General features: G+C 38.2%; 2 protein-coding genes and 2 pseudogenes across 10 annotated transcripts; 3 read left to right on the top strand and 1 right to left on the bottom strand.

The window, feature by feature from the left end:
- The first annotated feature begins 3,991 nt into the window (after nucleotides 1-3,991).
- On the top strand, nucleotides 3,992-5,010 carry LOC120861133 (annotated as a pseudogene).
- Nucleotides 5,011-26,592: 21,582 nt separating this feature from the next.
- LOC120861167 (tyrosine--tRNA ligase, mitochondrial) lies at nucleotides 26,593-38,013 on the top strand. The gene is made up of 5 exons (XM_040236821.1): nucleotides 26,593-27,463; nucleotides 28,468-28,635; nucleotides 35,552-35,707; nucleotides 36,012-36,182; nucleotides 36,776-38,013. The coding sequence occupies exons 1-5, from the start codon at nucleotides 26,682-26,684 to the stop codon at nucleotides 36,933-36,935; spliced, it is 1,437 nt and encodes a 478-aa protein (XP_040092755.1). The 5' UTR covers nucleotides 26,593-26,681; the 3' UTR covers nucleotides 36,936-38,013.
- A 128-nt stretch (nucleotides 38,014-38,141) lies between these two features.
- Nucleotides 38,142-102,690, bottom strand: DNM1L (dynamin 1 like). 9 transcript variants are annotated; one of them, XM_040236812.1, is made up of 21 exons: nucleotides 102,444-102,671; nucleotides 73,824-73,971; nucleotides 70,231-70,269; nucleotides 68,486-68,532; nucleotides 67,997-68,068; nucleotides 66,665-66,751; nucleotides 58,286-58,448; nucleotides 57,779-57,899; nucleotides 55,122-55,253; nucleotides 53,728-53,934; nucleotides 50,282-50,402; nucleotides 49,904-50,059; nucleotides 49,584-49,673; nucleotides 46,364-46,456; nucleotides 43,914-43,970; nucleotides 43,205-43,282; nucleotides 42,857-42,889; nucleotides 40,707-40,883; nucleotides 40,442-40,551; nucleotides 40,153-40,312; nucleotides 38,142-39,900 (listed from the first exon to the last, which is right to left on the bottom strand). In XM_040236812.1, exons 1-21 carry the CDS (start codon nucleotides 102,543-102,545, stop codon nucleotides 39,844-39,846), a joined length of 2,250 nt encoding a protein of 749 aa, XP_040092746.1. In that variant the 5' UTR covers nucleotides 102,546-102,671; the 3' UTR covers nucleotides 38,142-39,843. The 9 variants fall into 9 exon arrangements, with proteins under 9 accessions (XP_040092746.1, XP_040092748.1, XP_040092754.1 ...); XM_040236814.1 differs by lacking the exon at nucleotides 70,231-70,269; XM_040236820.1 differs by lacking the exons at nucleotides 70,231-70,269; nucleotides 102,444-102,671 and adding an exon at nucleotides 78,804-78,969.
- LOC120861120 lies at nucleotides 79,898-82,506 on the top strand (annotated as a pseudogene).
- Nucleotides 102,691-108,702: the final 6,012 nt, after the last annotated feature.

Below are 108,702 nucleotides of genomic sequence, written 5' to 3'. Positions count from 1 at the left end.
TTGCCATGCCCTTCTCCAGTTAAAATGGCCATCACAAAAAGAAAGATAAGAGATAACAATTTCTTGTGTGAATGTGGAGAAAAGGGAACCTTGTACACGGTCGATGAGAATGAAAATTGATACAGCTCATATATAAAAGAGTATTGAGGATCCTCAAGACATTAACAATAGAACTACTATATGCCAGCAATTCTACTTATGAGAATATATCCAAAGAAAATGAAAGTACTAGCTCAAAGAGTTATCTGCTGCCCCATATCATGGCAGCATTATTTACAATAATCAAGACAGATAAACAACTTAATTCATCATTGGATGAACTCATAAAGAAGCCATGATACATATAGATACTATACATGTATACTATGAAATATTATTCATCCATGAAAATGAGGAAATCCTATCATTTGCAACAACATGGATAGATGGTAAAGGTATTATACTGAGTGAAATAAGTCAGACAAAGAAAAATAGTGCATGAACTCATTTGTGGATGGAATCTTTTTTAAAAAGAACAAGCAAACTCATAGAAAAAGAAACCAGAACTATGGTTACCTTAGGTAGAGGTTCAAGGGAGAGAAAGTGTAGGAAGGTTGTAGAAAGGTATAAACTTCCAGTTATAAATAAATATTGTGGATATAATATACAACATGATGACTATAGTTAACACTTCTGTGTGATATATAGAAAAGTTAAGAGTATATCCTATAAGTTTTCATCAAAAAAATAAATTTTTTCCTTTTTTTTCTTTTCTTTGTATGTTTACGAGAAAATGGATATTTGCTGAATATATTTCACAATATATGTAAATCAAACCATGATTCTGTATGTCTAAAACTTAAACAGTGACCAATTTTTCTCAATAAAACTGGAAAAAAGTAGAATCATTATAAGAAACGGCAGCAGGTAGCCTTAATAATGGTCCTCAGACTTGAAAGGTTTTTGCCACAAACAGTAACAAACAATCTAGTATTTTTCTTGGGTTCAGAAAAAGAAAACTCCCTTTTGAATGCTCAGTGTTAGCAAATAAACCTGTTACATTTCCTTATGACCCTTTGTACAACATATTCTGATGCCATCAGTAGTTTTCTTGGTCTGTACATTAACTGATGTTTATTGGCCTTCTCAATGTAAGAATTTCACAATGAAAAGATGATTTATAATTTGCTTTCCTCTTCATACTGTATTATGAAATACAAAGATAATGATAAGGAACATGTATATGTGAGCTCCATGCTGAAAGTTTGCATTTTCTTAGCTAGGAAGACCCCTGTTAAAGTCCATTTCTAGGACTAAAAAGAGAATTCAGGCTGAGACCTCACCTAGGATATCTCTGTCTAGTTCTAATAGAGCTAATGTAACCTTAACAGAGATGAAATTTATAATAATCTTCACCATTTGGGTAAAGGTACAAATAGTGCAAACCCCATTGTAAGAGCACCAACTTTCTTGACCCATAATTGCAACTACAATCTATTCCTTCAGTTCAGTTCAGTTCAGTCGCTCAGTCATGTCCGACTCTTTGCGACCCCATGAATCATAGCACGCCAGGCCTCCCTGTCCATCACCAACACCCGGAGTTCACTCAGACTCATATCCATCGAGTCAGTGATGCCATCCAGCCATCTCATCCTCTGTCGTCCCCTTCTCCTCCTGCCCCCAATCCCTCCCAGCATCAGAGTCTTTTCCAATGAGTCAACTCTTTGCATGAGGTGGCCAAAGTACTGGAGTTTCAGCTTTAGCATCATTCCTTCCAAAGAAATCCCAGGACTGATCTCCTTCAGAATGGACTGGATGGATCTCCTTGCAGTCCAAGGGACTATTTCTTAGTCTTCTTATATTTTCAGTTTAGAGCTCTGGACATATTGTTGCCATCTTCTCTGCCCATAGGACTTCATTTACACCCTAAATGTTTTCAACTTGAGAGAATGCTGAACTGTATCTTTGCTAAGTACATTGACTTCATTTGAGGCATTAACAAGAATATGTTTTTATCCAAAGATGCACACCTGGAAGAACAAAACTTTGTTTCTCATCTGAACAAACAAGTCCAGTGAAAATGACTGATTTTTGCTTTTTGGGTTGTAAAACCTAACGTTACCCTTCTATCTTAAAGTGAATGTTACTTTGAAGCCAGAGCCGTTGCAGTTTAGGGTGGAGTTTAGATGGATAGCCTACCTCTGTTATCTCACTGTGCCCACATCAGAACAAGGAAGCAAGAAACCCAGAAACTTATTTGTCAAACATGAGCTGATTGAATTTATTATTGAAAATAGTCATAAAGCGTTAGTCTTAAAGATTGTATATTTCACATTTCCGTCACATATACTGCTTTATGTGATTTTACAAAGGTAAACTGGATCAACAAATGAATATATGAGTTCTCAAACAACTATAAAGCACTGTACCCAGTATTGTAAAGGACACATTATTCACTCTCACATTCCTGGAAAAAATTGCCAATACCTATAAAACTTAAAATTACATATCCCCTGATCAGCAATTGAATTTCTAGGAATTCATACTACAGATGCATTTGTGCATATGTAAAACAGCATGTGTAAGATGATTCATGCAGCAGAATTTGTACTGGCTAAAGATTAATGCTATTGATCATCAGCAAGTATTGGTTAAACAAATTAAACAACAGACAAGCCATGGAAGCAACCTAATTATCCATCAATAGATGAATGGACAAAGAAAACATGGCGTGTGTATATATATATATATATATATATGATAGGATATTATTCAGCCATTTTAAAAAAAAGGGACTTCCCTAATGGTCCAGTGGTTAAGACTCTGATCTTCCACTTCAAGGGGAACAGGTTTGATCCCTGGTTGGGAAACTAAGATCCTACATGCTATGTGGCATGGTCAAATAAATTAATAAAATTATGCTAAAAAAATGAATGAAATCTTGACATTTGTGGCAACAGCAACATGGGTGAACCTAGAGGGCGTTACACTAAGTAAAATAAGTCAGAGAAAGATGAATTCCATATCATCTCACTTATATGTTGAATTAAAAAAAAAACCAAGCTCATAGATACAGAGAGCAGATTGGTAGTTGCCAGAGGCACAGTTGAGGGTGGGCAAAATGGATGAAGTGGGTTAAAAAGTACAAACTTCCAGTTATAAAATAAATGTCAGGACTTCCCTGGATGTCCAGTGGTTAAGACCCCATGCTTCCACTGTGGGGGCCACAGGTTCAATCCCTGGTCAGGGAACTAAGATCTGGCATGACACACAGCACAGCCAAATAAAAAATAATAATAAAATAAATAAGTCATGGGAATGTAATGTTCCTCGTGTGGCTACAGTTAGTAATACTGTAATGGATGTGTTACAGTTGCTAAGAAAGTAGATCATAAGAGCTCTCATCACACAAAAAAAAGAATTTTGTAACTATGGTGTGTGCTTAGTCACTCAGTCATGTCCAACTCTTTGCGACTCCATGGGCTGTAGCCTGCAAGGCTCCTCTGTCCATGGGGATTCTCCAGGCAAGAATACTAGCATGGGTTGCCATGGCCTCCTCCAGGGTTCTTCCCAACTCAGGGATTAAACGCAGGCCTCCCGCATTGCAGGATTCTTTACCGTCTGAACCACCAGGGAAGCCCTGTAACTATGGTGATGGATGCTAATTTATTGTGGTTATCATTTCACAAATTATACAAATATCAAAACATCATGTTGTACACCTGAAACTAATATAAATTATATATCAATTATATTTCAACTAAAAAAGAAAACGAATTAGGTTACAGCTTTTCGTTAGACTATAAAAAAAGAATAAGGGTGATGCTCTTTCTGTACTGACTAGCAATGTTGCCAAGATACAATGTTAAATGAAAAAAGAAAGATGAATAACAGTCATTATCAGTGTTATATATGGTATATTTGAAAAGATGTGAAAGAAACTGATAGCAAAACTGGACCTATCTAAATGCCTCAAATTTGACTATTTAGGTTTTTACATTGATCCTAAGATATGGTGGCCACGTGGCTGAGATCACGGGCCTCATTATGCAGTGAAGAGTTACCCTTCTACTTCTTAGAGCTCCTCATATGTGTCTCTTTCCTTGGGTGGATTCTTGGCTTTTCTTGTAGCACAGACCCCAAATATCATTCTTCACTTCCACCCCAAGTGAAAAAACTAAAGAAATTGAGACTGACTCCTGCCTCCAAGCCAAAGGAAAGATCTGCTTTTCTGAACTTGCCTAAGGAAGGAAAAGAACAGCAAGAAGCAATTGAACATACTGATGAAGAAAATAAAACAGACAGACCCGGTGAACAAGCCAGTGTGGAGATTTTGAAAGCAGAACAGCAATACAACAAATTCTCCCAAACATTTTTTAAGAAGAAGTCAAAATTGATTGCCAAAATAAAAAATTTTACGGTGACAACATTTGTTAACCATCCACAAGTGTCTGCACTGCTTGGGGAGGAGGACAAACAGACACTGCATTATTTGACAAGAGCTGAAGTGACAGAATTTGAAGATATTAAATCAAGTTATGGAATAGATTTTTATTTTGATGAAAACCCTTTCCTTGAAAATAAAGTTCTATTCAAAGAATTTAATCTGAATGAGAGTGGTGATCCATCTTCAAAGTCCACTGAAATCAAACAGCAATCCAGAAAGAATCTGATGAAATGTTCAAGTCAAAGGCAGAATAAAGCCAGCAGGAAGAGACAGCATGAGAAACCAGAGAGTTTCTTCACCTGGTTTTACTGTTCATTCTGATGTAGGTGCAGATGAGTTAGGAGAGGTCACCAAAGATGATATTTGGCTAACCTCCATTACAGTAATACTTGATTCCTGACAAGCATGATGAAAAAGGGAAAGGAGAAGAAGGAGAAGAAAAGGGAGATGATGACAAAGAGGAAGAATTGGAAGATATTGTTGAAGTGGATGAGGATAAACATGAAGATGAAGATGATGGTGAGTAGGAGTAACGCAAGGAAGATTAAGGAGAAGACAAATGGAAGACTAATAGATTCCAGTAATAGTAGTCACTCAGTCATGTCCAGCTCCTTGTGACCCCACAGATTGTAGCCCGCCATGGAGTTCTCCAGGCAAGAATACTAGAGTGGATTGCCATTCCCTTCTTCAGGGGATCTTCCTGACCCAGATATCAAACCCAGGTCTCCTGCACTGCAAGCAGATTCTTTAATGTCTGAGCTGCAGGGAAGCCCTTCTTTTTTTAATTTTCTTCAGTCTGTGGAAGCAAGTTGCAGCCTTTTTTTTTTTCTCCTCTTGTGCTTGGTTGTTCTGTTTTTGAGGTCTCTTTTCTTCTTTATACCATAGTTTGCAACTTATTTTGGGGAGTAGATACCTTGAGCAGAACTCAGTTGAAAAAAACTTTTTACCCTCTTTCTGTTCCAAATTCGTTTTAATCCCTTCCAGCCTCAATAAAAACTTTATGTGATCAACACCACCATGTTCTGTGAGAAAACAGAAAAATCTTCTGCTCCCTCAGTTCTGTTGGAAGCTGGAGGGTGCTAGCTCCTATCTAGTAGTGTGCAGAATTCTAGCTTTTTTACTCCTTTCTCTGAATATTGGACTCAGAGATTACACTGTGTATCTATGTGAATATGGACAGTTAGCATTTACCAACATGTATCTGTCTATTTTTCTCTTGTTTAAAACAAAAGATATTTTTAAAGTGGGGTTATATAGGTCAGCAAAGTATGGTTTTGAAATGATTGGGTGAGTTAAGTGGACATTTTAAGTACATGGCTTCTTCTCTGGCATATTTACTTATACTGTTTAATGGACATCTTTGCAGTATAAGATAACACTTTTTAAATAAAATTTATCTTAATGAAAAAAATATAAAAATACCTTTCTAGGGAAAAGTAATAAATGTCATTTCTATTCATGTCTCTTTTATATAAATATTTTACATGTGGGAAATGCCAAGTTATTTTCCAATATTCCAGCCAATTAGCAATTATCCAAGACTTTGAGTGGCTTCCAGGTCCTTTCCATCTTGGGCTGAATCCAGGTGATGTCTAAAAGAAATCATTCTTTCTTGCTTGCATGTATATCTTGTCAATTTTTCCAGGAAAAATATTTTGTAAAATCAATGTAAGTGTGGGAATTCCCTGGCGGTCCAGTGGTTAAGACTCTGTGCTTTTACTGCTGAGGGTCCAGGTTCAATCCCTGGTTGGGGAACAAATATCTTGTAAGACATGTAGCATAGCCAAAAAAAGAAAAAGAAAAAATCAATGTAAATTCATGTCTTTAAATATTAAAATGTGACGGAAAATAGATTCCCTGAGAGAAAACAAGACTGAGAATAAGAAGAGTGAGCAAAAGAATAAAAGTCAAAGAAAAAAAAGAGAGAAAAAGAGAAATCAAGGATTAAGTTAGTTAAGGCTTGAAGTAAGAAGGGTTACATGTATGCAGTGAGAAACTAAAAAGTCTTTTTTTTTTTTTTAATCTTAAGAAACTTAGTGTCATTCGGAGGGTGATTTGGAATCCAGCAGCTGCAGAGAAAAGATCAAAAGGACAAGAATCTCTTAACATTTTATCCCCAAAGAAAGAGCCATCTTCAATACCTGAGAGACCACAAAAGAAATTAGGTAGAAAATCAGAGATTATATTCTAATAGTTCCTCTCAAATTACATGATTCATTCAATCAAGAATATTTATGGCAGCATTTCTAATCCTACCAAGATGGAATAACTGTTAGCAGACTTGTCCTTTAACTGTAAACTGGAAAATTAAACAAAAATATGTGAAACACCTGGTTTTAGACCTGAGACAATAGACATTCCAGAACTTTGATCACTGAGAGAAAGAGTAAAATGAGTGATCCCTATGGTCGCTTCAACTTTCTGCCTGGAGGCATTTTCCAATCCATAGCATGGGGAGGAAGGATCCAACCAGAGAAGAGCAGTTGTCAACAAATAAAGGGAGAAAATTATTCAGGAAAGTTTGAAAATTTCATCATCAGTCAAGCAGTGAGACTAAGGTCTGTCTAGTCAAGGCTATGGTTTTTCCACTAGTCATGTATGGATGTGAGAGTTGGACTGTGAAGAAGGCTGAGCACCAAAGAATTGATGCTTTTGAACAGTGGTGTTGGAAAAGACTCTTGAGAGTCCCTTGGACTGCAAGGAGATCCAACCAGTCCATTCTGAAGGAGATCAGCCCTGGGATTTCCTTGGAAGGAATGATGCTGAAGCTGAAACTCCAGTACTTTGGCCACCTCATGCGAAGAGTTGACTCATTGGAAAAGACTCTGATGCTGGGAGGGATTGGGGGCAGGAGGAGAAGGGGACGACAGAGGATGAGATGGCTGGATGGCATCACTGACTCGATGGATGTGAGTCTGAGTGAACTCCGGGTGTTGGTGATGGACAGGGAGGCCTGGCGTGCTGCAATTTATGGGGTGGCAAAGAGTCGGACACAACTGAGTGACTGAACTGAACTGAACTGAGAAAATAGAAATATATAAAATTTTGTGAATCACTTTGCTCTTATTTAACAAATTATAGCATAAACAAATACATATATACATAGATGTATTGCAATAACAATATCATTTTCGCTCATGTGAATTCTAATATGCTTTCTGGAATGCGAGGTAAAAGCATAGATTATACCCTCAGGTCATGTGGTTTTCAAGCATGCAAATGTCAATCATTATGCAGGTTGTGAAAAATTGTTCTAAAAGACTATTTTAATGAATACAGAATATAACTGAACTGATGATATATAGTAACAGTGATGTCCAAGAACAGGGCTTTGATTAGGTCATGAGGACCTGTCATCTGCTTTGAGCATCCAAAGAATGAGTGTGAAAGTCAGACACACAGTAGTAATAGCAAAAATGATAACAATAGAAATAACATAACTGTCATTTATCAACTTTCATTATGTATACAGAACTTACACAAGGTGGCATTTAATCTCCATGACAGTCCTATGAGGTATATTATCATCACTATTAATATTTTACAGTAAGGAAACTGAGACTCCTAAAAGTTAAATGACTTTCCTATGGTAACTGAAGAAAATTTGATGCCAACCTGATTCCAGAGATTATATTCTTATCCATTACGCAAACTGTCTATCAAATCATAATAGGATGGCTGCCTAGGGAGCATGAAACTAGAACCATGAGAGTGAAATAAATCAAATGAGAATTGAGTTGTCAGTCAAGATTCAGTGCAGGAAACAAATAACTCCAGAAAATTTATGGGCAAGGGATTCAATAAGGAATCATTACTGTTGGAAGGAACAAAGGAGTGGGAGTGGAATTTCTGTGGTCTAGTAATAAGGAAGAGCAGAAAGCTAGAACCAGAAAACCATACCTGCTTGTACTACTTCTAGAATTGCCTCACAACACCCATGAAGCTGGACGCTAGATGCCAGAACACAGTCTGGCTCCTTAGAGTCACCCTTTCAAACTCTTGATACATTTCCATGACTTGCTTGCCAGGAGAAACAGCATCAGAAAGACAGCTGCAAAGACTATGCAATAGGGGAAGGACAATCTTTAAAAAACGGTATTGGGAAAACCAGACAGCCACATGTAAGGGCTAAAGTGGAGGGGGTGAAGTCAAAATGGTGGAGTGGTAAGATGTGAAGTTCATGTCTCCTCACAACTAGGGCACCTACTTGACGCTGGTGGGCGATAGATAGGGACACCTAAGAGAATGAGAGGAATGCCCAAGCTACTGTGTAGGATGTGGGGGTGGGGGGGAGCGGGGAGCAGGGAGAGATGGAGGCAGGAAGGGACAGGTACCCTTGAGGGGGAACTAGGAGAGAGAACGGGGATTCCACTACTGGAGGGGTCCACTCACGATGAGGAGAGAAACAGGGACAGGAAGGGACCCTCAGGGGATTGTGGGATGGGAGGGGAATGTGGCCAACATTTCTCCTGTCCACTTGAGCCCCAGAGAGCCTACTGGGTCCCAAGCCTGGTCCTCCACCCTCTGATGCTCCCTCCAATGCCCCCTTCAGTTCCTGGGAGCGTGGGAGGGAAGAGGAGGAGAGGAAGAGTAGAGGTAAATGGGGTGACAGGGAGGGACCCTTAGGGACAGGAGGATCAAAGGGGAACACAGCCAGTGTTTGCCCAACCCACTTGGGCCCCAGCAAGCCGGCAGCAGTCCTGGTCCTGATCCTCTACACTTGGAGATGCGAGGCTGCACCCTGCCCCCGACCCTTAGGGCCCTTTCCAGACCCCTGGGTCCTGAACCTAGGCCTCGCCCCCACCAAACATGAGCCCCACCTAATCCATACCCACACCTAAGCTCCAGCCCTACCACCGCCAAGGCTTTTTCCAGAGTTTTGGAGGGTTTTATTTTTTGCCATTGTGGTTCTGTTTCATCTTGTTGATGTTATTTTGTTTCATTTCTATTTTTATTTTTTCTAATATATCTGTTATTTTTCTAATTTTATTTTTTATTCTTTGTTATTATTCTCCATTTTTTTTCCTTTGTAGTGTCATGCAGTTTGCAGGATCTTGGTTCAAAGGCCAAGGGTCAGGCCTGAGCTCCTGTGGTGGGAGCATCAACCTGAAACCACTAGACTAACAGAGAACCTCAGAAACCCAAAAATGTTTATCAGAGTGAGGTCTCCCAGAGATCCTCATCTCTGCACCAAGACCTGGCTCTACCCAACTGTCTGCAAAGTCCAGTGCTGAAAGCCTCAGGCCATACAACCAGTAAGACAGGAACATGATCCCACCCATCAAAAGAATGAAACAACAACAACAAAAATATGTTACAGATGAAGAAGGAAGGTAAAAATGTAAAAGACTAAATAAATGAAAAGGAAATACACAATCTACCTGAAAATGAATTCAGTATAATTATAGTAAAGATGATCTAAAATCTCAGAAATAGAATGGAGGAATAGATCAAAAAATATATGAAATATTTAACAAAGACTTAGAAGAACTACAGAACAAACAGATGAACAACACAAAAATTGAAATAAAAATAAAAAATACACTAGAAGGAATCAATAACAGAATAGCTGAGGCAAAAGAATGAATAAGTGAGCTGGAAGATAGAATGAATAAGTGAGCTGGAAGATAAAATGATGGAAATAACTGCCAAGGAGCAGAATAAGGGGGAAAAAGTCAAAAAGAATTGAGGACAGTCTCAGATACTCTGGGACAACATTAAATGCACCAATATTTGAATTATAGGGGTCCCAGAAGAAGAAGAGAAAGAAAAAGTGTGTAATAAAATATTTAAGAGATTATAGGTGAAAACTTCCCTAACATAGGAAAGGAATATCCACACAAGTTCAGGAAGGACAGAGAGTTCCATACAAGATAAACCCTAGGAGAAAAACATACATATTAATCAAACAAACAAAACTTAAATTCAAAGAAAAAATATTAAGAGCAGCAAGGGAAAGCAATAAATAGCATACAAGGGAATCCCCATCAAGTTATCAGTTGATTTTTCAGCAGAAACTCTGCAGGCCAGAAGGCAGTGGCATGACATATTTAAAGTGATGAAAGGGGAAAAAAAAAAAAAAACTACAACCAAGATTATTCTATAAAGCAAGGATCTCTTCCATATTTGACAGAGAAATCAAAAGTTTTACACAATAAGTGAGCTGGAAATTAAGAGAATTCAGCACCACCAAAACAGCTCAACAACAATGCTAGGGACACTTACAGACTGAAAGTGAGGATAGGGAAAAAGAAACTACAACAGTCTCCTGAAATCTCACCTCAGGAAACAAGAAAAATCTCAAACTGTCTAGCCTTACACCTAAAGCAACTAGAGAAACAAGACTAAAGACAACTTAAAATCAGTAGAAGTAAAGAAGTCATAAAGATCTGAAGAGAAAGAAATGAAGAAAACAATAGCAAAGATCAATAAATTAAAAGTTGATTCTTTGAGAAGATAAAATTGATAAGTCTCATCAATTTTGATGAACAAAACTCATCAAGAAAAAAAAGGGAGAAGAAATAAAATTGATTTGGAGAAATTACAACTGATGCTGCAGAAATACAAAGGGTCATAAAAAACTACTACAAACAACTATGAGTATTACCCTGGTGGCGCAGATGGTAAAGAAGCTGCCTGCAATGCAGGAGACCCAGGTTCGATCCCTGGGGTCAGGAAGATCTCCTGGAGAAGGAAATGGCAACCCACTCCAGTATTCTTGCCTGGAAAATTCCATGGACAGAGGAGCCTGGTGGGCTACAGTCCACAGGGTTGCAAAGAGAAGGACACAACTGAACAACCGTCACTTTCATTTTCACAAGCAACTATATGCTAACAAAATGGACAACTTGGAGGGAATGGAAAAATTCTTGGAAACGTACAACTTTCCAAGACTGAATGAAGAAGATTTAGAAAATATAAACAGGCCAGTCACAAGTAATGAAGTTGAAATTGTAATTAAAAATTGAATTGTAACTAAAAATCTTTCAACAAGCAAAAGTCCAGGACTACACAGATTCACAGGCAGATTCTACCAAGTATTTAGAAAACAGCTAATATCCATCCTTCTCAAACTCTTATAAAAAATTGCAGAGGGAAAAACACTCCCAAGTTCATTCTACAAGGCTACCTGATGTGAAAACCAGACAAAGATCTCACACACACACACACAAAAGACAACTACAGGCCAATATCACTCAAACACAGATGCAACAATTCTCAACAAAGTACAAAGAAACAGAATCCAACAATACATTAAAAGGATCATATACCACGATCAAGTGGGATTTATCTCAGGGATGCAAGGATTCTGCAAAACATGAAAATCAACCAGTGTGATACACCATATTAACAAACTGAAGAATAAAAACCATGTGATCATCTCAATAGATGCTGAAAAAACTTTTGACAAAATTCAACACCAATTTATGATAAAAACTCACCAGAAATTGGGCATAGAGGGAACCTATCTCAACATAATAAAGGACAAATATGACAAACCCACAACATCATTATCAATAGTGAAAAACTATAAGCATTTCCTCTAAGATCAGGAATAAGACAAGGGTGTCCACTCTTGCCACTGTTATTCAACATAGTTTTGGAAGTCCTAGCATGGCAATCAGGGACGAAAAAGAAGTAAAAAGAATGCAAATTGGAAAAGAAGTAAAACTGTCTGTGTGCATTTATGATACTATACATAGAAAATCCTAAAGATGACATGAGAAAACTACTAGAGTTAATCAAAGAATTTGGTAAAGTTGCAGGATACAAAATTAATGCATAGAAGGCTCTTGGCATTCCTATACACCAACAATGAAAAATCAGAAAGAGAAATTAAGAAAACAACCCCATATACCATCACAACTAAAAGAATGAAATATCTAGGAATAAACCTATCTAAGAGGGCAAAAGACCTGTACTCAGAAAATTACAAAACATTGATGAAAGAAATCAATGATGACACAAATAGATGGAGAAGTATACCATATTCTTGGATTGGAAGAACCAATACTGTGAAAATGACTATGCCACCCAAAACAATCCACAAATTCAGTGCAACCTTTATCAAATTACCAATGGCATGCTTCACAGAATTAAAACAAAAAATTTTACAACTTGTATGGAAACAAAAGACCCTGAATAGCCAAAGCAATCTCGAGAAAGAAAAATTGAGCTGGAGGAATCATGCTCCCCTGTTTCAGCCTATACTACAATGCTACAGTAATCATGACAGAATGGCATTGCCACAAAAAACAGAAATATCGATCAATGGTACAGGATAGAAAGCCCAAAGGTAGACCCACGCACCTATGGTCACCTAATCTATAACAAAGGAAGCAAGAATATACCATGGAGAAAAGACAGTTTCTTCAGTAAGTGGTGCTGGGAAAACTGCACAACTACATGTAAAAGAATGAAATTAGAACACATCCTAACATCATACAGAAAAATAAATTCAAAATGGATTAAAGACCTAAATGTAAGGTTGAACACTATAGTACTCTTAGAGAAAACACACAGAACACTCTTTGACATAAATCATAGCAAGATTCTTTTTAGATCCACCTCCTAAAGAAAATAAAAATAAACAAGTGGGGCCTAAATAAACTTAAAAGAATTTGCACAGCAAAGGAAACCATAAAGAAGATGAAAAAAAAACAATCCTCAGAAGGGAAGAAAATATTTGCAAACAAAACAACTGACAAAAGAATAAAATATACAAACAGCACATGAGGCTCAATGTCAAAAAACCAAAAAACCCAATCAAAAAATGGGTGAAAGCCCTAAATAGACATCTCTCCAAAGAAGATATACAGATGGCCAAAAGACACATGAAGAGATATTGATCATTATTTATTAGAGAAATGCAAATCTAAACTACAATGAGTTATCACCCCACATCAATTAGAATGGCCATAACTGAAAAATCTACGAACAATGAATGCTGGAGAGGATGTGGAGAAAAAGGAACATTCTTGCACTGCTGCTGGGAATGTAAATTGATACAGCCACTGGAGAGAACAGTATGGAAGTTCCTTAAAAAACTAAAAATTATCATATAACCCAGCAATCTCATTTCTAGCCAAATCCCCTGAGAAAATCATAATTCAAAATTACACATGCACCCCAATGTTCATTGCAGTACTGTTCACAGTAGTCAGGACATGGAAACAATCTAAACATCCAACGATAGATGCATGGATAAAGAAAATGTGGTACGTATATACAACAGAGTATTACTCAGCCATATAAAGGAATGAATTTGAGTCACTTGTAGAGATGTGGCAGGACCTAGAGCCTGTCATACAAAGTGAAGTAAGTCAGAAAGAGAAAAACAAATGTTAACGCATATGAGGAATTTAGAAAAATGAACCTATTTCCAGGACACAAATAAAGATTCAGATGTCAAAAATGGACATGTGGACACAGGGCAGAAGAGGAGGGTGGGACAAACTGGGAGATTAGGATTGATCTATATACACTACCATGTGTAAAATAGATGGCTAATGGGAGCCTGCTCTAAACCATAGGGAGCTCAGCTTGGGGCTGTGATGACCTAGAGGAGTCTGATGAGGGGGTGGGGTGAGAGGGAGGTCCAAGAGGAAGATATATACATACAGCTGATTCACTTCGTTGTACAGCAGAAACTAACACAACATTATAAAGCAATTATGTCCCAATTTTTTTAAAAAAGAACTAAAGTAGACCACTCTCTTATACCATACAGAAAATCAAATTTAAATGGATTAAAACACTATAAGAGTCATATGTCCTCCTATCTGTTAAATTCTCAGAACCTATTACAGGGTTTAATACATATTTCTTGAAGGAAAAACTACTTAAAATTTTTTTATCGTTGTCAGAAAAATCTGCATTCAAGTACTGGTGTCTCATCGTCTCTCAGCTAAAAACAAAAATGAAATTTCTCTCAAAAATGTTGGTGAGAATTAAATAATATATGTAAGGCACTTACCACAAGACCTAACACACAGCATTCAATAATGTTTGAATGGAATTCTTCAGGCCAGAATACTGGAGTAGAGTGAGTAGCCACTCCCTTTTCCAGAAGATCTTCCTGACCCTGTGGCTAAGTGAGAACTACTAAAGTTCTCTGCTTTTTTTGTTTTTGTTTTTAGATGCTAAGTCATGTCTGACTCTTTGCAACCCCATGGACTGTAGCCCACCAGTCTCCTCTGTCCATGGGATTTTCCAGGCACGAATACTGGAGTGGGTTGCCATTTCCTCCTCCAGGGGAGGAGCTATCTCTTTTTTGTTGGAAAGGAGTGTTTTCTATGACCAGGGTATTCTCTTGACAAAACTCTGTTAGCTTCATTTTGTATTGCAGGGCCAAACTTGCCTGTTATCCTGGGTATCTATTGACTTCCTACTTTTGCATTCCAATCCCCTACAATGAAAAGGACATCTCTTTTTTTTTCTTTCTTCTTTTTTTTGGTGTTAGTTCTAGAACTTGTTTTAAGTCTTCATAGAACTGGTCAACTTCAGCTTCTTCAACATCAGTAGTTGGACAATAGACTTGAACTACTGTGATGTTGAATCGTTTGTTTGGAAACAAACTGAGACCATTCTGTCATTTTTGAGATTGCACCCAAGTACTGCATTGTGGACTCTTTTGTTGACTGTGAGGGATTCTTGCCCACAGTAGTAGATATGACAGATTCCATAAATATACACACATTTATACACTCACACACAGACACACTCTTAGAAGAATGATGTTTCCCACACAATACTAATTCATTTTTTGGAAGAGTAGCATCTGATTCCTCTATCTTGTTTTTAGTTGCAGGGTGTTAACCGGGTGTTAATGTGTGCTAAACACATTATATAAAGAGCAATCTAGCACCAATCATTGGAAAGCTGTCTGATTTTCATTTTTGAATGATTTAACTGAGACATGAAGGAAGCTCTTAACATTTAGTTATAATTTCTTAATATATATTGTGGAGGATTCTTAGATATTAATTTATTCTCTTTATCTTTTTCATGGATCACAGCCTTGTTGTAGTGAAAGGGCTTCCATAACTCAAAGAAGCTATGAGCCATGCTCTGCAGAGTCACTCAAGACAAATGGGTCATAGTGAAGAGTTCTGATAAAACATGGTACACTGCAGGGGAAAATTGTAACCCAATCCAGTATTCTTTCCTGGAGAACCTCATGAATAGCAGGAAAAAACAAAAAGATATGACATTGGAAGATGGGCTCCCTGAGTAAGAAGGTATCCAATATGCTACAGGAAAGAGCAGAGGGCAATTACTAATAGCTCCATAAAAATGAGCACTAGGCCAAAGTGGGAACAAACGCTCAGCTGTGGGTGTGCCTGGGGATGAAAGTTAAGTCCAACACTGTAAAGAAAACTATTGTATCAGTTCAGTTCAGTCGCTCAGTTGTGTCCGACTCTTTGCGACCCCATGAATCGCAACTCTTCGCACAAGGTGGCCAAAGTACTGGAGTTTCAGCTTTAGCATCATTCCTTCCAAAGAAATCCCAGGGCTGATCTCCTTCAGAATGGACTGGTTGGATCTCCTTGCAGTCCAAGGGACTCTCAAGAGTCTTCTCCAACACCACAGTTCAAAAGCATCAATTCTTCGGTATTCAGCCTTCTTCACAGTCCAACTCTCACATCCATACATGACTAGTGGAAAAACCATAGCCTTGACTAAACGGACCTTAGTCAGCAAAGTATAGGAACCTGGAGTATTAGGTCCACGAATCAAGGTACATTGAACATGGTCAAGCAGATGATAGCAAAAGTGAACATCGACATCTTATGAATGAGTGAACTCAAATGGACGGGAATTGGAGATTTTAAAATTCACAGACATTACTTTGCCAACAAAGGTTCATCTAGTCAAAGCTATGGTTTTTCCAGTAGCCATGTATGGATGTGAAAGTTGGACTATAAAGAAAGCTGAGAGCCAAAGAATTGATGCTTTTGTGGTGTTGGAGAAGACTCTTGAGAATCCCTTGGACTGCAAGGAGATCCAAACAGTCCATCCTAAAGGAAATTAGTCCTGAATATTCATTGGAAGGACTGATGCTGAAGCTGAAACTCCAATACTTTGGTCACCTGATGGGAAGAACTAACTCATTGGAAATGACCCTGATGCTGGGAAAGATTGAAGGCGGGAGGAGAACTGAACTGCAAATTACACATTGAAAGATGAGTGGATAAAGAAACTGTGGTGTATATATATATGTATGGAATTTTTCTCAATCATAAAAAAGAATAAAATCTTGCTATTTACAACAACATAGATGGACCTAGAAGTTATTATGCTTAGTGCAATAAATAAGACAGAGAAAGATTTCACCTTATGTGGAATCTAAAAACAAGAGAACAAATATAACAAACAGAAACAGACTCATAAATACAGAGAACAAACAGGTAGTTAGCAGAGGAGAGGGGAGTGGAGGATGAGTGAAATAAGGTGGGGGTATTAAGAGGAGCAAAATTCCAGTTACAAAATAAATGAGTCACAGGGATGAAATGTACAGTTTGGGAATTATACTCAATAATGTTGTAATAACTTTGTTGGTGATCATTTTGAATGTATAGACATATTGAATAACTATGCTGTGCACCATAATGTTGTAGGTCAGTTCAGTGCAGTCACTGAGTCGTGTCTGATTCTTTGTGACCTCATAAACTGCAGAACACCAGGACTCCCTGTCCATCACCAACTCCCGGAGTTTACCCAAACTCATGTCCATTGAGTCAGTGATGCCATCCAACCATCTCATCCTCTGTTGTCCCATTCTCCTCCTGCCTTCAATCTTTCCCAGCATCAGGGTCATTTCCAATGAGTTAGTTCTTCCCATCAGGTGGCCAAAGTTTGGAGTTTCAGCTTCAGCATCAGTCCTTCCATTGAACACCCTGGACTGATCTTCTTTAGAATGAACTGGTTGGATCTCCTTGCAGTCCAAGGGAATCTCAAGAGTCTTCTCCAACACCACACTTCAAAAGCATCAGTTCTTCGGCGCTCAACTTTCTTTGTAGTCCAACTTTCACATCCATACACGACTACTGGAAAAACCTAGCCTTGACTAGATGGTCCTTTGTTGGCAAAGTAACATCTCTGCTTTTTAATATGCTATCTAGGTTGGTCATAACTTTCCTCCCAAGGAGCAAGCGTCTTTTAATTTCATGGCTACAGTCACCACCTGCAGTGATTTTGGAGCCCCTCAAAATAAAGTCAGCCACTGTTTCCACTGTTTCCCCATCTATTTGCCATGAAGTGACAGGATCAGATGCCATGATAGTTTTCTGAATGTTGAGCTTTAAGCCAACTTTTTCACTCTCCTCTTTCACTTTCATCAAGAGGCTCTTTAGCTCTTCATCACTTTCTGCCATAAGGGTGGTGTCGTCTGCATATCTGAGGTTACTCCTTTTCCTATTTGGAACCAGTCTGTTGTTCCATGTCCAGTTCTAACTGTTGTTTCCTGACCTGCATACAGGTTTCTCAAGAGGCAGGTCAGGTGGTCTGGGATTCCCATCTCTTTCAGAATTTTCCACAGTTTATTGTGATCCACACAGTCAAAGGCTTTGGCATAGTCAAGAAAGCAGAAATAGATGTTTTTCTGGAACTCTCTTGCTTTTTTGATGATCCAGCAGATGTTGGCAATTTGATCTCTGGTTCCTCTGCCTTTTCTAAAACCAGCTTGAACACCTGGAATTTCACAGTTCACATATTGCTGAAGCCTGGCTTGGAGAATTTTGAGCATCACTTTACTAGCGTGTGAGATGAGTGCAATTGTGCGGTAGTTTGAACATTCTTTGGCATTGCCTTTCTTTGGGACTGGAATGAAAATTGACCTTTTCTGGTTCTGTGGCCACTGCTGAGTTTTCCAAATTTCCTTACATATTGAGTGCAGCACTTTCACAGCATCATCTTTTAGGATTTGAAATAGCTCGGCTGAAATTCCATCACCTCCACTAGCTTTGTTCATAGTGATGCTTCCTAAGGCCCACTTGACTTCACATTCCAGGATGTCTGGCTTTAGGTGAAAGATCACACCATCGTAATTATCTGGGTTGTGAAGATCTTTTTTTTACAGTTCTTCTGTGTATTCTTGCCACCTCTTCATAGTATCTTCTGCTTCTATTAGGTCCATACCATTTCTGTCCTTTATTGAGCCCATCTTTGTATGAAGTATTCCGTTGGTATCTCTAATTTTCTTGAAGAGATCTCTAGTCTTTCCCATTCTACTGTTTTCCTCTATTTCTTTGCATTGATTGCTGAGGAAGGCTTTCTTATCTCTCCTTGCTATTCTTTGAACTCTGCATTCAAATGGGTATATCTTTCATTTTCTCTTTTGTTTTTCACTTCTCTTTTCACAGCTATTTGTAAGACCTCCTCAATTGTATGTCAAAAAAAAATGTTGGAAGGAAAGAGAGAAAGAATTAAGCTGAGACAAAACGTCTCTAAACTGAGGCTTATGGTCACCTACTTACAAGGTGCATCCTCAAGTGCATAGTATAAAATAACTATAGAGTTCACAGTGTAGGTGTCTTAATGTATATGTATTTAGTCACAATCTGATACCAACAAAAGTGTCCCTGATTCCCACTACCTTAAATCTTCCTTAAACTCCATGCTTGGAGTAAAGTTTCATAAAATGCACAATGGGAAGAGAGGCCTGGGTACCTTACATTTCCTCTACTTTCAGGGAAAACAGCTCTGACCATATAAAGGAGTCATTCTCATTTGCTGTTAGTAAGACCCTTCCAGTTTGGTCTGTCAGTCATGGACAGCTCTGAATGAGATCACTGGATACTAAAACTAAACATTTCTGCAAATGTGATTCATGTTTCATTGGTTAATTGTCCCTTCATAAATCTTCATTTTTCAAATGTTATCATAAAACAGTTAGACTCTAATTACAGCCATGTAGGGGGTTTCCCAGGTGGCTCAGTGCTAAAGAATCCACCTGTAATGCAGGAGATACGAATTTGATCCTCTAGGTCAGAAGATCCCCTGGAGAAAGAAATGGCAATGCACTCCAGTATTCTTGCCAGGGAAATCCCATGGACAGAGGAGACTGGTGGGCTATAGTCCATGCCATCATAAAGAGTCAGACATGATTTAGCGACTAAGCATGCATGCACTCACATTGACTTCTATCACTGAAGTGACAGAAGTCAGTGATTGGCTTCTATCACTGAAGTAAACCAGTAAAGAAGAAGACAGATGAATCTCCTTTTTAGCGAAACAGCTTAAATAATGAAGATAAAATTTAGAAATAGTAAATGAGAACTTTGACTAATCTAATAAAAAAAAAAGTCCTATCAGAATTTTAGAGCTGAATGGGATTTTAGTGATAACCTAATCCAGTCCCTTTATCTGTAAAATGATGACACTATGGCATATAGTGCTAAGTGGTCTACCTAAGGAATACAACTAGTGGAGATTGGGTAGTGAGACTACTACCCAAGTCTATGACTCCTAGTCCCTGTGCCACAAATCAGAACCACATTTTGTTGTAGTTGTGAGCATGAAGGAAGTGATGTTTATCTTTTCTGTTTGAGGCAAGAAAATGTAAAGTATTTGCCCTCATTATAGAGTAGTTAGAAAATGTTTCCAGTCTTGCTTCTCATTAGGTAATTGACCATAATGCTTACAATAGAAGCAATAAAGCCTATACCATACTGAAGACTCTGAAAAGAAAACAAACAAACAAACAATAGATTGAATCAAAATGCAAATGCTCTACAAAATGTAGACTGATTGCTTATTGTTTTACTTCTCCAGTGGAGACAAAAAATCAGTTGACCATGATGGAAAGACAATGATGAGTTGATTTGCTCATTTGTACTCTAGTCAGAGAGACCAGAAAATTACTAAGGTAAACTGAGAAATAGGAAAATTCTAAAATTATCTTGCCTGAATACTTTCTTTTTTGCATAAGCTCATCAAAATGCAATCATAACTGGTATCTCCAAGATTCCGTTTCTAGGAGCCAAACTCATTTTGCTCACCACATTGTCAAACAAATAAGCAGCTCTTATGGCTTGCTAATCAAGCCTGAAGAAGCAAAATGTTGATGTGAACATTTGGTGATAGCACCAGCTACCACCAAACTCACAGCAGAAAAGAAGGGTGGTGGGGAAAGAGTTTCCTGGGAGAAAAAATTTAGTGCAGCAATTGTGAAGGAAGACATCATTGCAGATCGAAAGGGGAAGAAAAGTTTGAATTCGTCAGCCCCAAGTCCCTTTAACTCTATACCTTTTATCACCAATCTTCCACTAGGGATGTCCTTCTCTTGTCATATTATCTATAATGCTTCTCTCTTGCAGCCCCATCCTAACCCAAATGCTCCTGAAACAACCTGGGAGTCATTCCCTCTCCTTAGTGGAGGACAAAGGAGCCTGGCATGCTATTGTCCATGGGGTCGCAAAGAGTTGGACACAATGAACAACAATGACAACATTCTCTATCTCTCTCTGCTCCAAGATTCATGGCTGGAAAAGGATTCTGGGTCAGATAAAGAGTGTTGTTGAAGAACAGCACTGCTCAGAGAAACCTAACTCCATAAGCAATTTTATCTCCATTAGAGCAGGGAACTTCCTTAGGATTATGAATGTGTCTAAGCCATTAGAACAGAGAGTACTTTTAATAAAAATTTAAGCGAATGAACTAACTTCTTAGTCCTTAACCCACTAAAATAGTGGGAAATTGCTTCTCCATCATCACTGGGCTCCTTTCTTCCTCCTTCCAGGTTTTCATCAAGATTTGATCATCCTTCATGATTTCCAGGAGATAATAATTTATTACCTATTCTGATCACACTAGCCAACCTTGTTGGCCAAGCCCACAGTGGCTCTCTGAGGCTTCCAGTTAGTGCTGAGGCACTACGCTGCCAGGAACCTCAGGCCTAAAGGTACATCAAGACCATCTCTTTGAGGTCAAGAAGAAATGCACAGTTCCTCTTGCAAACAGGACCAGCCAGCTGGGCTCTCCCACCCAGGATGGAGGCCCTCCTTAATATGGAGATTTCTATCTGTTTCTCTAAGCTTAGACTGTCTTTAGATTTCTGACTTTTCCAAATAAAAGCCACAAAAATTCCAGATTTATTTTGCATTCCTCCCTGACTTCCCCAGGTACTAATACACACAAACTTCTATCAGGTTAAACGGATAAAATGGAAAGTGGACAATGAAGGATTAAAAAAAAACAACATAAATATCTCAAAATATTATCCAGCCACATCGGTATGGGACCAGGTGCATATACTTAGAGCAACTGTAAGTCCTACAGGTTAATCCACTGACTACAAAAGTAGCATAAAACAAAGAATGAACAGTTCTTTAAACTCCAGTACAGAAAGAATTCACATTCAGTAACAGGTTCTTCAGTTTTGTTTTTTGGTCTAATATCCTCCTGCAATGAGAAACTTAAAGAAACTAATCTCTTCCGGAAAATGTTTGGATGTTAAGACAACCACCAACTCAAAAAGCATCAGAGCTACTTCAATGAAAGGATAGAGACTAGCTTTCAAGGCACTTGGCCTACATAAATTTGTACTTTTAATTAAATTTAATGGCCTTTTTGTGAGGACAATGAGCATTATTAATTTCACATTTTAATATATTTTAAGAGACATGAAAACTTGGATAGTAAAAACATCTTTCTCTTATCCCACTAATGCAAAGGAAACTTTCTGGAAGGAATTTTTTTGGAATAAAAGGGGAAGGATTGGTGTGTAGGTAAGGCTGGGCAGAGTGGGAGGGTTCTTTAGGATTTACGGTGTTTCAAGATTAGCAACAGTGAAGCCATGAGAAAGGATGAAATTATGAGGCAGGTTGATTAACTAGAAATACCATGGAAATAATTTATTTGGAAGGAAGGCCATCACCAAATACATTACAATTTCTGTTCCTTATTCCTAATCACTGCTTTGCATCCTGTGTTACCACGTATGCGCCAGAATAAACCTATACTTGTAGTCTCCAGGAGAAAAAAGGAAACACAAATAAGAACAACATTTTATAGCCATTTTAATGACCAGAACTCTCAGACTCCTTTCTGCCATCATTTTCCTGTCACCTCTGGATTAGTTCATATTCCAGCCCCAAGCAGGTCTCTGCTGTGACTTGCACCATGCTACAGATAGACACTCCAGAATTATGTAGCGTGCCTAACTCTAAGGGCTTCCCCAGCGGCACTAGCGGTGGTGCACCTGCCAGTGCAGGAGATCTTAGCGACGTGGGTTCAATCCCCAAGTCAGAAAGACCCTCAGGAGGAGGGCATGCAACCCATTCCAGTACTCTTGCCTGGAGACTCCCTCGGACAGAGGTGTGCCTGGTGGGCTACAGTCCACAGGATAGCAAAGAGTCGAACACGACTGAAGTGACTTAGCATGCACGCATGACTAACTTTAAACTGTGGGCATAACTTGTGAGAGACTAGTTAAAACACTATTAATCTGTATTATTTTTGTGTTTTTTAAATGCTCATATTTATAATTGTTTACATTTAAAAAATCAAATCATATAAAACAAAGATTCTTTCAAAATGAATATTTATATGGCATTTTGTTTCAGGAAAGAGTACTTGTCAAATAGATGTCCCACTAAACCAAAGTCAGCTAACCTAAAGTTACGACAGTTGAGATAAACCATATTTTCTAAAATATTTTTTAACACTGTTTGTTCACTTTCAAAACTAATAAAAACAGCAAGAAATAACTTGTGCACCTTTACTTACCCCAAGCTCAAGTTCCAGTTTCATAGAACTTTAGTCATGTATATAATTCCAAAGACTAAAACGTCCCACCTTCTTCAATTGCTTCCATCTTTGGATAAAGTTTCACTTTTCCTATTACACCAAGACAAATTATAAAAGGAAATAACTTGCTGTCATTGAGCTGTCAAGTCTTACATAGGACCTGTTCTGATACTACCTTCTGTACCAGATTTCACTACATGTTCATAAAACACGACTAAATTTAAAAAGACAGAACTCAAATTTATAAAGGCCCAATAATAAATTAGATAATAAATTCTTACCTCCAATAAGATTTTTCTGTTTCTCACCATCTACCTTTAAGCATGTCATCAAGTAAGGTGAAACAGGAACATAGTTCTCTAAGAAGTATGATTTCTTGAAGTGACTAATTAAACCACAACATGAAGGCATAATTCCTCATATAAAATTACTAACATACCTGTAAAAGTCACCTGTCATATTAACCAGAAACCTCAAGAATGAAAGATACTCCTTTGAAAATGTTCAAATCTTCCTGTGTGTTAGGTACTAAAAATATACTATGACATGTGCTCAGGAAAATTTCTTGCTACACATACTGAAATATATATCCCTGATCAAAGTGGTATGAAATAAGAATGCAGCTAAATTGGTTATGATGGCAAATATTAAGATATGTTGAATAACAACATGAAAGCTAGAACACACCCTGCTTATTTTCTTCAGCACCAGATGGAACTGCAAATATTTTTTGAACCTGGTATCTTTTAAACTGAGGCAGAAAGATAATGATAGACATTCAATGATTCAATGCACTTTAAAATATCACTGTAATTGACAGAATGAATGTATAGATACAAAACCTTATTCAAGAGGCTGTCTTTTCCAAATAAACTTTTCTTAAAGAAATGTTTCTCTCTTCAAATGTTCGTTTTCTTGAGGAAAATATTGCTGTGTCTTCATTTTAATTATCAAGATTCAATTTGGCCCTTGCTAATATTAAATAGAAACATTCAGTTTATGTGCTTTGGGGAAGAAAATTATGGGATTTGGGGTTATGTTACATAGCCTGAGGAAACCCTATCAAAATTACTCTTTAAAATTTCTCATGAAATTTGAAATTTCTCATGAAACTCACTTCACTGATAATTACATAAATAAACAAATTTTTAAAAATAAGATATCATTTTGTTAAATAACTTTATAACGTTAAGAACTGGAAAAGTTCCTCTAAGAACGGTTTGGAGCATGGCCACATGCCTGCATCAGGAGCAAGGCACTTCAGCTCCCAGCTGCTGAGAGTATTGGTTGCTGATGGCTCATATCTGAGTCCTCTTCTGCATCTCACTCTCTGCCAAAGCTTTGCCCAGGGGCATCTCACCTTTAAGGAATGGTCAAAAACAGGTTACAAAAACACACCCCCTTGCCTATATTCAGGTTGACACTGAATGGAAACTCCAGATCCAGAGCCCCTATGGGGGTTGCCTGTGGCCTCCACTGCAATGTGTTCACAAATCAACTTCTCCCTCTGCTTCCATCTTTCCAGTACAGATGTTGTTCCCAGTAATTATGCACATAAATCTCCCATTGGAGTCTCTTTCCCAGGTAACTCGATTTAAGACAGCTGACACTGAAAGTGGTCCCTCAGCAAAAGAGACACAGATGTGTAGAACGGACTTTTGGACTCTGAGGGAGAGGGAGAGGGTGGGATGATGTGGGAGAATGGCATTGAAACATGTATACTATCATGTAAGAAACGAATCGCCAGTCTATGTTCGATACAGGATACAGGATGCTTGGGGCTAGTGTATGGGGATGATCCAGAGAGATGATATCGGGTAGGAGGTGGGAGGGGGTTCATGATTGGGAACTCATGTACACCCTGGCGGATTCATATCAATGTATGGCAAAACCAATACAGTATTGTAAAGTAAAATAAAGTAAAAATTAAAATTAAAAAAAAAGGAAAAAAGAAAGTGGTCCCAGAAATAAGATGCTAAAATGGAGTTTTGGAATTCCCCATTGGCCCAGTGTTTAAGAGTCCACCTGACAGAGCAGGGGACACAGGTTCAAAACCACATGCCACAGAGCAGCTAAGGCCACACGCCACAGATACTTTAGGGACCAAGTACTGCAACTACCGCACCCGCCTCCTGCAACTAATGAAGCCTGGTACGCTCTAGAGCTCTGCAACAAGAGAAGCCGCCAAAATGAGAAACCCTCGCAGCACAACGTAGTGCCTACTTGCAGCAACTAGAGAAAGCCCCTGTGCTCTGTGTTCAGTTGCTTAGTCATGTCCCACTCTACAACCCCATGGACTTAAGCCCATCAGGCTCCTCTGTCCGTGGGATTTTCCAGGCAAGAAAGCTGGAGTTGGATGCCATTTCTTCTTCCAGGGAATCTTCCTGACCCAGGAGTCGAACTGGCATTTCCTGCATCGGCAGGCAGACTCTTCACCACTAAGCCACCTGGGAACCCCCAGAGAAACACCATACACAGCAACAAAGACTCAATGCAGCCAAAAATAATAAATAAATAAAAATTTTAAAAAGTAAGTGGCAGTTTTGGACTTGGATCCCTGCCAGCCAGCTGCCAGTGAGAGGCCCATTCCTAGCCCAGAAAGGACTGATAGCACCTGGTTATTATTGTGGTAATGTGATTACTAATTTGAATTTCATATGGCTCAGTGGTAAAGAATCTGCCTGCAATGCAGCAAAAGTGGGTTCCATCCCTGGGTCTGGAGGATCCCCTGGAGGAGAAAATGGCAACCCCATTCCAATCCCACGGACAGCGGACATTGGCAGGCTACAGTTCATGGGGGTTGTAACGAGTCTGACACGACTGAACACTTAGATGCCAAAGCTGTGCCCCACTTGGTTACCTGTAATTGAAGTAAATGAATTAAACAGAGCCTTTTGCATTTAATTCATTAGAGTATATCTAGTTATAGTTTAGACAAGACTGCCACCTTCTGGAGAAGCTAATAAATACTGGTGACTGAGGTGTTCCCATCCTTTTGGGAATCAGCATTAGGAAACTGATTGCATCTCCAAGCCACCTCAGTATTTCTCCATGAGGTTAAACCAATTCCTAACTTCTCACAACCTCTGTGAAAAAATTTTTCCATAGGACCAAGAATTCAAAGAATTTGTGCATCACGACTTTTCTTAGGTGACAAGAAAACGGTAATTTAAGTTTAAACAAAAAATAATATTTTAGAACTCTCAGGTCTTAATTCTTAATCCTCACATCAGCTCTCTGAAGTAGGAACTATTATAAACACATCCACATTACCAAGGAGGAAAATAAGGTCTACGGAATTTACGGTTCCCCGACTTTTAGCCGAAACCCCACCCAGGAAGTCAGAACTCCACGGCTGAGGACATCAGTAACTAAGTAACCGCTCCGCCTCAGTTGGGCATGCGCAGAAACACACTGACCAATTCTGTAGGAATTTCAAGAGGCGGGAACTGAGGGGTGTGGTGAGCCTCTAAGGTCCCAGCATTCCCTTCGTGCCGCCGCCAAGATGGCGGCGCCCATGTTGCGGTGCATTTCCCGGAGTCAGTGGCTTGGTACCCAGGGCCTGTCAGGAGTCTTGCCCTTGGCGCTGCGTGAGGCCCACTCGGCCGCTCAGGGGTTGCTGGCGGCGCAAAAGGCTCGGGGTCTGTTCAAGGACTTCTTCCCCGAGAGGGGTACAAAGACAGAGCTCCCAGAGCTCTTCGACCGCAGCACGGGAGGGAAATTTCCCCAGACCATCTACTGCGGCTTCGACCCCACGGCCGACTCGCTTCATGTCGGGCATCTGCTGGCGCTTTTGGGCCTTTTTCATTTCCAGCGAGCGGGCCACAACGTGATCGCGCTGGTGGGAGGCGCCACGGCGCGCCTGGGAGACCCAAGCGGTCGTACCAAGGAGCGCGAGGCGCTGGATGCGGAGCGCGTGCAAAGCAACGCCCGTGCCCTGAGTCAAGGGCTAAAGGCCCTGGCGGCTAATCACCAGCAGCTCTTTGCAAATGGGCGGACCTGGGGCAGTTTCACCGTGCTGGACAATTCGGCGTGGTACCAGAAGCAGGACCTGGTGGACTTCCTAGCGGCAGTGGGTGGCCACTTCCGCATGGGAACGCTGCTGAGCAGGCTGAGTGTGCAGACTCGGCTCAAGAGCTCCGAAGGCATGAGTTTGGCCGAGTTTTTATACCAGGTGCTCCAGGCCTATGATTTCTACTACCTGTTCCAGCATTATGGATGCCGGGTCCAGCTGGGTGGATCAGATCAGCTGGGCAATATCATGTCTGGATACGAGTTCATCCACAAGTAAGCGCCTGTAGGCCGGGAGAAATCTCAGGTCAAATAAGTTACACACAAATAGCCTGTAATGCACTGTTAATATTGTGGAGTGACGCCCTTTGTTTCAGCCCTTTTATTTCCCCTGAGAGTCTAATGGGGTTAATTTTATATCACTGGCTAATGAGAACTAAAGTGCTGAATTAATGATATTAGGTATGGGATATATTCTAGAGCTCTGAAGGAATTAGACACCACTAGTCAGACACGACTGAGCAACTTCACTTTCACTTTCATGCATTGGAGAAGCAAATGGCAACCCACTCCAGTGTTCTTGTCTGGAAAATCCCGGGGACGGGGGAGCCTGGTGGGCTGCCGTCTATGGGATCACACAGAGTCGGACACGACTGAAGCGACTTAGCAGCAGCAGCAGCCAGGATTCAGATTGTATCTGTTTGCTGCTTCTAAGAAGTTTTTTCTGTGTTTCTAATTTGAAAGACTGTTTATAACCTGACCGTGACTGGGCCACCTTGAGTAGTTTCTGCTTTTGCTCTGCACCTTCCTTGAAGCTAAGTGTTAGTCGTTGGTTGGCATTTCGAAAAGAATTTTTTCAACACCAAATATTTGTGAATAATGTATCTTTAATGGCATTTTCTAGAGGGAGATGAAATACAGGGCTAGCTCATATGCTACTCATTTAAAAAATCCTCTAAAATACCTCTTTTAGTGTCTCTACCTGACCACACCTTTACCTAGTTTTCTCTCCTCTTCCCACCCAACCTTTAAAAATTTCTAGGCCCCAATTATGTGGCATTTCCCCTTGGCTTGCCCAGAGTCACTGGTTCAGTTGCAGTTCAGAATGACAAATGTCAAAATAGGGTGCTGTGAAAGCAGAAAGATGGACAAGAATCCTGGTTTAGAAGGTTAAGGAAGGTTTCTTGGAGCAAAAAACCACACTGAAATCTGAGAATGATTAGCAGAACCTGCCACCACTTGAGCTTGAAGCACATAATAAAGTTCTTCTTTATGCATAGGTTGACTGGAGAAGATGTGTTTGGAATCTCTGTTCCTCTAATTACAAGTACAACTGGAGCGAAACTGGGCAAGTCTGCTGGCAATGCTGTTTGGCTAAACAGAGATAAGACATCTCCATTTGAATTGTATCAGTTTTTTCTCAGGCAACCAGATGATTTGGTAGAAAGGTGAGTTCTTAATAAATGTGTGCTGAGAAAAATTAAGTTCATTAAGCTCATGATACAATTTTAGTCATTGACTCTGTTTGCACCCTTCATCCCTTCATAGTTTTTTGGGTTTTTTTTGTTTAACATAGATTCTATTTAAGGCACTACATCACTGTAACATTGTAGTTAAACACTGTTGGTTAAAGCAGAAAACTACTGTGGGTGCTAAAAAAGTTAGAGCCAAGTTTGTGATCTACATCTAGCAGGTACTCAGGACATTATTGCTTGCATATTCTAGTTTTTCACTCCTTTCATCATAAACTTGACTTTTATCTTACCATTGTCTCTAAAGCTCCTTTTCTTTAACGTAAAAGAAGATTCTTTTTTTTTAAGTGATTTTTCTCATTGTTTCATAATATGTCAAACTCTTGGAAGAATATAAATTAATGAGAAATACACCTGCAACAAAGAAGAAGTGAATTTTTCCCAAAAAGTGCCATCTGACATAATGATCATCAAAAATAATTTAGGAATAATTCTTAAATTTTTTAAATATCTAAGACTTCACTACAGAACATGAAAAACCACTATTGAGTAGGAAAACAAAGTTCTCTCAGAGCATATCTTAAGGATTGCCAGAGGGGACAAACAGTGGGATTTGGGTGAGTGTATAATAGTTGGTATATAGGATATGAAGGCCCAAGAGTTGAGAATTAAGCAAGATGAGGGTCTGGAGCAAGAGTTCGGTCCATTTTGGGGACCAATTGCCTGAGAGTAATTTCAGGAGTGTCTCTTTAAGGAAGTTGATGATGCTCAGTGAGGCCGGGTGCCTGGGGCTATAACCTAGATGGAAATTCCAAAAAATGTTATGTTGGAAAGCCCATTGTTTAGTCTCTGGAGAGGTAAAGTGAGTCAGAGTCAGTAATGCCTGGCAATCCAAAGGGAACAAAAATAAATTTACTGAGGCAAGAGATTTGCATCATCCAGACAAGTCCCGTGACTCTGAAGGTGTATCTGGAGGCCCCAGGAGAAAAGGGAAGTGGCCAGTGAAATTAACTGCCAATGGGAACATGGTTGGTCTCCCCAGGGAATATGTCCCCATCTGAATATCCTCCATTGGTTTGGGAACAGAGACTACAGTCATCTGTTACAGCTTTGGCTCTTGCTAAGATGATGGTGAATCTGCTCACTAAAGCCCAAGCTGTCAAGGCCTGAATTCCTTAGTGACCCAAGGAATTGTGAGCCCATTTTTTTGAGCTGGTAGGGTGTGTGCTGGGTAGAGTGTGGTGGGCTTAGTACTGCAACAGTCTGCAGTACTGTTGAAATGGCTTCCAGCATAGAGCAGGTGGTGCTGGTATTCTTGCCAGGAGCATCCCTTAGACAGAGGAGTGAGAGTCCATAGGGTCGCAAAGAACAGAAACATGAGTAGCAATGATAGGAACTAGGGACTCCTTCCAGGTTTGGGCCAAATGGGCTTGTCTTATATGAGAAAATTGTCCCTTAGCCATTGGCCAGACCAAACCACGAGGTCATTAGCAGTAGCCCAGGAGTCTATGAAAATGTAGATCTGCCAACATTCTCTTTTTTTCGCTTACTAAGGGCTTCTCTGGCGGCTCAGCTGATAAAGAATCCACCAGCAGTGCAGGAGACCTGGGTTTGATCACTGGGTTGGGAAGATCCCCTGGAGAAGGGAACAGCTTCAGTCTTCAGGCTTGGAGAATTCCATGGACTTCATAGTCCATGGGGTTTGCAAAGAGCTGGACATGACTGAGCGACTTACACTTTCAAGGGCTAAGTGAACAGCTACAAGTTCTGCCAGTTGGGCTGAGTCAGGACTGCCTTCTTCAGCTAGAGAGGCCCCTGAGACCAGGGGGAATGCTGCAGTCCTCCAGCTAGCTGCAGTGCATACATACTATGGTGGTGCTGTCATTGGTTAAGAATATGGACTCCCTGTCCATCTCAGACAGTTGGTCCCAAGGGACTCTCCAAGCAGCAGGAGCACCACTACCAACTCCAGAAGGCTCTTAGGGAAGGAGCTGATCATGAGGGAAGCTCCATTCTCCTGTAATTTTTAAAGGCTTTGATATCCAGGTTAGCCCTCTCCTGAAGGTACCATTTTCATTTTACCAAGGAGGCATCTCTAACCCAGGGCATTAGGTGGTTGTATTGGTTGGGGGCTGTTTAGGGCCTCAGTTTCTAAAAGATCCTGGTAGAATCCTTTGGGGTTAGCCATTTAATCCAAAATCCATAGGAAATCAAGTAGACTTATATTTGGTCCAGAGACTCCAAGGAGACATAATCAGATATGGTCAAGTACTGACTTGGAATGTGGAGCCAGATGGGACTAAAGGTAGGGCTCATCGGCCTGCCTGCTGGGCAGCTTCCCAAATGTATTGTTTGGGTTGCCCCAGTGAAAGGCGGCGCCTTGCATGTGATTGTGGCAAAGAATTGAGGTGAGGGATGTGTTGCCTCCAGAACATGAAAAGGCCTAGTACACGCTGTACCTGAGTGTACTGGTGGTTTAATGATGAGTGATTTCCTCCATGTCTAGGAACCCTGTCAGTGCTCTCCAGTGCCCTTTGAATGGTTTTGACAGACCCAGTAAAATGCACAAGCATTACCCCATGACTAGACAGAATACCTTGTAAGAAGAATTCTCTGGACTTAGGGTCAAAGAGACTCAAGGTTAGAATGAAGAGGGGGTCATGTAGGTCACTCTGGTCATAGACATGATAAACCAATTGGACCATGCCAGTTTTGCACAGCAGGAGACAGGCCTCTAGCAGTAATCACTGTGGTGGAAAGATGGGCCCAGAGTCAGGCAGTAAATGTCCAGATGAGGCAAGGGGGAGGGCCCTGGTACGAATACTGGTGGGTCTAGGATCATCTGCCTTCCTTTCGTCTCCCTCTTCATCCTCACTGGAGGCCTATAACCCTGTCAGCCTTTCCAGTGGTGGCAGGGGTATCTTATGAGGCATGTTGCTTCATTCTGTCCCATTCAGGGGAAATCTGAGGGGACTCAAGATCTTTGGTTCCTTAGAGGAAGGAAACATATCCTGGACATATAGATCTCTGAGAAGGTTGTAGATTCTAGGATCTTTAGATACCAGCCAGCTGATGCATATCAGCAGCCAGGAGTAACAGTTTAGGTTCTAAAAACCTGCAATTGCCAATCAACTCCTTCCTTTTCTTCCTTATGCACAGAATTTCAGTTAAGGTGTAATGTTTGATCTGTTTTTACTTCTGTTTCTCATAATCTTACATGTCGTCACCAGAAAGTTTGTGGAAGACATCCCCATGAGCCTTCTTCACAGGTGGCTGCCTCCCTTTTCAGGGTGTTGCAGTCATCCTCCCCAGTACTGGGCTCTCCCTCCAATGGCAGGTTGCCATAGGGTCTTTGGGAATGCCCTCGGCCTCTGGAGCATAACACTAGCGCCTTGGCATATTGGTACACAGCAGCAGTAAGCAACACCCAGGAAGCCTCCAGAGGGGTTCTGATTTATCAAGGAGCTGCTGTACCTCCTCAGGGGTCTTACAAGGCATTGGCACAAGATGTTCTGAGAGCATTTCTACTTATCCATTGTTCAACAACATCACACCAGATACCGAACCCATGGTATCCCATTGGGTTTGGGGGACAGAGGAACAGCACACCTCAGCTGTATTTCTCTTTCTTTGCTCTGCTATTATCCTGTTGCAAAGTTGTTCCATTCATCCAGGTTAGGAAGTGTAGTCCCAGTATGACTCACTCACAGGGCAGGTCTCTTTCCTCTGTATGTATGTGAGTATCCTTTCCTTTGCCTTGCACTCAGAGCCTCAGGTTGGGCAGTGATAATAGCCTTGGGATCCATTCCACCCTCCTTAGCTCTCCTTACCCTGAGATGTAAAGGACCTTCATGTACATTAGTAGTCAATCAGGGCTTTTCTAATTAGTGATCTGATCGTCTCATTAGAGGATATGACTTTGATTGTTGATCACAATACTGCAGTTATTGTTGAATTGTGGCAGCAGTGACATTTTGGGATGAATACTGAGGTAACATGAGGCAATATGCAAACCACATAGCATTATGGACCTCCAGCATACATTGCTACCCTTGCAAACGTTTTATCCATCTGGGTTAGCCAGTTAGTAAACTAGTCAAAGCTAAATGGCAGTCATGCAGTCCTGCCAACTATGCTTTTGCCAGTTATGTGGGCCTCAACCTGTTGGTAGTGTTACCATCAGCTAGAAATGCCTGGTTGGGGCAGGGGGCGGCCCTCACCTGGGCCTGTACTACTTGTGGGAGCCCCCACAGACATTTCCTTGGCCAGAGTCAAACTTGTGACTAGACTGGACTTGTGGTCCTTATTAAAATGACTATAAGAAATGCCTCAGCAACAATCATCAGGGAACCTTAAAAAATAAAATGTATTACTTAGTTTCTGAAGGGCACAGGCACACAGTGAGTCAACAATAGAAAGGGAGGGAGGACCGACTCAGGGCTCTGCCTTTATTGGGGTGCCTAGGAGAAGGCAATGGCAACCCACTCCAGTACTCTTGCCTGGAAAATCCCATGGACAGAGAAGCCTGGTAGGCTGTGGTCCATGGGTTCACGAAGAGTCGGACACTTATTGAGCGACTTCACTTTCACTTTTCACTTTCATGCATTGGAGAAGGAAATGGCAGCCCACTCCAGTGTTCTTGCCCAGAGAATCCCAGGGACGGCGGAGCCTGGTAGGCTGCCATCTGTGGGGTCTCACAGAGTCGGACACGACTGAAGAGACTTAGCGGCAGCAGCAGCAGGATTCTGCAGGTTCACTCTTCACTGGCTAATTTAAAACAGGGAAAACTAGGGAGTGGGAAGGCTGGAGAGGCGTCATTCAGGCAGTCAGTTATCTCAGTTCCCCAGGGTTTTCTAAAAGGGGATTTTCATCAGTGGGGGTAGCCTGGCTCCTTACCTAGTTGGTGGGTGAACTCTGGGAGTTGGTGATGGACAGGGAGGCCTGGTGTGCTGTGGTTCATGGGGTCGCAAAGAGTCAGACACGACTGAGCGATTGAACTGAACTGATGACATACAACTGGCAGTTGTTTATTCGAGATCAGTGTCTTTGAAATGGATACTTTAGCATGAAGCAGTCAGAAGCTTGATGTCAAGCACTTACATTATACATATAGAACCACTTGGGAAAATGTGTGGCTGTGCCTACTTAGAATATATTTATGACTTGTGTTAATACCAGCAGTCCCTCTCCTGGGCACATCCCTGACAGATTAGTGCACCAAGAGAAATACATGGGAATAGTCGTAGCAGCACCATTAACTACTGTCCAGGAGTAGGAACAACACAAAATATCCACACCAAAATAAATATACTGTGAACTGTTTTTAATGTGGAATGCTGTATTCAGCAGGTGCACACAGCAACATGGGTGCATTGCCGACATCACGATGTGCCAGTGAGTGAAGCCGCTCAGTCGGGTCCGACTCTGTGCGACCCTGTGGACTGTAGCCCACCAGGCTCCTCCGTCCATGGGATTTCCCAGGCAAGAGTACTGGAGTGGGGTGCCATTTCTTTCTCCAGAGGATCTTTCTGACCAAGGGATCAAACCCAGGTCTCCTGCATTGTAGGCAACACTTTACCATCTGAGCCACCAAGGAAATCTGATGTGCCATAGTAGTAAAAAAAAAAAAAATGTTCTGTATGATTCTGTTTATATAAAGTCTAAAAAGAGGCAAAACTAAGTGACGCTGTTTAGGGAGGCATACTGAGATGGTAAAAATATAAACAAGGTCGTGACTACCATCAAAGTCGGGAGAGTGGTTACCTTGAAGTGTGAGGGGACGTGATGCAATTGTGCTTCCTTGGGTAGGAGCACTGTTGTGTATCTGTTATTGTTCAGTTGCAAAGTTGTCTGATTCTTTGCAGCCCTGTGAATGTAGCACGCCAGGCTTTCCTGCCCTTCACTGTCTCCTGGAGTTTGCTCAGACTTATGTCCATTGAGTCAGTGATGCCATCCAACCATCTCATCCTCTGTAGCCTCCTTCTCCTCCTTCCCTCAATCTTTCCCAACATCAGGGTCTTTTCCCAAGAGTTTGCTCTTTGCATCAGGTATTGGAGCTTCAGCATCAGTCCTTCCAATGAATATTCAGGGTTTTCCTTTAGGATTGACTGGTTTGATCTCCTTTCTGTCCAAGGGACTCTCAAGAGTCTTCTCCAGCACCACAATTTCAAAGTATCAATTCTTCTGTGCTTAGCCTTTATGGTCCAACTCTCAACAGCCTACATGACTACTGGAAAAACCACAGCTTTGACTATACAGATTTCTGTAGGCAAGTGATATCTTTGCTTTTAATATGCTATCTAGGTTTAATACGCTGTCATAGCTTTTCTTCCAAGGAGCAAGTGTCTTTTAAATTTCATGGCTGCAGTCACCATCTGCAGTGATTTTGGAGCCCAAGAAAATAGTTTGTCACTGTTTCCGCATCTATCTGCCATGAAGATGGGACCGGATGCCATGATCTTCATTTTTTGAAAGCTGAGTTTTAAGCCAGCTTTTTTACTCTTTTTTTCACCCTCGTCAAGAAGCTCTTCAGTTCCTCTTCACTTTCTGCCATTAGGGTGGTATCATCTGCATATCTGAGGTTGTTATTTCTCCCAGCAATCTTGATTCCGGCCTGTGAGTCACCCAGCTGAGAATTTTTGATGATGTCTCTGAAGCAAGAAGAATATATATATGATGGGGATGGGGTCATCTGTATCTAGACTGTTACTTTTAAAAAGAAAGTATCTGAAACAAAGACGGCAAAATTAAATCTTCAGTTGGGGTGATGTTGTATTGTCATATTTTTGGTACATTTCTGCATGTTATATTCCATAATCTAAAATAGAGGGGGGAGATAAAAACTAGGTATGTTACATAATTCTAACAGGCTTTTTTTTTTTCCACCCCAAAGATACCTGAAGCTCTTCACTTTTCTGCCTCTTCCAGAGATTAACCACATCATGCAGCTGCATGTCACAGAGCCAGAAAAGCGGGGTCCTCAGAAGCGACTTGCTGCGGAAGTAACAAAGCTTGTTCATGGACAAGAAGGGCTAGCCTCTGCTAAAAGGTGACCTTGTAGAATAAAGATCACTTGATTAGAGACTGCAGAACATTTGGAGCCACTGTTTTGAGAGTTACCTTTTACCACTAACAAGGACTGTCAGTGTTAACCAGTTTAAAATACCAGCCTTCATTTACTAGGAAAAAAGATTGTTCTGAATTAAGCTTATAAATTATATAAGATAAATGTTGCTGTTTGAAAAACTTCCCATCTGGAATATAATGGGTACTTTATAACTGGTTATCGGGTGGTAGAACACGTATCTGTATAAGCTGTCAACGTGATGTGGTTCTCAAAACATGTTTTCCAGGTGTACACAAGCCCTTTATCACAGCAGCATAGATGCGCTGGAAGTCATGTCTGATCAAGAGTTAAAAGAATTGTTTAAAGAAGCTTCATTTTCTGAATTAGTTCTTGACCCTGGAACAAGCGTCCTAGATACGTGCCGCAAAGCAAATGCCATTCCAGACGGTCCCCGAGGGTAAGGTTATTTAATTTTTAGGTTCCCGGTTATTATTTCATAGCATGTGTTTCCAGAGATGGTGTTTTCCTGATAATGGCATCTCATTCCTTATAGATGTTAGGTTAGCCTGAGAATAAAGTGAAAACTGAGAGTACTTATTGCTGAAAATAACTTAAATTTTCTGTACAGTATTACTATACTCTTATTAAGTCTAACCTGGTAAGTTTTTTCTCCAGCATTAGAGAATTGGTTTAAGGAACCACAATTGCTGGGATCAGTTCGTTCAGGGATAGTCAGTTTGAGAAGATCACAAGATCAGAGGCCCTAAGTACACAGATTCACACAGGCCCTCTCATACTCAGTCTGTGTCATCTTTACTTGAGGGGCGTAGTGGGGTTGCTCAGCTTGTTGTAAAATTTTAGTTGAATTTCTTCCATCTGTTCCTTTAAAAGAACTAAAGGGGAGGCAGAATCTAGCAAATATGAAGATAACAATTCAGTGCTAAATGGTTTCAATTAGCCTTTGAAATTTAGGTGAAATAATGACGTGTATTGTTGGGAGTGGTCAACAATGATCAGATTTATCTAGTTACTAAACATTTCTATTTTTAGGTATCGGATGATTACAGAAGGTGGAGTCAGTATAAATCACAGACAAGTAACAAATCCTGAGAGTGTTTTAGTTGTTGGACAACATATTCTTAAGAATGGACTTTCATTACTTAAAATAGGAAAAAGGAACTTCTACATTATAAAATGGCTTCAGCTATAATGAAAAATCCTTCTGGTGTTGAAACATCCATCATTCATTATCAAGATATACAAATTTATATCTTCACTTACGCAACTCAAAACAAAGACTGGAGTATATTCTAGGCCTCAGTGTGAGTAATTTCATTGTTCATACAGGTTGGTTAAGTTTGTGGAATATTTTATTTCCTGATCCTTAAATATTAAAGACTAACACAGAAAAGCATGATTTCTAGGTTTAATCTCTTTTAATAATTACGCTTCATGAAAAACTAAATGCTAAGTTTCCTATCCTGTCCTTGCTCTTGTATCAGGTAAATATATCATTGGATTTTTCTGGTTGTTGTTCAGGAAGCAAATTCTATAAAAAAGGAGAAATGTTAGAGGAAGCCCTAACAGCTTTAGAAATTACAGTAGAAATCATTTCTTTTTGAAGAAAAATCAGTACGTGACTTTTCAGAAAGTTTATAATTCAGTGTTCCAGTCGCCTGTTTCCATGAAATTTACTCATTAGCCTTGTTTTAACTCAGTAAAAAAGGTAGCAATGTCTTATAAATTTGTCAACTTCTAAATTAGTCTAAGTTTCAACTTCTGTCCCCAAGCAGACTGCAGCTTGAGATGAACCAAAAAGTTAAGTAAACAACATGATAAAATAGAGGCAACAAGATAAAACAGTGGATACACTATTATATGAGTGGATACACTCATATCCAAACAATGAGAATATCAAAAGATATTCCAGGAAGGGAAGTTTTCAGGTCAAATTTAAAGGATCTGGAATCAAGATTTAGTCAAATTAAGCTCTACATTCTTTAGGCAAGTTGATTCTCCAGAACTGTTTGCAACATCTAAAAAATCAGATCATTGATTTTTCTTGATTTCCTTAATTTCACTTGATCACTTGAGGATCAAGTAAAACACACACATACACACAAAATGGTTAACAATCAGATTTGTTCTAGAAAATCTTACAAGCAGCAAAGCATGGCTTTAGAATTCAAATTCTAGCTATTTACTACCTGGATTATTTGGAGCAAGTCATCTTCATATGCAAAAAAATGGAGATGTATTATAATTAAACCTCAAGTCAATTATAAAAATCTAAAAAGAAAAAAGTCATTAAACTTTTATATAGCATAAGCTATATTGCTACGTTCCAAAGTAGATTTGCATGTACTCTTCTGGGAATAGTTAGGAAGAATTCACTTACTGACAAGCTTTTTAATGTCACTTCATACTAGTAACTTTATTTACAAAGTAAGAACATACAGGTATCCATTGTAAGTCAGAGATCATCTCTACATTTCAGAACTTCACTCGGTTTAAGGGCCAACAAAAGGAGGTTTCCTCTTTCTATACCTATCTTGCCTGTTTTTCTTTGTACATGGTGTGTAGTACTAACAAGTGCATTACCATAGCAGGTAATGTTTTCAATTTGAAGTTTGCTGGAAAAAGGTGCATTATAAGGTTCTGTCCCCCTTTACAAATTAAAAGTTAGACTAGAATGGTAATCATCTGATCTATCTCAAATACATGAATCATGGATGGCTATAATTTCAAAACTAATATTTCATAATGGCAGTGATTTTAAAGTATGCTAATAAACATTTTGGAAGCATGTATTCTATGAAGATGGTACTGCAAACAGATTCATAGTCCTGTATCATCAGACTGAATCTGTTGTTTGAGATCAGTTGCTGATCTTGTTTCTCAGTACAGTGAGTATCATTCATATGTTCCTGCCAGTATTTCCTCGTAAATGTCGTAACATAAAAATAAATTTAATATCTGTAATATGTAATTCATCTTAAAATTTATTATGTAACTCATATCAAGAATAATCTGGGGAATTTTGGTAAAATGTGTTCTAAACTCACTCCCAACCCTCAGAGCATTTAGGAGTATGTGTGTGTCAGGATGTTTTTCTGTGAATAATAAAGCCCCATCATTATTTTCGTACCTTTATTCTAATCTACTTTGTTGGTGTGAAGCAAAAGTAATAACTATTACCAACTAATCCTTAGAGAAACTTAGAGAAAGAAGACACACTTAAAAGCAGTACAGTATTTGGTTCTAGGACCCTCTGCCAGGTGAATCTTGAAGTGTGGTCTGTGGGCTCCAATTTATAGATGGATTAGTGGATTACTACTACTATATTTGAAAGCCAAGGAGAATTTACTAGTTCTTCTAAAAACTAAAAGGAAATGGTCATGACCAAGTCTTACTAGGTAATCAAGGCTAGATGGCTGTTCTTGATGCAGTAAAACATAATTCATGCTTCCAAGTTTAAGTAAGATCAAAGGTGTTTTAATTTTTAATGCACCCAGGGGAAAGTGGACCCAGAAGTGGGAGGACGGTAGCTACACACTGTGCACATCACATCACTGTCAGTGTTACAGATCCTCTCGTGTGTTCAGCTTCCTTACAGACACGTCACAGGTTGCAGAGAAGCCCAGTAAAACTAAATCAAAAGATAATTGGAACAGTGACTACGTGAGTAACTTGTCAACCCATCTCTTTCCAAAGCCAGGTCGGTTGATATAGTGCATGCATCACAGTCGTATGAAATGGTGTCTTGGTGCATTCTTCTCGAAGGGCTGTGGCAGCAGCTTTAGGACTACTAGCAGATCACACAGGTATCTTATTCACAGACAAACTGCTTGTACAACTAGAACTATTAATGGTTCCTTTAAGTTCAAATGAAACTGTCACAAGACAGACTTGATGTATTTTATATATGCTAGGAAATTTTAGAAATAGCCATTTATTATTTGGATTACATGTGTGATTTGTTCTGGAATACAGTTTATAGCCAGTCTTCACATGAGCAGATTTTTTATCACTGCAAGACACAGGAGTTCATAAATAAAACTCTACTCAAGTAGGCAGGACTAACAAGTCAACAAAATTTCAGGATTACATAGTTCTCTTCACCAAAGATGAGTCTCTCGGATCTCAGCAATAATTTGACTGGCTCCTTGTAATGCCTGCATTAAAGAAGATGATAAAAATTGTAAATGTTTAAATTATAATACCAGAGAATCTGAATTAATATAGGATAATCTCTCCACTTTATATGTGGTTGATTCATATCTTCTCTGAAATTTGAATCGAATAAAGTGCCAACAGAGTAATATTTAACCATCATACAAAGACTATATATATCTCCAAGCATTTTAAATAATAAATGTTTATACCTACAACCCAAATAAGAAAATTTTTTTAAATCCCCAGTTTACCTTCAGCATATCAGCTGCTTCTTTCCTGCGCTGTGCCATGTCCTCGGATTCAGTCAGAAGATCATCCAGTAAGGATGATTTATACAGCTGTCCTACTAACTCACTCTGAAGAGTATCTTTCACATGATTAACCAAAAAATGCATTACTGCCTTTGGCACACTGCAAAACAATCAAATAATCCATTTCTTTGAGAATAAAAACCTACATTTTTAAAAATACATATATTTTCAAAATGATTAAGAAATTATCCAGCAGTATTCAGGTCTGATTTATATACATAATACTAACCTGTCTTGAATATTCTTTCTGACAATAAGAAAATATGATTTGATGAGTCGTTCAATAACTTCACAATCTCGCTGTTCACGGGCAGAGAGTTTTCGTGCAACAGGAACTGGCTAAATTGGGTGAGGGGGAGAACAAATTTACTGTTGTGCCATTTTGAAATGACAACACGTAACAGTACGTTTTTTAGATACCAGTTCCTTCTGTCTTTTAAAATGCTTTTTTTGGTAATTTGGTTCTTTGTCCTCAACCAAATTCTATAGCTTACCACATCCAGCAAATTCACAGCGTGGCCTTTTTGTGGACTGGCTGGCATAATTGGAATTGGTTTTGATTTTTCCTCAGCTAGTAACTCCTCAGCTTTTGAAGTTTTCAGCATCCCTCTCCAGTTGCCTGTTGTCGGTTCTTGAACAGCATCTCCAACCCCACCACCTCCAGATGCAACCTGAAAAAAACATGTTCCAAGACCTGTACCAACCATTATCAAACTGGCATTATCTAAACAAAGTTAATTTTTTTTTATAAGAGTCAAGGAGAATACCCATTAGTACCCATCTGGAGTTTAATCTATTCAGAGATAGCAGGGTCAGAAAAAGACGGTGACTGGCGTGTGCAATTGGAACCCTGAGCTAAGTAAGAGGTTCTGTTCTAAATTGCTGGCAAGGCCTCAGCCAGGTTATCTTAAATTCCTTTTTTATTACTTGTTAACTTTTCGAAGTTTTTCCTCCTCTCCAACCTCTAACACTAGAGACTGTGGAGAAAATATGAGCTAGCCTTTAAAAGAAGACTGCCATTAAAAGCACAAGGAAAGCCAAAACTGCTATTCACATTATTTGTTCAAATTAACTTTAAACACTGTTGAACTGTGATCTCTCTGAAAGTTCAATGAACTCATGTCTCCAAAAGTTAAGACTTTATATATATTTCTCAAGTCAGTTTATGTTCCTTATGGTCACACGATAAAAGTAGGAATCCTTTAATCAACAGAAACAAGAACACACTCATGATTTTATGAGCTTGCATGCATGCTTGTGTGTGTGTGTTGTGTCCAGCTCTTTGTGACGCCATGGACGATTGCCCACCAGGCTCCTCTGTCCATGGGATTCTCTAGGCAAGAATACTGGAGTGGGTTGCCATTTCCTCTACCAGGGGATCTTCCCGACCCAGGGATCAAACCCGTGGTCTCCTACATTGGCAGGTGGATTCTTTACCACTGAGCCACCTGGAAGGCCCAATAATGACATTAAGCTGCCTAAAATGTGGAATATGACAAACCCATGAGAAAGGATCTGCTAAAAGAAATCTAGTGTTGTCATTAATCACAAGTGCTTTTGCACCTTCTTTTTTAGGATATCTGTTAGTCTTGATTTATAAAAGAAAAATGACTGTTTAAGGTAGGGAACACTAATTTATCAATATTTAAGACATGTTTTTAGATATTCTTTAAGATTGTAAAATCTAAAATGAAGATAAAATGGCATTAAGAATTATAGAAATAAAAATTACTTTATATAAATTTAACAATGTTATAGTAATTGTTAAATGTTTTTTGTATCGTTCTGATTCAAACACTACCCAAAATTTGTCTCTAAAGTATGTATTAAAGATGTTTATCAATATATAGGTGGAATATTTATATACTACTTTTTAAATGAGTAATTGTATTTCTAAATGCCTGTTAACCATACATTAGTGATAGATCTACATATGAAATCTTCAGGAGAGAGTGAGCAAATTCAAGGTGAAGCCATGAGTAAAATAAAAAGCAGTGATCTAAATGGTTCTCTTAAAATCTTAGGATAGTGGGCTGACAGAAGATAAGACATTTAATGATAAGGTTTTATCTGAGATTCAGAATCTTAAACCTGGACAATAAATAAGGAAAGGAGCTGAATGGCAAAAATAAAAATAAGAATGGGTCTGAATAACTTAAAGATTATTTTATCAAGAACTGGCAACAGTCTCAAAGTCTCACAGTCCCCCTGTATGCTCTGAATTTGCTTAAGGTGTTGAGGCACATGTTAAGCTACATATTTAGGGTGACAAGTGCATAAGAAAGCATAAGAAAGAAGCCTAAGAGGACTATCAGCACTGGACAGATCTCAGAACCTTTAAAGAGGAAAAGTCCAAAAGTACACTTTTCATCTCCAGAATTTTAATTTCCTACCAAAATATTAAATTCAGCACTATTCTTGAAGGTAATAGAAAATGGTGGGAAAGGCTGTTATTATTTAAAACAATGGTAAAACTAGAATTAATACCATCTTAGAAGTTAGCTGAATAAGAGAAACCATAAACATAACAAAGACAGTGAGAGAGAGAGATGCCACTGTTACAGACAGGCTCTCCAATGGTCTTGAAGACAAGTGTTTCTGAAAACCAGGGGTACCAACATTTTCATTGTGAAGCAAGACTCACATTTTTAGTTTCTCTTCTGCTGTCCTGAATTAACTGTTAAAAGACATGTTAAAACATGCAGTTTAACAACCAAAATTTAAATACCAATGGCTTGAAATTCAAAAAGTGCAGCATAATTTCCTCTTTAAATTCTTTTCTGTGTGCATCTTCTATATTGCAAGCAAAAGCATGGTAACAAATTTATGTTGTGAAGTATACACTGGTAAATGATTTAAAATTTCTATCAGACTAAAACTTGATCTTAGCATAATATCCCATATTAATATTCTGCTATTCAGTGTATTGTTTCCAGATGATTATGTTGCACCAAATTAGGCATGCAGGCTTAGATTAAGAATCAGAACAGACCTTGCCATCAGCCTCAGCAGAAGCAGCAGGGGAGGGCTCCTGGGAGGCAGGTGCCAAAGCACTTGGAACTTTAGAAGACTAAAGGCAAAAAATTCAGGGAAAAAAAAAATCAAGGATGCCAAAAATGCATTTAGAAACATTCTATAAATACGAATTTTCCCCATGAAAAACAAAAATGGGACATATTGTTTATTTTGCCTTCTTTCCTGTATTGTTGTCACTGTTGTCACCTTTGTTTAAGGCTTTGTTCAGATGAATTCCTAAGAAAAGTTCAAATCCAAAAGCTTCATTTTGATTTTTACAAGCTGTTAGGTTCTTTTCTGGTAACACATTTTTACACAAAAACTGTAATATATGCAACTATTACAGGCAGCTAAAACCTGGTATGCACATACTGTCATCTTCCCTCTCCAAAAAAACCTCTTGTTATAATAAAGTCATTAGTCATTTCAACTAATTTTACAAAGTTAACAGTCACTGAATTCTTCAAAAAGCCTTGATACTTAAAATCCACCTTTAAGCATTTGTTCCAATGTATTAAAAACATTTTATCTTTAAATTACTCAAAGCCTGTTCTGAAACTTGCATACCTTTACTCAAAAATGCCAATGGAATATTAAAGTGAGAAGAAAAAATTACTCCTAGAACTGAGGCTCACCAGTCCATCTCCGCATATTGGTTGGGCATATGCTTTAAAAACGTTTTTTACCTTGTCTCGTGATACAGCTGAAGGCAATTCTCTTGCTAGCCTGTTTCTCCTTTGTTCCTATGAAACACAAGCAAGCATAAGATTCATGATTATCAGAACATAAGAGATGTAAGCTACTAAAAAAAATGTTCAGCTTAGTTGAAAAGTATGGAATAACTAACAGTATATCCTCCCACTGTTGAGACTCATGCCATAATTATATTTTAAAACAAATAAGAAATCATTTAACCCAATGCTTCTCAATTTTTTTTCTGCCCCAACATACCTGAAGGATAAATACAATATCAGTAATAGTGGCTTCCTGTACCAAGAATTCTCAAGGGAGGGGCAGTGGACCACCATCATCTCTGCCTTTCCCACTAAGTTAAGAATCACTGATTTAAACTATTCCCACATAAAAGTGTACATAAGCCTTCAACATACCATATAGAATCTGAAGTACACAGATCACAGAAAAGTTAAGCAAAGCCTTTAAAAATCTCTCTAACCTGTTGACATTTCTGTTACTTTCACACAATTCTCATAAAACAATAAGAAATATCTATAAGAAAGTTCTGCTTTCTTAGTGTTAGAAACTGACAGTCTGTTCTACAACTTGGGTAATTTAACAGACTGATCACCTGCCACTCTTCTAATTTGTTGACATCATCAATGTAATTCTGGTACCAAACTAAAGAAACTGTAAATTCAAACCAGTAGTACCTATTGTATGTCAAGCACCATAATAGGTGCAAGACTATGAAAATATAGAAGGACGAAGGTGTTAATACAGGCTCACAAGCAGCATCAAATACAGCAGAAAAACATTTAAGTTAAATGTAGTCAAAACGCTCCTGAGTAGAAAGCATTTCGTGAACACTCAGATTTGCAAAAAAGGTGTTAAGTTAACAAAGCTTCACAATGATGTTTTGGGGTAAGAAAATTTTGTAACAAATTATACTAATTGTTCACTATAAAAAACATAGCAAACGATAAAAATACATGGATTTTTAGCAATTTTCAGAATTACAAGTTAGCTTTAAATGTACATTTTGAAGAAGGACACAAAGCAAAAGGCAGAGGAATCAAGAGACCAGAAATTTTCATGCTAGTCTATTACCAACCATTACTAGCCAGTTATGACCTTGGCCAGCCCCGGAGAGCTGGCTTACTTGCTTGTTAAGTTACTAACTCTCAGCCCCGGTTTCCTAGTCTATTAACATTACCTTTATAAGGTTGCTCTAAAGATTAAATGAGAGTATCTATGTGTTCGTTCTGACACATAGTCATTAAAATCAGAGACATTCACTTGTAAGAAAAATACTGATCTGAAATCATATCATAAATGACCTTGTCAGTATTAGAAAAACTGTTTCAGATACAAATTTTCCTTGAAGGTTTCCATGTTACAAGAACTTAACTATGTTAACTAACTCCTATCTTAAAGAGAGTGTCTACATGCCAATTTTTAACATGATAACTGTTATATAATCCACGTAAGTGTTTTAAAGGGCCTTACTTATATATGTTTTGGAATTTTTTCTGGCCATGCTACCCAGCTTGCAAGACCTTAGTTCTTCATTCAGAGATGAAAGCTGGGCCACAGCAATTCTCTGGAATTTTTTCTGACAATAGAAGTTACCTCAACTATGCAGCTAAAAAACAGTTCCCTGTACCTGTTAAAGAGAAGGTGCTTTTCCCCTCTAACAGTGTCCAGCAAAATAAGCAGTAAAGTAATAGCTGTTATCAGCTGTGGGTCTTGGGTTCTTCATCTTTTTAACTAAAAGATCCCTTGCAGTTCCCAAATTCCATGTTTACGATTTTCTCTCCACCCATGTGCATAAGAGAAAATTTGATACAGAAGAGAGACAGGTCTTCCTGGACTACGAAACAACAGAAAATTTTACTGTTTTGTATTAAAATGGCAGAGAAAAAAATGCATCCAGATAAATCATTCTATCCATCAGCCTTGGCTCCTTCTGAGTTCTTATGCAACCTACAACATTAACCTCAAACGGAAAAAAGAAAGGATCCATGAAATGCAGCAACCACAGTAGTGGCGAAACAGTACTGTTTTTCCAAATACACTATAATTTAGGTAATTCTTGGATTGTTTCCTTCAAAGCTTTCAGAATCAAGTAAAAACAAGTTTTACATACTTCAGTCTAATAAACTGCAACAACAGTTAACTGAAATGGAACCAGGCAGTCCTTCAAATACAAATACCAGATCAATGAGCCCTAGATCCTCTCTGAGTTACAGTTTCATAGGCAGAAAATAAGAACAATGCCTCCAGGTTGGTTTTGAGGATTAAATTTAAGAAAACAATGTAATGCCCTCAGCATAATTCTTGGAATGTGACTATACCAAGTTACATAAATGTCTTATAGTTATTCCTTGCTCAGTAAATTTGATATAATTGATCTAAAACAGATTTTCTCTCTCAAAAAACAAATTCAAATTGTGTTTACCTCTATATTGTTGTTCATTAACCCACAAGCATCAGCAAAGTCTGGATGTTTTGTGTTGATATAAGCCAATTCAATTGCCACTAAGTTATGGACCTAGAAAAAAAAAATTAGGTTATATATAATATTATGCCAACCTGATTTTAATTTAGGAAGCATATAAATTTATTTAACAGATAAATTCTGAAAGACCATACAGGAAACATGCCTAAATAAATATTTGATAATTATACTCCAACTGATAAATCTTATACCAAATAATAATTTTCTCTCTCTTTTACATTATTTATATTTCAGCATCTAAGACTGCATTTCTGATATTGAAGTAGATAGAATTATACTGTTAGGGGGAAAAAAGTTATCTACTTGATGCATGTGTAACTTCCAAGCAACTTTCCTATATAAAAACCTAAGATCATCCACTATTCCATGTCAAAAGTTCAGGTTCAATAATAAAACATTATAGAATCAGATATAAGGTAAAGATGTTAACTTTATTTGGATAAAGTATACATTTAAAGGCCTGAGCTAACCTAATTAGCCCTAATTATGAAGCACCTAGTTTAAATATATGTAATTCAAAATCCTAATTGGGATAATAATCAAAAAGGAAAGTTGAAATTAATTACTCTAGCATTATAGAGAGATTAAACTAAGTCCTTCATTTCACTGTCCTGACAAACCTCAAGTATCAGAACAGCACTAAAAGATCAAAACCAGTGAAAATGATTTATTTCACTGAAATTCTGATGACTCATATCAGTGGGTAGAGTCCAAGATCAGGCTAATCATGTTCTCACTCATCTCAATTCGTGCTTATGCTCGCCAGGGAAACAACTAAGCAGCAGCACTTATATCCTATACTCCAAGGGCGGTTTTGTACTTGTAACGTAAATGTAAGTAAATGTCCATTGGGGCTCACCACCCTGAGCCAAGGACCCAAATGCACCTTTAGAGACCAGAAAGGAAAAAAAGGAACAGTCAACAATTAGAGGCAATATGGACAATTTGAAATGCTTATCTCATATTTACGCCAATTCCAGGATTTTATTTTTAAGGATAGCAGCCATGATATTATGACATTAGGTCATCAAACAAGCAAGCTGCACAAACAGCCAAATTATCCTGACATATATCAAAGTTAAAAAATAACTTGCTATAAAAAGGCTCAGTTTACCAGGGCTGAAGATAAAACCAACTTTCCATTAGATCAGTGCTGCTATATGTATCTGTGCTCAGTCGTGCCTGACTCTGCAGATGTGAAGTAAGTCAAACTACAAAATGGAAAAAATTAAATGGCTAGGCTTAAAAAAAAATCCTTGTCTATTATGTTACGTATGATGAGCGCACTGTATTAGAAAAAAAGTATTATTTAGTTTACATCCAGTCAAGAGTTTTTTAAGGTGGTAGTATTTTAGTAGATCGATGGAACCCCTAGCATTAGTGATTCTACATAATTGCCAGGATGTGACTTGAACACATTTTATCAAAGGTATCCTAATAATACCTAAAGGTAGCTGAAATTAAAAATTATGGACAGGAAACTAATTACTACTGAGTGTCTACTTATGTTTTAGACACTCTACTGTGAGAAATTTGCAAATGGTATCTCTTTGACCCCTTCCCAACATACCTGAGAGCTATTATATTAGTCTGTTTTACAATCAGGAAACTTACTAAGGATACATTTACCAAAGTCACATGGCTGGTGAAAGCAGAGCCAGATTCAAATGAAGATCTTAGTCCAAAACCTTTATAAAATAGGAAGCACTGAAACTGCCATGAGGTCTGGGTTCTACTCCCAGTTCATCCACAAACTAGGTGTAATGTGGGTTTAAATGATTCCTAACGTCTTTGGTCTCAAACCTTTTAAAATGAAAATGTTACTAATTGATGTCTTTATACTTGACTGCTTCTAATCACACGTCTTTCTCCCTCACTCCTACTGTTGTTGTGTTTTTTTTTTTAATACCCATTCTCTCTTTTCAAGGCAAGCAAGTGTCATAAAAGTGTTGTATTTGTAGATGGCTACTCTCCAATTTAGTTTCTTGTCCATGGATAAAATACACAAGTTGATTAAGACACATATATTTTGACCTGTTACTTAAGAGTACTGCTTTTGACTGTGGTTAATGGTAATAATGTGGCCTACGTTATTCAAACATTGCTTACTTAAAAGTCACACAGTTTGAATCTTGGCTGAATTACTTAATATGTGACCTTGGGTAAATTAATCTCTGGGCCTTCCTTACTGTGTTATAAAATGAGACAATACCTACTACATGGAATTGTTTTGAGAATTAAATAAACCAAATCACGTCAAGCATTACAGACAGTTCCTGGTGCCATCATCATCAATTTTAGGCTATCATTGTCATCCTCCTCACCATCCAAAGTACTTAGTACCACAGTTTACTTTATTTGAAACAGTTTTGTTAATTTTTTCAACCTTAGGAGCCAGCTAGATATTAACAATAAGAAGAATGTATCTGATTCATTCAGTGATGAATATGCTTTCCTTCAAAAGAAATACCCCTCTCTGGCTAATAGAAATGGAACAAAATATCTTGTCCAAACTTTAAACAGGTAACATTTTTTACCTTTTGGAAAATGAGATGTTTTTGGTTTGCCAATAGCTATCTGAGACCTTTGATTACATTTTTAATGCTTACATTTTTATAATGTGCTTGTCTATAAAATTTCACTTTTTGTTTCTTGTACAGTAGGTTCTTATATTTATGTTCATTGAGTTGTGCCCAGTCATGTCTGACTCATTGCAGCCCCATGGACTGTAGCCTGCAGGCTTCTCTGTCCATAGGATTTCCAGGCAAGAATATTGCAGTGGGTTGCTATTCCTGCTCCAGGGGATCTTCCTTACCCAGGGATCAAACCTGTGTCTCTTGGGTCTACCTACATTGGCAGGCATATTCTTTACCATTGCACTACCTGGGAAGTCCATATATATAATAAAGCAAACCTAAATACAATCCTCAACAATAAACTTCTGCCGGCTATTTTTAGGAAAATGTGGCTGCAGGCTAACAATAACTAAAATATGAGGAAAAATGCTTTTTATACCAGAACTACTGAAGTTTCCTTTGAAATAAAACTGAAATTCACTTTTTTCTTTTAAATACACTGGGAAACATTATGCCTAAATTCATGAAGTATACAAAATGATTTATTAACAGTGACTACAATGATTTATGAAATAATAGCTCACCATTTCATTTGTAACAGGCAACCGTTTACGAAGAAGACAAGTCACTACTTCAACTATGGCATCATGAAGTTTAGGGAACCGCAACAACTCCTATATATGATGGAAGTAAGAAACAGTGTTTGGTTTGAAGGAAAATTAATCACTGAAATACTAAACCAGATTTGGAAGCTATATTTAACTATACTATGTCAAATATCACTTTTAGATAAGGAACTAAAATTTTAACTTTTAGCCCATCTTCTATATTTCCTCCTGCCCCTTGAAACCATCACCTCATGTCTTTTACTACCTAATCAGAAACCTGTTACATTTCTCAATACCTGTGTACTGTAATTGCTACAGTGCTGAATGATCCTTTGCATTTCTTCATGAACCAGTTCCACACAACGGAGGCTGGGCTCTTCCAGACGTTTGATTTGCCGTTTGACCAGTAACTCAAATGAAACTTCAGGCACAAACAAAGCAGGACGAGGACCCTAAAAAGATAAAATCATGAGCTCTTATAGCTACATGTAATTTTGGTTCTTTCCTAAGGTTAAAGTAAATCACATTTTTGGGTATTTTTTCATGAAAAGTACTTCCTAATTTCAAGAATAAGAGCAAAATAACAAACTGTACCATTCATTAAAAAATATACATGGATTAAAAAATAATCTTTAACCACATTTCAAAATATTCTAAAAGTTAAGCATACTCACAGTTGCATTTCTAATGGCAGTCAAAATGTCAATAGTGTTAAGGCCACCGAGAGGGTCAACAGATTCTAAGGTTCGCCCAAAAGTCTCATGGAAAATATAACATATTCGAGCACCACCACATCTGAAAGGCAATGAAATATATGATTTCTAGTATTACTAAAAGGGAAAGACACTACTAGAAGTCTTTCTGTAAGCATTAAGATTATGGAAAATTACATTTAGACCATTTCCATGTATTCTCAACTGTATTATGAACCAATTACTCTAATCTTTTTAATGGGGAAAGGAGTCATTTCACAAAAGGCATTCATATATGCATGTACATGTGCACACACAGAGTAAACTGTACTGTCAGAAAACATCAGTTAACTAAGAATGACTAAACATTTTTCTCTGCTCTAGTTTTCAACTAAACCACGCACTCCTTAAGGATATTTTCCAGTGGTCATGTATAGATGTGAGAGTTGGACTATAAGGAAAGCTGAGCACAGAAGAATTGATGCTTTTGAACTGTGGTGTTGGGAGAAGACTCTTGAGAGTCCCTTGGACTGCAAGGAGATCCAATCAGTCCATCTAAAGGAGATCAGTCCTGGGTGTTCATTGGTAGGACTGATGTTGAAGCTGAAACTCCAATACTTTGGCCACCTGATGCGAAGAGCTGACTCATTTGAAAAGACCCTGATGCTGAGAAAGATTGAGGGCAGGAGGAGAAATGGACGACAGAGGATGAGATGGTTGGATGGCATCACCAACACAATGGACATGGGTTTGGGTGAACTTTTGGGAGCTGGTGATGGACAGGGAGGCCTGGCGTGCTGCGGTTCATGGGGTCGCAAAGAGTCGGACACGACTGAGCAACTGAACTAACTAACTAATTTCTATTTATTCACAATCTAGAGTAGAGATCAGTGAACTTTTTCTATGAAAGGCCAGTTAAATACTTTTAGACTTTTCAGGCCTTTGTCACAACTCGCCAATTCTGCCATTGAGCACAAAAGCAACCACAGACTGTATGTAAACAAATAAGCATAGCTATGTTCCTGTAAACTTACACACACTAAAATTTGAACTTTACATATACTCTACATAAGAAATTCTTTGAATTTTTTTTCAACCATTTAAAAATTGTAAAAATGATTCTTAGTCAATGGGCTTATATCCCTGCTTTAAACAAATTAAATCTCTAGGCCTACATACTGGATACCTTGTGTTTCCTGTCTTAATGACTAGAAATCCTGGTATTATCTTTTATTTTTTTCATTCAAGTCCAGTTGAAACTTTACAAATATGGTATATCCCCCCAAATCATTCGTTCTTCTCTATTTTTACCATCATCATTCACTACTTTCTTACAGTAGCCTAGGCAGAAGGTACCAGCCTAACATTATACTAAGTGAAATAACCCAGACAGAAAAGGACAAATATTGTATGATTCTCCTTATATGAAATATCTAGAATAGGGAAATTCACATAAACAGAAAGTAAGTCAGAGGTTACCATGGGCTAGGAGAAGAGAGGAAGACAGGTATCACTGTTTATTTGATAGAGTTTCTGTTGGGATGATGAAAAATCTTGGAAATAGATACTATTTGATGGTTGTACAATATTGTGAATATACCTAGTAGTATGTATTATACTTTAAAATAGTTAAAATTACCAGTAACTAGTCTCTCTGCCTCCAACCTTTACCTTCTCCAAATAGTTTCCATAATGACCAGAATTACCCTTCTAAAGTGGGGAACTCCTGTGACCAAAAATGTTTTCATTTTTTTATAGTAGGAAGCTCTTCAAACTCTAACATACTACACTTTCCACAGTCTTGTTCTTATTACACCTTTCCTGCCTTACTTCCTGTTACAACCCATCACTGTACCTGCCATTCTCCAAATTCACCCTGAACTATTCTTTGCTATTCCAAAGCCTAAAATACCCTTCTACTTACTGCTTACGGCCTTCCCCATATTCTATTCACAGACCAACCCAAATGCATTCCTAACTATGGAGCTCTCCCAATCCTTGAAAGAGATATAAATGGTCTCTCTTCTCAATGTTCTAATGAGGCTTGATTAGATAATTACAAAGATATAAATATTCTATGGAGTTAACTCACACAGAAGGCTACCAGGGTCACATGAAAGTACACAGAACTGTACACCCACACACATGAAGTATAACTGGTGAAATCTGAATAAACTTTGTGGATTGTACCAGTGTCCATTGTCTTGCTCTGTTATTGTACTACAGATATGCAGGATGTCAGTGCTGGGGGAGGTGGGGTGAAGGGTGAATGGGACCTCTCTGTACATTTATCTGCAACTTGCTAGAAATCTATAGTTATTTTTCAAAATTAAAAGGCTTTCTAAAGGTGACAGTTCAGAGAAATATATTCTTATATATTGCTACTAGTAAAACAATACAATTTACTACTAATATCCCAGGTGGCACTAGTGGTAAAGAACCTGCCTGCCAATGCAGGAGGATGTTAGAGACCTCCGAACATGTTGGAGGACGTCAGAGATCTAGGTTTGATCCCTGGGTCAGGACGATCTCCTAGAGGTAGGCATGGCAACCCACTCTAGTATCATTGCCTGGAGAATCCCCTGGACAGAGGAGCCTGGAGGACTACAGTCCATAGATTGCCAAAAGCAAGACACGACTGAAGCAACTAAGCACACACTACTAATATAGCAATGATAAAAGACTTTGAGGATGTAATATACCTTTTGATCTAGTAATTCTACTTCTAGAAATTTACCCTAAGAATTTACTTGGATACATGCTCAAAAGATAGTCCATCACAACATTGTATATATTTGTGTATAACTGAAAGCAAACTATCAAGAGTAGGGGACTCATTGAACAAGTCTAAAAAGTAAAATACTATGTAAATCTTAAGGCTGAAAATATAAATATGCAATTTCTACTAGTTGTTTGTGACAAGTTGATTTAAAGAAATGATTCTGTAGCATCTGATTTTTAAAGATGTGTATTATAGGCATTTATATGATTTATAAATACATAGAAAAATGTCTAGATTAATGCCAAATAATAGGGATTATTTCTGGATGATGGAAATAAAAGGAATTTTATCCTTACACTTTACTCTTTTTACTTATCTGCATTTTTTTATTTTTTCATGAACAATGTTGTTGTCCATATTAAAGAAACAAAGTTTTTTAAATTAGAAAATGTTATACTTATCAATTAGTCTTCTTTTAAAAAAAAAAGAAATTTTACCATGTTTTACATATTTTTACATATTTTATAAAGCATTTTACATACCTATCAGATATCATTCATAATTTCTGCAAAATGGTATTCCTGTTTTACAGATAAAATCATAATCAGATAATCTCAAAGTCACTGTAACAAAAGATCTTTATCTTTCTCCTTTATCTAACCTAGCAATCCAGGTAGCCAAATCCATAGAGAAATTTCTTACTTACAGCTCTGAAGTTTCAATATATTTTGCAGTTCCTTCAATAGTATTACAATATTCTGTGGCAAATTTGGTAATAAGCTGGAGTAAAGTAGCACTTTTATCATCCACAGGTTCACCATAGCTATTTAGAAGAGACTGATACTGAGCAGCTAGAACATTTATTCTCGTTTTCAACTCTGGTAAGCAATCTCTGATGTGATGCATCAGTAACCTAACAAAGGTTGGAAAGGAAGAATTTTAAAGTGAAATTGTGTATTTTGAAGATCCAAGCAGCTCAAATTTTTAAAATGCAAATAATGGGGAAACCTGTCAAACAATTTGTCTTGGCAGGAAATAATGCAATTTTAGACTAGACGTAAATATTTAGTCTGAAAAAAAAAATGACATGAAGGAAACTGTCTTGTTAAAATACCTTTAAAATTTGCCTTCGATCCAATAAATGGTAACAACTGATAGAGAATTAAATATAAATTTAAAAAATTTTTTCTCTATTACTACAATTACCTTAAAAAAGTAAGCTACACAATCTAATTATACCTACATTATTTTGGTTTCTGACTTATCTTTTACAATTGGTGCTTAACACAGTGAAAATCAATCTTGTTAAGATCCATGTCCATCCACCTTTAATTTATTTAGGGAATAAGCAAAGACACAAACACAATTTAGCAACTGAATGACAACAATAGAAGGAAATAGCTTTCACTTAAGTTGTTTATAAATCATCTAGAAAGCTCTTCGAATCCCTTGAATGATCTAATACCATTAGTGGGTATTAAGAATTCAAGGTATACAGCTTACATCCTTTTTATGAACAGGACTAGAAGACATCCTAATTAGGACAAGATTATGTGAAAATTATAAAGTTTAATTCAGTTCCTGAAATACAAAATAGAAGTGAAGTCAACTGCCATCTATTTCTATCATCAAAGTACAATGACTGTAAATACTTTCATGATTTTAAAATTCACTTGCACTTTCCTAGATTACATGATGATTTAATGCCAACTACCCCAATAAAAGGGTTTCCCAGGTGGCACGCTAGTGGTAAAGAAACCACCTGCCAATGCAGGAGATGGAAGAGACACAAGTTTGATCCCTGGATTGGGAAGATCACCTGGAGTAAGGAATGGCAACCCACTCCAATATTCCTGCCTGGAAAATTCCAGGACAGAGGAGCCCGGCAGTCTACAGTCTATAGGGGTGCAATGAGTCAGACATGCCTGAGCACACCCCAATAAAAATAAATACATTATAAGAACCTACTATACAAGAAACAAAATTGAAATTTTATAGACAAGCACATTATAAAAATGTAAGGAATTGATAATCAAAGGTCTCAGATAACTACTGGCAAACCAAAAACATCTCATTTTCCAAAAGGTAAAAAAATGTTACCTGTTTAAAGTCCGGGCAAGATACTTTGTTCCATTTCTATTAGCCAGAGATGGGTATTTCTTTTGAAGGAAAGCATATTCATCACGGATTGAATCAGTTACACTCTTCTTATTGTTAATATCTAGCTGACTCCTAAGGTTGAAAAAATAACAAAACTGTTTCAACTAAAGTAAACTGTGGTACTAAATACTTTGGCAACATCCACTGGATCATGCAAAAAGCAAGAGAGTTCCAGAAAAACATCTGCTTTATTGACTATGCCAAAGCCTTTGACTGTGTGGATCACCAAAAACTGTGGAAAATTCTGAAAGAGATGGGAATACCAGACTACCTGACCTGCCTCTTGAGAAATCTATATGCAGGTCAGGAAGCAACCATCAGAACTGGACGTGGAACAACAAACTGGTTCCAAATAAGAAAAGGAGTACATCAAGGATGTATCTTGTCACCCTGCTTATTTAACTTATATGCAGAGTACATCATGAGAAATGGGCTAGATGAAGCACAAACTGGAATCAACCTTGCCGGGGAAAATATCAATAACCTCAGATATGCAGATGACACCACCCCTATGGCAGAAAGTGAAGAATTAAAGAGCCTCTTAATGAATGTGAAAGAAGAGAGTAAAAAAGTTGGCTTAAAACTCAACATTCAGAAAACTAAGATCATGGCATCCAGTCCCATCACTTCATGGGAAATAGATGGGGAAACAGTGGAAACAGTGGCTGACTTTCTTTTTTTGAACTCTGAAATCACTGCAGATGGTGACTGCAGCCATGAAATTAAAAGACGCTTACTCCTTGGAAGTAAAGTTATGACCAGCCTGGATAGCATATTAAAAAGCAAAGACATTACTTTGCCAACAAAGGTCCATCTAGTCAAGGCTATGGTTTTTCCAGTAGTCATGTATGGATATGAGAGTTGGACTATAAAGAAAATTGAGCACCAAAGAATTGATGCTTTTGAACTGTGGTGTTGGAGAAGACTCTTGAGAGTCCCTTGGACTGCAGGGAGATCCAACCAGTCCATTCTAAAGGAGATCAGTCCTGAGTGTTCATTGGAAGGACTGATGCAGAAGCTGAAACTCCAATACTTTGGCCACCTGATGCAAAGAGCTGACTCATCTGTAAAGACCCTGATGCTGGGAAAGATTGAAGGCAGGAGAAGGGGATGACAGAGGATTGAGATGGTTGGATGGCATCACTGATTCAATGGACATGAGTCTGGGTAAACTCTGGGAGTTGGTGATGGACAGGAAGGTCTGGTGTGCTGTGGTCTGTGGGGTCGCAAAGAGTCGGAAACGACTGAGCAACTGAACTGGACTGAAGTAGTTCAGATGGTGAAGAGGATGTCAATGATAGCCTAAAATTGATGATGATGGCACCAGGAACTATCTGGATGCTTTACGTGATTTGGTTTATTTAATTCTCAAAACAATTCCATGTAGTAGGTATTGTCTCATTTTATAACACAGTAAGGAAGGCCCAGAGAGATTAATTTACCCAAGGTCACATATTAAGAAATTCAGCCAAGATTCAAACTGTGTGACTTTTAAGTAAGCAATGTTTGAATAACGTAGGCCACATTATTACCATTAACCACAGTCAAAAGCAGTACTCTTAAGTAACAGGTCAAAATATATGTGTCTTAATCAACTGTGTATTTTATCCATGGACAAGAAACTAAATTGGAGAGTAGCCATCTACAAATACAACACTTTTATGACACTTGCTTGCCTTGAAAAGAGAGAATGGGAATTTAAAAAAAAAAAATAGTAGGGGTAAGGGAGAAAAGATGTGTGATTAGAAGCAGTCAAGTATAAAGACATCAATTAGTAACATTTTCATTTTAAAAGGTTTGAGACCAAAGACGTTAGGAATCATTTAAACCCACATTACACCTAGTTTGTGGATGAACTGGGAGTAGAACCCAGACCTCATGGCAGTTTCAGTGCTTCCTATTTTATAAAGGTTTTGGACTAAGATCTTCATTTGAATCTGGCTCTGCTTTCACCAGCCATGTGACTTTGGTAAATGTATCCTTAGTAAGTTTCCTGATTGTAAAACAGACTAATATAATAGCTCTCAGGTATGTTGGGAAGGTTCAAAGAGATACCATTTGCAAATTTCTCACAGTAGAAGTGTCCAAAACATAAGTAGACACTCAATAGTAATTAGTTTCCTGTCCATAATTTTTAATTTCAGCTACCTTTAGGTATTATTAGGATACCTTTGATAAAATGTGTTCAAGTCACATCCTGGCAATTATGTAGAATCACTAATGCTAGGGGTTCCATCGATCTACTAAAATACTACCACCTTAAAAAACTCTTTCTTGACTGGATGTAAACTAAATAATACTTTTTTCTAATACAGTGCCCTCATCGTACATAACATAATAGACAGGGATTTTTTTTTAAGCCTAGCCATTAAATTTTTTCCATTTTGTGGCACTGCTTACTTCATAAACATTTTCTGTTTAAAAGTATCTACAGGAGGTTTTAGTGAATCTCTTTTCTTCCCTTAGAGCAATGACTTCTTTAACAATACCAAGATTATAGTAAAAGGGGAAAATAGAGGGACAGTATCACATTTCAGACTCAACCAAAAAGTTCACGTTTGCTTTGAAACGAGAACGCTGCAATCTTGACTGCTCACCTGTTAACTACTCCAATTATTCCCAGTTTGACCGGTATAACCCTTCCCATCAAGACATCCATGGCATCAGTACCTGCATCCATGAGGTCAAGTTTCGTGATTACAGCTAGGGTTCTGCGACCTGGTAAATGCAAAAATGAAAAGAAATGACCCATTAAATTAAGCTTTTAAGTATTAATAAAGGAAAATCCTAATTTATAATCCCACCTAACATTACCTCTGCCATCATTTTGGTAATGTTTCTCTAACCTTTGGTTACAAATAATTTTTTAAACTAATTTTAATCATGATTAAAACTTTTTCACATATAATTTTTATTAGCTATTTTTGCCTAGCCTGTATCGCAATTTATCCATTTCCATCAAAATTTCTATTTGATACTGTAAGTAAAACAGAAAAGCATTATTAGCTAGAGATACTCCTTTTAAAAATTAAAAACTCCTCTCTTGAGGGCAGATTCCCCTCTGTTAACCAAGCATCTCATTAAAAATAAATACCCATCCTTACCATCTGGATCTACCTCTCTTGAAATTTTAAGTGCCTCTGATGTTGCCATATCTGTATTAGCAGCAGTGACAGCGAGGATAATGGAATTTGGATTACTGATGAACCGAAGAATGAGCTCTCTGATTTGAAGCTCAATATCTTTAGGTTGATCACCTACAGGCACCTGAACAAAACAGAGATGATCAAGGAACAGGTAATAAAAATAAACTCAGCTCCCCCCCCGGCATTTAATGCACAGAATATAGGTGTTACTCCATTTACAGATAATTAAAATGAATTTATATACTTCAATGTACATACGAATTTGGTAATATGTATAAGTCTCAAAATGTAACTCCTGCAAATATTAAACATCTGCCATGTTAAGGATTGGTCAGTGTTAACTGTGACAAATTCATTCATTCACTCAATTAGCAAATATTTATTGACAACCTACTATATTTCAGGTACTATTCCATATATCAGATTATATCACAGCAGTGAATAAGACAAAGACCAAATTTCCGGCCTTCACTGAGTTTTAGTGATAAGAAGGAGGTAATAAAGACTTATATACATAGTATGTAGGTGATGGTAAGACTATGGAAAAAATAAAGAACAAGAGGCTAAGGAATACTTAGGTTAAAGCTTATACTTTAAACTATTATTTTAAATTGGATTATGCTTTTAAATTGAGTAATCAGGGAGACCTCACCCAGACAATGACATTTAAGAGAATGACTGCAAACTGGAAGAGATAAGGGAGTACAGGCAGCTATCTGGGGGATGAACATTTGAACACAATGGCAGAAGACTGACTGGAACAAAAGGAATTAGAAGAGTAATGAGAGAGAGATCAAGTAGATACTTTAGATCTCTTTAAGAACATAAGCTTTTACTCTGAGTGAAATGGGAAGCCTCCAGAAAGAGTCTGAGCCAAAGAATGACACAATCTTATTTTCACTTTAACAGTATCACTCTGGCTGCTTAGTTAATAAATTATGAGGAAGATGTTTTAGGAGACTATGGTGGTAATCCAGCTGAGATGACAGTGGCTAGCTCAGGATGGTAGCTATAAATTTGTAAGACGTGACAGAGTTCCTGATATACAGGCACTCTTTGTTTTATTGCATTTTTCAGATTTTGCATTTTTTACATATTGAAGGTTTGTGTCAACAAGAAAGTCTACTGGAGCCAATTTTTCCAATAGCATTTGCTCACTCTGCCTCTGTATCACATTTTAGTAGTTCTTGAAATATTTCAAACCCTCCACCAGCAGAAAGATGACATCCAACTCACTGAAGGTTCAGACGGTTAGCATTTTTTTAGAAGTATTTTTTAATTAAGGTATGTACACTGCTTTATTAGACATAATGCTGTACACACCTAACAGACTAGAGTACAGTTGATCCCTGAATAACACAGGGTTAAGGAGCACTGACCCCTTCACATACTTGAAAATCTGCTTTTGACTCCCCAAAAACTTAACTACAAATATCCTCCTGTTGACTAGAAGCCTTATACCAACAATAGGCAATAACATATATTTTATATGTATTATATACTGTATTCTTACAATAAAGAAAATGTTGGTAAGAAAATTGTAAGGAAAATACATTTACAGTACTGTATTCTGTCAATGCTTAAGTTTATGTCATCTGTTTACAAGATATCTCATCTATCAGTACCTACATCAATACTGTCTTATGATACAACCACAATGTTAGTTGTTATACATTACTGACATTAAATACAAAAAATAAAAAGATAATGTGAAAGAGAAATTGATATTTATTTAAAGATATAACAATTCATGCATTGATAATGAAGTAGCAATAAGATTGTTTTATGATAGCCTAGTATAATTGAAATGATTGCTTCACAGTAGCCTAGAATATGCAGCATTATAAAATGTTTATAGATTCCAGTGTTGAAGTCATATTCATAATACCACACAGAAACCAATTACCTGTGGTGATAGGCTGATATGCAGTTTCTCCCAATTGTAAGTGAAGGCATACTGTACAGTAATATAATTCTTTGAAAGCAAAGTTACAAAAGTAAAAAAAAAAAAAAAACTAACATTATTTTATATTAAAATATCACTCCTTTATGCTTATGTAGGGCTTTCCTGGTGGTTCAGACAGTAAAGAATCCACCTGCAATGCAGGAGACCTGGTTTGATCCCTGGGTTCAGACAATCCCCTGGAGAAGGGCATAGCAACCCACTCTAGCATTCTTGCCTGGAGAATACCCATGGACAGAGGAGCCTGGCGGGCTACAGTCCATGGGGTTGCAAAGAGTCAGATGCAACTGAGCGACTAAGCACATGCCTATGTAAGGAGAGGCTATTCACTTCAATACAAGTCTTGTACATGATGTTCTACATAATGAATACTTAGGCAATGATGACACAGATGACATAAACACACACAGTTCTTCCCATATAGTTACTAGATTTCACAAGACACATAAAACCGAACTCATGATTATTCGCTACTTGTTAAGTGGAAGTGGATCACTCTCATCTTCACATTAAGTAGATAAAAGAAGAAGAGAAGGAGCTGGTCTTGCTGTCTCAGGAGTAGCAGAGGCAGAAGTGGAGGAGGCCGAAAGGGAGGCAGGAGAGGTAGGCACACTCAGTGTAACTTTATGGAAATACATCATAATTTGTTTGATACTTTTTTTTTCCACTCCAAAAATGTTTCTGTATGGTTCCATTCCTTCTTCAACCAAATCAAAAGTAGTTTTGAATAACTGTAACTTTTCTCACAAAGTGCCTAATGTTGTTATGTTTTCCGGTACAGTTTCTTTTAAATCTTCTTTCCCATCATCTGAGCTTCTCAGGTGGCTTAACATTAAAGATCTGCTTGCAATGCTGGAGACGCTGGTTCGATCCCTCAGTCAGGAAGATGCACTGGAGCAGGGAATGGAAACCCACTCCAGTATCCTTGCCTGAAGTATCCTATGGACAAAGGAGCCTGGCAGGCTACAGTCTACACGGTCAAAAAGAGTTGGACACCCCTCATCTGGCACTGTTTCAGAAGCACTCATCTCCATCAAGTTGTCCTCTGTTAATTCCTCTCACGTAGTGTCTACTTTAGCTCCTGGATTTCTATGAGATCCATATCTTGAAAGCCTTCACCCATCTAACCCACTTTTTCTTTTTTGGTCGTGTCCACAGTCGCTTTTATGATTTCCTTGATTGGCTCTGTTGTAAATCCTGAAGTCATATATAGCATCTGGACAGAGTTTTCTCCAGCAGGAATTTATTATTTCAGGCTTCACAGCTTTCATGGCTTTTTCAGTAACATCTTCAATAGTAATCCTTTCCAGACTTTCATGTTCTCTCTATCAGGGTTCTCTTCCATAGGAATGACAATCCTTTCCATACAGTTCCATATGTAATGAGCCTTAAAGGTCCATATGACCCCCTGGTTTAGAGGGTGAATAAGGGACACTGTGTTAGGGGGAGGTAGACCACTTCAACACCTGTGCCCTGGAGCAGTGTGTATACCTAAAGAACTTTAAGTCAGTCCATTACTAGAAAGGTACTTCCTGACTTCACGGACAAAGCACTGATGGAACCAATCCAGAAAAAGGGTTATCTGTGTCCAGGCCTTCTTGTTGAGCAATCAAAAGACTGGCAGCTGGTGTTTAATCTTTTGCCTTCAAGGATCAAGGGTTAGCAGCTTTATAGATAAGGGCAGTGCCAATCATAAACCCCCTGCACTGCACAGAATAGTAGGGCTGGCCTATCCCTTCCTTCCTTGAATTTTGGTGTTTACTTCTCTTCCTTACTAATAAATGTCCTTTGTGGCATTTTTTTTTCAAGAATAGGGCACTTTCATCTGCATTAACATTAAAAACCTATTCAGGCAGATAACCTTTCACCTTAATGATTTTCTTAATGGCAACTGAGACCTCATCTGCTGCCTACTATTGACTTGACTTTTTTTAAGCAAAACTTTCTAAGATTATCAAACTATCCATTGCTGGCAATATATAATCCAGCTTTAGATCATTCACCTTCCTGTTGCTTTAAGTTTTCATATATTGAATATGTTTTTTCTCAAATCATGTTAGTCTACAGATATGCATTTCCTATAGAAATCCTATACCCAGATAAAAGCTCAAATTTCAATAAAAAGGCATTTAACATAAAGTGCAAGGTTTTCATGCCTCCTGGCATAGCTGCAGCATTGCCTTCATGAATTTCCTTTTTTACAATACTTCTTAAGCTGGATTCATTCATCTTGAAATGGTGGGCAACCAAAGCTGCGGGCCTCAATCTACAGACAGAGTACATCAAGCATTTTAACTTCTTGTAATGTCATGACTTTTCTCTGCTTGTTGGGAGCTCTTCCAACATCACTAGTGGCACTTCATATGGGTCTCATGGTGTTATTCAGGGTTTACAGTATTACACTAAACAAGATGAAAAAATGTAAGAACCTCAGTTCAGTTCAGTTCAGTCACTCAGTCATGTCCGACTTGTTGCGACCTCATGGGCTGCAGCACCCCAGGTTTCCCTGTCCATCACCAACTCCCAGAGCTTGCTCAAACTTACATCCTTCGAGTCAGTGAGGGTATCCAATGATTGTACCCTCTGTTGTCCCTTTCTCCTCCAGCCTTCAATCGTTCCCAGGATCAAGGTCTTTTCCAAGGAGTCAGTTATTTGCATCAGGTGGCCAATGTATTGGAGTTTCAGCTTCAGCATCAGTACTTCCAATGAATATTCAAGACTGATTTCCTCTAGGATTGACTGATTTGATCTCCTTGCAGTCCAAGGGACTCTCAAGAGTCCTCTACAACACCACAGTTCAAAAGAATCAACTCTTCAGTGCTCAGCTTTCTTTATAGTCCAACTCTCACATCCATACATGACTACTGGAAAAATCAGAGCTTTGACTAGACGGACCTTTGTCGGCATAGTAATGTCTCTGCTTTTTATATGTTGTCTAGGTTGGTCATAGCTTTTCTTCCAATGAACAAGCATTTTTTAATCTCATAGCTGCAGTCACCATCTTCAGTGATTTTGGAGACCAAGAAAATAAAGTCTGACACTGTTTCCATTCTTTCCTCATCTATCTGCAATGAAGTGATGGGACTGGAAGCCATGATCTTAGTTTTTTGAATGTTGAGTTTTAAGCCAGTGTTTTCACTCCCTTCTCACTTTCATCAAGAGGCTCTTCAGTTCCTCTTCGCTTTCTGCCATAAGGGTGGTGTCATCTGCATATCTGAGGTTATTGATATTTCTCCTGGCAATCTTGATTCCAGCTTGTGCTTCCTCCAGCCCAGCGTTTCGCATGATGTACTCTGCATATAAGTTAAATAAGCAGGGTGACAATATACAGCCTTGACGTACTCCTTTTCCTATTTGGAACCAGTCCATTGTTCCATGTCTGGTTCTCACCGCTTCTTGACCTACACACAAATTTCTCAGGAGGCAGGTCAGGTGGTCTGGTATTCCCATCTCTTTCAGAATTTTCCAGTTTATTGTGATCCACATAGTCAAAGGCTTTGGCATAGTCAATAAAGCAGAGGTAGATGTTTTTTTGGAACTCTTGCTTCTTTCTATTATCCAATGGATGTTGGCAATTTGATCTCTGGTTCCTCTGCCTTTTCTAAATACAGCTTGAACATCTTGAAGTTCACGGTTTACGTATTGTTGAAGCCTGGCTTGGAGAATTTTGAGCATTACTTTACTAGCATGTGAGATGACTGCAATTATGCAGTAGTTTGAGCTTTCTTTGACATTGCCTTTCTTTGGGATTGGAATGGAAACTAACTTTTTCCAGTCCTGTGGCCACTGCTGAGTTTTCCAAATTTGCTGGCATATTTAGTGCAGCACAATATCACAGCATCACAGAATCATCTTTTATGATTTGTAATAGCTCAACTGGAATTCCATCACCTCCACTAGCTTTGTTCTTAGTGATGCTTCTTCCTAAGGACCACTTGACTTCAGACTCCAGGATATCTGGCTCTAGGTGAGCACTTTACAGTAACATACTAAACATGATGGAAAAAATGCAAGAACCTCAAGAGATCACATTTTACTGTGATATGCAATTTACTGGAGCGATGAACTACTCAGAAATGATTTGTGCCACACAACATTTTGGGATACTCAACAACACTTGAGCTCAGTGCAACAGGAATAGCAGGTGGTTGTGAAATTATTACATTAGTACAGTATGTATTACAGCCAATCTTATGCAGTTATGATTAAATACTGCATCTTCACATTTACTTACATTCCTTTCTACTTAAAGCACCATGTACAGTCTATGTCTATGTGTGTAGGTTTTGATAAATTTTAACTTTTTACACTAGATTTGTTTATTAATTTTTATTAATCTTTTTCAGTTGTTCTAGGCTATGTAGTTGTCTGCAAGTTTTTTCAACTTGTTACAAATCTTCAAAAATTTTTCCAATATATTTATTAAAAAAAATTCACATATCACATATAAGGAGACCCATGTAGTTCAAACCCTCGTTCAAAGGTCAATTGTACAGTATAAACATAACTTTTATATGTACTGGATAAACAAAAAAAATTGTATATTTGTTTCACCGTGATACTTAGTTCACTGCAATATTCATTTACTGGGATGGTCTGGAACCAAATTTGAAATTTCACAACGTATGCCCATATTTTAAGTTAAGGAAAGCTAACAGGATTTGCTAACAGGTATTGACTATGTCAAAACCTTTGTGTGAATCACCATGAACGGTGGAAAATTCTGAAAGAGATGGGAATACCAGACCACCTGACCTGCCTCTTGAGAAACCTATATGCAGGTCAGGAAGCAACAGTTAGAACTGGACATGGAACAACAGACTGGTTCCAAATACAAAAAGGAGTACGTCAAGGATGTATATTGTCACCCTGCTTATTTAACTTATATGCAGAGTACATCATGAGAAACGCTGGGCTGGAAGAAGCACAAGCTGGAATCAAGATTGCCGGGAGAAATATCAATAACCTCAGATATGCAGATGACACCACTGTTATGGCAGAAAGTGAAGAGGAACTAAAGAGTCTCTTGATGAAAGTGAAAGAGGAGAGTGAAAAAGTTGGCTTAAAGCTCAACATTCAGAAAACTAAGATCATGGCATCTGGTCCCATCACTTCATGGGAAAAAGATGGGGAAACAGTGGAAATAGTGTCAGATTTTATTTTGGGGGGCTCCAAAATCACTGCAGATGGTGACTGCAGCCATGAAATTAAGAGACACTTACTCCTTGGAAGGAAAGTTATGACCAACCTAGATAGCATATTCAAAAGCAGAGAGATAACTTTGCCAACAAAGGTCCATTTGTCAAGGCTATGGTTTTTCCAGTGGTCATGTATGGATGTGAAAGTTGGACTGTGAAGAAAGCTGAGCGCTGAAGAACTGATGCTTTTGAACTGTGTGTTGGAGAAGACTCTTGAGAGTCCCATGGACTGCAAGGAGATCCAACTAGTCCATTCTAAAGGAGATCAGTCCTGGGTGTTCTTTGGAAGGAATGATGCTAAAGCTGAAACTCCAGCACTTTGGCCACCTCATGCGAAGAGTTGACTCATTGGAAAAGACTTTGATGCTGGGAGGGATTGGGGGCAGGAGGAGAAGGGGACGAGAGAGGATGAGATGGCTGGATGGCATCACCGACTCGATGGACTTGAGTTTGAGTGAACTCTGGGAGTTGGTGATGGACAGGGAGGCCTGGCATGCTTCAATTCATGGGGTTTCAAAGAGTCGGACACAACTGAGCGGCTGAATTGAACTGAACGGAAAGTATGGTGTAGGATAAGAAATGTCAAAGATGACTGCAAACTTTTTGGCTAAGCAACTGGTACAACAGAGTTGCCATTTATTGAGATGGGGAGACTATAGAAAGACCAAGTCAGGTTGAGGGACAGATCAGGCATTTGGTATTAGACACATCATGTTTTAAGGTTGGACGTGTATATGTCAAGTAGACATACAAGATGAATATATAAGTCTGGAAATATCTGAATGTTGTCAGCATACAGATACTCATATTTAAAGTCATAAGACTGGATGAAATCATCAAGAGGTTAAGTGAACCCCCTTGACAAGAGGTCCAAAAATTGAGCTATGGGATACTCACCGTTTAGACATTGAGAAGATAAGTAATCAGCAAGAGAGACTGAGAAGGAGTGGTTGGTAAGATCAGAAATAATCTTCTAGAGTGTGATGTCCCAGAAGCTGAGTAAAGAAAAGTGTTTCAAGGAGAAAAAGGGGCTCTACTCTGTCAAATGTTGCTGAAAGATCAAGATAATTGCAAAAAAAAAAAGGCTGATCAATCCATATGAGGTTAAGGAAAAACGACGTCATTCAAGTAAAAACAAACATGACCACATCCACAATGAGCAACAACTAGCTTTACCTTGGTCATTCCTGGCAAGTCCACAAGTGTCAGATTGACAACGTTGGGTGAAAAAATCTTAAGATGAATTGGTTCAGGGCTTACTCCCTAAAAATAAATTTTATAATATTATATTAAAATCACATTAAAATGTCAATGAAATAAAAATGCTAAAGCAAAACCTCATTTCAAGTATTATATATTAGATGCTTTTAAATGTTAAACCATAATCTCTAAAACATTTCAATAATCAAAACCTAATGAAACATATAGAAAATAAGGCAGCCTGCCATAGGTTATAATCCTATCTAACCTTATACTATTAATATACACAATTTATTACCTGTTATTTCACATTCTTTTCTCCTGATTCTCAGCAGATAACATTTCTTAAATATGTTTAATAGACTCAGTGCTGAACAAAAGAACAGTGTATCAGTATCCAAATTTATGAGGTTCTTGAATTCAGAGTGAGACATAAGTAACAAGTAATCCAAATCAGGGAAATAGGGCAGTAGTAACTAAAAGGTAACCTACCCAGAGTTCAATAATAAATCTTAGTCAATCACTCTAACAGAGACAAATATTTTGAATAGGCATAAAGAAATTAACATGGCTCCAAAAATGCCTTTGGGTCAGGAAAACCTTTCCAACACAGTATCCAGGAGATAAAAGGACTCAATAAATCTGTTTTTTTAATATTAGTACTCAGCTCAGGCCAGTTGCACAATTAAATGTATCCATTCAAGAATGGAGGTAAAAACACAAAGGGAAGGGAACAGAAAGGTAGTAAGAATGAAGAAAGAAGACAGAGAAAATAGTAGCATTTAAAGAAGGCAGTAATAGTACCTCCTTTAAATGTGCCTCATTTACCATATAATGGTATCTGAGACCTCTAATTTAAATTCTCAGAATCTTAAAAAACAATTCAGTTGTTAACATTACTTTTCATTTTCACTGGGGAAAAGAAAAAAAACACCTTGCTTTGCCTCTCTTTGCTTTCTTAAGTAAATCTCGATTTACTCAGGTAAGAAAAAGAGCTCTTCAAAATAAATGTATCTTGTAAGTTATATATTGCTTCTTGAGTTAGAGTATAATCAATCCAGCAGAAAAAAAATAACACTGTAGAAAGTATTAAATAGAAAAGCTATATAATAAAGTGATATATACAAGATCAAGAATAAACATCTAAATGAAATACCTGTTTATATATGAAAGCTCTAAGAAACAAAAGTGGTTTTATATGAAGTTTTTATATATTTGAGAAAATACTCCATTAGTTTAAAAAACCAGAATACTCTTAATGATAAATTTACTAACGGTTATACTTTCCAGCTCTAAAAAGATGCCTACCTTATTATTTCCTGAAATCCTTTCTGTTTCATTTTCAATTTCTTGTCGAATTTCATCAAAATCTGTGTAAAGCTAAAAATTATTGAAACAAAAAAAGTATTCAAAATAAGATATAAAAAGTTCCTAAGAGAGCTTTGATAAATTTCAAGGATGTCTATGGATCTGCTTCAGAGAACTAATAAACAAATTCTAATATACGCAAACATCATTCTGAGCCAAAGAGTCAGAGTTTATATGAGTTTTCAAAGCTCCTTGAGCCTAGAACAGTTAAGAGTCTACAAATTAGAGAGAATAAGGCTCAGTTTAAAATGTTTTCCAAATAAACTACTATGGTTAGAAATGTTACTAAGATAAGATTTATTTTATAAGAACTGCTTCAAGATAACAGTGCTACATTGCCAATCATAAGAAAACTAAATTATCAGTTACCGGTACCAAAAAAAAATGTTTTCAACATGTTACTTCTTCAACATATTTTTGTATGATTACCTTATTTTTGGTGTGAAGAAATTTACCCCATTCTTCTGCTTCAACCCCTGGAAAAAAGAGAAATTTCACTTATTGAAAACTATGGAAATTAGTTAGGAATTCAAAAAGACAGTACAATATTATTTGTTCCTACTTTGCCACTAACTCTAAGCTAACATATTTGAAATCTGGTTTTTAACTAATAAAACTGTTCACCTCTCCTCATATTATAATAAAATATGTATACTTTATTTTTTTTGGTATCTAAAACTTTTTATTTGAGCAAGTAGATATAAAGTTATTTTAAAAAGACCTTAACCCATATATTAAATGATTCACTACAATTCTATAAAATGAATAACTCCTTCTAATCCATTATGTGTTCAGTTAAAATTGTTTCTTCCAAGAATCCTCCATATGTAGTTCAACAGTCCCTCATTCTGTAGTTAGTATAATTTAGAGCAATGGACAATTAAGTATTAGATTACATTTAATTGTTCATTTTCATCTAACCTGGGACCTGTCTTTTTTGAACTTTTTATTTTGTATTAGGGTTCAGCCAATTAACAATGTTGTGATGTTTTCAGGTGAACAGAAAAGGGACTCAGCCATACATATACTGTATACTTTATTTTTAAATATCTTACATATAAAAGCAATTTTATCTGATGAAAATACTCAAGCTAATGGCCAAAACAACACTTATGAATCATACTGAATAATAATGCAAAAAGCATATATTGTAGACTTACATACATAACTCAAGGTAAAAATGTGCAATATGCCAACAAAATAGCTAACTTTTTGTTCTGTTTTCTCATTTTTCATTTTAATTCAGTTTACTGTTGGCAACCCATAAAGTCACAATTTGCTGTTACTTTAAAGAGCTCTCAGTAGCATGAAGGTATTCTGTATGCATTTTCAGGTGATTTTCTTCCCCCAGGAACAAGATTATGTTTTCCCTTGGAATTGAAGGTAGGAAAGAAGTGAAATGGCAAGGGGTGGGAGGTTAGGGGAACCTGGCATGTACACTGTATGGAATTGCTACTCGCCAGTAGTTTCCAATAATAGGTCTGTTCCTCTTGCACTTGCTAAAAAAAGGAAAAAATTATTCATTTTAGGTACTGTTTTGAGTGGCCTAAGACTTGGAGAGCAAATTTTGCTCTAATTTTTCCAGACAAGCTAGAATGTAGAAAAATTAACTTCACCTTCTCCAAGCACAGCTATTCTGCTTTTGTCAAATTCACAGTTTTAAATGTCTTAATGACTAACATATATCAGCCACCTGATATCAAAATAAAATGACTCTAAGATATTCAAGTAAATATTTACAGAGGAAAAGGTGGAGCAGTTTCTTTGATGGGTAAAGGTAACAAAACTGGATCCTTTTTGCAAATAAAATGCTCACCCACTTGAAGCTTAGTACCTTCTTCCAAGAAGTCTCATTGGAGGATTGGAATAATCTAAGTGAACAGAACTCAGAGGCAAGTACTATATTTAATTTACCTTATCATATAAAAGAGGTCTGGCTTCACAAGCATGTTTTTTTAAAATAAAAATAAAATAAATTACATTCACCAAAAAAAGCCTGCATTGTGATGCAATGCCAAAAGGTAACAAGAACCACTAACACCTGCAATCAATCAATGTGGATAAGCAAATAAAAATGGAAGAAAAAAAAAATGCACACAGCCTGTAAGAGTACAAAAGCACACATGCAGGCATAATAGGAAAAGAAGGGCCAAAAACAAATGGATAAAGGAAACCTTTAGAAAGGTGTCTTGAGTTTTTCCATGTAGCAGGCTCTGTAGTCAAAGAGAAATAGCAGAGTGAGAAGTTTAGTGCTTATCCCTAATATTTCAAACCTTTCTAAAAAATCAAATGTGCAAGAACCTGAACACATTTCAAATGCACATTTCAAATGCATTTATTCCAAATTTACAACTGTAAATTTTCCATTACAATTAGTTATAATTAGAGGGATGTATATAATGTTTTAAATGGCATAAATGAAGTATTTGAGTGTCATAATTTATTATTTTTTTCCATTACATTAATTTTATCACCTCTGGTTTCTAATTCTAATATAAGTGGATTGAAACTAATTTACTATTCAGAAATTTGCTATCTGATAACTACAGGAAAAGATAAATTACCTAATAAAAAAAATCTACAAAACATATCAAATAATCTTGAAAGTAATAAAACCTTGTAAGTAAATATGAAAGCACTACCGTAATTGCTAAGACTGAACTTAATAGGGGTTTATTTTCTTTGAAATATATAATAAATTTAACAAAAACAGTTTTGCTATTCAGTCAGCATGCCACTTTTGGATTTAGTCTAAAAGGAGATCTGAGGACATAAATGAAAGGTCATCATGAAGTTCAAAGCTCAAACTAAACCACTTGAAAACAGTTTTTGTTTTTAATAAGATTTTATCAGAAAATTCTTTTACATTGGCAGAAGTGGGGAGCAAGATGAGAAATACTATAAATCTATATATTGACACCTAAATTATATTATGTAGTTGGCAGAATGATCTCATGTTAAATAAATTTTTCTGATAATTAAATTATACATGGTAAATATGTAAATATTTTATAAGAGTTTAACCAGTTTTGATGGACCTATCCATGTTATGTTAGAATCCACTGCTCTTAAACTTACCTATTAATGGTAACTTAGGTCTTTGTTACATAATAAAGCCATTTATGTATAGACTACAAATCCCTATAAAAAATGGTTAGAGACTAATTTTTTCTTTTTTGAAATTCTCCTGTTTTCCTCCCCTTTCTCCTCTATGGTTGCCAGGCTGCCAAGTAGTTCATACTTTTCTGGCTGTCTCTTGCTTCATTGTTTCTAATTTCCTCTAGAATAGAGTGATTTGTGATAAGGTAGAATTGTTTATCCTGAGGATAAACAGGCTTTAATGATAAGGTAAAGAACTATCCTAATTATTAATAAGATACAGGATATTTAGTACTCAAAATTTACAAAACCTATTTTGTGTTCTGGGTGGCTAAGTTGTCATTTTAAGTATTATGTTTTTTAATATAAAAAATAAGCACTAAGCTTGGGGGAAAAAAAAATATATATATATAGGTAAAGATATGCAGATTTACTGACCTACCACCACCAATAAGAGACATCAACAAAACAAAGTGAACAATACAAACAGATAACAAGAACTGACACCTCTACCTACAGTTGTGAAATGTACACTCTTTCTAGAAATACTGCCCACGTACTCTGAGAGAAAAGATATCATCTGCCCTTTCCAAGATGACTGAAAAAAATTAAGAGTTAAAAGAAATAGACATCATCATACAGTTTCTTGAAGTTTTAGTTTAAGGTATTTGGTAAATTTGATGATATTAGCAAGATTGAAATTTTTGAATAATTATTCTATACATTTGAAATTGGACCACAAATTAGCCCAAAATGATTTAATTCAAGGTTCAGAATTTCAATAATAAAGAAATATTACAGAAATGCAAAGTGATAAATAACATACCTACCTAATATAATCAAATGACTTTTACATATCCTCTGGCATCCTATCCAAAAATATTACTTGTAACATCTACAACTTCATTAATCTGCTTTAGTGATTAACTTTCTATAGTCCTTGTAGATGCTCATGACATGTCTTTTTTTAAATCCCTTTAAAATAAAAATCAAGCTATCACCACCCAGTAAGTGAAGGAAAAGATAAGATACATAAATTAAAGTAACTTCACTGCATCAAACTAATGAAACTGCTGGAGAAGGCAATGGCACCCCACTCCAGTACTCTTGCCTGGAAAATCCCATGGACAAAGGGGCCTGGTAGCCTACAGTCCATGGGGTCGCAAAGAGTCAGACACAACTGAGCGACTTCATTTTCACTTCTCACTTTCATGCATTGGAGAAGGAAATGGCAACCCACTCCAGTATTCTTGCCTGGAGAACCCCAGGGACAGAGGAGCCGGGTGGGCTGCCATCTATGGGGTCTCACAGTCGGACACAACTGAACCGACTTAGCAGCAGCAGCAATGAAATTGCATTTAAAACAGATCTCTTGCAGAATGAGAAACAATCGTAGTACTCTGCTGCAAATGTAATTTAATAACTAGAACATTTTACAGACTTTTTTAAGTAAGACAGATGGCTTCCCTGTTGGCTCAGACGGTAAAAGAAGCTGCCCACAATATGGGAGACCAGGGTTCAACCCCTGGGTTGGGAAGATTCCCTGGAGAAGGGAATGGCAACCCACTCCAGTATTCTTGCCTGGAGAATCCCACAGACAGAGGAGCCTGGTGGGCTACAGTCCATGGGGTCACAAAGAGTTGGACATGACACAACTAACACACAAATAAGAGAGAGTCTGAGCCAAACACTGAAGATCAAATATATTACTCTCATCAAACATTCCAAACTTCACTAATGTAAATGTACAGTATATAATAGGGCACATATTGAATAAGCAAACTTAAATATGTTGATAAAGAGAGCATTTCTTAAAATATTTTCAGTGTAACCAAAGAAGAAAGGATGATGCATGTCTTCTTATCCTGATACTCCACATTTACTATTTGGGTGAGGGAGGAATCTAAAGAATCAAAGTAATACATGCTATAGGTAAGTCTTAGCAAAATAAGCATAGTAACAATAATAATAATAATTAGGGACTTTCCTGGCAGTCCCGTGGTTAAAAAGACTCTATGCTTCCACTGCAGGGGATACAGGTTGGATCCCTCCCTGGTCAGGGAACTAAATAAGATTGCACATGCTGTGCAGTGTGGCAAAAATAATAATAATTTTTTTTCAAAAAATTCTTTCTACAAATAATATTTATCTTGGATCGAAGGGCCAAAGAGTCAAAATTCACAGGCACATGGCAAGACAGAAAAGTGAAGGTGAGATAACACTGTTATGCTGAAAAGCTGAATCATTTTACTTTTATTTAAAATATTTTAAGCTAGAATCTAAAATAAATTCTAACACAAAGTGAAAAAAACATTGCTTTAAACACTAGGAAAAAGGTTTAAAACATTCCAAAAGACACAAAAACTTTTAAAAATAACTGATTCTTGTTTATTAAGTATCTCACTAGATCCTCCACTAAACAGTGTTAACAGGTTTACTGAACTACATTACCGAAAAGATTCTTTCAAAAAAGTTGACTCACGGTCCTCAAAAAAAAAAAAAAAAAAAAAAAAAATCACTCTCTTTTTACATGAGAAAAGACATGTATCACTTTCTTTATAGGACTTCTGACTTGGCTACAGCCACTAATTTCTAATTAACTCATATCTTTTTAAGATTGACCAAAAATGAAGGAATTTTAAATAATTTTTCCAATTCTAAAATTTACCATTTTCTTCTCCTGTCGTTTTTCGTTTATCTTCAGGCGAAACATGGACTAGCTGCAGAATGAGAGGTCTCCGGGTGACAATACCAGTGCCTCTGGGAAGCAGGTCCCTCCCCACTAGGCTTTCTAGCACTGAGCTCTTTCCACTGCTCTGAAAATGGAATACACAAGAGCAAAATGAGTTTCTTAACAGATTTTTTTGCAACTCAGTAACACTATATTATATAATTTTTAAAAATTATTGCAAAATCTTTTAAAATGAAATAAAATTAGTTGTATTTTCAATTATATGATCTTTATTTCTTTAAAATAGAAAGGTACAAAAAGAATGTAAATGCTAGTACAAAATAAAATCTGTAATTAAAAAAACAGAATACAAAAGTTCTACTTGCCCATAATTTTCCTATCTTTTCTGATACTCTCCCAACCATATAATATTGGTGTGTATATATATGTGTGTGTGTATAAGTTATTTTCAAAACCCATATAATATTGGTATACATAAATTATGCCCATAACATGGAGATATTTTACTCTAAATGAGGTAGTATTATGTGTATTTTTCTCTAACCCACTTTTTATTGTAACAATCAGGGATATCACTCCATATCAATATATTAACTTCTGTGCTTAATAGTTAAATAATATTCTGCATGTAAAACCAAACCCTAACTGATGGACATGTAAATGGGCCTTGCTACAATGTTGCAATGAACATGATTTGTACATACAACCATATTCACTTATTCTTTCATTAGACTTATTTAATAGGAGGCACCATGCTGTGCTGCATATTCAATCTGCTACATCTACATCAGCACTGGGCATTACTTTTTTGAATCTTAACTACTTTTTTTGGATTAACACTGACAGTTCATTTATATTTGCATTTCTTTATTATTCAGTCAAGTATCACTTTCTTTAAGGACCTTTTGTATATCTCCTTTGGTGATCTGCTTGTTCAAATGTTGGTATAGTATGTTTCTCATTAGTTTAAAGATCTTTATCCATATAAGTATTTATCTTTTGTTATGTTGAATATTTTCCCTTAACTTTTTATTTTGAAAATTTCAAAGCCACAAGAGTTGCAAGAATAGTAACAGTGAATACTCATATATCTTAACAAAGATACCGTATATCTTAACCAATTATTAACATTTTGACATATTTGCTTTGTCTCTTCTTACACATGCACATACCTTTTTCTTTTGCTGTCTCTTTTGTGTTAGTTAATATGTCATGACATTTCATCCCTAAATATTGTGCCATAGCTCTAAGAAAACAGCATTCTTCTAAATAATCACAGTGATCTCACTGAGGAAATTTAACCGACACAATACTAATGAACAGTAAATTATCAAATATATATAAACCCATTGTCTCTATTATACATTTTTATATAATACATAAATTTTAAAATTTTGCTATTTTTTCAACTTGGTAATTCATATGTTTTTCTGTAACAGTATATTTTCTGTACTGTATTTTTTCTTAATCAAAACCAGTACATCTTCTAATTTCTTACTCTCTACAAAGGCAAAAACCCTAAGCTCATCTACTGTATCAGAAAGGGTTTTCAGGAAACAGATGGCCCACTCAAGTTAGATTAATTTAAGGAGTTAATTTACAAGCAGACTATTTACAAAGTTTTGGATGAGGGGGATCACAAGAGATAGTGGAATAACCCAGGCTAGTGGCAACACAGCAGCTCCTATCACCCACAAGCTCGGATTTTCATGGAGAGCCAGCACCTACACATAGGAACTCGAGTCAGGGGAGAATATACCCAGACTTTAGTCCCCTCCTTTTCCCAAGTCCTGTCAAGGATCCCCATTTCCAAATCCAATCAGAAGGAAAAAAACATTAAAGGCCCATTCCTGTTGTCCAGAAAGGTCCCCTATGATGGAGAACAGTAATGTTGAGTGTATAAAGTGGGTCAGATTTAAAACTTGGTGGTTTTCGATGGCTAAGTCAAAAATTTCTCTTGGTAAATGTCACATTGCACTTGAAAATGTGTGTGTCATTTTCAACTATCTTTTGATATTGATCTCTAACATAATTTCACAATGATAAGGGAACAGACTCTGTATGATTTCAATACCTTCGTTGTTTAGTCACTAAGTCATTTCTGACTCTGTGACCCCATGGACTGCAGCACACCAGGCTTCCCAGTCCTTCACTATCTCTATTCAATACCTTTAGACGACAAATTTCTTGCACCTTGTTTTACGTTCCTGGGTATGTTTCAGTGTCTTCGTGTTTACAGTCTGTGGGAACTTGAATAGGAATTTGCCTTGTGACAAAACTATAAATCTTTATTATGTTGAATTGGTTCACCATGATTTTCAGGTCTACTATATCCTTCTACTTCTCTGTATATTCACTCTATTAATTTTTGAGAGTTTGACATTGAAACTCCAACTAAAAATCTTAATGTAGCTACTTAAACTGTTCACTTCTAATATTTTACCTTTATGTTCTTTTTTCTGACCAAATTTCCCATTTGACTATGACAATGATTTTTTGCATCAAATCTGTATTTTATTGATTTCACTTTGTAATTATTTATCTATTATTTAAATTATTAAAATAAAAATAATTAATAATTATTTATTTTTAATACTGTTAATTTCTTCTATCACTATGCACAAAACACCTCCCAGTTTCAGCTGGTATTCTTAAATGGTCCTCCAGACTTTCCAGTGATTGGCTATTTTTTGATTCTCACATTCATTTGAAATTCCATGGCTTCCTTCTTCTTAAGTAGAAATTAATACACAGGTCTTGGAACTCTTAGTGGTCTATTCCCAAACCACTGGTACGTGAGGGTTTGTAGAGAGAAACAAGGTCAACTAATTTTCTCGTCAATGTTCATAGATCTGGGATTTTCCTATATGTTCTGTTTTTATGGGAAAGTCATACAAGATTAAGAAACTATTCTACCATTGCTGTCATCCTCCCAGAATCCCCAAATACAAAAAATTGGTTATGTCTCTATGGGAAAAATGAACATTCATCTGGGTAGCTAATATTTTTTTTAACTGGGAGGTAGACACAATGGTGTCCTAATATTCTTTGTATCTTTTTGATGTTTTCAGTATTTCAAAACAATTTTTTAATCCTTCAAATGTGGCACATGATTTTATATTGATGAGGAAATTAAAGAAGTTACACTTCCACCTCCCTCCCAGACCTTAAGCAGATATTTGGTACAGCCACACACAGCTTGGATATAAGTCACAGACTACTCCCTTTGTACACTCTGTCCTTCTGTGCAAGTGATCTATACTAGCTTAAATGCCCAACTCTGCTAGAAAGTTCAAAGTATTAGTCAAGCTACAACAGATATCTGGAAACAATTCAGGTAATATTCCAATTTTATTTCACAATATCATAGATGGGAAATAAAAGAATTTGAAAATTTTTTTCTGTTCTTATTGTCTAGTTATTTATGCTTCACTGCATTTGATGAATGTTATAGTAGAAATGGATACAGAATTTTATAATCACAATTAATTCCCCCAGGAACTCTAAATTTTAGACATTTCTCCATGTCATCTAATATTATTTACTGATGCAGATTAAAAGTATGAAGCCAATCTGAGTCTCTTTCCCTTTCAGGAAATCTTTTTTTCCTCCTTTCTTCTATTTTGATACTTGGGAGAATTCTGGGGTTTTGTAAAAGTTTAGATTTCAGAAATTTACCCAGGTTATGTCAATCCTTTCAATATTTGTGCCTAGCAACTGAAATATGAAGATGTGGGGAACTTTGGCTTATTGTTTGATTATTCTTTGTCCCTCTGTTCTAAGTGTTCTTTCTCAATTAACTATGACAAGGATTTTGGCTCTCTTAGCTCTCACCAACAAGTCTCTTATCTCTAATTAATTTCATAATATATGATTTTGATTTGTCTTTTAATAGCATTTCTAAAGTTATTTTTCTATTTCATAAATTAGGTTCTCAACAATATCAATGTGACTGTTGTTCCCCATCACCCACTATGCCATTTTATTCTTCCTTCTTAAATATGTCACAAAAAAATACTTCTTAAATTCCTCTCCTAAATTCTGTATCAAATTCATTTTGTTACTCTGATTATCTACCTTAGTCTCCTCCTTTGCGGCTACTGCTTTTCAATGTTTAAATCTACCAAATTTTAAATACTGCCAACTTTTTTTTTTTTTTCAGTTCAGTTCAGTTCCTCAGTCGTGTCCGACTCTTTGCGACTCCATGGACTGCCGCACGCCAGGCCTCCCTGTCCATCACCAACTTCTGGAGCTTACTTAAACTCATGTCCATTGAGTCGGTGATACCATCCAACCATCTCATCCTCCATTGTCCCTTTCTCCTCCTGCCTTCAATTTTTCACAGCATCAGGGTCTTTTCCAAAGAGTCAGTTCTTCACGTCAGGTGGCCAAAGGATTGGAGTTTCAGATTTAGCATCAGTCCTTCCAATGAATATTCAGGACTGATTTCCATTAGGATAGACTGGTTGTATCTCCTTGAAGTCCAAGGGACTCTCAAGAGTCTTCTCCAACACCACAGTTCAAAAGCATCAATTCTTCAGCGCTCAGCTTTCTTTATAGTCCAACTCTCACATCCATACATGACTACTAGAAAAACCAAAGCTTTGACTAGACGAGCCTTTGTTGGCAAAGTAATGTCTATGCTTTTTAATATGCTGTCTAGCTTGGTCATAACTTTCCTTCCAAGGAGCAAGCGTCTTTTACTTTCATGGCTGCAATCACCATCTGCAGTGATTTTGGAGCCCAAGATAATAAAGTCTATCACAGTTTCCCCATCTATTTCCCATGAAGTGATGGGACCAGATGCCATGATCTCAGTTTTCTGAATGTTCGTTTTAAGCCAACTTTTTCACTCTCCTCTTTCACTTTCATCAAGAGGCTCTTTAGTTCTTCTCTGCTTTCTGTATGTTGTATATATCAATTCAAGACAGCAACATGGGAGGATCCTGAACTCACCTCCTATCATGGGCACACTGAATTTACAGCCACAGGTAGAACAATTCCCTCTGAAAGAAACTAAAAAATTAGATGAGCAACTCCTACATATCAGGCAAATGACAAAAAACCACACTGAAACAGGCTGGAGAAGCTGAGACACAGTCTCACCATAAACCTCACCCATAAATTGTGAGAGAACTTACAACATTCAGCTTCTCTGTGAGGAGCAAAGGGTTTGGGCCCCGCTTCTGGCAGCCCCAACTCCTAAGACCTGCACCTGCAAGACAGGCCACCAAAACTAGCTTTGAAAGCAAGCATGAGAACAAGGCAGAGTGAACTAAAAGAGTTCTTGGAGGGACTGTACAGGTTCACTGTGGCTAACCTCCCAGGTTACAGTGCAGAGCAAGCAGAAAGAAATACCCATGTCCCAGTTTCCCCCTGAAAAAAGTATTTTTGCATGTACTTCAAAAGCTGCTCTCTGAGCCTCCAGCTTCCAACTGGGCTGAACCTAGATACTAAGAACCTCCTTTAGGGGTACTGATAGAACTTAGACAACCTAAACTAATAGGACCCACTAAGAATAAGGTAGGCTATTTGGACAATCACAAAGGTTCGAGACACAACCAAAATCTAGGGCAAGGTTGAACGATAAGATTCATCTCCTACACAAGGCCACTCTTCAAGACTTGGAGAGGTTGCTGTTTATTCTAATGCACCCAAACCACCACAGAGACTCAAGGAAAACAAAGAAACAGAGGAGTATGTTCCAAACAAAAGAACAAGCTAAAACTTCAGGAAAATAGCCTTAATGAGATGGAGATCAATGATATAGCTGATAAAGTTCAAATTAACAGTCATAAAAATGCTAAAATAGCTAGGATGAACAAAGAGATTTTCAACAGAAAGAAAATACCAGAAAGTACCAGAGTTCAACAACAGACTACACGAAGCAGAAGAATCAGTAAACTTGAACACAGAGCACTAGAACTCATCTAATCAGCAGCAAAAAGACAATTCAAGGGACTTATAGGGCAACATTAAGTGGACCAACATTCACATTATAGGAGATTCAGAAGAAAAACAGAGAAAGGGGCAAAAAACTTAAAAAAATAATGGCTGATGATCACTGCCCTAAACTGGGGAAGATAAGAGACATTCAGATCCAAGAAGGTCAGAGAGTTTGTATAAGATGAACCGAAAGAGACCCAAACTATTTATAATTAAAATGTCAAAAGTTAAAGACAAGGAGAGAATTTTAAAAATAGCACTACAAAACAACTTATTGTGTACAAGGAAAATTTCCCACAAAATCAGTAGATTTTTGAATAGAAACACTGCAGGTCAGAAGGGAGTGAGTGGCACAACATAATCAAAGTGCTGAAAGAAAATAACTGCCAACCAAGAAATCTCTACCCAGCAAAGTTGTCTTTCATTATGAAAGAAGAGGTAAGAGTTTCCAGACAAGGAAAAGTCTAGACTGTCCACCACTAGACTGGCCTTAAATGTTAAAGGGATTCCTGCAAGTTGAAACAAAAGGGAGTGAATTAGTAACAGGGAAACAAAGTATGAATTTCACTGATAAAAATAAATATATAGTAAAATTCAGAATAACCTAATGTAAAGATGGTAGGTCAATTACTTGTAAATCTAGTGTAAAAGGCAAAAGTAATAAAAATAATTAGCAAAGGAGGGGAGTAAAAGGTTTATATAAGAGTTTTAGAATAGAATACACTATACTGATGTCATCAATTTAAAATAGACTATATTATCAATTTAAAACAGACTTATAAGTAAGTTTTAAATAAGCTTCTTGGTAACCACAAATCAAAAACTTATAGTAGAAATGTAAAAGATAAAGAAAAGGAATCTAAACATACCACTAAAGAAAAATCATCAAATCACATAGGATGAGAATACGAAAAGGAAAAAAAAAAAGGAATTATAAAAGTCAGAAAACAATTAACAAAATGTCAATAAGTACATATCTATCAAAAATTACTTTAAATGAAAAAAAATTACTTAAAATGTTAAATGGGTTAAATTCTCCAAATAAAAGATAAAGTGCCTAAAAGCATTAAATAAAAAGGACCCATTTATACATAGCCTATAAGAGACTTACTTCAGATGTAAGATAATACACACACTGAAAGTGAAAGGATGGAAAGAGATATTCACATTCAAATGGAAACCAAAGAAAGCTGGGGTGGCTATACTTATATGAGACAAAACAGACTTTAACACAGGACTCACTGGGGGAATTTTTGTAGAAACTAAAGTCCGTGGCCCATGATTTGTTATGTAAGAGAATATTGAAACATCTCCACTTGAGTAAATATCACCAACTTTTATTGTACTTCACATACTTATTTGAAGCCTTGTACATGCCTCACTAAAGCATTTTAGTATTTCATTGGAGTGTGATAGGCAGTATAGCAGGCATCTCTGTGCAGCAGAAAGGAACCCCCAGTACAAATACACCATGGTTCACTGCCTCTTGCCCTGGAAGAGCAGACTCTACACTTTCTGGTGGCATTTTTCCCCCAGTCCTCCTGTAGGTATTATTTCCTCTAGAATATATTCTTTTATTTTACCTGGTAGTTGACAAGGTGGATCTTTGCGGGAAGCTCTTTTAGAAATGCCACAACGGGCTTCGCTGGTAGCACAGTGGATAAGAATCCGTCTGCCAATGCAGGGGACATGATTCTGTCCCTGGTCTGGGAAGATCCCACATGCTGAGACCAGCTAAGCCCCTGCACCACAACTACTCAGCCCGTGCTCTAGAGCCCATGAGCCACAACTACTAAGCCTGTGTACCACACCTACTGATGCCCATGCACTGGAGCCTGTGCTGGGCAACAAGAAAAGCCAGCACAAAGAGAAGCCTGTGTGAGTGAAACCAACACCTCCGAGCAGCAGCTGCCCTGTGGCCAAGGAGGGTTTCTCTGGCCAGTGTTGCTCCCATCAGTCTACAGCACAGGAAATATCTTTGCAAACCTATTCAAGGGCCTTTTTGGCAAAAAAAGAAATGTGCATTCTCATGGTGGGCCTAGATGCTGCTGGAAAGACCACCATCCTGTACAAACTAAAGCTGGGTGAAATGGTGACCACCATTCCCACTAACAGGCTTCAATGTGGAGACCATGGAATACAAGAACATCAGCTTCACTGTGTGGGACACAGGGGGCCAGGACAAGACCTGGCCTCTGTGGTACCACTACTTCCCAAATCAGACAAGGTCTCACCTTTGCGGTTGACAGCAGTGACACAGAGCATGTGAATGAGGTCCACAAGGAGCTCATGAGGATGCTAGCAGAAGACAAGCTTAGGGACACTGTTCTGCTCGTGTTTGCTAACAAATAGGACCTTCCCAGTGCCATGAATGCAGCCAGGATCACAGACACGCTAGGTCTACACACTCTGTGCCACAGGAATTGGTACATTCAGGCCACCTGTGCCTCCAGTGGGGATGGATCTATGAGGGACTGGACTGGCTGTCCAATCAGCTCCAGAACCAGAAATGAGCTGTACTCTTCTCTCCTCCCCTCTCACTCCCTCCTTCTACCCTCGTTTTACTCTCATGTGGCAAACGTGCCCCTATGATGTGAGTGCCAGAAGCTGTCTCCAGGGTTGGTCACAGTGTGCTGCACCATGCTGTAAATGTGCAGATGCAGCCTGCAACTGGGTTTTTATTTAATGTAAATGGTTCTTGTTTCCAATGAGGCAGTTTGTGGTACTCCTGTTCAATATTGTGTGGTAGTCACTTAAGTCCTGTCAGACTCTTTGCAACCCCATGGACTGTATAGCCCACCAGGCTCCTCTGTCCATGGAATTCTCCAGGCAAGTATACTGGAGTGGGTTGCCACTTCCTTTTTCAGGGATCCTCCTGACCCAGGAATCAAACCCAGGTCTCCTGCATTGAAGGCAGACTCTCTACCATCTGAACTACAGGGAAGTTCCCCTATGCAATATTACTCAGCTTTTTTTTTTTTTTTTTGTAAAAGGAAAATCAACCTACTGTTTACTACAGAGAAGGGATTTTAAGCACACAGGTCATCCAAGAGTTGCTGTGTCAGACAAGTCCGATGTGCCTCCTCTGGGCTTTAGATCTGTGTTAAGATGCATTTTGGTGGTTGATTTTTAACCCAAAGTCAGTGCATTTTTTAAAAATAGTTACAAATACAAGACAAGGAGAACACTTGAACACACAGAAGGGAGAAATATGCCTAGTGTAGGTTCTGCAGTAATGGCCTGAATCCAGTCTACTGGCAGTCTCTTTCCCATTGGTAACGTGGAACAGGGCAGAATCAGCCATGATTCATTCTGCATAGTCACAATAGGGTCCCTGTGATTTGCTCTGTTTTGGGTTATCCCACACCCCACAGCTTTTGTGCTTGCATTTGGGCTTATATGGCCACCCAGGAAATGGGGTGAAGGCTGTAGCCACCACTCTCAGAATCCTTGGAAGAACCCCAGTCTTTTCTTGGGTCAGCATGGACACTTTGGTTGGAACACCCTAGCTGGAGCAGGAGTCCTTGAAGTACCCTTGCTTGCCTGATCTAGAGGCTCCTGTCTATATATGCTTTCACTCCCTCAGCCGAAGAGTCAGATCTGCCATCAAAAATAATAACCTCTAATTTCTTCCTTTATATTTTCATAAAACACTGAAGAAGCTGGAGCTATTAAACTTCATCTTGGGGAAAAACCCAGAACTGGCTTATTTGGTGTCATCGAACTTCTTATTGCTTTCAATACACAATTAATAATCAAAACAAAAAACTAAAAAAAAAAAAAAAAAAAGCAGGGACTTCCCTGATGGTTCTGTGGTTAAAACTCTGAGCTCCCAGTACAGGGGGCCCAGGTTCAATCCCCAGTCAGGGAACTAGATCCCGTATGTCACAACAGAGCATTCACATAGTGCAATTCAAGATCCCGGGTGCCACAGCTAAAACCCAGAGCTGTCAAATAAATAAAATATATATATTAAAAAAAAAAAAGCAGCAGAGCCCAGGCACCCCAACAAAGAGCAGTCCCTGCTCACCACAACTAGAGAAAGCCCACAAGAGCAAGAAGACCTGGTACAACCAAAAATAAATAAATAAATAACAAATTAAAGAAAATAAAATTACACATTTAAAAAAATGCCACAAGAAGGACCAAGTGTAAGACTACCACTACATTCAACAGAATGGTCAGTTACCCACTCTCTAGCTACTACTCACAAAAATTGCTTGCAAGTCATTTCATCCTGTAGCATTAAGTCTACAATAAATTTTAAACACATTGAATAAACTGCAATTACTCAAATAAAAACCCACTTTTTATACCATTTTCAAGTTTTCTGGAGGATATTGAAGTTTACCAGATATTGAGCAGAACAATCAACTCCTTTCATATATTTATTATACTCTAACCTTGATGCTGGAAGGGATTGAGGGCAAGAGGAGAAGGGGACAACAGAGGATGAGATGGCTGGATGGCATCACCAACTCAATGGACATGAGTTTGAATAAACTCTGGGAGTTGGTGATGGACAGGGAGGCCTGGCATGCTGCGATTCATGGGGTCACAAAGAGTCGGACACAACTGAGCAACTGAACTGAACTGAACTGAACTTACAGTGGGCTTAGTTATCTGATAGCCAGTTCTTCTTTTCCTGTAGATGTTATGGAGGTGTCATGAATAGTCATCACCATGTGGACTAGCCTTCTGTCTTACTATATAAGAATCACTTCTCCCTTCCATAAGAATGTCTTTCCTCCCCTGTGGAGATTTTTAGATCTCTTCTTTAATTTGCTTGGTAGATTCTCTCTTGTAAGTCCCATAAACTCTGTCTTTATTTTTCAACAATATTCCAGATGTGGACACACTACTGTAATAATTGTCTTGGTAAATACAGTGCCATGAACCAAGATAACGCTGTAGGGTCAGTTCTTTCTTTCACCTGTGTAAATCTCAAGGTTACATATATATCCAGTTTTACTTTTGCTAATCATCCTGACCAAAATTGCATATTTTGTAAGTTTTCTGGGATTACAGGCTTTTGAATCTGAGTTGTCCTCTCGACTTTATCATTGCCTCATCAAGTGGTAGCTCTTGTTCCGATATATAGATCTAATAAAATTTTGGAAGAAAATAATACAAAAGAGGTTTAACTTTTGAAATTCTGTCTGCAGGAAGTGGAGTTTCTGAGTTATTCTTAAAGTGAAGAATGTCATTATTTGTTCAAATCTTCTTCTCATCAAAATCTTTGGAAAGATAGGTGCCTCAAGTAAGGCATCAGCTGATCTATATTCTTTGCAGTGTGACTTATTTGTCCCATCAAAATTATTAATTCAAGTAACTTCTTTGTGTTACTATTGGTTACATCAGTCCATTTTATATGATTTTTCAATCTGTTGGTGATACAAGTTTGTTTGAGAAACCACCAACTTGAAAGTCTATTATTACCAAAAATTAATTCTGTTATTTCACTAACACTTTGCAGGTTATCACATTCCATAGCTACACCTAACACACCTATAAAGTCTAATTTTTGTGAAATGTTGTCTTCGATCCACTCTTCTGTAGAAGCAAAGGAGCATTCCCCAGCACCATGAGTTTCATTTTCACTTTCTGTATCAGAATCAATCACTGAGGTTTTTTTTTTTGTTGGTGGTGGTGGTGGTGGTCTAGTACTCACACTGGTGATGCCATCCAACCATCTCATCCTGTGTCACCCTCTTCTGCCTTCAATCTTTCCCAGTATCAGAGTATTTTCCAATGAGTCAGCATTACCAATTCAATGGACACTAACTTGGGCCAGTTCCAGGAGATGGTGAGGGATAGGAAAGCATGGTGTGCTGCAGTCCATGGGGTTGCATAGAGTCAAACATGACTTGGCAAGTGAACAACAACAATAACAAGTATTCACATCATCTGAATCAGAACTATATTCTGAAGAACTATCATCTTCTGAGACACTAGTATATATGCCACTCAGACTACCAGGGAGTACCTGCACAAAATTCACTGAAAAATTCTTCACTCAAAATTTCATGACACATTTTAGAAAATTTTATGGTAATAAACCTGTATGTATAATATACACAAGGTTGGGACAAAAACCTAGTGGAGCAAAATGTGAATGATAATAATCATACGTTGCATAATGAACCCTTAATCAATTTTAAACTCCAACAACTTCCCAAGGTGATATTAATTATATCACTCTCTAAAAAACATATGATACATCTCTGCTCAATAATGTTCAGGAAACAAAAGACATATTAACACATCTCCAGTCAATAATGTGCTAAGACAAAGACTATATTAAGAAAAAAAAAAAGGAATTATGTTATGATATAGGGGTCAATCCGAAAGAGGATATAACATTTGCAAATATTTGTGCTTGCAATATAAAAGCACAAAATACATAAAGTAAGTATTAACAGGCATATAAGGAGAAAGACAGCAATACAGTAAGAGTAGATCATACTAATTAAAATCAAATATCAATCAACACTGGTTTGAAATGACATGTTAGAACATATGGACTATACACATATAGAAAACAACAGAATACACATTCTTCTCAAGCACATAAGGAATATTCTTCAGGATAGGCCACAGGACAAGTCTTAAAAATAAATTTAAGAAAATTGAAATTATATAAAGAGTCTTTCCCAATGATCATGGTATAAAACTAGAAATCAACTGTAAGAAGAAAACTGGAAAATTCACAAATTGTGGAGATTAAACAATATGCTACTGAACAACTATACTGGGCTTCCCTTATGGTTCAGCTGGTAAAGAATTCACCTGCAATGCAGGAGACCTGGGTTGGGAAGATTCCTGGAGAAGGGAAAGGCTACCCACTCCAATATTTGGCCTGGAGAATTCCATAGACACAGTCCATGGAGTCACAAAGAGTTGGACATAACTGAGCTACTTTTACTTCACTTCACTACTGAACAGCTAATGGATGAAAAAAGTCAAGAGAAATCAAAGAATATGTTGAGACAAATGAAAATAGAAATATGCATACCAGTTTTTAGAGGGTAGTTCACAGCAATAAATATCTATTATTTAGAAATAATAAGGATCTTTAATAAAAAAAATCTCATTTTACACCTCAAGGAACTATTAAAAAACAAAGCCCGAAGTTAGTAGTAAAGGGAAGGATTTATCAAAGATCAAATCAGATAATGAAATAGGGACTAACAATAAAAAAAAAAAAGAAAAACTTACAGCTAGCTCTTTAAAATGATAAACAAAATGGACACACATTTAGCTAGCCTCACCAAGGAAAACACAGAGAGGACTCAAATAAATGAGAAATGAAAGAGAGGTCACAATGAATATCACAGAGATATAAAAGATCATGAGAGACTAGTATAAACAATTATACATCAAAAAGTTGAACATTCCAGAAGAAACAGACAAATTCCTATCAAAAAAAATCTAACAAGATTGATTCATAAAGAAAAAGAAAACCTAAACACATCAATTACTAGTAAGGAGACTGAATCAATAATTAAAACCAACCAACAAAAGTCTAGGTGCTGAGAGCTTCACCAGTGAATCCAAACAATCAAAGAATTAACACTCCTCCTTCTCAAACTATAGCCAGATATCCTGGAATGTGAAGTCAAGTGGGCCTTAGGAAGCATCACTACAAACAAAGCTAGTGGAGGAGATGGAATTGCAGTTGAGCTATTTCAAATCCTAAAAGATGATGCTGTGAAAGTGCTGCACTCAACATGCCAGCAAATTTGGAAAACTCAGCAGTGGCCACAGGACTGGAAAAGGTCAGTTTTCATTCCAATCCCAAAGAAAGGCAATGCCAAAGAATGCTCAAACTACCGCACAATTGCACTCATCTCACACGCTAGTAAGGTAATGCTCAAAATTCTCCACGCCAGGCTTCAGCAATATGTGAACCATGAGCTCCCAGATATTCAAGCTGGTTTTAGAAAAGGCAGAGGAACCAGAGATCAAATTGCCAACATCTGCTGATCATCAAAAAAGCAAAAGAGTTCCAGAAAAACATCTATTTCCGCTTTATTGACTATGCCAAAGCTGTGTTTGACTGTGTGGATCACAATAAACTGTGGAAAATTCTGAGAGAGATGGGAATACCAGACCACCTGACCTGCCTCTTGAGAAACCTGAATGCAGGTCAGGAAGCAACAGTTAGAACTGGACATGGAACAACAGACTGGCTCCAAATAGGAAAAGGAGTATGTCAAGGCTGTATATTGTCACCCTGCTTATTTAACTTATATGCAGAGTGCATCATGAGAAACGCTTGGCTGGAAGAAGCACAAGGTGGAATCAAGACTGCTGGGAGAAATATCAATAACCTCAGATATGCAGATGACATCATCCTTATGGCAGAGAGTGAAGAACTAAAGAGCCTCTTGAATGTTGTTGGAAGGAAAGTTATGACCAACCTAGAGAGCATATTAAAAAGCAGAGACATTACTTTGTCAACAAAGGTCTGTCTAGTCAAGGCTATGGTTTTTCCAGTGGTCATGCATGGATGTGAGAGTTGGACTGTGAAGAAAGCTAAGCGCCAAAGAATTGATACTTTTGAACTGTGGTGTTGGAGAAGACTCTTGAGAGTCCTTTGGACTGCAAGCAGATCCAACCAGTCCATTCTGAGGGAGATCAGTCCTGGGTGTTCATTGGAAGGACTGATGCAGAAGCTGAAACTCCAATACTTTGGCCACGTGATGCAAAGAGCTGACTCATCTGAAAAATCCTGATGCTGGGAAAGATTGAAGGCAGGAGGAGAGGGGGACGACAGATGGTTGGATGGCATCACTGATTCAATGGACATGAGTTTGGGTAAACTCCAGGAGTTGGTGATGGACAGGGAGGCCTGGCGTGCTGCAGTTCATGGGGCTGCAAAGAGTTGGACACGACTGAGTGACTGAACTGAATTTCCCAAACTCTTCCAAGAAAGAAGAGGTGGGAATAATTCAAAATTCATTTACAAGGCCAGCATTACCTGATACCAAAACCCAGGCAGGACCACCATAAGAGAAGAAAACTGCAGGCCTATATCCCACAAAAACACAGATGCAAAAATCCTCAACAAAATTACAGCAAATTGAATTCTGTAATTCATTAAAAGGATCATATACCATGATCAAATGGGATTTATTCCAGGGATGCAAGGATGGCTCTGTTACACAACGCATTAACAAAATGAAGGATAAAAATCAGATGACTATCTCAATACATGCAAGAAATACATTTGACCAAATTCAGTATCCATTCATGATTAAAAAAAAAAACTCAACAAAGTGAATAAAAGACGGAGCATACCTCAGCTTAATAAAGGTCATACATGATAAGCTCACAACTAACATACTCAATGGTAAAATGCTAAAAGCTTTCCCTCTAAGATTAGAAACAAGACAAGGGTGCCTACTCCTGACACTTCTAGTCAACAAAGTATTGGAAGTTCCAGCCAGACCATTAGGTAAGAAAAAGGCATCTAAGTCAGAAAGTAAAGTAAAACTGTTACTATTTGCCATGATATTATATGTAGAAAACCCTAAAGACTCCACAAAGAACTGTTAAAACTAATCAATGAATTCAGTAAAGTTGTAGGATACAAAGTCAATATGCAAAATAGGTTTTGTTTCTGTACCATAATGAACTATCAGAAAGAGAAATTAAGAAAACAATCCCATTTACAATTGCTCCAAAAGAATAAAATACCTAAGAATAAACTTAACCAAGAAGTTTATTTAAAAGACCTGTACATTAAAAACTATAGAACACTGATGAAATAATTGAAGATACAAATAGAAAGATATCCTATGCTCATGGATTAAAAGAATCAAGATTGCTAAAACATCCATACTAATAATCTACAAATTCAATACAATCCCTATCAAAATTTCAATAACATTTTTCAAAGAAACAGAGTAAATAATCCTAAAATTTATAAACAGGATAGCCAAAGCAATTGTGACAAAGAACAAAACTAGAGGAGAGGCATCATAACATGCTTCCTGATTTCCAACTATGTTTAAAAGTTGTAATAGTCTGGGAGTTCCCAGGCAGGCTAGTGATTAGGATTCTGAGCTTTCTCTACCATGGCCCTGGTTCAATCCCCCTCGTCAAGGAGCAACTGAGATCCCTCAGGTCACAATATGATGCCATAAAAGATACCACCTCACACCCGTTAGAATGGCTATTACCAAAAAGGGAAGGAATAAATGTTGTGCAGGATGTGGAGGAAAGGAAACCCTGATATGCTGTTGGTGGGAATGTAAACTGGTGCAGCCACAGTTTTAAAAACAGATACAGAACAATGGAACGGAGAGCTCAGAAATAAACCTACGCATATATGAACAATTAATTTACAACAAAGACAACAAGGATATATAATAGGGAAAGGATAGTCTCTTCTATAAATGGTATTGGGAAACATGACAGCCACATGCAAAAGCATGAAACTGGACTACTATCTTACACTAAACAAACAAAAATCAGCTGAAAAATGGGTTAAAGACTTGAATATAAGCCCTGAAAATGTTAAACTCCTAGAAGAAAAAACATAGGCTGTAAGCTGCTTCACACGGGTATGGGTGATGATTTTTTTGGATTTGACACCAAATCAAAGCCAACTAAAACAAAAATAAACAAAGAGGAGTACAAAAAAACTAAAAAGCTTCTGCACTGCAAAGGAAACCATCGATAAAGTGAAAAAGGAACCTATAGAATGGGAAAATATATTTTCAAACCACTTATCCAATAAGAGGCTAACATACAAAATATACAAAGAACTCAGACAACTCAATAACAAAAGACAACACACACACACACACACACAAATAACCTGATTTAAAAATGAACTTTGGGGGATTTCCTGGCAGTCAAATGATTAAGACTCCAGGCTTACACTGCCAAGGGCCAGGTCCCATTCCTGGTGGGGGAACTAAGATCCTACAAGACACATGACATGGACAAAAAGAAATAAATAAAAATGAACTTAGAAGCCAAGTAGGCATTTTTCCAAAGAAGACATACAAATGGACAAATAAGGACATAAAAAAAGGCTCAACATCACTAATCAGTGTGTTGTTGTGTGTGCTTAAGACTCTCTACGACCTCATGGGCAGGAACACTGGCTGCTGCTGCTGCTGCTAAGTCGCTTCAGTCGTGTCCGACTCTGTGCGACCCCATAGACGGCAGCCCACCAGGCTCCCCCGTCCCTGGGATTCTCCAGGAAAGAACTCTGGAGTGGGTTGCCATTTCCTTCTCCAATGCGTGAAAGTGAAAAGTCAAAGTGAAGTCGCTCAGTCATGTCCAACTCCTAGAGACCCCATGGACTGCAGCCCACCAGGCTCCTAGGCCCATGCGATTTTCCAGGCAAGAGTACTGGAGTGGGGTGCCATCGCCTTCTCCGTAAATTGGTGCAGCCACTATTTTAAAAAACAGTATGGAAATTCCTCTAGAAATTAAAAATAGAGCTATGATCCAGCAATTCTACTTCTGGGTATTTATCTAAAGGAAACAAAAACACTGAACTGAGAAGATATATGCATCACCATGTTCACTGCAGCATTATTTCAAATAGCCAAGAAATGGAAATAGCCTAAATGCCCACAAGTGTATGAACAGATAAAATAAATGTGTGTATGTATACACACATACACACACACACAGAAATATCATTTAGCCATTAAAAAAAAGAAGGAAATCCTGCTATTTGCAACAACATGAATGAACTTTGCTAAGTAAAATAAGTCAGAGAAAAAGCAAACAGCGCATGATCTCATTAGTATGTGCAATCTAAAACAAAAACAAGTCATAGAAAACAGACTAGTGGTTGCCAGAGGTGGGGGCTGGGTGAAATGGGTAAATGTGATCAAAAGGTACAAACTTCCAGTTAAAAATAAGTCACAGGGATGTTAAGTACAACACAGTGGTTTTAGGTAATAATATATTATAGTGTATATTTATAAAGTGTGAAAGTTACTAAGTGAAAGAAAGTGTTAGCCACTCAGTTGTGTTGACTCTTTGAGACCCCCTGGACTGTAGCTCACCAGGCTTCTCTGACCATGGGATTCTCCAGGCAAGACTACTGGAGTGGGTTGCCATTCCCTTCTCCAGGGAATGGAGGAAATCTTAATAGTTCTCATCATAAGAAAGAATTATAACTGTGTGGTGACAGATGTTAACTACACTTATGGGAGTGATTGTTTCCCAATGTATACACATGTCAGATCATTATGTTACACAACTGAAATTAATATAATGTTTACATGTCAATCATATCACAATTTTTAAAAATTTATGTGTCAACACACACAGACCGAACAAAACATGTCTGTGCACTCCCAATTTTTACCTCAGTATTCTAAATGCCATCAGTTTCTTCAACAACTGGTTAGATCAGGGCTTGTTTCCCCCTGGTGATATAAACACTCCCATGTCTACACTCTTTCCTCCACAAAGGTAAGTAGCTACAGGAGCTTCAAAGTGGCAAAAGTCACAGCCAGCTTGCTGTGAAAATAGGGCTCACTCGGCACTGCAGTGTCTTCTGCTCTTTACATCTCTGATACTCCCAAAACTGACTTAATATCCTGTATACTTATTGTGTATATGGTCTCAGTGTAATTTTTTAGTTTCTTCCAAACTGCACTGTATTGAGATTTATAATGTCCTGGATTTATATTTTGAGATGGACCCTTAACGTTTTCTCATAGCTTTAGCTCTTTCTGATAACTATCATCAACTGGGAGTAGGAAGTTGTATTCTTTTCATGCAACTGAAAATAGGATTGTTGTAAATATTCATTCATGCCACATTAACCAAAGCTGATTTAGTTTTTAACTTTTAAGTTTTTACTTTTCATTGCATAAAGCAGACCTCTCAATGTTTATTTTGATAATAATATAACAGAAAAAAAGTACATTTACTGTTTTTAACTTTTTATTTTGAAGTAATTTTAGTTTTATAGAAGGTTTCCGTAATATTTTTCATGTTTATTTTTAAAGAGTTCTTTTTAAATTTTTTATTTTGGGCTGCACTGGGTCTTGGTTGCTGCATGCAAGCTGTCTCTAGTTGCAGCCAGCAGAGGCTACTCTCCAGTTGCAGTGTGCAGGCTTCTTATTGCAGTGGCTTCTCTTGTTGCAGACCATAGAATCCAAGGCACAGGCTTCAGTAGCTGCAGCTTGCAGGCTCAGTTGCGGCACATGGGCTTATTAGCTGCCCCAAGGCATATGGAATCTTCCCAGCCCAGGGATCAAACTAATGTTCTTTGATTGGCAGGCGGATTGTTAAGCACTGGACCACCAGGGAAGTCCTGTCTCATTTATTTTAAATAAAATATTTCTGAGTATCCTTAGAAATATTAACTTTTTGGATATTTAAATAAATAAACATGTTTTTACCACAAAGTTCAAACACTCCACCTATTGACAAAATGTGCATCCCCAGTGTACTTCAGACAGTAAAGAATTCACCTGCAATGCAGAAGACCCAGGTTCAGTCCCTAGGTCAGGAAGATCCCCTGGAGAAGGGAATGACTACCACTTCAGTATTCTTGTCTGGAGAATTCCATGGACAGAAGAGCCTGGCGGGCTATAGTCCATGACGTCGCAGAGTCGGACACAACTGAGTGACTAAGCTCGCAGCACACACACACACTGGCAAAATATAAATCTAAAATTTAAACCACTTCAGTTATCCCAGGTCCAAACTTGCTACAATGCTAAAGACCTTAAGGAGCAGTTTTTTTCCTGGTTATAAAATACAGACCCAGTGCTGTCTGGAACATAAATGGTAGGAGTGAAATATAGATATCTGAAAAGCAAAAGCAATATTCAGAAAAATCCCTACTTTTTTCATACAAGCAGGAAAACTTGGGGAATGTGGCATGAATCTACATACTAAAAGAATGCAGTGAAACTCCACCATGTAGGATAAACACAAAGAGATCCACATGGGGACAAATTATAGTCAAACTGGTGAAAGACAAATATTGAAAGCACCAAGAGAGAAGCAGAGAATCAACTCAAATACAGGGGATCCTCAATAAGATTAATAATAATAATACAATAAATTTATCACCAGATATCTTGGATGCCAGAGGTAATAGTATGACATTTAAAGATGTGAGACAAAAAAATCTATCAACCAAGAATTCTAGATCTAATTTAATACTTCGAGGGCAATACTCCCCAAAGCAATGGAGATTCAACACAAGCCCTATCAAAATCCAAACAATATTGTCTGCAGAAATGGAAATACCAGTTCTAAAACTTCTATGGAATGAATGGCAAGGGACTCCTCACTGCAAAACAATCTTGAAAAAAAAAAGAACAAAGTTGGGAGGCTCATACTTTTTGTTTTCAAAATATACTACAAAGTTACAGTAATCAAAACTGTGTGTGATACTGACTTAAGAGGAGACCTAAAGACCAACAGAAAATAACTGAGAGTCCAGAAATAAGCCTATACATCTACAGTCAATTGATTTTCAACAATAGTGCCAAGCCCTAATGTGGGAAAGGATAGTCTCCAACAAATAGTCCTGGATCAACTGCACAGGCTCATGGAAAGGAATGAAGGTGAACCCATACTTCATACCAAACACAAAAATTTACTCAAAATGGATCAGAACCTAAATGTAAGAACTGAAACTATAAAACACTGAAAAGAAAATAAAAATAGTAATAAAACAATAAATTTTCATTACTCTGGACTTGACAATGTGTTATATATGACACCAAAATCACACACGACAAAAGAAAAAGATTAGTTAGACTTCATCAAAATTGAAAACTTTTGTGCATCAAAGGAATGATCATGAAAGTAAAAAGATAACCTTCAGAATGGGAGAAAATATGTGCAAATCATACACTGATAATGATCTTGTATCCAAAATACATAAAGAATTCTGGCAACTCAACAATAAGAAGACAAATAATCCCAATAAGCACCTAAAAAGATATATATTTCATTAGTCACTAGGGAAATACAAACTGAAACCAAGAGATATCACTTCACATTCTTATCAGAATAGCTGTAATAAAAAAACACAATAACAAGTTTTGACAAGGATGTAAACAAATTGGGACCCTGGTTGTTTGCTACCATAAATAATCTGGGGCTTCCCTGGTGGCTCAGATGGTTAAGACTCCACCTGCAATGCAGGAGACCCAGGTTCAATCCCTGGATTGGGAAGATCGACTAGAGAAGGGAATGGCAACCCACTGCAGTATTCTTGCCTGGAGAATTCCATGGACAGAGGAGCCTGGTGGACTAAGAGTCAGACACGACGAGTGACTAACACACACACAGAGACAGTGTAGAAACAGTTTGGTGGCTCCCCAGAAACTTAAAATATAGAATTACCATACAACCTCATTTTTATTTGTAGATATATACCAAAAAGAACTAAAAACAGGCATTCAAATATTTGTACACAAATATTCATAGCAGCCCCATTCACAACAACCAAAAGATAGAAACAATCCAAATATCCATCAATAGACGAATGATAACAAATATGGTAAATACACACAATAGAAGATTAGTCATCAATTAAAAGAAAGCACTGGTACATGCTACAATGTGAATGAATCATGTTATATTAAGTGAAAAAAGCCAAACTTAAATGGCCACATATTATATGATTTTCTTTCTATAAAACTTCCAGAAAAGGTAACTCTATTAATAGGGGGGAAAAAATGGTGGTTGCCAGGGACTCAGGGGAAAGAGAATTACAAAATGACTGCTTAATGGATGCGGAGTTTTCTTTTGGGGTGATGAAAATATTTTGGACACAGACAGAGGTGGTGGTTGCACAACACTATGAATGTACTAAATGCCACTGAATTGTACACTTTAAAACAGCTAATTTTTATGTTATATACAATTTCACCTCAATGATTTAAAATACATTTTTTTTTAAGTAATCAGCAGAGATCTGATCTTTTAAGATCTACACAGAGAACCTAGGGAAAAAGAAAAGGAAAGGGAAAAACATGAGTTTACTTAATACTGAAGGAATGAAACTAATTCCTAATCAATATTTGGCACCAAATTACTAAACTTAGTGAAGCTATCACCTCTACAGTTCAGTTCAGTTCAGTCGCTCAGGCATGTCCAACTCTTTATGACCGCGTGAACCGCAGCACGCCAGGCTTCCCTGTCCATCACCAACTACCGGAATTCACCCAAACTCATGTCCATTGAGTCAGTGATGCCATCCAACCATCTCATCCTCTGTCGTCCCCTTCTCCTCCTGCCTTCAATCTTTCCCAGCATCAGGGTCTTTTCCAATGAGTCAGCTCTTCGCATCAGGTGGCCAAAGTATTGGAGTTTCAACTTCTGCATCAGTCCTTCCAATGAATACCCAGGACTGATCTCCCTCAGGATGGACTGGCTGGATCTCCTTGCAGTCCAAGGAACTCTCAAGAGTCTTCTCCCACATCACAGTTCAAAAGCATCAATTCTTCAGCCGTCAGCTTTCTTCACAGTCCAACTCTCACATCCATACATGACCACTGGAAAAATCATAGCCTTGACTAGACAGACCTTTGTTGACAAAGTAATGTCTCTGCTTTTTAATATGCTCTCTAGGTTGGTCATAACTTTCCTTCCAAGGAGTAAGTGTCTTTTAATTTCATGGCTGCAATCACTATCTGCAGTGATTTTGGAGCCCAGAAAAATAAAGTCAGCCACTGTTTCCCCATCTATTTGCCATGAAGTGATGGGACCGGATGCCATGATCTTACTTTTCTGAATATAGAGCTTTAAGCCAACTTCTTCACTCTCCTCTTTCACTTTCGTCAAGAGGTTCTTTAGTTCTTCTTCACTTTTTGCCATAAGGGTAGTATCATCTGCATATCTGAGGTTATTGATATTTCTCCTAGCAATCTTGATCCCAGCTTGTGCTTCCTCCAGCCCAGTATTTCTCATGATGTACTCTGCATATAAGTTAAATAAGTAGGGTGACAATATACAGCCTTGAGGTACTCCTTTTCCTATTTGGAACCAGTCTGTTGTTCCATGTCCAGTTCTAACTGTTGCTTCCTGACCTGCATACAGATTTCTCAGTAGGCAGGTCAGATGGTCTGGTATTCCCATCTCTTTAAGAATTTTCCACAGTTTGTTGTGATCCACACAGTCAAAGGCTTTGGCATTATCAATAAAGCAGAAATAGATGTTTTTCTGGAACTCTCTTGCTTTTTCAATGATCCAGCGGATGTTGACAATTTGATCTCTGATTCCTCTGCCTTTTCTAAAACCAGCTTGACAAACACAAGACAAATGTAGGCGTATCAGGAAGGAGAGCACCAGATTTCAGAAGGATCTGATAAACTGTAGATAACAGTGCTGCAGAATGCAGGAAGTGGGGGTATATATGTACACACTTTTTTAAAACTAAAGAATTCCAGAAATGATTTAGTGATTTCTAAAAAAAGACAACAGCAAGAGTTCCTAAAGCTGTACAGAACCTGAAACCCTGATATACCAGAGAAAGGTTTGTAAAATGGTACACTACTGTGGAAAACAGTTCCTAAGGAACTATGGCAGTTCCTTAAAAAGTTAAACAAGAGTTACCAAAGTGAAAGTCACTCAGTTGTGTCCGACTCTTTGCGATTCCATAGACTATACAGTCCATAGAATTCTCCAAGCCGGAATACTGGAGTGGGTAGCCATTCCCTTCTCCAGGGGATCTTCCCAATCCAGGTTCAAACCCAGGTCTCCCACATTGCAGGCGGATTCTTTACTAGCTGAGTTACGAGGGAAGCCCAAGAGTTCCCAAATGAACCAGTAATTCTACTCCTACATACAAGTAACCCCAGAACAGCACAAGAGGTTAGAGGCACTAACCGTCCAGTAAAAAATCTGCATATAACTATACAGTTGGCCCTCTATAGCTACAGTTCCACATCCACAGATTCAACCATCCACACATTATATAGTACTGCAGTATTCACTGGAAAAAACAATTCAAGTAGGCAGTACTGAAATATTTACTGAAAACAATCTGAATATAAGTGGACCTGTACAGTTCAAACACATATTGCTCAAGAGTAAGTTATATATGGGCTTCCCTGGTGATGCAGAGGTTAAAGCGTCTGCCTGCAATGTGGGAGACCTGGGTTTGATCCCTGGGTCGGGAAGATCCCCTGGAGAAGGAAATGGCAACCCATTCCAGTATTCTTGCTCGCTCAGTCGTGTCCAACTCTTTGCAACCCGTGGACTGTAGCCCACCAAGCTCCTGACCATGGGATTCTCCAGGCAAGAATACTGGAGTGGGTTGCCACTGCCTTCTCCAGGGGATCTTCCCGACCCAGGGATCAAACCTAGGTCTCCCACATTGCAGGCAGACGCTTTAACCTCTGCACCACCAGGGAAGCCCATATATAACTTACTCTTGAGCAATATGTGTTTGAACTGTACAGGTCCACTTATATTCAGATTGTTTTCAGTAAATATTTCAGTACTACCTACTTGAATTGTTTTTTCCAGTGAATACTGCAGTACTATATGTGTGGATGGTTGAATCTGTGGATGTGGAACTGTAGCTATAGAGGGCCAACTGTATAGTTACATGCAGATTTTTTACTGGACGGTTAGTGCCTCTACCCTCTTGTGCTGTTCTGGGGTTACTTGTATGTAGTAGAATCACTGGTTAATTTGGGAACTCTTGGGCTTCCCTCATAGCTCAGCTAGTAAAGAATCCACCTGCAATGTGGGAGACCTGGGTTTGAACCTGGATTGGGAAGATCCCCTGGAGAAGGGAATGGCTACCCACTCCAGTATTCCGGCTTGGAGAATTCTATGGACTGTATAGTCTATGGAATCGCAAAGAGTCGGACACAACTGAGTGACTTTCACTTTGGTAACTCTTGTTTAACTTTTTAAGGAACTGCCATAGTTCCTTAGGAACTGTTTTCCACAGTAGTGTACCATTTTACAAACCTTTCTCTGGTATATCAGGGTTTCAGGTTCTGTACAGCTTTAGGAACTCTTGCTGTTGTCTTTTTTTAGAAATCGCTAAATCATTTATACATCCAAGAGAACTGAAAACATATTTTCACACAAAAACTTCTGAACAAAAGTTCATGGCAGCATGATTCAATATAGACAAAAAGTGGAAATAACCCAAATATCCATCAACTAATGAACGGATAAATAAACTGTGGCATGTCTAGACAAGGGAATATTATTCAGCCATAAAAAGTAATGAAGTATTAACATCAATAGATGCTACAACATGGATGAACATAAAAACCATTATGCGGAGCAAAAGAAGCCAGACACAAAAGGCCACATATTGTATGGTTACATTTATTTAAGAAATGTCCAGAAGAGGCAAATCCAGAGAGACAGAAATTTGGTTGCCAGGCCATGGGGGAGGGCAAAATGAGGAGTGACTGCTAATGGACATGAAGTTTCTTTCTGGGGTTATGTAAATGTTCTGGAATTAGATAGTGGTGATGGCTGCATAACCTAGTGAATATACCAAAAACCACTAACTGAGTGGTTGGAATGTATGTTACATGAATTATACCTTAATTTTTTAAATGTTAAACAGTTGGTTTGCAGATTGGTCATTTAAAACCCAAGATTCCTTTTCCTTCAGTATTTGTCTGAACTGCTGAAAGTAGAGTGCTGAAATTACTGAAAGAACAGGCAAAGTGAAAAGCACAATACTAGCAACACCAAAGTCACCTCTATTGGGATTCCTCTACTAGGTTGTGGTTTACATGGTTTATGTGGACTACATACCTGGGGGGGCTCCTCCTTCCGATTCTCAACTTAAACAGTGATTAAATTTCCCAAGTGGAGTCACAAATGTCACTGAAACCTTATCTCCTCCTCTACCTGCAAAGTACACCAAGGTTTAAAAGTATCAACCTTCTCTCTTCCCATTTTCTGTTCTTTCCACATGGAGGTTCTCAGCAAAAGAAGAAGGAAAGCAATTCATTTAGCTAAATCCTAAAACCTGTGAATGATCAAATAAAACATCTCTCTCCTCAACCTCTCCAACTCTCTCAGCCTCATATAAATATTATTTGAAATTTAAGAAATAAAATATTCAGGGGTCAGCAAAGGTTGCCTGGAAGTTGATACTTTGGAGCAAGAATGCCACCAAAATCAAAAGGCTACTGAAGAGTGGCATGCCCTTAGACTAAGCTTCCCAGCTTTTTCCAGTTTTAAAATCAAAGACTCACTATTACACTTTTCAAATCAGGTTCTACGAACCATCTACATCAGAATCATCTATGTTGCCTGGACCACCCCAGACTTGTAAAATTAAAATCTCTGGGGATGGCGTCCAGGAAATTTATTTTCAAAGTAATTCTTATACATTCAAGTTTGAGAAAAAATTCCCCAGACTGAGATCTGTAGCCATTTAAAGTATAGGTAAAGTGTAAGACAGAGACATTACTGCCACTGAGAAGTTTACCACTCGAACTAACTACAGAGCATTTACTACATCTGTAACTCACTCACTGTACACTACTCCATTACATGAGAGGTGCTGTATATATGCTACACAACATTAAATGGCTTAGATGACAAAGTAATGGTGTGCTTATATTCAGATCAAGAAAAGTTTTTTTCCAACATATTGAGGAAAATATGAGAAAAAAAACACATTGCTTCTATTCTTATGTATTTCTTCTGTACCTGATTAATAAAGGACTGAATTTCAATTAAGGGCATGAATGGAGATAACCCCCATTAAATCAAGTCTAAAAACTGAATAGTTTTTTAGACTTCTGCGTTAATCCTAAACATTAACATGCAAATATGGCATACACCTATATAGCATGTAACTATCACTATTAGGATGGTTTTTGCTGACATATGTTAATAATGACTTTCACAATGCTGAGATCTTTACTTTTCTACCCTGTTCCCTCCCTAATTTTGCCAACAAATTTACTCACTGAAATAAACTCTATTTCATGTAAGGAAAATCTTTCTTGATTTTAAACTATGCTAACACAGTATAGCTCTGATTCTTTTACTGCTTCATACTTAAAAAGCATTGAGACCCTATTAAAAGCATATGGAAAGTTTCTGATCTACAGGTAGGAAACACAAATTACCATCATCTTTTCCTCTATTTTTATTTACAAAAACAGACTGGTTTTGATGATAAAAGCCCAAGTGTTTAAAAAATATTATCCAGTAACTCATTCAAAGTATTTATCTTTGAAGCATCTACTAAATACACAGAGACTGTACCAAGAGCTAGGAATAGGAACACAGCAGTAAACAAAATAAACTCAAAAAAAATTCTCATAATTTACTGTGTTAATGAACCAGAGTATCTAGTCATTACAAACATTAAGCTACAAGTACCATAATATGTGAAGGCAGAATTGAGCCCATATACCAATCCTATAATCAACCAAGGAAATGTGTCTCTGAAATAATTTCTAAAAAGCCCCTCTCGCCCACCCTAGACAGGGTGTCTATGGTTTCCAGGGTTACTAGTGTCTGGAAATACTCTATTTTGAGTTCCCTCTCAAAATATTTATACCCTATACTCTATATTGCGAGAAGGCAATGGCACCCCACTCCAGTACGCTTGCCTCGAGAATCCCATGGATGCAGGAGCCTGGTAGGCTGCAGTCCATGGGGTCGCTAAGAGTCGGACACGACTGAGCGACTTCACTTTCACTTTTCACTTTCATGCACTGGAGAAGGAAACGGCAACCCACTCCAGTGTTTTTGCCTGGAGAATCCCAGGGACAGAGGTGCCTGGTGGGCTTCCGTCTATGGGGTAGCAGAGAGTCGGACACGACTGAAGCGACTTAGCAGCAGCAGCAGCAGCAGCGATGAACCTGATGGAAAGTGAGGAAACCGTCCCCTTTCCAACAGAAAACATCATTTTAAAAAGCCTGTGGTTGATTCTCTTCAACCAAGAAAGCAGCAGGCAGAGAAAATGAAATGTATACTTCTCTGTCATACTAAGTTATTTCAACATTTCCACATGTAAAAATGTATTATCTACAAGAGATGACAACATGAAAAGATCAGAGAACCTTGATGCCCAATTTAGATGGAAGTCAAAAACCACAGCCTACGCAGAAAAATTGACCATCTCTTCCTTATATCCACATACTCCAAGTACAAGCTGGTCTGGGTTTGTTTGTTTTTAACTGCTTCGGTGTTTTCGAAACGGGAATCACATGGCAGGAAAACACTCAGGTGCACCTAAGTAGGGGCCCTCCTGGGCCCCGACACCTAAAGTTCCAATACTGATTCCGCAGCCCCTGAGCAAGGCAAGGAGGGAAACAAACACCCCGCCACCCTGAAACCAACCTAGAAGGGGCTACCCGGCCCCGCGTGCCCCATGCGTCCCCCAGGTGCCCTTGGAAGCAGCGGCCCGCGGGGGAAGCCGCGCCCGGTCCCCGCGGACTCCAGTTCCGCTCGCCCGTCCCTCCCCCACCCCGCCCCCGGCACCCGCGGGACCGCGGCGCCGGCTCCGCCCCTCGCCTCCCCGCCAGGCCCCGGACAACCAGCCCGGGTGCAACGCAGCCCCAGGCGCCCAGGCGCAGCAGCGCCCTCCTCCCACAGGCCGCGAAGGCCGGTCGGGGAGCAAGCGCTGCCGCAGCCTCATCCAGGCCTGCGCCCCAGGCTCCGGCCTGGACGGAAGCCGCCCTCCTCTCTCACCTGCGTTCCCACCACCACGATCTGAGGCAGCTGGATGATGTCGGCGCCCACCGTGTTGAAGACGTCCTGGAGTTTGTTAATAACAGGAATTAGCGCCTCCATAACTCGTAACACACAAGACCCCAGCCGGGCCGGCCGCGGCAATGAATGGGGCCGGGGCCCAGAGTCCGCCTCCTTCCTCTTCTCCCCCGCCCTCTCCTCGGGAGCCGGCACCCATTGGACCCCGCCCGGCCGCCCGCTACCTGCCCCCTCCCGACGGGCCATGCGCCAAGACGGAGGCGCAGGAAAACAGACGCTGCCGGGAGTTGTAGTTCTGGCGCGGCGGACCGCCAGGGCCTACAGCTTCCGGAAGGCTGCGCAGCCCAGGCGGGTCGCCAACTTGCGGGGAAGGATGCTTGGGATTGCGCTGCTGTCAAAAGAATAGGGAGCGAGGCCCAGAGAGTCAGGAGGAAGAGATACATTTTTACTTGTCCGCGAGGCAAAATAAGTGTGAAAATTTCGGATAGGAATATGTGTTAAATATAGCGGAGTCTGTTGATTATCCAGGACGTCATTTCCTGAAAAGGACACTGTCAAGTAGGGCTGGTTGGAAAGGCTTAAAGAATCGTAGCCTCAGACACCCCAGCCACGTACAAATGGTATGCAGGCTGATACTAGAAGACGCGAGGTGCTATTCTGCAACAAAAAATGCAAAATCAGCTCAGGTTAGAACACGAGGATTCTCTCGAATGTTAAAATGTATTCAGAAAGAATATGAAAGTGCCAGATTTTCAAGAGAAGGGCTAGGGCTGGTCCCTTATTCTCTATATTCTGTATAAATATGTATTCACTGTGACCTGATTTCCGGCAAAGTGGAGAGCTGATAACTGCCTTACTAGCTGTTTGCTAAGTGTGCCTACTGTTTTATTCCTAAATGTTTTTCTTTTTTAGACGGACAGTATCTCTCCTCTTCTGTGAACCTCCAAAGGTTTCCTCTCTCAAAATAAAAAAAGGTGACATCTGAGCGAAGAGCCAAAGTAGGGAAGGAAAAAGACCCCTCCCCTACTTGACTTTTTTCCATGGTGTATCTCCATGTAACATGAACTTGTTGACTATCTCTCTCTTCTAGATTACCATCTTGTAGAGGCCAGGGATTTTTGATCGTTTAATTCACTGATGCATCCCTAACCCCTGGAAAGGGACAAACAAGATAGTCCCAAACTCATTATCCTCTTAGTTTGCAATCTAACAGAGGATGACACCGTAATAGACAAATGGGTAAAGTGCTATGACTGGGTTTATTATGGAGTCCTTAGGAGTGAAAGTTCAAGCAAGACTTCCTAGAAATTATTAGGTATAATCTCCTTGAGAGTAAGGACCACCCCCTTGAGAGTAAGGACCACTGCACAACTTTACTGAGTACCATTCACCCGCACAGCCATACATATCATGTGCTAAGTCGTTCCAGTTGTGTCCAGCCCTGCGACCCCATGGACTGTAGCCCACCAGGCTTCTCTGTCCATGGGATTTTTCAAGCAAGAACACTGTAGTGGGTTGCCATGCCCTCCTCCAGGGGACCTTCCCAACCCAGGGATCGAACCCACATTTCTTATGCCTCCTGCATTGGCTTCACTGCTACTTCCTTATTACTAGCACCACCTGGGAAGCCCCCCATATACGTTGGCTGTGGGGAATATGCTTGATTTGTTCAGCAAGACGCATGAGAGATACTCAATAAATACTTCTAAACAAATGACTTAAATTTCAACTAGCTAAGACCTGAAGGTCCACTAGTGGTGTTTTGGCATCAAGTTTTATGAACATTTCCTTCTAATTCTTTTTTTTTTTTTAATTTCAGAGTCAAAATGAGACAACTTGAGAATTCCAAAAACAGAAGGCAGACCAAAGATAGTATTTATTTTCTACCAAAGATAGTATTATATAACTGTCAGATGTTACCCACTTTGTTTCTCAGCACTCTGTTGATGGAGCTGTTGGTCTCTTCTTTATCTCTGAGCAGTCTATATTTTGTCTGAGATGAAAAGACAGACAAAAGGAGAAGGTAGGCTCACAGTGAAGCTCCATGGGTAACTGCTTCATAGGGGCAAGGTGCCCTGGGCAACAACTATGCAACTGCTTTTCCTTTATTTGTGGCCTCAAAGGACATAGTCTTTTTTATTTGTTAATGGCAAAATTTAAAGAGCAGGCATATATATATATATATAAAATATAGTATGGGGTAATATTATAATATATCCATGGGGTCGCAAAGAGTTGGACACGACTGAGTGACTGAACTGAACGGGGAAATTGTCTGCAGATGGTAAAGTCAGTCAGGTAGCTCAGAAGCTAATTGAATCTGCTAAATAGTGAAATACTGACAGACCATTAGAGGGCAGCGTGACAATACAATTAAGAATTAAGAGTAGTAGAGTCATTTCTTCACCCTAGACTATTTTCTTCCCTTTGCTCCACGCCCATATACCAGTGGAACTTATCACCTCCTTTAATCCTCCCACCTTCAAAACATTTGTCATATTTTATTAACTGTTTGAGGCTGATTTTACCTCACAACAATGCCAACAACAAAATGTTACATGTTTGGCATCCCTGTTCTTAAACACTTACCCTATCTCTGGGAATTTCTCATTAGCCTCTTTATATCTGTACTTCAGGTTCCCAAAATGCTGTTTGGCATTTGTAGAAACTCCTCAAACCTCCTGTCTCCTCTGTTTTTCAGGACTCTTTTTCACCTTTCCTGCTACTGGTGCTGCTAAGTTGCTTCAGTCATGTCTGACTCTGTGCGACCCCATAGGTGGCAGCCCACCAGGCTCCTCCATCCCTGGGATTCTCCAGGCAAGGATACTGGAGCGTGTTGCCATTTCCTTCTCCAATGCAAGCATGCACGCTGTCACTTCAGTCGTGTCTGATTCTGTGTGACCCTATGTACAGCAGCGCACCAGGCTTCTCTGTCCACAAGATTCGTTAGGCAAGAATACTGGAGTGGGTTCCCATTTCCTTCTCCATTCATTTTTCCTACACCAACTCAAAGCCCACACTTTCCAGTGAAGACAAATTTAGCTTTTCAGGCTTTGGTTACCTGCCTTTCATATCCAAGGGCTCACTGGTACACTGTAGTTTAAAAAAAAGGGACAAAAGTCAGGATTTCTTCTGTCACCAGCCCAGTCTAGGAGAGACTTTGAACACCTCTCCTTTCTAATTCGCAACCAGTCCATCTAACCAGTAATGGGCAGCATGAGCCAGTTTGAGTTTTAAGAACTAGTTTTCTGGGACTTCCCTGGGTTTGGTTAAAAAACCACCTTCCAGTGCAGGGGACATGGGTTTAATCCCTGGTCAGGGAACGAAGATCCCACATGCCGCAGGGCAACTAAGCCTGTGAACCACAACTACTGAGCGTGCGTGCCGCAACTAAGACTTGACACAGCCAATACATAAATAAATTTTTTTTTTTAAAAAAAGAACCAGTTTTCTAGAAATGCTGTATAACTGGGATGGATGTGTCACATAAGTGACACAACAAAATTAGTGAATAACATAGTGTATCATAAAGTTCTAAGTATATAATATGTATAAAGTTTTATCCATTAGTTGACTTTTTGTTTCTTTTTGATGGCTTTTATTTATTCTCTTTCCTCCTCAATTACTAAATAGTTGACTAAAAGAATAGATATATGTCTGTATGAATGAATGAATATATGTTTTCCATATTAAATTTATTTGGGCTAGTCAAGAATTAGAACTTGTTGTTTTAGACCTAGTACAGCATGAGGGAAGAAGTTCTGAATTAATCATTCTATTTAAGAATGATGTGACCTTACTCCCAATCCCAATCTATGAAATAGGAATAATAACATAACTACTACCAAAGATGTGACCTACTTCTAAAATGAAAGTAAGTTTTTAAGCAGCTTTAGCAGTACTAGGAAGCTAATGCAAAGGTAGAAAATGATATACCTCAAAATCCCGACAGCAGTCTTTAATGTATGCCACTATTTACACCACTGGCAAAACCAAAAGCAAACAAACCTAAATTAAAATAGAGAATTAATATAAATAATTAAATTAAAACTATATTAAAAATTAAAGCTACAGAGGTGAATAAAATACATTCTGCAAAACTGCTCAAATCTCTCTTCACATTCTCTCCTCTGAGGAAGAAAATCATCAAGTAACTACAGTTAATATGGAAGTCAGCACTAGATTAAAGGATTAATAGGAATTGACCTGACAAAGATGAAGGGAAACAACTTCCAAACCAGACAGAGGGAACAAGTTGTGCAAAAGTGAAGAGAAAGGAAAGACATGAGGCATTCTGGATGGTTTAAACAGCTTAGTGTGGCTTAGTATAGGGTGAGGCCTGTAAGGGAATAGTGAGTGGCAAGGCTAATAGCTGGTCAGACCAAGGTGAACTCATGAGAGTGAGGAGTGAGAGATGTCTCCTGAAGGTAATGAAGAAAATCAGTAGGGTGACCAAAGAAAGACATGACGTCATGAATTTTACAAAGATGACCTCCATCCCACTGAATTGGGATGGGGAAGGGAGAACAAGAAACCTGATAGGGAGTGGATCGCCATGTACTAAACATACCAGTAATCCTAGGAGTCCCGGGGATTCTGGGAGTATTTCCTAGATGTCTAGCCTAGAGCCTGTTTTTTCAGGCATCCTAACAGTAAATATTAAGCGTCTAATTGCACGTACTGAATCCCTTTCTGCTTAAATTTGATAGAGGATTGGATTTGTTTTCTAGGGCTATTGTGGCAAAGTACACAAACTGGTCTCTTTAAAACACAGAAGTTTATTGCGTCATAGTTCTACAAGCTGAAAGTTCAAAGTCAAGACCACAGCAGGATTGGTTTCCTTTAAGGACTGTGAAGGAGAATCTGTTCCATGCCTCTCCCCTAACTTTTAGTGACCACAAACATTTCTTTCTTGTGACAGTGTAACTCCAATCTCTGCCTCCTTCTTCACACGACAGTCTGCTCCCTGCATGTGTTCACATCAACTCGCTTCTGTGCATGTCTGTCTCTGGGTCCAAATGTCCTCCTTTTATAAAAGCACTAGTCTTATTGAATTAGGGCTCACTCTAAAGACCTCATTTTACTAGAGACAGAAGAAGGATTTTTTTAGTTTGGTTTTGTTTTTTTTTTTTTTTAATGTAGACCATTTTAAGAGTCTTTACTGAGTTTGTTACTGTTTCTGTGTTAAGTTTTGGTTTTTTGGCCGCAAGGTATGTGGGATCTTAGCTCTCTCACCAGGGATTGAACCTGCACCTCCCTGCACTGGAAGACAAAGTCTTAAGCACTGGACCACCAGAGAAGTCCCAGGAGAAAGATTTTTACTTGAAGGCATTTTTAAACTTGATTACTTCTGTAAATACACTATTTCCATATAAAATCATATTCTGAGGCCCTGGTGGAATATATTTCAATCCATAACAAGGAGTATGACAGGAACATTTGATATTCTTTATATGTTCAAAATGGGTCTCTGAGGAGGCCTTGCAAATAGCTAAGAAGAGAAGCTAAAGGCAAAAGAAAGAAGGAAAGATACACCCATTGGAATGCAGAGTTCCAAAGAATAGCAAAGAGAGATAAAAAGGCCTTCCTAAGTGAACAATGCAAAGAAATAGAGGAAAACAATAGAATAGGAAAGGCTAGAGATCTCTTCAAGAAAATTAGAGATACCAAGGGAACATTTCATGCAAAGATGGGCACAATAAAGGACAGAAATCGTACGGACCTAAGACAAGCGGAAGATATTAAGAAGATGTGGAAAGAATACACAGAACTGTACAAAAACGATTTTAATGACCAGCTAACCACGATGGTGTGATCACTCACCTAGAGCCAGACACCTTGGAGTGCGAGGTCAAGTGGGCCTTAGGAAGCATCACTACAAACAAAACTAGTGGAGGTGATGGAATTCCAGCTGAGCTATTTCGAATCCTAAAAGATGATGCTGTGAAAGTGCTGCCCTCAATATGCCAGCAAATTTGGAAAACTCAGCAGTGGCCACAGGACTGGAAAAGGTCAGTTTTCATTCCAGTCCCAAAGAAAGGCAATGCAAACGAATGCTCAAACTTCTACTACAAATTGCACTCATTTCACATGCTAGCAAAGTAATGCTCAAAATTCTCCAAGCCAGGCTTCAATAGTATGTGAACTGTGAACTTCCAGATGTTCAAGCTGGATTTAGAAAAGGCAGAGGAACCAGAGATCAAATTGCCAACATCTGTTGGATCATCGAAAAAGCAAAAGA

Source organism: Oryx dammah, unplaced genomic scaffold, assembly GCF_014754425.2.
Source record: "Oryx dammah isolate SB20612 unplaced genomic scaffold, SCBI_Odam_1.1 HiC_scaffold_11229, whole genome shotgun sequence".
Lineage (NCBI taxonomy): Eukaryota > Metazoa > Chordata > Mammalia > Artiodactyla > Bovidae > Oryx > Oryx dammah.
Note: the sequence above shows the minus strand (reverse complement) of the source record. Positions and strands in the feature narration are given on the sequence as shown.

What these genes read in the sequence shown, in the direction of transcription:
- LOC120861167 (XM_040236821.1), top strand. Translation starts at nt 26,682, where the DNA reads ATGGCGGCGCCCATGTTGCGGTGCATTTCCCGGAGTCAGTGGCTTGGT. An exon ending in CCAGATGATTTGGTAGAAAG is followed by an intron (nt 28,636 to 35,551) that starts GTGAGTTCTTAA and finishes TCCACCCCAAAG; the next exon opens with ATACCTGAAGCTCTTCACTT. An exon ending in GGGCTAGCCTCTGCTAAAAG is followed by an intron (nt 35,708 to 36,011) that starts GTGACCTTGTAG and finishes CATGTTTTCCAG; the next exon opens with GTGTACACAAGCCCTTTATC.
- DNM1L (XM_040236812.1), bottom strand. Translation starts at nt 102,545, where the DNA reads ATGGAGGCGCTAATTCCTGTTATTAACAAACTCCAGGACGTCTTCAAC. An exon ending in ATAATTGGAGTAGTTAACAG is followed by an intron (nt 55,254 to 57,778) that starts GTGAGCAGTCAA and finishes TTTCAACCTTAG; the next exon opens with GAGTCAGCTAGATATTAACA. An exon ending in CTTGCCCGGACTTTAAACAG is followed by an intron (nt 53,935 to 55,121) that starts GTAACATTTTTT and finishes AACCTTTGTTAG; the next exon opens with GTTACTGATGCATCACATCA.